We start from the raw sequence: 144,179 nt of genomic DNA, 5'->3' as shown, positions 1-144,179 counted from the left end.
AGCATACCTATGTCAAGCACATTATCCCTGGTGAAATTGTGCCAGAAGCTTTCTGAATTTATAGCCGAAAACCAGGCGTCCAGCAGATTAATAGAGAAGACATTGCTCCACAACCCTGACAAAACAAAGCATCCATTATAACAACACAGCTCACAGTTCTCTTTTTTCAGTGCTGAACATGTTTAGTGTATCATTCTATTTGTTTTAAAAATATAATATTAAGAGCACCTCCTGGCTACAAGCAACATCAGCCAGTGGATTTCAACTATTTTTTTTTAGGAACACTGCAGCTGTGCGAAAGTCCTTGATTTACCTAAAATATTCATCTTAACACAAGATTATGTGCAAACTATCTCATTTTTTAGTGCGGGGTAGGTGGTACAATCATGGAAATGATTGTCTGCCTGAGTCCAGGTTCATGAACATTTTGGAAGGTAAGCAAACATAGGGAATGGGAAAGCACAATGGGACCCCATGCAGGATGGCAGGCTTGCTCCCCTTCCCCACAATACTTCCATTGTGAGATAGTAACAGGCATAAAAAGGTGTCTTGTTTTTCATTGCTTGTATTGGCAAGACCAATCAAATTTACACAATACACAGTGTAATTACCAGCCTGGGCAGATTTTTTTATCCCCCCTTCCTTTCCCATAAGTGAAATAATTTCCAGTAGTGATCACATTACTGCATCTGTACAGTACTGCACAGTCATGAAACATTAGGATAATAGTAGTGTGTTTGGGTTTTGCCAAGCCTATATTAGTGTGTTCAAATATCAGATTATCATTTTATCTAAAAAATTGAAGTTAATGTGTAAAAAACAAGTTCTAATGTTAAGTAGATTCATTGGTTTTCTCTGTGGTGCTCAACCTATTCAGCTTCGTACGGGGTAAAGAAACAAAGTTACAGGCCTACAGACTCCTGAACAGAAAAATGAGTCCCAAATAGGCAATTGTATAATATTAATAACTGTATAATCAGTCAACTGTTAAAATTGTCTGTTTTTTTGCCTGTGCATTGTGATTATCAATTTACTATCTGCTTATTGTAACAGTATATAGGTAACAAATGCACAAACATGACAACATGGCAACCAACAGGCAACTGTGACAATAATGGGGCAACAAACCGACAATAGTGATACTGTGTGGACAACAAAGCAGCAATAATGACATATGGGTGATCATTGCAATATGCAGACAACAAATGAACAGTTGTTAAACAAAATCTCTCCAATAAAAATTACCTACTTAATCCCTCTTCCTACAACCAGCCAAAGTTATACCTCCCCAACTCAAGCAGTGAAAATCCCCTTTCACCCAGCAAAACCCCACACCAAAAAAAATTCCCCCACCCTCCCAGGAAAATAAACCTGCACTAGCAAAACCCTTTCGCCAGCAAACTCCCTCTTTACATTTAGATACCTACCATACCAATATTACATAATATAAATGAACCTAATAACAATTATTTTAGTTTCCCCATAAAGCCTTAGGAAGTTGAATAAATATCTGTATAATTTAATTCTACAAGCAGTATATGTTGCATCATTCAAAATAATACCACCAAACATTGTAGTTCATTTTGGACATCTGATTATGCTTAGTTACAATATAAAGGTATGATTAACTAGTAAATCTAGCTCGGGGTTATAAAAAAATTTTATGATAGTATCTAGACAAAAAGTATAAACAAGAACTCTAGAAGCACTTGGCTAACCCAGAAAGAAACAGATCCTGGACTCTGGAAGAGCTTTTATTTTTCTTCCCATGTAGAATTCGCTGCCAAAATCTTCAGAACGTATGAAGGCTCCGTATTTCAGAAGTCCAACTTCGTAAGGGGAGAATTCACACCACTCTAAAAAGAACATGCCACAGATCTGTCATATTGTGCTGGATACATTTTATATTAAATATATTCCTTATATGTATGTTGTATAGGACTAGAAAAGATAATATCTGTTTTACTTACTGTGGGAGAAGTTGCACCACCGGCAGCTTGTAGTAAAAATACACTTCATTAACCATAAAATAGTATTATGTTATTACAACTTTGTCATATGTTTACAATTAAAGCCAGAAGAATTTTGTATTAAACTCTTCTCCTTTATGTTTTAACCTAATCCCCTGCCCACCATCATCATACAATATTGCCGTTGTGATGCCCATTTTGAGAATCTAACCATATTTAATGTTAGGTAGACCCAATTAGCCATTTTAGCTGTATGAAACTTCAACAGTCAGAAGCATGCCTTATGGTATAGATCACCAAAATAGTGGCAACCAACTTCCATGCAGCTCACTAATGGATGGAAGGAAGTTATTTGCGACCACTATTACTGGTGGTCCACAACAAACACAAAGGCCAATGATGGCAGCCTCATACTAGAAAACCTTGCATAGAGTTTTAATGTTTTTCTCAGAACATAATGATTGTTTCTCTACATGATTTTTGTATGATCAAATAATTGATATTAAGATATATAAAATTATTCATTCAATATTCTGTGCCTACCTTTATAATCCAAAGTGGAGTTCCCATTCGGTTTGACATTCATGGCCACATACATAGGAAGAGGGTTCTGTCCATTACATACAGCTTTTCTCTCATCTGTCAGCTTTTTTTCATTCACCTGTTTACAACAAATACATCATTTATTAAAAGCTGAAAACATAATTTCTGTTTTTTTTTGGCTATTATAAGTTAAACTAATAAAACTAAAAGCAGTTTCTTATGAAAGGCAGTAAAACATTCAAATTCTGCAGTTACTGCACTTTGATCTACAAAAATAAAAATACACAGGAAATAAAACCAATTCTCTATTCTAGTAAAAGAAAAAAATACAGGATGCTAGATTATCAGGCTTCTTCCTAAATATTTGTCTATTTTCTATAAAAAACAGTAATTTTTTTTAAGGGAGATACTGTTACCTAATCAATGCAAAGTGTGACCCAAACCCAGAGCAAAGTATACCTATAAGCTACACATTCATCACCTTGACCACTGCAGAAATCTACCTTGGGTATTCCTAGATTTAAGAACTTAACCGGGTGGCCAATATTGACTTTTCTGCCATGACCATGTTAAAACTGGAAGATTGGCTGCTTGGCCCTAACATAATCATCCATGGGAGCTCACATAGTTCCCCAAACCCAAAAGTCCTGCTCTGGTAGAGCAAGTAAGCAGTGTTACAGATGAAACAGAGAGACAGCAACAGAAAATGGTTCAATGAGTATACCTAGCCAGGGGACACTATCCCATTGCCCCAAATGAGCTTGTTTCTGCATTTTTTTTAAACAAAGTGTTTTTATTATATTTAGGAGGTTCATTCTTTTATTTAGACAGAGCCATGCAAATTACATGCCAAGTTATTACCTATGGGTAACTGCAAGTCCTGAACTTCTGGTGTATAGCACACATCAGGCCCAATCTTACAAAGTAATTTATTGCAATATGCACACTGGTGTTTCAGGCCTACCAGGCCTGATCAGTGTAAGGTATGAAACACAAAAATTCACATTGTATGAATTTTTTTTTTATCTGTTACAAATTGCTGTTTGACTGTATAGCCACAAAATAATATTTTACTGTGTACCCCCGTCAATCTGCATATAGCACTGAGGGGGAAAGGTTCTAGCATTCCACAGCTGAACATTCCTTGAGTGAGTGCAAGTGGGTAAGAGCACCTCATAACAAATTGTAGAAAGTGTTATTGTGTTATTGTGCAATACTCACGTTATCATACATCATAGACTCAATGACCAGGCCCCATAAGTCTGTGAAAGACGTCTTGTAGCCAATTTCTTCCCTCTTATTCAGTTCAGCTTTGAAGAAAGCCAGTTTATCAAAGGAAAAGCTAGACAACTTGCTCTTGGTCACTTTCCTGCGAGCATCTTTTACTGTTTCACTTAGATCTTTCTGTGACCAGTTGGCATCTTCATATAATTTACTCATTGCCCTGTGTAAAAAAAAGCCAGGCAATGAATTAAAATGTGTCTGTAATACATTGAAAGCTCCTGTTTCAGAATGGGCACAATGTTTTTCCCTTTAAAACTCCACATAAATTTGAAGTGTAAAATGTTACTCCTGTCAAGGTTTGGATATAGATAGTGTCCCTGCTGGTAAAAGTGTGTATATGAGAAACTTCTGTGTCATAGTGATTCTGCACACAATCAAGGACATTTCAAGCAACAGGAATTCTGCACACAGGGATCCAACCTAAGTCACAGGGATTTTGCACAAATAAGTGTCCCGTCATAGAGATTAGCATGCAAGAGCCTTCAAGTTACAGATATTCTGCACATAGAAGCCCCTCTCCCCCAATCCACATGCATTCTGCCCCCAGGAGTGCCCCCTTTCAAAATTACAAGCAAACAGAAGCCTTACCAAATCACAAAGATTTTGCACACAATAGACTTCCAGGTCAAGTGAACCCCCCCCCCCCCCCCCTCCACACACAATCCCCCCCCTACACACACAATCAATCATTGTCCCCAATAGGATTCTGCACATGGGGGCCCTACCAAATCACAGGCATTCAGCAGGCACAAGCCTTTAAAATCACAAGGATTCTGCACAAAGGTTTCCCTAGTCCACAGATTAAAACCATCTTACCAAGTGGATCCAGATGTTCCTGTGATGTAGGTCAAACAGTCCAAAAGATTCAGTTTCTTCAGTGCTAATAAGGTCCCAAGAAGTGAAGTCATTGCTCTCACACCTCCACCTGTTGCAGCAACAGCGATCACAGGGACCTGTTCAAATGAACAATCACCATTCAGCCAGAATTAGGGCTAAATACCCACCATATTTAAAAGAATACATATGGCAGAGCAAATGTTGAGGACACATACTTCCTACCCAAAATAGCAAAATACAAAAGAATAGATACAAAATAACAAAACCAACATTTGCTGCCATATTTACATTCAATGTAAATATGCTCGTGACTGAACACAGTGAAAGATGAAGCTCACGGAGATCTCTAAACTTACTGACTCTTTATGCTGCATGTTACTCTAACTGTTGCATTTATAAAAACACATTTCATAATTAGAGATGTTTAGAACAGAAAAAGTTCACTTGGAATACAAGGCAGTCATTGACAGGTATAAAAAGTAAATGTTAAAAATGAATGTTACAAATAGAAATAAAAAAGACTGTATAATGATATCCCCTAATATTAAAAAAGGACTCTTTGTTTAGAATTCGATCCTTCCTGGATAGGAAATCAAGGGCAGCAAGTGTGTGCTCTCCGACTCCTGGAACCTTTCTTTTCAAAGAAGAGGAAACAGTGTGTAATCCCCTTACTTTTGGCAAAACTGGAACTCTGCCAGCCCCCCACAGTGGCAGGGGTCATTATTGGCGAGAGAGCGTCATCCCCACAACCTGATCTGTGTTGTGAGGGTCTGCAGGGGGAGAGCTTACTGGAACCTGGAAGCCCCATAGTTGACAATCTGCCCACAAGACTTTGGAATTATTTACAATAATTTAGCCTTTTGTGGACAAATTAAACAAAGAACTTTGTAAATGCAGTCAGGCAGTTGTTGATTCGTTGTTAGAAAACTACTTTTTATCATGGTTCCACACATAACTAACGATACCAATAACATTGCCCATTGCTGAACACATACTGGCTAGAATGTTAGCATTGGATTATCTTTTGATGAGGGGCCTGCCTACCTCATGCTCTTGTAGGTCTCGATCAAGCTTCAGAACTTTCTTTAATGTGTCAGCAACAATCTTTTTCCGCTTTGAGAGAAAAATAATTTCTTCGTCGCAAATTCCAAAACCTAGACGGATATTCAGTTTTTCTGTGCTGGAAAGGGAAATCTTATCAATACATGTCAATTCATACGATGCAAAACTATCAAATAAACTTGATGTTTTCATAGGTCAAACGTGTGTATTAAACAACAGCAAGAACCACAGTGAAAAAAACAATTGTGCAGAGCACTGGAAAACACAGAATGCCAGTAATCCATGTAATGGAGCTGGAACAGACCATACTATGGCTTTATCCTTGATCTGGATACAGAGCTGATTGTAGTGCCCTATGCAGGACAACTCACTATACATGAATATAATAAACATTTATACTTGTATACATACACACAATTATTTGCAGGCATTATCAGATAACCATTTACATCTGCTCACACATAAACACACATGCATGAATATGTACATCCATACACTGACACTTGCATCACATCCATAGTTGTTACCTGCTCTGACCCAACTTTCAGACTCCTGCTCCCCTCCATCACAGCTGGCAGAAGCCTCATTGGCAGAAGTTGTCTCTAGCAGTAGGGCAGGAGAGGGACTAAGTTTTTTTCTCTGCTAAATTGCTTCTTAAGCATGTATCCAGTGAAGATGCTGTCTGCTCTGTCTTATATTGTTGTAGAGATCCACAATAAAACAATATAATCTGCATACTCAACACTAGATGACATCCTAACCATTTTAATCAAGCAGCAGAATCAGCCCTGACTGGATTAGGTTGAATACAATTTAGTCTTTAGACTCGAGAAAGAAAAATGTAATAAATTGCAACTGATCAGTCATTAGACATACAAGCATTAGTTTTAAATGTATCCTATTTTTTTACCTTTCACCATCCTGCTAGTAACACAATCCTTGTCATATTCACCACTGTGTAATATGGGTAAACAGTGTTATCACCTTAGTTTACTTTGCTGATTTCAGCTACAAACACCTCCTTTTCTCTTTATAAAAATAATATGGGGGAAAGATGCTCTACAGGTATAGCCAGGAACAGACAGCATTGTTTAAGTTATTATTTTAGTGCACAGGAATTTCCAAAGATATTGGAATCCTGGCAAGGTCAAAAAATAGATTTCTGTGCTTGCAGAAAATGTTATCAGCCTGAAATGATTGGAACACCTCCGATGACTGGTAAACTATAATGAATTACATTTTTGCACTTGGGTACAAGTAGAAACCTGTGCTGATAGAAATATGTAGGCTGTTATTGGTGACCCCTCTTTTGAATATGATAGCTAAATGGTTGTCATGCTGACCCAGTGATTTTGATATTTTTTTAAGCCTTTGCCCCAGCAGAAAGTAAGCAACCAAGAGTTCTGCTTTTACAGGATAAATGGTTAGTTTTAGATAGTGACAAAGTACTGAGGCCAGAGAGATTAGAAGAAAAGAAACAATAAGAGAGATTATATTCCACTTAGTAGTTTCTGAAGAAGCAGTGTGGTATAGTTAGGAAATAAATAGCCATGGCTATGTTGATTTGTTTGCTATAAACTGAAAAATGGTGTGAGGTTTGAAGAAAGGCCAAACAACAAAAAAAGGTCAGACCTAATAATCTGAAAACCATAATTTATTTTCTAAATGGCTGCTTTGGTAGAAAGGCACAAGTAGCCTGTAACACCAGCTGATTGTAGAAGTAGAGCCCAACTGGATCTATATTAAAGTCACTGAATATATGCAACTGCTCCTCTGATAGTTGCTGTGTAATCAGAGTTCAGGCAGACCTAAGATTAATAGGTCCTCCAAGCTGAAAGCCGTCTTCAGGAAATCCAAGTATTGAGTAATAAAATTCTGCAAGGTATGATTCATTAAATTAAAAACAAAATGTCCTGTTTAATGATGGTTTATTGTAAAGTGTTTCACACAACTTACATTTTAAAACCCCAGCTGTTATATTTCCTTGTCCCTGGGGTTTTCCTATCATGTTTGGTAATAAGAAACACAGCAATTAAGTGCAATTTATATTTATGACAGACAGCATTTCAAAACTGAGGAACACCTACAACAAAACCACTGTGCTAAACTTATGCAAGGACAAATAGATATTTGCATCATAAAATAAAAGACTCTGCTCAGGGCATACTCTGCATTGTGCAATAATGGTGTAAAACCTGAAAAACAATTGTATTGAAAGATCAGCTTTGGCGTGGCTAACATTGAGCCAGGATGGAATTATTTGTCTGATATTCTATTACACTTGTGCAGAAATAGTGGCCTTCAGAGCCTTGGAATCATTTTACCTGTCAGTTTCCTGATCTTCTACATATAATGCAGTGCAGAGCAGTGCTAGGAATTAAGGTTGTCCTTTGACTTTGACATAATTTGTAGGTTGTATTAATTTGAATGAGAAAAAATTAAACAACTGAGTCAGCATGGAAGTCAGGCAACTTGCTATTTTAGAAAATGATCAGAAATGTCAGCCTCTGTATTTCATTAGGATTGTTAAGGATAAGCTATATTCAGTAGATTGAGTTTTATTGGATACTTTACCAATTTTTAGCTTTGAGTTTCACCTCCAACGGTCTGTCCTAAAGAATGTAAATAGAAATGAGAGAATAAGAAGACCAACTAATGTATTCCAGTTTACTGTACACACTTTGATTTACACATTATGGTTATCAAGGGGCAGCCATACACATTACAACTCTAGTCAAATACAACTGGTGAAGATGATATTTTTCTCTGAACTGCAACAGGTAATGGGTTGGATGCGCACAAACAGCCATGTTCTCCCTATAACTTTCCATTTTCCAGTGCTCACAGTCAGTGAAGAGCATTAAACGGTACATAAGTACCAAAGTGCAGGGTTACCTGTCTTATGTTTACTTGCCTATTGAGCCTTTTTTTCTCAACAAGTCTTTATGGGTCTTTACGCTCTCCTTTATGCTTTGGGTGCTTTATGACTGAAAAAAGCAGAGTGTGATTCATTCCAATGAATGAATGAATACATGAAATAAGCCTTTATGGGGTAATGTTACAGGTCTTTACTTCAATCATAAATCTCTTCTCTACATCTCAGTGGTATACTGCAGTCTCCACATCACCACCTACATTTATGAATTTGTAAAATGTATTAACAGTGTGTAGCAAACACTGAATCATCCAGTACAAAGCACATAGCAATTTTTTTTACTCTGTTTGGTCCTTAATGACTACTTGTCTCTAATAAGTGACCTAAAAAAACATGTTGCATGTTAGGGAGAATGAAGACTGTATTAAGATATATGTTTTGCATTCCCTATGAATTCCAGTTCGCCCATTGTCATGGGAGCAAAGTTTTTTGGCATACAATGGTAGAGTGATATGCCTAAATAGAATGGAGTTTCCCCTTAATGGGATGTTTGCCAACCCCCGTATTTTGAAGAAACAAAGAACAAATGAAAAAAAAGGGGTCATGATTGTCATGATTATGCTTTGAATTCAGTACGTCTTAATTCACCATCCTAGAACAAGTATGTAGATCAGAAGTTATGACTTTACTACTTTTATGACCTGTATGTTTATGTCTAGGTTTGCGTATTAGGAAGTACTGAAGCCAGATAACTCACATTTTTAGGTAAGAGTGCAGAAAAGTAATATTTCTTATTGCAGGTAGAATAGAAGCTATACATTCTATAGTATGAACTTATTACCATTAAGTTCTATTTCTTATGTATGTGCAGACTAATGGAAGGCTTACATCTGAGATCAGGCATCTTAGTGCACTATATATTTAAGATTCTAAAATAAATGTTACAATTTTATTCCTGAACTACACAATTTAAAGGTTAACTGTAGTTTTAGTACAGTTAACCTTAAAATGCAAGTCTCTCATCTTCAATCAAGCTCCCTCCCAAAATGTTCCACTGACCCATGCATGATGATGAGATATTTGTTGTGCGGCCACTTGGTACCACACAGCCTTTTTATGGAGCATCCCATGGCAAGTCTGCACATGCATGGTAGGTTTCTTCATTCATTCTCCTTGGAACACTGTCATTGTCAGAAAGGCTCATACAGGAATTATTTGGAAACTCACTAAGAATGTGCAGATTGCCTTAAGCCATTGGGAGACTTTGGGCCTGATTTAATAAAGCTCTCCAAAGCTGGATACACTTTCATCAGTGAAGCTGGGTGATCCAGCAAACCTGGAGTGGGTTTATTTAAAGTCATTTGCTAGCAATTGTTTTGAATCCTGGTCCAGATGCATTCCAGGTTTGCTGGATCACCCAGGTTCACCGTTGGAAGTGTATCCTCTCCAATCTTGAGAGCTTTAATAAATCAGGTCCTTTATGTGAAGAAACTGCTTGTTACCCAGCAGCCCGAAATCAGAGATGTCCACAGATCACGACCTGGGTAAGTTGAACAGTTGAGGGGCTTGCTCTGTGAAGGGGAGCTAAAAATCCTGCCATCCTTAACATTAGAATAACATTAACAATCATTAATAAAAAAAATTACTAAACATACTAATCTTAAACTAAGACTTAAGGGTCTAGGGAGGAATGTAAGACTTGGTAAGGTTGCTAATGCTAAGGTTTGTAGCATCAAATATATTAGTGGTGTGAACTCTGCTAATTTAGAGTACATTGTGAATAACAGGACAATCTGACCTTTGTTTATTTTTAAGGGAGCCAGTCGGAACAGAAATATGGGAGCTGCAAATGCTGGCTGGACTTCAAGGATGCAAGCTCTGAAGTGGTCAACCTTATCTACCCTATAGCTCTCTCAACCTAAAAAAAAAATACACTGAAACAAAAATGCCACTGACAGATCATGTATTTAGAAATGGCCAAGAAATACAGCCACGGAGCATGCATCATTAAAACCAAGACAGCAATAATCAGAAGCTGAACACAGCAGGGGCAGACCACACAAGCTAGTATGGTCACTCCAGCTCCTTAAAGACAAAAGTCTGTGCATGAGGGAAAATGCGGACACTCTAATTTTATATTTTGTTTAAGAAGGATTTTCCTTGTTTTTGGAGGGGAGAGGAGAACTACAGAGATGTGAGCACTGGAAAATAAATGCAGTAGGGAGTCAACATGGACTAACCTTAGGCATACAGAAGAGTCTCCGAGCTTTAAGGAAGACCAGTGGTGACCAGCAACTTGAGGTGATTTCAGCCCCAGTTTGGTTTAAAGCTGAAGTTCCTCCTGGCTAAAAGTATGGGGAGAGTAAGACAAGCTTGGATCTGCTAAATGGAATTTGTATCCTATAGCTCTACAGATAATAGTGAAGGCACATGAGCATTTTGAATCCAATTGTACCACTGGTCTTTTAATATAGTAAAAGGGTGGGATTAAACTTTTAACTGAATGTTTCTGCATTGCTTTGGTAAACTAAATATCAATATAATGTCTCTTTATACCAAATAAATAAAATCCATGACATCAAGTTTTAGTTGTCCTTTATATATTAGCCCAGCCAGACATGAGGGGGGACTCCTTGCTACATAAAATACTATGCAGTTTTTAATATATCCAGTCAAAATAAATAGGGACAACATTCGATAATTTTGACAATGATCATGTGCCCAGACTCTTATAAATACAGCATTATGAATAAAAGTATAGGATTATGACTTTAATTAGGGTAAATATGAAATCTTGCATGTGAATATTTCCTATTTACCCATTTTTGGGGTGCATTGTGAAATGTTTACCCGGTTGATCTGATGCACTTTGCCTAAAACAAGCTGGTATTTATGAAGCTCGATCTTAAATTCATACAAAGGTAAATGGCAAATACACGCTCCTTTCGTGGAATGATTTTCAAACAAGAATACATTTTATAAATATGATCCAAATCAATTTTTATGTATCTGGCTTACAATATTGTCCTTTCACATTCCAGTCTAAGTGATATTGTATAGGGGAATACAGAAGGCCAGTAATGGCATCTTTGGGTATTTTTGCCGGAAATATAAAAATATATTTAATTATTTTTTTAATAGAGTCAAAGCAAAAGAGTTTTCTTGAAGAACTGCATGGCTTAGATCTACCACTGTTTGTTCCTTATGGAAGCATAAATGTAAATCTAATAACAGTGTTTATGAATAGAATGATGAAAGGTTAGACCACCATCGATTTTGTATTGCTGTCTGTGCTCCCTGTGGGAATATTCACCAGCACTATTGTTGCCATAACAAGAAGTAATAGGAAACCCAAAACTATAGTGCCACCAGAACAAGGGGTGAGAGGAAATCATTTAATACCTGACTGGGTCAATACATACACTAATATATACATATGGTACTTTGAACAACACATTTTTTCTGACAGATATAAATAACTAAATATTCTTAATAGAAAAATACACAGAACTTAGTTTATCAGGAATATTTTATAACATTATAGTATATATTTATATATATTAGTATATAATTTTAGTGGTTGCATTAGCCATACGTTGGAGAAAATTGGCTACCCACATCATGTATGATAATAGTTGTAGTACGGATGTCCTGGCTAACTCTAGGTCCTTATAAAAGTTTATTTGTATGCCCCTCTCCCCATCCTCACACTGCAAAAACAAATTTTTAAAACTACTCTTTCTTAAAAAGCACCTGATAAGAGAATGACTTGACGGACATACAACTTTAACAATGAATTGCTCCACAGTGCCTGTGACCACAGAACTAAACTTAGTAAACATAGATTTGTAAAAATCTGAAACAACATTGTGTCACAAGCATTGGGTGACATTTGAGCACTTTACTAAATTAAGCATTGTTAATAAACATATTGGGTTGTGAAGTGTTGCAACAATACTAAATAATAGGACCAGTTACAATTATTTTTAGATAACTAGTCAAAGGGTAATCCTATCATTTTTATAATTACCAATCTGATTATTCTTCTTTATTTAATATGACTGTTATGATAAATGTATTTAAAATACATTACATAACATGGGAAAAGCAGAGATTACATTTCTATGAAATTAAAACTGATTATTTCCTTAGTAATGTGTAAAACAACAACACATAAACCTATTTTAAATATCCCTATAAAGAAATCATTACAGCAAACTGATAGCAGCTCATATTCAGTGGAAGAATATTATTACTTAAAGAGCACTTGTCATCTACACATTACTTGCTAGTGCTGGTAAAACATGCATTCTATGGGCCTGCTTTATTAAAGCACTTCAAGGCTGGACAGAATACACTTTCACAAGTGAAGCTAGGTGATCAAGCAAACCTGGAACGGATTATTGGACTATTTGCTAGCAAATGTTTTGAACTGTGGACCAGATCCATCCCAGGTTTGTTGGATCACACAGCTTCACTGTTGAAAATGTATTCTCTACAGCCTTGGAGAGCTTTAATAAATCAGGGCCTATGGATCAGCCCAGATAGGGGTAATCCCAGTACATCTTTTAAGTTATGTGGAACACACATCATAAATTACTGATCTAGCTTCCAGTGGGTTTGCTGGTTGTGCTAGTTATCTCTGCAATGAGGGTTTTCAATTTTTGATGCATCAAGGTACATTATAGGCCCTATTTATGATAATGAAAAAGCATGAAAACAGTTGCAAAAATACACATAAAAAGTGGTAAAGTGTATGTAGCCCAACATTTTAATATGTGGGAAGCCTTAACATAACTTTCAGGTCTTAGGGAACACCTGACAATAATTACAATATCCACAGCTCAAAATACATTGGTCTGGTGGTCTTGGGAAGAATGCCTCTTACATTACTGGCCTATGGGAAGAATGTCACCCTTTCAGATTGCCAAAAAGATCATTGGTGTCGGTATCCTACCTGAGGGGCAGGAATTGCTCATTGTTCAAGGAACGAACCCCTAGCAACCTTTGGTGGAACACAAGGGTTCCATGAATCCCTGGTTGAATAATACTGATCTAGGCTGAACAGTATGCATTAGGACCTGCTATAGCACTGGAATGCTCACTTATTAGCAGGGAGATTGTGAAGACATATAAACTGGTATATTATAAACAATAACAGAACAACACAAAAGCCACTGAAATGGAGGAAAAATAATGATTTTCAAATGCTCACAGCTAAATCCTATGAATCACTTGCACTGATCATCATGACAAGACAAGTCAATGCGGCATCAAAACCTAAACTACTATAAAACTGGTATGTCACATAGTAAATCCCTTTTCTGCAAGTGCTTTCAGGCTGACACAAAACAATACAGACATAACTGAGCAGGTGTATGACACGCTAGCTCATTAGAACAATTTACTGCTCAATGAAGGTTTGTGATCCCTTGATGAGCAAGAGAAGAATAGCTTACGTGCAGCAGCCAACCATTCTGTAACTCCCGTTGTTCAGAACATGTTGAGTCTGATTGGTGGCTGTGAGGCTATACCGAATTCTAAGTGCCAAACCTTAAGTTATACTACTGTAAAGTAACCCCTGATTGTAGTATTACCATGTATTTTCATATTAACAGCCAATATTTCATTTCCAACCACTGTGCTTTATTGAAAAACACAATCTGGTTGAAAAAGTCATTGCAGACGTTACAGCATGTTATCTTGTGCATCTTGCATTTTTTGCAGAGGCAAAGTAAAATTAATTCAAGAAATTAAATTAAAGAAATAGGAAATTGTACCTGAATCCAGCGCAGCGGAAGGAAGCAGCGGAAGCACCAGCAATTTGCATAAACCTAGTTAAATTTTTATTAACAATTAAATACGGTCTCTGGACTGCCATAACAAAATTATAAAGTTAGTTTAAAATGTGTAGTGCTGATTGTCAGATATAGATAAAAAGATATGTTGGGACATATTTCTTTTATATAAAAAAAGCCAGTCCACTTAAAAAATTTTACTTTAGCTACTTTAGGTGGCTGTAGCCTCTAATATGTCTTAGATACTCCAACAGTACGCTCACCCTGCCATTCCCACTGATTCTGGTATTGAGTTAGTATTAGGTGATCTTGCAGACCTTTGCATATCCCAGCTCCTCCTTTTGCATCTCCATAGTGTAACATAAAAATTAACAATCCCTTATAATCACCATAACAAGTATGTAGATCCAGGAACTAAAGCGCATTGCTCTCACCAATTAAGCCCCCTAAAGCCAAGAAACTGTCATGTTGTTTAAAGCTAAACTTCAGACATATATATATATATATATATAAAGATAATTAAAAGTTATGTGATTATTACAAAATAAACATACTTTAATTGCAGCCCGAATTTTACATCTTTATCAGACCACTTCCAATCCCCTGTGCAGCAGGACTCAAACTATGAGAGAAACTGGCAGCACATTGGGCCAACCAGGTATGCTAGATGCACATGTAATGACTGGGGGCATCGTAATGGGAGGGGAAAGGAGACTGCAGATAGTGAAATTGCTGTTGCTCCTACATAGTCAGTCACAGGCTGGGGGAAGAAAGGTGACCCTGTTGTACTGATGAACTGCACCACAGAAAAATCAGATGACGGACCTGTATGTACAGTCTGGCAAGAATGTGTAATTCTTAGGACTTTATGGACAGAAAAAACACATCTTTTTGCAGGTAAAACTGCTATAGTACAAATTTTTCATCCATATATTTAGCATTTTGTCTGAAGTTCAGCTTCAACCCTCTAACACGGAAGGCAAATGTTTGTGAATTTTTTTTTATACCTAGAAAATTGAAATAACATGCAAACACAAGTTGATACGTGTGAAAACTCCAAGATTGATTAAAAATCTTAGAATAATTTTAGATTGTAAACTCCTCTGGGCAGGGTCCACTCCTCCTCCCGTGTCACTGTCTGTATCTGTCTGACATTTGCAACCCCTATTTATTGTACAGCGCTGCATATTATGTTGCAGCTATAGAAATACTGTTTATTGATATTAAAAATAATCAATGTACAGAACAGTCACACCCCCTATCTGCAAGATACAATGCACTGACCCAGGCATTGAGTGGTGGAGGGTTAAAATCTGGATTTGCAAATAAAAACTTAGGTCAGAAGTGTTTAGAGTTCTCTACTACTCCAGCAGTCACCATTTTTCATACTTCCAGGTAAGGGTATGGATGTGTTAACGTTGACCTTTTACTGAGAGATTGTGTAAACTGCCATTTCTAACCTCGTTAAAACAATCCAGCTTGCCTGGTTGGTGCTCTGTCTCTCTGCCCTTAATACTTTCTGAATCCTGGACCCAGAAGGAGTATGAAGGTCAGGAGTTCTAATTGTCACACAGCTATCCTCATGCTTGTTTCAGGTGTGTGAATGAAACTACTGACACCAAAAGATCAGCTTTACATCCAGACAATTAGCCTTCTTTAGACCGAGTTCAGCAATGGCAACTTTTATAATCTCTCAGTAGTAGGACCTCTTTAAATTGAAAACAAATTTGTAAAGACAATCATTACCACTCTATTAGTGGTCTCTGACATTGTGTTTGGGAAATGTCCCCTTCCTAAATACTGAACATTTCTTGTTGGGTTAGGGCTACATTTGTTCTAGCAAGTGTTTCACAAAAATACACCTTTTACTACTAGCAACCACAGATAAATGAAATCTCATATCCCTTAATAAGCGAACATGTGTGCCTTCTGAAAATTTGTAACAAGGCATCTAACATATCTATTCCATAAAACAAATAATTCTTCTAGTAAAACTTTATTGTTTGTTACATTTAAAATCAATACACATATGTGCACAACTACCAATAGTCTTAGTGTTTCTAGGGCTCTAGGCGTAATTTTTTTAAAAATTCTATTTCCAAATATGTTTATTAATTTTTATGTAAATTGTGTGAATATAGGTCTCAGAGTGGTTTCTGAGAAATCATATCTATGTCTGTGAAATGCGTAGAACCCTAGAAACACTGAGACCATTGTAAGTTGTACAATTATGTGTATTGTTTTTAAATGTAATAAATATTAGGGTTTTATAAGAAGAATTATTTGTTTCAATTAATGGATATATTAGATATCCTAATGTTAGAAGGATATGTTAGAAGTCCTATTCGCTATATTTGTGAGGTTGTTGTAATGTTGTCGGGAGCGGGCATGGTTGATTGGGTTAGGTGGGACAGCCTTGTTTTTGTACATTTGTGCTATATGTTTATCTTATATAAATCTATGTATGAAATGCAAATATACTGTATGTGTCTAATTTAATAAAATATTTTTGTCTACCTTTTATAAATCTACATGTCTAATTTATATGCATTTATGTGTCTGCCTTACAGACATCTACTGTATATGTCTACCTTATATAATAGAGAAATCTGTGGTATGTTTCTGTTTTATAATGGTCTGTTGTATAATTATTTATGAGGCTTATAGTCATGTATGGTAAGGGTTTCATATACATGACATATACTGTACATCTACATCTGTTTAATAAACATATGTCTACCTTACATACATTCATGTCTATTTTACATAGATTCTGCTGTGTAATACATTAGAAATCATAGATCTGTATCACATGGATAGGGTGTGTGACTGCAATCTGTGCAGGTATTTGCAGTTACGGGATCATAAAATGAATACCATGGATGGCACATTGACACATGGGAAAACTATGTTAAACAGGATGCAAATTAGTGCCAAGATCTAATGAAGTATTTTGTTTACCTGCTATAGATGATCATCTCATAGAGCAGGAAATTATACTATGTGTGGAAATGTGCAGGCAGCCTGTTAGGGCAAAGGATAACAGTATTTTCTTTTGATCTTTAAGCAGTTCCTAATGCCTTGACAGATCCAATCAAGGCAAATAAAATTAAAATAAAAAATAACCATAGTAATATTAGTAGGTTAAAACCTTTACTCTTTATTTTAACTTCAAATATTTAGGAGTCATCATCAATATATGCTATATGGAACATCAGGAAAAGTAAATAAAGGGGACCCCCCCTCACAATCCCTAATGTCCCGGTTACACAACTGGTGGACTGTCGGACAAAACTTCCTTCATTTTACATAGTAAAAATGCTGAGAAAGATCAAAAAAACACAACAGCTAAGGAATCTTTGCTATATTCACCTAAATCATAACAGGAAGGAATAAAACAAAAAAATATTCAATGAGAAACTAAATATTATTTTAAAAGACCATCAGCTGCACACAACGGAAAAATTATTCACCCTGAAAAGGACAGATAAATTAGCTGATAACATGTGCTGCTAAAGAATCAATCATTTGCCTGTATTAAAAGGTTGGTTTAAATAAAAAAATACAAACTGGTTTCCTTAAAGTGGACCTAAAAATGTGAATCCATAAACTTTAGGTGCGACTAGGCGGTACCTTAAAAATGTACCTTTTGACTTGAATGGCTCCTGAAAACTATTAGTACATTGCATGGTATGTGGGTGAGTGACAAGGCACTCCAGTGCCTACAGCCTTATAGCTGAATATTGGTAATGTGAGATCATCTAAGGCACTGTTGTCCCTGGCTGCTAGTCTCAAGAGGCTTCTTGTTGTTGGAGGAATTGCATTCACCAGATCTCAGACTCTGCAGGCATGAGATCAGGTTATGTAGCCTGCTGAAAATGGGAAAAAAAGAGTGCCGATCCCACTGCGCATGCATGGGATCCCCATTTTTTTCTTTATCCCCATGGCAAGGAAAAGTCCCATCTGCACATGCCCGTTCACAGGCATGCGCGGGAGAAGCAGCCCAAAGCCTTCAAGCCTTCTGGGATACATGAATTTTGTATCTCTGGAGGCTCTGTGCTCCATTTAAGGTTTTACTGTTGCTGCAGAAAAGGTGGAAAAAAGTTAAAAAAAAAAAACAAAACACATAATTTTTACCTTATATAAAATGGATTACGTACACTGTTATAAAAAGTAAAACTTTTGGTGATGGGTTTACTTTAAAATTTTAAGGACAATTAAAGCAAAACTTAACCCAGTCTATCCCTCACCTGTGACTGTTTCGTCCCTGTTTACAGCTGGGTGGTGATCAGGTAGTTAAGAACAGTTATTGCAGAAGGGACTTTTATACACCCTTTAATAAATAACTGTCCCTGCATACAGTGGAATCAGTATTAGATATGTGTTGGATAAGAAAAGAATGCAGTCTCTGGAAAAGGAAAGAAAGCTGACTGCATATAGGTATGGTGAAACTTAGTAGTGCACTAATTATTACCCACATTTACTCAGAATACCGCTGCCATCATACAATAAGATACTAGGTGAGGAAAAAACTCTGCAAATGTAAAGTAAAATTTTATAGTCTCAAAAAATATATCACTTTTTTTTCCAACATGAAACTACCATAGATTTCTGAATATAATAACAAAAAACTATCTATATTATAAATTAAGTCCATAAAGGGTCAGTACACCCAAACTAACATTTCAATGGGTGATAGATGCTGGGGATCTAAACCACCTGACAGTTAGCAATTTTTCTTATGGATTCTATTGATGAGACAACTGCGCCAAGTTTCAATCCTGGAAACTATCTGTGGCCTTTATTTAGGTGTCCACATCTACCTGTTAATTTTTTTTTACTGTGGAGAATGCAACCGGAGAAGCAGGAAAATACAACTGGGAGTGAGAACATGCAATGATCCCAGGTAACAGAAAATGTGCCCGGATCTACATCAAGGAGTTTCCACTGTTTGAATAACCAGGACATATAAAATGTTTAGGGGTTGAATCAGCCCATCAGGGTCCACCTCAAACTGAAAAACACCTTTGGGAGGACTGACATTTTAAAGCCTCCATGTGCTACAAAACCATTACACCTGGCACATTGCTATCATAACAGATGAATAATATTGGAAAGAGCTTTCTACTGCCATGGATAACATGGAAGAGCAATTTTTAAACATCTTGTTTGCCACACTGTCCATGGTGTATTTAGAGATTTTAAAAATAAAATCAAACCCATTAGTCCATGCTGCAAAAGAACTTATAGACGTATGTCCCTTTCAGTTATATGGACAGCTTACTGGACTTTAGTAGTAGCAAGTTCCTCATCTAGCAAGTATTTGCACTGTGGAAGAAAAAACAGAAGCATATGGAGGGAACCCATACAAGAAGGAAGAAGTCAACTGAATAAAAACAATATAAACAATCCATATACCACTCTAGACTTACTATAAAAAGTGACAGTTGGACATTACATATTTTATTGGACAACATGCTGGCTTAGTGGGTTGGCACTATGGCCTTGCAGTATTTGGGTTCCAGTTCTAAACCTCAGTCAGGATATAATCTGCATATGGTTAGTGTGCTCTCCCCAGATTTGTATGGGTTTTCTTCAAGTGCTTTGTGTTCTTTCTCCATCCCAATTACATACTGGTTTATTGGCTTTCCTCCAAAATGACCTTAGACTGTGTTAATGACATATGAATATGGTAGGAACATTAGGTTGTGAGCTTTTCTAAGAGACAGTGGCATGACTATGGTAGGGACAAAGGACTGTAGTAGGAACATTAGATTGTGAGCTCCTTTGACAAACAGTGGCATGACTATGGTCTATGTAAACTGCTGCAGAAGATATTAGCACTAAAAAAAATCCTTCATGAATAAATAAAAAGACAGCATTGCAAAGCAATGTGCAGGTGCTTCAGGAGGCTGTGCAGGAATAGAAGGGGCAGTTAAATTACTACCACGGCAAGAGTGAATATGTGAAATAAAACAAATTACTACTTTTTGTTTTTTATTTTTATAAAAAAACATGGGTAAAGATTTTTTTCCACTTCATTCATTCAAAACCATAAAAGGCCTTTACTCATGATGTGGTAGTACATAAGGCATGATAAAGAAGAGCTTCTTATCAAAATAATCACAAGTGATATTATTGCTTGAGGGATCACTTTATTATGACTTAGAGCAGGTTGAGACCTACCTGAGGACCAGGAACTAGCAAAAAAAGCAGCGAGTGGTACTATTCATTCCCAATAGGGCGGCCATGAGAAGAAGCTACGTGTAGTGCCTTCCCCAAGGCAGTGGTTCACTGGCATGAGGAAGTGGTAAAAGCACCACAACCTTATAATCATTTTAAATATAGCCTTAACGTGGAGTGTATATAAGAGGGGAGGGAGGGAGGGGAGGGACATAACAGGTCTGAACAAAACATTTGATTGCATATGTTCTCTTCTTTCCACAGAAGAAGTTTCAGGCACCAGTAATTGGTACTGTAAAAAGATTTGGGCTTGATATAAATCAATTTGTTTTTCATATGGCATTGGCCATTGTTATTAAGTATATGAACAAGGATCAGAGACGTGACCAGCAATTGATATGTATAACTAAATGCTTAGACCTTTCACCTGGCATTTAGACGTGTGTTACACACACACACACACACACACACACACACACTCTGAAAGAAAAGTATCAGAGATTCAAAAGGAGTACACATGATGTAAACAATATTTAGACCTGATCCTGCTATACAAGTGACTTCAGAGTTGCCATTACTTGTAGAAAACTAATGGCATTATAAAACACTTTTTAGCAGAAGTATGAAATAAAGAAAAAAACACTTACTTGTACAGGAGAAAGAAAAATCTTCTGTTCCTGGCCCACAGGAAGGGACTTCACTGGAGTCACATGACAACACTGATCCTCTGCACCCTATGACCAATAACAAGGTTTTATTACAATAGTGATGGTTTAAACATAAAGATGCTGAAAAGAAATGCAGAAACATTGACTCGTACATAAATATTAGAAAGGAAGTTTGAGGAAAATATAAAAAAAAAAAAAAATGTGCCCATTCAGTAGTTTCTAGTTGCATGAGATAATTCTAGATAGTTATATATCTCAACTATTAAAGAAGGGGTAAGGGAAAGACAGGCTTTTAATTGGCATGAGTAATCAATAAAAGAATTTTAATAAATAGTTTTTGTAGCCCTATTGATAACATAGACCTACTAATTTAAATACATTCTAAAGGGTAATATAACCTAACAAAACATAATAGAAATACCATGTTTGCAATGTCACACAGGTATTATCACTATATGGGTGTCTCAAGTTCCCAATGTATCGGAAATTGAGACATCCATATAGTGCTAATGGATGTCTCTTTGAGGCTGTTCCTGATTATCCAATCACATGAAAAGAGGGGGAGACATAGCTTTATTGGTTGACTTCAGTTGAAGATGAGGGCCCAGCCATACACTCCAGCCTGACAAAGCTGTGCTAATGGTATGACTAGATGGAAAAATTTGCAAAAACTCTGGCAGGTTTACTGTGTATTTACCTAGAGTTTATCTTCACTGTGATTGAAATTAGTTTCCTGTTAATGCTTTTGCTTTTAATGCATTTCACAGTTATTATGACTCTTAGTGAAACAAAACCTAACTATACCAAATGTTTGTTTAGACATGATATGTGCAATGCATTACAATGCTTTACCTCTATTGTGGCTTTAAGTTGAGGGTTCCACTTCCTGATACAATGAAATTTGCAGGTGCATGTGTGATCATTGCCTTCTGCAGACCTTAGCTCCAATCTGTGTTTCCTTTCGCAGGAATCCTCCACAAATAAGGAAAGATGACCACCTACATAAATAATAAAAAATAATGTAATTCTGCAGCATTCTTTTAAAGCTTTACAAGTAAAACATAAAACTGCGAATTCAAACACGCATAAAGAACACTGTAGTGTCATCTGTGCGTTTTCTATACAGATTCCAGCACCATAAATCCCAAGAATAATAAAAATAACTAGCGAACAAAATATCAGACCTGAATGCTTGAACTGAATTTTAAATGAAAAGGAAAACAAAGTACTGTACACAGTATGTGTTGTGCATTTTTTTAGATACCCACCTAGTAAATTTCCTGGGATCCTGTGCTTGTCAACAGATATTTCAAGACAGGACAACTCTCTCGACTGCAGGAGAATACAGGAAACATTACAGCAACTTTTTATTTCACAAAAAAACCCTGTAGTAACAAATTGCATTTTACCAAATCACCACTTGCAGCAAATGCCAATGGACGAATGGATTCCTATTTTCTTGTTTACATGCTCCATAAACTCAAACACAATATTGAATGCCAATTACTCTTCTTGCCATAGAACACCATATATTCCTTTTTCCATGTGATGGAATAGATGTCTAGTTGGAGGTACTTTTGCTAGATTTTTGCAAGGTTACCCAGAAGCTGAACTGCTGCTACACCAATGGCAGACAAATATTATTTAAACTTACCACGAGTACTCCATTTGTCAAAATTTTTTCTTGTCCACGTGCTCTGAAATAAATAAAAAGTAACATAAAATACAACTACTATTTATTGTTTATTTAAAATCAACTTTTGTATTGAAACATACTGAACTGCACAATAAATAAAAAATGTACTCACATTGGCCGCACAGTGAATTCTGCTTCCAAAGTTTGATCATTCTAAAGAGAAAGAGAATATTTTAATTCTGTTATTGACCATAATGTGTAATGTGTAATGCCAGCAATACTAGCCATGGATAGGTAATTATTTATCAATAAAAAACTTGAATTACCAACCTCCATATTGAAACATTTAAAGCATCTGTTTTATAAGTAACATCATTCAGAAATTATTCATTAGTATGGAACACATCCACAGATTAACAGATGTCAGTCAAGTAGCCTGTAACATGACTGCTTCATTATAACATGCCTAAAATAACAATATCATTTTGTGTTATTTTTGCACTTGATTAGGTATTTGAGTGTCTCAGGATTTCTTTAGTAGTGAATTGATTTCCTTATGAATTTCCAAAATCCGATTATCCATAAAAAATTTTCTAAACTAAAAAACTTGTTTCCCTTTGTTTTCACTGGGTGATACAGCCAACAACACACCTCTGTCCCTGTGCGGCTACACTCACGTTACTCTATCAATAAAGTCATGGTTGTCATTCCTGTGCTGCACTCCCGGTTTAGACTACAAACACATCTTCCTTTCTAATTCCTGTGCATAGGCAGAGGCGAAAATAGGTGACAGAAAATAGATGGGAAAGACGAAGTGATTTTAGGTTTGCTCATAGGTATACTTTCTATTTGCTGAAATCAGAAAGTGCTTTTATTTATTAAATCTTTTAATGAACTCACTTTTGGATACTAATGCGGGATGGTCAGATTCCTTGGAATAACATGTCCATCTGCCTTCATCTGTTGTGCAAGGACCAACATGTTTGTGCTGTGACACACTGCAGGAACTGATGGCATGTGGTGACGTACACACAGTCACAATATTTATTCTCTCTTATTTAAGATATATTAGTTTCAAAAATTGGAAAATCTTTCTGAGCTCTAATGCAAAACTTTGATGATGAAGAAGAAATGTATATTGCACAGTAGTCTACCCTTCAAGTTCAGAATCAGGTTATTCTAACAAAAACCTCTTTTTTGAACCAAATTCCTACTGTTCATATGGTTCACATAGCTCTAACTGTCCTACCCATGCATAGGAACTACGGGGCGGCATGCACTCCACTTACATATTGACTATTATGGAGCAACAAGAATTTAGGACTAGAAAATATATATATGCAAATCATATGCAATATGCATATGCAAATCATACCCATTAGACTTACATTGGGGTGAAGACAAAAAGACTTTAACAAGGTTTCTCCATTCTGGACATTCTCTATATCAAAAGCCACTGTGAATAATAGATCATTGCCGGAAATCACATCCTCGTCATGAAGTGTCAAATGTATCACATTCTGAAATACAAATATCAAATCACTGTAATAAATAGTAAATACAAAAGTAAAAAGTATGAAAAGGACATAGCCATTAAATATCAAATAATAGGTTCATAATTTTCAATACAAATACAGGACAACATATGGTTTCCCAGCTTCTTATCAGGAAAAAAAAGAGGAGAAGATTTTAGGTACTGTGATGACATTTTAGATATTCTTTTTCATTATTTACCAAATAATGAAAGTATGATTGTGATTTGTTTAGGGGAATCCAGTTCAAGGTTTCCTTCATATACTTTTAGGAAAAAAAAATACTGTGAAATAAGTTTCACTTACCTTGACTTTATTGCTGATTGTATACTCAAATGTTTCATTCCAGACAGGACAACTAGAGTTAGACACAGTGCTTGTCTTTAGTATATAATTAGTGGCGGTTGGGAGCCACAAACATACATAACAGTCCGCTTTGCTCACTATAAAGTAAATAGAAGTATAAGTAAGTATAATTCACATGAAGAATGTAAGACAAAATTAGGCAGGGATTTCACCAAAAGCAAGTTGGCTAGTTGACCTGGTGTACCTGAGAGGTAACCAATGACATGAGCATTTGGTAAATACTGGAACATCTATTTAAAAATAAAAAAAATAGGACACAATTTAAGGCTTTGCACTCACGTTACATTTTTGTCAATGGAAACAATCTTTCATGATCGTTTCGAACGACAAAAGAAAGAAGGAGGAATAAACGAGCACAGTACATACAGCACCAATCTGTTCTTTACAGAAGGGAGGGGGGAGAACGAGTGAGCGGCACCTCGCTGCACTCCCCTCCCTTCACTTCCATTGCCGTCGTTAATCTTGCATTGTTCATGGATCCACCAGGATGGATCCATAAACGACATTGGGCGACCGCTGCACACATGTCAGATTCACATCGAAGACAAGGCCTGAGGTGAGAATCAGACAAGAATCATCTGATGTGTGTACATACCCTAAGGGGTCAGTCCACCCAAATACTTTGTTTTTTGGATAGATGCTTGGGGGGGCATTTAGATCTGTTGATTGTGGTGTTTTCACTCATTTTTTTTGTCTCAGGAAGGGACAAATGAACAAAACATTAGACATGACTATGTTTTCTAAAGCAACATACCACAACTCTGCTACTGCACTGCTGTGCCTTGTAGTGGACTGTACAAAAAATGTGGCTAAACAGAATTAGGTTAATGCACTGAGGAGAAATTGACCATGAATAGCACTGTAAACATACCATACAATATACCTAAAATATGACTTTAAAGTAGACTCCTCAGACCTTCTATGTGAACTTTTACTATTGAAACAGTGCTGTGAAATTCAGGTAAGATGCCTAAAACCATCAACCCATCTAATGTTTGGATTTCTAATTGTGTCTCACATATTTAATTGAATTCAAAAATCCTATATTTATAGGTATAGATTGTGTTTTGTTTCAAAAATCAAAGTCAATTTGCATTTAATAGGCCAATAAATTTAAACTACCCATGACCCCCACCTGCAATAACTGACTGCATCAAACAATAGGTTGTAATTATATGTACAATAAATTTCCATGTAAAGTCAGCTATATTACAGAAGAATAATAATAAGCAGCAGTAAGAACCAAAGTGTTTTTGGTTCACAAAACCAAAAGACCCATTTCCGTTTTTTAAACCACTTGTTCATATGTTTCTGACAGTCACAAAAGAATTAAAATAATTTAGAGGTACTCCTTCTCATTATGTTATATTAGAACAAGAATCCTGTATACTTACTCAAGTCTGCCCATGGGATGTTTGACGCTTTTATTATTTTGACAGTTAGATGGCTTAGAACGCTCTCCTCCTGTGAAAAAACAGCTAAAATGTTACTAACAAGAACATTGCAGTATTCGTTTCACATTACTATTTAAAAAATAATCTGATCTTAAAACTGCAGTCAAATGTAAAATACATTTGACAAATTCCACCTACCCCTATAATTGATCAACTGCTTTACAAAAGTGTACATAAAGCCCAATGTAAACTGGGGTAATATCTGCTCTTGTGCATGTGGGATTATAGTTAGGGAAGAACTCATATCCCAGTGGTTTCATGTTAAGTTTTAGAAACTATTTTTAACATTCACCAGGCATGTAGTAACAATTCTATGTATGAAGCATCTACAGCAGAATAATTTTATTAAGTGTGAGGCACAATAAGAAAAATCTTCTCTGTGGGTTATCTAATCAGTCTTACAAGAATTGTGCCAGTTTACCAATAATTACTACTAGTGTTGGTCGAATATCTCACTATTCGATTCAACAGCTATTTGATCAAATAAGGGTATATTTTTTCGGGTGATCAAACATCGAATTCCAACACCATTAAAGTCAATGGGGGGAAAATTTGGGGTTTTTTTCGGGACTGTGTAGAACTGCAAGAGAAATCCCATGATTGCTCTTGCAGCCTTTTACTAGTTGTATGTGTTCTTGAATACAGTTTCTCTATCCAAGAACACAGGAGTGCTGTGTTCCTAGATAGAGAAACTCTATCCAGAAATAGGGATGAGAAAAAATTTACTCAAACTTCTGATGGTTTTGCAAAATTTTGGCGAACCGATTTCGCGAAACCATAGGAAGATCGAGGAAATTATAACAGGATTCACAGGGGATTCCAAGGATTCTTTGGGAATCCTCCTGTTTGTGATCCCCGGGGCACTAGAGGTTATTAACCTCTAGTCCCGGGGATCGCACACTGCCGTAGCCGCATTAATTGAGAAGATCCCCGGCACTAGAGGTTAAATGAGGACAAGTTTCCCCATTTATTCACCTCTAGTGCTCTGTGATTGGCTGGGGAAAGGAAAATCCTGATGATGCTTGAGCTGTCATCAGGGTTTACCTTTCCTCAGCCAATCACAGAGCGCTAGAGGTGATGAATTGGGAGACTTGTTCTCATTTACCCTCTAGTGACCAGGAAATTCCACAATGACAGGACAGCCGTGGGAACCATCCTGTCATTGTGGGATAACCTGTAAAAAAATAAAAGTTAGTTACACAAATCACACACATTCAATAAATTACTTTAACATTAAAGGCTCTTTTTTTTTAACACATTTTTTTTACACATGAATTTGCGCCATCAAATCCCGTGTGTTTCGGGTCGGGTCTATCCAAATTCTAACAGCCATATTCGGGTCGAATATAAGGACAACCCGAATTTGAACACCATTACTATTTTCTACAATAGAGCAATACTTTCCTGGAATAAGTCACTTCACCTTTATTGCCAAAAAAAGATAAATTACAGATTGATAAGAAGTTATCTAAATGTTTGTCTAACAGAATTGCATATCTGGATGTTCAAAATTTTTTTATATATATTTTTATAAGTTTTTAATAAATAGTTTTTTAATAATTAGAACAATCACACAGGGAAATATTGTCATACTACCTGCACTGTTTAAAGTACATGTTTTTCAAATAATGCATTTAATCAAATTATAACTTTTTATAACAAAGTTTTATGATTTCTTCAGGTTTATCTTTACATGTGGACAATTCAATAGACTATACTTTAGTGCAGTGGTGCCCAACCTTTTCTCATCTGGGGTCCGCTGCTGACATTGGGATAAAACTTGCGGGACACAATGCAAACAAACATTAAAGATGTATGTTTAAAACTAGAATAGTTTTAATTTAAAGTGAAATTAAAGTAAAGTACACGCACCAAATAAAGGAAATGACAAATCAAAAATGAGTTAGCCACAAGAGTCCTTCACTTTCCTTTCCCTTTTCTTACAGAGAAATTGGGGTTCATAGAGAGTAAGGGGGGTAGCTATGTGTGACAAGGTAGGCATAATATGTTGGGTATAACATTTTAATAGGGAAGGTGGGGGACAAAGGCATTTCCTACTTGCTCCTACATTTCCATTTGCCAACATCCCTCTATTACAGAGAAATTGGGGTTCACAGAATGTAAGTGTCCAGCTATGTGTAACAGGCAGCTTGCCAGCCGCTCAGTCCCTCGCACCGCAGCGTCTTCAGATTTGACTGCAGGCGGCAGTGAGCGGTAATGCGCAACTTCCCTACATGGAATGAGGAAGGGGTAATTGCATTGCAACCAAGAAATGTGTCAAGGCCATTTTACATTATATAAGCAATATATCTCTTTTTACACACTTGATTACATATGAAAAGACATTTAGGGTACACATTGGACAATTGCTTTTTGGAGGCATAAAGTACTACTAAATTTGTCCATGGCTGTAAAGGGTTTGTAAACCCAAAGATTCACTACTATAATGGTCATTTTGCCACACCTTTTCCAGACATAAAAACCTTATTCTTATGATTCCAGTGGTAGCTTTGTCGTGGTGACATGTGATTTCTATGATTAAGCCAGTGGGACTGCACACTGCTGTACATCATCCTTTAGACTATGGTAATCAGCCTGTGTGATAGGTAGGCAGATACAACTCCTAGCCTGATTGATGGGCAACAGCTCCTCTATTTATATAAATACAGCAGAGCCTCATTCAAATTTTCTGGTCATTGGAAAAGGAGAGGGAATAATCTTTTTTCCTAAATTGCAAACTGTAACTGGTAATCTTTGGTCAAAGAGACGTCAAAAGCTCTCCTTTTTCCCAGTTTAGTCCTTCCACGATGGCAAAATATTAAGAACTGGCTACTGCATGGGATCCATTGTACTATGATTATGCAATCTACAGTTAATAGAATGGCATGTACATGTGCAAGTGAAAAAAGCCACAAGAGAATCTTACAAATATGCAAAAACTCATTCTCCCTAATTTGTCTGACTAAGCAATTATTATAATATTGCTTCCCACACGTGAAATATCCCAGCTCTTTATGCAGCATGATATAAAGTATCATAAACACAGGGCAAGGCTGTTAATTAAAGATGATTAATATTTGTTTAGAAGTCAGCATAAACGTGGCAACTGATTACAAATCTGTATGCATTATTACAGTGCAGCCCTTTCCGGAAAACATTAGGCAATATGTTTATTTACTTAAAGCAGACATTACTCTATCACTAATAATTTGGAGGATTATTGTTTATCTTCAACTTCTACTTCCACCACAAACAGATAAATATGAGTAATAACTTCTGATCCAAAGCATCAAATTCAAAACCATAAATAAATGTCATAAATTCCCTAACAAACACTCGGGTTGTTTACCCTTATTTGTACATATGGCACTTCATGAATACCTCACATGTATATAGGCAAAGGACTTGTAACTACCACACTCCCAGTTATGCAGATCCCAAAGAAAATTTACACAAATATGATTAGTTAAACCAACTTTTGCCTTTTTCACCATCATTTTCTTATATAGTGGCTCAAAGTAACAAACATATTTTTTTTAGATATCAGCACTGTCCTAAAGAACCATTGCAGTGGTGAGTGCAGCTGAACATAAATATCTGTTTCTGCCACCAGTCTAAACAAAGCCTTAGTGCTATTTTGGTTATGTTATATACCAAAGGTCTATATATTAGACCAGCGATAGGGGAACTAAAGAGGAAACAATTGAAACAGGATTTGGATCCACAGTTTGGGACTATGCTTATACAATCAGAGCATAGAATTTAGGCATCTGACCACAACCTAAAGTCTACTGCTATCTTTGGGGCCAGTATGAGTGTTGTATTTTGTATTGCAGAATGGCTTTTCTCTCTATACAAGTCAATGGAAATGCTACATTTCATATATTCCCAGAAACATATTAAAAAAAAAACAGGCTGGACTCAATAAAGCCAATCAACACAGACCCTTAGTATACTCAGTGGATGGTGTTTTTCCTCTGACATATATTTGACTTATATTATCTAGAAGTTTAGAAGGTACGTTTGTATTAGGCATGCTTTCCATTGTGTTTACTGTTGTTTACAATTATGAATTGCATTTTAAATTTCCCAACAGGACATGTTTTATTCTGTAGCTGTGTTTTTCCTCTGAGCAGGTCACTGAGAATGTATGGTAAACGCTTCACAAATATTAAACTTGTCTCACATACACGCTTGTTTCCATTACTTGATTCTGGTCTGGGAGTAAATCTGATGTTTTAAAGCCATTGGACAAGCATGATGTCCAGGCACTGGGAACCTTAAAAGAGTGTTGCAGCAATGGCAGTGTCCATGTTCTCTTAATGGAGGTTTCAAAAAAGCAAAGTCATGTTTTCTCATTTTTCTTTGCTACCTAAAAATTTGCATTCATATAGGTGTAATGTGTTTGTTTCTAAATAGTACCATGTTGCTAAGATTACTGTAGAAGCTGCTATTGAATTTTTTTTCATCTATCAAGGTATTGCTAGATTAATATGTTATGTAAATAATTATCTTGGGTTGCACTAAAGCCAGGAATAAAATTTACAGTACAGCATTCTTGCTTACTACAGAGATCAACAAGATTAGAAGTAACTGCTCCGTCCAGCTGAGTAATAAATTAAACTGCTGGTTGGCCTTATTTGTTGCAGCATATAATTGGCTCACACCCTGCCTGTAAGCCCGTCAAAATTCAGCAACATGCAGCAAGGTCAGCCTGTAGGTTCCTACACATCCACTCAGAAATACAATAATGAATAGAGATTTTGAATATGTGACCCTGGGTCTACAATATATGGCCAACAGGAAGGAGACCCTAGAAGCAAAAGTAAAGGTGCTAACTGAGGTATATCCCCTAGGTTGTCTGGACGTAGGTAGAGTTCATCTTGTTTTTATTGCAATCCCTAGAGAATAAAGTGGCAGGAAAATATTGTTTGATTACCATATCAAGGCATTTATTCAAAAAACGCTGATATGACATTAGTAATAGTGACATTTTCTGTAAAAACTGCATTATTAAATAAATATTAATGTTTTAAAGAGCTTTGTAGTAGTTTTATAATTTTTATGACTAAAAAAAAAATTTGTTTAAAGTCACCCAAAACATTGTGTACAAACTTCAAAAGCTCAAGAGGAGATTTACACAAGAAAATGATTATGTACAATGTATAAGGTTTCTCTCACCTCTATACCTCTTCTTAACTGCTCCAAAAGAAACAGTGCAGCTTTTGATGATTTCCTAAGCCAGACTTTCTCCTTACTCTACATTTTACTCTAGACAAACCCTTACAATTAATTTAGTTTGTCAGGGAATGTTTTTTTTCAGAGTAAGTGGGAAGAAAGTTCATATGATGGTGATAACGAAAAAAGAATGCCCTTCACAGTGTTAGTCAAAATGCCACCCTTCTAGACAGTTAAAAGATTATTGGTGTCATCCAACTGGCTCTGGTAAATAGCAGTCAACCTCAAACTTTGCAGGTACCATCCGATGGGAGGTCAGTCAACCCAAACTCAGGGAACCCCTAACAACCACTGGAGGAACCCTGGTGTTCTCTGGGTTGGGAATTGCTGATTTTTAGCTATAATGCTTGAGGGCCCTCTTAACAAAAAAGTTATACTGGAAGGTATCAACAAGACCTTGGACAGTCACAACAAAACTAAGGACAAAACTAATATACACCTTATTATTAGCAAGGTATTTAAAGGCAAAAAATGTTGAACAAATGAACTGATGAATTGATTCTTTATACGGCTTGTTCTATTTTATGAACTACATTTATTATTGTTATCATTATATCATATCATTATTTATATTTTAGCGACAAAATAAGTAACCTGGATCATTAATTCATATCATTGTAAAAAACAAAAAACTTTAGGCCTAATACATTTTGATATTACTCATATTAAATTCTGGCAGTCTTTGTGGATTGTGAAGCAGATTTTTCAAGAAACAATATAGAGACCAGCATGCTATTGAAGTATATATATATATTTAAAATTCAAAAGCTCCAGTGTTTACCTTCTTATCAATTTAAACTATAACAAACGATAATTGACTTGCCTGGTAGGAGACAGCAGAATGTCTTCGTGCCATCACAGTAAGTTGAGGTTCAGGTTAAGGTTTATCACATTGGATTCAGATGTATTAATTAGCATTCGTCCTCATGTCACTGACAGTAAAAAATGAAACTTCAGACTGTTAGGAGAGGTAAATAAAATGTAAATACATATTCCTCACCACACCCCTTTCAAAATTTTAGTCACTAGTACATGAGGACACCTCCCTTATTTCTCTTGCTCCATGATCATTACCTAGCTATAGATGTGTGACAGAATATAAATAAACACAGATAATAGTGACAGTAGACTGACCAGCATTTACAGTTTTGTATTGTATGTTAATGTTCTGAAGTCGAGCTGGAGTTTTCCAGCCATTTTAGGTAAACCTGTCACAAACCTGGGCACTTCCAATTGATCATATGATGGAAATAATCACAAATACAAGCTAACCTAATTAAAAAAAAAGAATATGAAAATGTCTGGTATATGTAGACATAGGCAGCTATAATTACATACAAACCCTGACTTCCTGTAAAAGTCAGGATTTGCTCTAATTCCTTGTCTCTGAAGTGTTTGGTCTTATTATGAAGAGTAGCCTCAGTGACATAAAATGAGGCTTGGAAAGTGGAAAGGAGTTAAAATTATTAGGAGGCAATAGTGATCCCTGTAAAACTTCTTTAATCTTTCAAATACCAGCTTTTACTTTTGAATGAAAAGCCTTTGCTATGCATTTTTTCATTATATGCTTGTTTTTTGTTTTCTGTCTGTTAGAGATGGAAAAGGTAACTGCTTTTATTAAATATTATTCAAATATTTATAATTGCTAAACAAATATTTAATTTATTGGTAAAGTACCTTGCAAATGTGAGGTTTAGTCCACTTACTGTCACTTACTCTATATTCCCCTTAACTACAAGGGTGACTGAGGGCTTGTTTTTAAGTGAAATGAATATTGCTTATTCAGAATATGCAGTTACTTTACTGTTCATAGTCTGAACACAGGTTCAGTGTAAATTAAACCATTTTAGAGGATAACACAGCAGCTGCCATTACTAACCTTTTTTGAAATGCTTGGTTTGGGTCAGTGGTTCAAAGAATTAAAGCAGAAGGGATATAATGACAATTGGCAACCACAACTTGCAAAATGTTTTCCATAGCTGAAGCTGATTAAGAGTGTAAATAATTATTCCCACAAGCCATGATGAGTATATGCAATCCTCCTGCACTACACTAAGCTTATCAACAGTGATAGACATTGCACCTTCAGTGTCAACCATATATGCATATTAAAACTCCACAAGTATTCATTGTTAACATTTGATAAGTCTTTCTCTATGGAATCCTAGGATTCCTCCAAAGGTTCCTAGGGGGTTAGCAATGAATAAAGCTGCGTACACACCTGCAATTTTTCTCGTTGGAAAGGATCTTTCACGATCCTTTCCAACGAGAAAAGACTGCACGATGCATGAACGATGCTGTACATACAGCACCGTTCATGCTCTATGGAGAGGGGAGGGGGAGAGCGACGGAGCGGCACCCTGCTGCGCGCTCTCCCCTTCCCTTTCATTAGGATCGGTCGTCGTCCATCGTCCATGGATCCGCCAGGACGGTCGTCGGACGATGGACGACGACCGACTGTACACACGGCAGATTTTCGCCCGATAATTGGCCGATACTGATTATCGGGCGAGAAAAATTTGCCGTGTGTACGCAGCTTAATTTGTGCTTCTCAGGTGACACTAATAATATTTTGGCTATTGGTAAGGGTCTTCCCACTTGCCAACAGTGTAAGAAGCATTCTTTTCACTGACCATCATGCTAATATACTATGAGATATAGATAAAGTTATTATTGTCAGGGGTTCCCTTGACAAGACCTGGAAGTTATTTCAAGGTTTTATTCTACATTATATTAACCTATTGACACATTTGTTAAGAGGCATTTTCAATAGCCCCTGAAAAAAAGAAGAAGGCTAAAGCTATGTACATATGTGCAATAATTGTTGTTGCAAACAAACGATTTACGACCTATCATTCGATAATCGTTAACAAAAAAGTGCCCAACAACAGGCCAATGACGCAGATGAATGAGGAATGGACTGGATGCGTTTGAGTGACAATCGTTCACAATCTATTGTGTGTATGGTCGTTCAGTGATTGTGGCTGGTTCTGCGGTACACTTTCTCTGCATCGTTAAAAAGATCGTATCTAGTGTGTGTACATTATTGGTGGATTATATTTGAATGATAATCGTAAAAATAATCGTGAATAATTGTTGATCTGTGGTTAGTTGTTTGTTTTGTAACGACATATATTGCATGTGTTTACCTAGCCTAAGAGCCAACAAGAACTGACAGAGCAGGGGTTATACCAGTTGATGCATGATTGACACAGAGGGTCTGATTTATTAAAACTCTCAAAGACTGGAGAGGATAGTCTACTATGATTGAACCTAGGTGATCGTGCAACTGGATTTCTTTAAAACATTTGCTATTATTTGGCCCATGTTTTCAATTCTTGACCAGATATATTTCAGGTTTGCTTGATCACCCTAGTTCACCTATGACACCATCTTCTCCAGTCCTGGGGAGCTTTAAAAAAAATCAGTCCCAGAGTGTTGTTTAGAGAGTGCAAAAGGATAAAGGCGATGCGGCTTTAAAGAATTGATTTAAGTAAACAGGTGGGAGCCTGATGCTGAAGATGACTTTGCTGCATTCTAACTGCATTTATACCATACAAATGTGATTCCTATGGTACTGAGGTATCCCTGCTCTTCGGGGTTAGGGGATGATTAACATTAAATGATTAACAATTTAAAATCAAATATTGTAACAGGTTTCCTTGTAACACTTAACCTGAAATTAAAGTGGAAAAATCAAACTGATGCAAAAAATGACATGAAAAAATCATTGTCTGCCAACTGTAGCTTAATAGCAGCAAAAAGTTATAAACTTTAGCAATTTGTGATTTGCTGCTTATACAAACCCAAATATTTATGATGTAGAGAAACAAGGGAACAATCTCCTGGGGTTATTCCTAGATAACCTTTTACAAGTATGGCTGAGTCAGCCTCATCCTATTAAATATCTACCTTAACATAATTTTCCACAGCCTGGCTGTGTGAATAGGTCATGCACGCTCACACAGTGAGATCTGTACTACAGAATGCTGACGTTAATTGTTTGATGATTTAGTGCATTAGGAATGTAAAACTATGCACACTTCTCATTAGTGTCATAATGACTGGTACATGGAAGGCACATGGTGCTGTGCAACTAATCCTTATTCAATATCATCTCTATTGTACATTCCTTTTATAAAAGTGGAACATTTAGAAAAATGTCACAATGAAAACAGAATGATCCACTTTGAATCAGCTGTCTAGTTTCTTCTTATTTGTGGTACAATGTACTGTGTAATGTATGTAAAGGTGAAACTTTTTCTTTAAATAGGTAATGTTGTCTGGTAAGGTTCAAGATGACTGTATTACTAGTATCCATCGTTCCTGAAACTGAAAAGAAAAGTAAATCCAAAACTTTAAACTTACTAACAGAACAAGGAGGTGGGGAATTTTTCCAGTGGGGACACCTGTTTTAGGAACAACTTTATAGGAGGTAACTTTTCTTCACTGTGGGGAGAAAATTCACTTCTTGTGTATTTGTAACAGAAAAAATGAATGAAAATCTCTTTAACACTAGGCCAACTGCAAAAAATAATTTGACCGGGCCCAGCCTTGACCTTCCCTTTTCTATCAATACATGTGTGTGTAGCCCAACCACATAACTCAGTATGGGCATATGTTAGCAGGGGATTTATTCTCACGCCCCTTCGTATCTACAGTTAGGAAAGTAAGGGGAAACACTAGAAGATGGCAGAGGTTTTATTCATTCCAAACTCTAGGAAAATAGAAAAAAAGGCCATTACCAAAAAGCAACCTATGCCTTTATGATCATGTGTTGGGGGTCCTGTACACAAATATTTATTCACGTGAATCTGTTATTCCAATACTGTTAGGAGATCAAGAAAAATATCACACAAAACTAATTAAAACAGATAGTACAGTTGATGAGAAAGGAAAGTACTTTAGTACCTGCAATGTGATCACAAAACAACCAGAGATCACAACTACAGGAAGGTAAATAAATCCCTATTCATTCATGAATACACTGCCAGTTGTAAATCCAATAATCTCCTACAAAATCACAAACACAGGAGCCTTCTTCATTATTCATTCCCAGATTACACAATACCAAGTTTACAGATGTACAGTGCATAGAAAAACAGTCCTGCTATATTACCTGATTTCTGCATTCTCTATGTAATAAAAAGCTCGTTTAGCATTTATTGAAATGCTTGTTTTATCTGAGGTAGGATAGAACATAAACTTACTTACCTTAATCCATGGTTCATGGTAGACTGCATTCCTAGGGTGTAAGCTCTTCGGGGCAGGGTCCTCTTCTCCTGTGTCACGGTTTGTATTCGTCTGTCATTTTCAACTTCTATTTAATGTACAGCGCTGCGTAATATGTTAGCGCCATATAAATTCTGTTTATTAATATTTCCAATCCTCTGCTCCGCAGTGTCAGAATGTGGTCTCCTTCCTCATCATTTTCACTGCAGGATAAGTGATAATGATGCAGGCGAATTGGGCATTAACATGAACAGCAACAAAGACTAGATCCATGGGGCCAGTCGTTACAACAGAATGCTTCAAGGGGAAAGACTGCAAAGCTCAGGATTTAGGTAGAAAATATTATGTTTCATATCTTTCCCTAGAAAGAAAAAGCATTATATCCTTTATAAGCTCGGGGGAGGGGAATTATGTTAATTATATAAAGTCTCTATTTTTAATTCCTCTCATAGAGATAAATAAACATTGTCACAGTAAGTTGGCAAGTTACTTTGTTTTATTGGTGAATATGGCTGATAAGCTAGATTTCTCAGTGAGAAGGGGTAGCAGAAATTGAAAATGACATTGACACCTTTTCATCCATTTAAAGAGCTGTATACTGAGCTAGGTGTGACTACTGCAGGCCTATCAATGGTGCCAGCATCTTAGCAGCTGTAATTACAAAATTTCATGTTAGATAAAAAAAAAAGAAAGTCTTACTGAAATGGACAACTTTCATCACATGAATATTACAGCTTGTCCACAGTTCTACTTTAACTCAAAAGGGTAAACTAACTTTAATACTACTAATAGGCATCTCTATCTGTAGGCTGACACTGTGCCTGGTGAAGTGATTATACTCTACACTGTGACCTGATGCCTATTCAGTGGTTTAGGAGGTTGCTAGTGTGATTGCAGACATAAGCAATGATACAGTTGGGTGCCGGCCTGGCAATAAGAGTTTAGATTTGTCTAAATCTGAGGGGGTGAAATGTGTCAGAAGAGGTTCATGGGTGGAGGTTCCCACCTGATTAGATTGCTTTTAATTTTAAATTGTTTATTGTACCAATTAGATTGTTTCAGATTATAAAGTTCAGAAATGTGTAGTTTTAACAAGTGGAGTTTGTGTAATAAACGATTAATCCCGCAGGAAGATGATATCCGTAGTTGTAGTAGATACAGCACAGAACTTGGAAGGGCTGCCATGGATTCACCATGTTATCTCTAGGTACCCATTATAAAACTTGCAGCCATTGTAATGGGCCAGGTCATGACAAAATTACAATAAGGTAGTAGATGCACTGCAATTCAAACTGCAATGCTCAGACTTCCCACTGCTTGACTAAAAACTCAGTTTCTGAATATATTGTGCCCAATACTGATCAAGCAATACCCAATCTCAATCACCTTTATACTGTGACTAATTATTAGATTCATTTAATTTAAAGATGCTGAATCAGCCCTCCACGTCACGCCCTGATTATTACTCATACCATCAAGATTCTTAAAATGAGAGCGAGTATGTGAAATTCCCACCATGCATCATTTTTATTCTAAAATCAAAAAGTCTTTCAGTGCTTTAGAAAAATGTAAGTGATAAAAAATTAGCATTGACCGTGGCTATTAAACCATTTGATTATTGAAGATATAGCTATTTTTAAATCACTGTTAAGACATTCCCTTCACTTTCTATAAGTGTACCCGTGACCTAAAAATATGTGCGACCCCAGCACATCTTGATTTAAAAAGCAAAACAAAAAAAACAATCCCCCTTGTGTGATCAGCACACATCACAAAGATTTTATAACAAACTTTGTTACAGATTCCTACATTTTTCTGAAGAAAAAGCAGTTTGTTTTACCAAGTCTTTTCCAAATAGATTTCTTAATTACACTGGCTTGATATTGAAACAGAAATGTCATTTTTATAACATAGCAATATAATATAAGTAGCAATTTTGTAGGTATATTAATAAAATGTAAGTGGCGTTTTTCCTTTAGGAATGCATTTTCTGATGTGTATGTGTTGCACTATAACAATGAATGAGGGATTATTCTGTTTTAGCATTGGATTCCTGGTGTCAGTAACACCTATGATGACCTGTCATTGCTAGTTACACGGGGCACCTTTTTTAAAGAGTACTAAACACTAGACCAGCGTTTCTCAACAAGGGTTCCATGGAAGCCTAGGGTTCCTACAGAGATTGCTAGGGGTTCCTTGAGCAATGAGCAATTTGTTCTCCTCAGGTCAGGTTGCACTAGATGATCAATCAGGTACTCTAATTTGAAAGCATTATTAATGTCTAATAATAATGGGAATTTGTCTTTAATTCATGCACCAAGTGCACCAAACTACTACTTAACAGCACGTGAACAGGTTTACCAAGAAAAATCTGGAACATTTGAAACAGTTCTGCTTAACTGTAATTACATTTTTCCTGGAAGAATCATAGACTTACCAGCAACAGTCGGTCAAGCAGATGAGATAGCTTCAGTTTGATTTCTGACTATGTGATGACAGCCTAATGAATATCTAATCTGAGGAATTAGTGTAATGCAATGTATTTAAGTCTCTAGAAATGGTGGCTGCGGGCTGAAGGTGCATTCTGACCTGGTGATCCAGCCAATAAGCAACTTCCTGTCCTCCAGTGATAATGCTTGCTGTACTGTATCTGTGGATGGGCAGCGTTGTCCCCCTAGAATAGGGGGTGTTTTGGGGTAAACAGAACACCTTTATCTCTCCTCTTCTTCTTAACATAGCAGGAAGATGTTTTGTAGTCCGAAAACACTTTCTGGTGCCTTATACAGAGTATAGGACAGTGCTGGATTTGTGACACCATCACAAGGTATTTCTTTTACAATTAACTTACATATACAACTATAGGCATCCACGTGATTTGAAGATTCTATATATAATAACTCCCTCTAGAATTAAAATTATGATGAAAAGACAATAACAGAAGTGTTATCCACGCATGTATTCAATCAAATAGGGATTAAGCTAATTATCTCTAACCATTCCTGTCTACTTGGTGTTGTCATTTTGAAAGAACCAATAGGATTCCATCTGGAGACGTACGCATTAGCTGCTGCTGCTGCCCCCCTCTTGCTTAACTGGTGAAACAACTTTTCGGTCATGAGATGCTTGGTCTGATGTAGGCAACTTTGTAAGTTTAAATCTAATATGTATGTACACACACCTATGTACAAATTCATTTTTGGATCATGTATTACCATACTTTTAATACTTTTTGATACTTTTGTAGATCTCCTGTAACTGTCCTAAAGAAGCAGATCTCAATAGTCCACGAAACGTGTTCACAACTTGTAACCCATCAATTTGGTGTTTACACAGGAGATGTTGCTTGTATAATATGTTTTTATTTCTAAAGATGGTTGTTATATGTTTGATATTTGAGTAGAGGAATTTCCTATATTGTTATATATTATAACTAAATTCTTTAAATGGTATATTTAACAAATCAAAAGGGAGACAAATATTAATGAAAATCTCATTTCTAGTTATCGAGTAAATGCTGAAAGCTTTAAAATTGGCATATTACTTTAAAAACACATTTATTCCATAGTGACATCACAAATCATACATTGGTGTTTTTGTAGCTACAGGCGGCTGTGTGTGGTGAGATTGGCTTTTAGTTGTTTTGAGAAAAATGTTAGGATCTTTTTCCATGCATCTTCTTGTGCTTTGGCATGTTCTCTAAGCTGCCCCCCCCATAACATGGGCATCCCTAATAGCTTATGTTTGGAAGCTTTGCACAAAGGAAAATAAGGGGGCTCCAACAGATGGCCAGTCCCAGGGTAATAGTAACATTCCACATCCTTGTTGTGTGCTTTAAGACATGAAATAAACTGCTTACTATATAATGCGCTGGGCCAGTTCTTATCATCAAGACCGGATAGGAGGAGGAAGGCAGCTGAGGACCTTTCAGCTGGGATGAGGCACTCTTGAAATGCAGGGTCTGAAGGATCATCCATACATTCTGATAAATCAGCTTCACCAGTATCCGTAAACTTTATCTTCTCTGCACTGAACCCCAAGCATGGTAACACAAAGCCGTCACATGGTAATGGGGCCATCGTGTTGGCATTGCAGCCAGATATACCGACAACTGCCTTGATTCCAGGTAGGAAAGTTGCCATTGTGAATGCTAGGTCAGTGCCTTTAGAAAGGCCTATGAGTCCAATTTCTTGTTTAGTAACCTATGAAAACATTACAGACACAGATTCAGTATTCACCATTGTATCCAAACTTTTTTTTTATTATTTAAACTCATAATTTCTGCAAAATACCTAAAAACTAATAATAAATGGAACCATTTATTCGCAGTGCAAACCCAACTAATGGATTTTACAGTCTATTACTGCTCAACCTCCAATTTTACAGAATTTTACCTAGTTTTACTATAAAACATTGCAAAAAATCCAAAAAGGTTTTAATCTAGAAATAAAGTTATGCGCCTAAAATTGCAGTATAACACAACACGTCTGATTTATTAACGCTCTCCAAGACTGAAGAAGACTATCATAGGTGAACCTAGGTGATCCAACAAACATGAAATGCATTTCCTAAAAAGCATTTGCCTGCTAATGCAAATGCTTATCAAGAAATCAATTTCGAGTTTGTTGGATCTCTCCATATGGTTCATCCACAATAGTCTCTCTTCTCCATTCTCCAGAGCTTCATTATTTCAGGCCCAGTGTGGGAGGTAAATGTGCCCGTTTTAAAGGACTATTTGTTGGCCATCTTTACATGCAGATTCAGCACCTAATGACATTATCACAGATGGCACCTGCAATAAAAAAGAGTTAATGTGTACTGCTGTCTGTGGTAACAGGAGACCTTGAGGATGTTTCACTCCGACTCAAAACCCGACTGTGATCTTCACAAAGACCAACTCAGAATTACACCCAATGTGCACAGAGATTGGCTCTGTGTTGATGAGAATTGTGTTAACGCAGGCAATATATTTCAAATAGCACCAAGTCATTATTTCAAGACGTACAAAAATACCTTTGGGTGATGTCTTAGGAACTCCAAAGCTTCCTGAAAGTAATCCAGATGAAGCCCGCCAAGATGCTTAGGAAGGTCATCATAATCAAAAAACGCAAGTGCCATGGTCACAAAGCCATGGCTAGCCAAGAGGCTGGCTCTGTGCTCCATCAGACCTCCCCCTGTTCCATAGAGGTCTATGATACCAGGAAATGGGCCAGGTCCTACACAAGAGACAGCGGAAATGACATTCTACTTGTTTAATATGCTTAATGATAACATAATATGATATTAATAATATGTTAAAAAATATGTATTAACCTATATACAGAAATATTGAGGTAAACAAGCAATTATTGATATGTTACAATATATGACAATAATATAATAACAATATTTTTAAAACTGTACCCTTGTCATTTAAAATCAGTATTTATTATCCAGTCAGTTCACTGTGCAATTGGGGAGAATGTTAAAATTTGTCTCCCCTTTCTTGGTTATTACTCACACTGACCATTTTGTGTAATATTGTGAGGGAAATACTTGTGAGAGGAGTACACACAGTCCTAAATAAACAGGGTACTCTGGATATGGTTTTACCACTCATCTAAGTGGCTTTCTTAATTCTAACAATCACTGGAATACCCCACCATTTATTGCCAAAAGGAGTAACTAAAGTCCCATTTTTACCATGGGTGGTTCAGGCCGGTGGTTATTGCAGAAAGGGACAGGCAATGCCCCTTCTGCAAAAACTGTTCTTACCTGCCAGTTTGCCACCCAGCTGCTATATTTTTCTGTGCTGCATATGTGCAGCTAAGTGTTGGTTGCCAGGGATTCCTGGCATCCTCTGTACTTGCTGGGACTGAATGAACTCCCGCACACTGCTTCAGGATTTACATCCCACTGGCCCAGCCAGTCAAGGTGGCCTAAGGATTGCGAAGGAAAAGAAGCTAGAAAATTTAAGCCGTGACAGAACATGGACATGCAAGTATAGCGGGTTTAGTTCCAATTTAAACCATTGCCAGGCATTTGTTAGTTTTACAGGAACATAATGAAATGTGAAAGTTGGTACTTGATTTACATTATGTAATCACTGCAGAACCACAAAGTAAGGGGCAGGCATTCAGTGTTTTAAAGTGACTGAGTTGACCTTGTGGCTATAGATACTGGGCTATGTTTCAGACACTCACAAAAACTAAGGAAACCACTTGGATGAGTGGTAAAACATCAAAGCAAGTACATCCGAATGTCACAAACAACTGCTAACAATGTGGGCCTCAAAATTTATAACATTATGGACCAACACCTTAGACAAAAAGATGCAGCCCCTGTTTAATTCCACTCGAAGATGATACTGTCCTTCTGGGCAGAAAGGAAGATAGAGTAGTCAGGAAGAACTCTGATCTTTGTTAGATGCAATAGAGTTAACCTTTACATAATTCTTATCATACATTCACTTGACATAGAATCTGATGTTAGGTCTAAGGTCTGAACTGAGAAATATCTCTCATCAGAAGCATGTTTTCTACTTTGTAACCCGTGAAGAATAAAAAGTTGTTCTCGTAATTAATGATAATAATTGTAAGTTGTGCAGCAAGTGGACAACAGGCTTTTGTACAATATTAGAAATATAATCAGACACGCATGTGATGTTCATGTATTGAAAGAACCCCTCAGTTTGGAGAATACCCTACCTAAAGAACGTAAAATGTAGAAGCTACAAGGATGAGAAGGGAAAGTCTATTAACATGACAACAAATCCAGTTAAATATGTCTAACTACTACTAGCTATACGATGATCTGGACAAATAGGAACCTTCATGGTCATATTGTAAACAAATGGCTTCTTGAAGGGCATTGAAAAGGGTAATTTGGTTGGCTTAACACTGGGTAGCCCTGGCAGCAAGACCTTACCCAACTCTAGGTTGTCCTGGGGCAAGGGCTTACCCGCTGAATGAATAATGGTTTACCTCTGGGGATAGCTAGGGTTGGGGGAAGGGGTCACTGGCAGCCAACACTTACCTAAACCTGGCTTGCCCTATGGGCAAAAACTTACCCCTGAATAGATGAGTGCTTGTCACTAGGGATAGCTAGGGTTAAGGGAGGCATTCGCTGATGGCGAGTGCTTACTCAAACCTAGCTTTACCTATCAGTAAGGCTTTGCCACTAGGGCTAACTAAAATTAGAGAGGAGTTTACTTGGGAGTTCAACCACCTGTCCCTATGATTAATCCCCAATATCTATTTTTTTATCTGTTTTATAATATGGGTTTAAAGCCAATATAATTTTCCCTGAACTACAGAAAACAGGCCAAACATTTAGAACATCTGGAGTATGTTTGCTAGACTGTCCTCCTGAACTATCATTTAACACCATCTGCAAAGAAATCTCACATTGTAACATTAACCATCATTAAACCTATTCAGTACTAAGATCTTGTGCACATTTTTCAGGGTGGACAAACCTGGGTACCAATAAAACATGGAGTACAGACTTGTGGTGAACCACAATGAACAGTAACTTAGTACTTTGTGCTGTGGTATGTTTTTTGCATGCAATAACAAAATGCACCAGAATGCACAGCCTTGGATGGGCAAAAGGAAGACCTATACACTTACCTTTAATCCTGCAGATCCCTTGATTGGGCTGGACCTTTCCTCGATCTGGTCCCATGCAGTCCTGGAATTCTTCTTGGCCCCGCCATCATCAGTTTTCGTCTTCCTGCTAGGTCACCCAATCTCACACTCTGCAGGTGCGAATTTGGGCGATGTAGCCTGCTGTAAAGGGGAAAAAAAAAAAGAGGGCCGATCTCACTGAGAGAAACATCTTTCCCCTTAGTGAAGGTAAATGCCCTTTCTTCGCATGTCCAATCTCAGGTGGAGCAGCCAAGAGCCTCTTGGGATACGTGACCTAGGTCACAGAAAAGTGCTTCAGCCTTTTTTTTATTTTTTATTACCCTCCCTGGCGGTATGAATAATGAGGATTTTTAAATGCAAAAGTGGTACGTTTAAAAATCCTCATTATTTTAAATTTCCCGCCCATTCCCACGCCCCAGCCTAATACTCGCATGCCGGCCAGCATCTGCTTCCCCTGGCCTCGCTTCCTCAACATTCACATGCTGGGGCGCAGATGCTGGCTGACATCTGTGTAGCCTGGCAATGTTCAGCTGGCATCGCTGGGGGGAAGCAGGCATCCCTGGAGAATGCCGCGGACACTGCTGGAGGACACTGCTGGAACAAGGGAACCAGGTAGGACTTGAGTGTGGCATGGGGTTGGAAAATCCAGCCTGAGATACAATCGGGTATACTGCCAGGCAGGTTAAATGAGTTTAGGTCCCCTTGAAGACTTGGCACTGCAGCAATGTGGTGTACACATAGATGTATGCAGTGCTTAACCCAGAAATTTTTTTAAGCTGGGTGGAAAGAAATTGTAGGCGGGTGGTGGACTCTGAGTATTGTGATAAGTGCCGGGTGGTCCGCCCAGCTAAAAAGGGCTAGGGAGAACAATTGCAATGCTGCCAAATGGAGCACAAGCATTCTTTCACTTTTCCAGATGGCTGTGTAGTGCATCTGGGGTGCCATTAACAACAAGTGCGTTCCAGCGGCAGAGGCTGCCATCTTTCTTATCATCCTCCGGACGATCTTGATTGGCCGGGATGATGTAACTCGCATGCGGGCGCATACATAAGGGAAGCCAGGAATGCTGGGTTTCCCTGGCAACTGAAGTGGATGCTGTGTATGCGTGTATCAGTTTGCCAAAAACACTGAGTGATCGAGCACGTAAAACACATTTTTTTAGAAGGGACTCAACGCTGCGTAATATGTTGGCGCTATAAAAATCCTGCTTATTAATAATAAGAGACATCATCTCGGCCTTCCGATAATAATGACCTGGCTGACCAGACAAATTTAAAAGTAAAACATTGATACATGTTTCGTGCGTTGCATTACCACAACATACATATGCCAACGAGCCCCAATAAAAAAGCTTTTTACAGCCCACAATACACCTGCAAAGTTTATCTAATATTTGGGTAATATTTTTGAGATAATAGTTTCTAGATAATAAATAAAAGGAAGATATTGTGTTGCTGGAGATGTCACTATCCCTGTGTACTCAGTGTATGGGGGCAGACAGCCGCTGTCCCGGTGTGCACTTACCGGGGGGCAGGAAGAGAGTGGCCCGGACTGCGCCCTCCCGCACCGGCAGCCGGCGGACTCCTTCCCTCAGGAAGCTCCTCTCCTGGGCTGCACTGGCCAGCAAAGCTCCGGGCAGCTCCCGGTAGAGGGAGAAGCTTAGCCGCAAAGGGCTCCGCACGTCCTTCTTCAGCAACCTCCTGAGACCATTCCGGGGCTGCAGAGCCCACAGGGGCCCCTCCGGTTCTACACCGGTAAAGCTGCCGCCCTCCAGCGCCGGGCTCCGGCTAATATCCAGCTCTCCACTGCTCCCGGCTCGGTACAGGCCCCGAGAAGTGAAGAGCTCCCCGCCTTCATCGATCAGCTCGGTGACCAGAGCGACCTCCTGGCCGGGGCTCAGCCCGCTCACCTGCAGCCGAAGCGGCTCGTCAAACAAGCAGCGCTCTGGGGACACCCGCAGCTGTACCGCGCCTGTCATAGCGGGAGAACCTAACCGGGCTTATTATGGCCCCCAGCATGGAGGAGGGATGGAGGCAGACTATGAACCGGCGACCTCTGCCCGGGAAACACATCACACCCGGCTCCATAGTGTGTACTATGCCCTATCTGACTCCATTACCTCACATCTGTGTAGTAACCATGGCAACACCAGGAAGAAGTATAAACCTACCCCTAGGGCCTAACTACCACCCCAGGGGCTAACTACTTACTTTGTTATTGGGTGCTGTAAAAAAAAAACATTTACTTACCTGAGACGTTACCTGTAAAATGGCTCCGTCAGTGGCCCTGAACCATGCAGGTGTTTGACCCCTAGCAATGGGGCAGCAATGGTTGGTGAGAAGAGATTCCATATTGCCTGACACGAAGTCACTTGTCCCTTCTCTTAGAGCAGACCTAAACTCACAATTTTCACTTTACATAAAAGGGGAGACAACTCTTTTATTTAAAGTAAACATTTTGTTTGTTTAAAAAAAAGAAAAAAAAAAAGCACTGTCGCCCTTAGTTCTTGGCGGTCAGGACTGAATGGGAGCGCATACCCTCCTTAGATACCTACCTCACACATCCCGGGAGGCTCTTGGCTGCTCCTTCTGTGCATGCCCAAAAGAAACCCTTTCATCAATAGGGAAACAAAATTGCTGATCTCACGCATCGGCAAGTTTTTCCCCAATCTTCGTCACCCGATCTCACACCTGAACAATACGAGATCAGGTGACGTAGGAAGAAGAACGCAGAAGAAGAGCAGAGATATTGGCGGCCCTCTGCGCCGGGCCGAGGAGGGATACTGGGCTATGTTCCTATCATTTGTTGGCTTTGTTGATGCAGGGTGTTGTAAGGTAAGTATTATAAATACCATTACTATAATTGATCTTGTTGTTGTGATCATAATTATTAAAAAAAACTGAGATAAAAAAGTGAAAATAACTTTAGGTTCTTACTGAATGATTAATTAGGTAATCATGATATCTGAGGTTCTATTGTTGATAGTGATTAGAGAGGAGAAGAGGTTAAGTCTCCAGGGGGCAAGTTTCATCATAATTTTAGAGCTCCATTTGTGCAGCTGTACCAGTTTCTAGGCACTTGCTGTTCATACATCCCGTGTTTGGGCATTGATTTTTACCTTTACCCAGGACCCAGCTGAAGGGATTTATCTTTTCTCCTTTCACCTAGGTGAGGAGCATTGGAGGTAACAACGTGTGAATTATAAGCAAGACCCGTTCTCTGTTGGCCCCTCCTCTTATCCTATACTCATTAGATGATGCGGATTCATTGGCAAACTGAGCCCATGCCATCCCGGCCTCTCTCCTTTTTAGGGCACAGACGAAACAGCAGGTGCTGCCAACTTCTTTCTTCTAGGCTCTTCTCATGACACCCAATCTCAGTTCCCATGTAATGAGTCTTCCTGAAAATTGTATTATTATCCAGTACTTACCGTGTTTTATGGACTACCAAAAGTGGGGTTTAAATGGGGGTGTGTCTTATGGTCCAAATACCCTCCCACACTTCCAAGGGGGCTCCAGCAGGAGGCTGCAGTTCCATTTAGCCTGGCATCCCCCCTGCAGCATGGCCCACTCCGTTCTGGGGCCTCCCTTGCCCGGATTACAAAAAACATAAAACCATCCACCCCTACTTTATCCTATCCATCGCAGAGCCCTGCCTTCCCCCTCCCAGTGTTTATCAGCAGCTCATGTCTATAGAGATGCTGGGGATGTGTTTCTGTGTGAGAAGGCTCCATGTAACATTGGAGAGGAAAGCAGAGAGAGCAGGAGGAGGGCAGTGTGAGGTGAGCAGTGTTGGTTAGCAGTTTTTTTCCCCTGTGTAGCAGTCATTCTCTTATGACGGGGGAGCTGTAGCTTTCCTGTGACTATAGTCTTGTAGTGCAATATCTGTGCAATGTGCAGTGTGTCTGTGCAATGTGCTATGTGTAAAGTGCTATGTGCAATGTGCAATCTGTCTCTCGTTAAATATTATTCTGCTATATTTTATTAAATATTTCTTTATATATTTTGGTTCAGAATATTTTTTTTTTATTTTTTTCTTCCTCTAAAACATGGGTGCATCTTATGGTCAGGTCCGAAAAACACGGTATATAGCACCGACATGTTACGTAGTGCTGTAAAAAGTCCATAGTCGTGTCACTAGCTGTTCCTCAAAGGAGCTCACACTCTAATGTCACTACTATAGTCATATGTCATTAATACATTCTTAGGTCAATTTGGGGGGGAAACCAATTAACCTTACTGCATGTTTTTGGAATGTGGAAAGAAACCAGGGTACTCGGAGGAAATCCACACAAACATGAGGAGAACCTGCAAACTCCATGCAGATAGTGTCCTGGTTAAGATTTGAACCTAGGACCTAGCGCTGCAAAAATGTAAGATGCTAAGTGTTAGAAAAAGTGGCCAATCTCACTGCGCATGCGTAAGATTGAGCACTTATTTTCATTCTAGGAATCTATGACACAACCTATGAACCCTATGACACAAGCCCAATATTAGGCATGCGCAGAAGGAGCAGCCTGCAGCCTCCTCAGATATGTGACTTATGTATCCCATGTGGATGTAGGTTTCCCAAGTCTTTTTACCGCATGAAGAATGAATGCAAGGCAATCTGTTTTACTGTATTATTTAAGTTCCTATACTACCGCCTCTTTCAGAGAGTCTAAAACCCCTCAGTTAGCTGCTCCTGGGTGAATAGCAGACCGCTCCTATGCGTCCAGGAGCAGCAAACCTCTCCACAGGTCCATTTGTTTGCAAATGTTGCCCTGCAGCATGATGTTTTTTTTTTTCTAAAGAAAGAACAACTGCATGGCCAGAACTGACACTTCAAATGAGTGTGCTTCTGAAATTGACCTATCACTCTCTGCTGATTTTTTTTTAAAATGTAAAATAGATACTCAAAAGGGTTGTCTCCTCAGACTCAAAGTGACCTGTTCCCACAGCTTGGCTTGTAAAGAATTAAATATCCGTAATACCGGAGGTATAGTCAGCTTTATTGCCACCTATTTGTTAAAATGCTAACTCTTCATTTCACTCTGATTGGATAAGTATAATCTGAAGAGTTACGTCATCCCAGCCTAGAAAATAAAGATGACTTAAGATCGGGATGTGAAAGGAAGGAGAAAATGGCAGCGCCCAAAATGGAATGGGGATAGGTTAGTATCCCAGGGTTTAGTTCTGATTTAATGCATACCAAAACACAGAATTTTTACTTTACATAAAAGGGTAGATGATTATTATTATTTTTTTAAAGGATGCACCACCGCCCCCCTAATTTTTGATCAAGTATGAATGGGAGCGCAGTAGCACTAATAATGGGAGTTGCCTAAAGTGGAACTGAACTCAGAACTCTACATAAAATGTAGACAACCCTGTACCAGATGGCATACACCCTGGTGGGCAAATCCTTTCCTAAACACCCAACGGAAGCACTACTTAACTTGAAATCAGAGGCATGTACTGCTGCTGAATCACCTATTTACTGCGGCTAAGATGGTAATAGGCTCAGGTTCAAAATAAAATCTTGGTTCCTGGTTAATGAAAAAATAAGAACTATGCTTACAGATTCCATGTCACATTTCCGTAAAGTATGGTCGCCCTGGATAGAATATTATATTTCTTTGATTGTTATTATTATTATTATTATTGTTATTGCTTTGAAGTTCTTGTCCTTTGTCACACCGGGTTCGTTGATACAATAGTTTTTCATTATGTAATGACTAGTTCCCCAGTCTGTACCTTCTCATAACCCCCAACCCTTTTGGGTCCACCCTTCTCTTTCTCTTTTTCTTCTCCTCTTGCTAACAGTTGAAATAAGTTGCACTACAATGTAATCTCCAGGTGACTTTGGGTGGTTGTCCCATAAGCAGAGGGGGCCGGGGGCAGCTTCAGATTGGGAGATCCCTACTCCTCCCATTGCTATTGTTTATTTTCAAAGGACTATAGCCTTACATATAGAAGAATCTACGTACTTTGGTTTTTGAACACTTAAAGGGACCACTTTGTAAGGGTGGCCATAAGCAGTCATCACTTTTGTCACGGATGGATATTGGACCTAATGTATTTTCTGCACTACCCCATAAGTCTCCTGTTAAATGTGAAAATAAAAATGTATTGAAAAAAATGGTGGACAACCCTTTTATTTAAAGTGAAATTTATTTTTTTGAAGTGCAACACACTTTAAAAAAAAAAACAGACTGATCTGCAGGATTGAAGGTAAGTGTGTTTTTTTTTTTTGTTTTGGGTTTGGTTTGGGTTTACTTCTGCTTTAAATGTGATGTTTATATATTTATTGTGCAATAGAATTGTATTGTGTATGGCCGGACTTTAGCTCCCTACACATGCTGGATTTTCATTGCCCAAGACAATCGTTTGTAATTTCTTGGCTGATGTGAAGCTGTTTACTATGCTAGATCATTAAATGACTGACAAGCAACAATTACTGTTTAATGTTTGAAAAACACAGAGGGGTACTCCCTCATTACCATCCATTATCCTACACTGTCCAAAAATATACCATGGTTAAAGATTGTAGTTTTTTTGCTCATGTTACAACCCATAACACATAGCACACATAGAAACACACAAGCACTGCTGCATGAAAAAAAAAAAAAACACGCCTCTCTGTACTTTGTCCAAGAACAAATAAGTTGCAGAAGAGCATTTGAGGTCATGTGACTTCCTCTCTTCCTGTTTCAGTTTACAAGTTGAATTCGCCTCGGTGCTTCCAGAAGGTTTGTTTTTTTTTTTGTTTTTGACCAAGAGTTAAAACTTTGTAAAAGAAAAAAATGCATATTTTTAGATGTTACGGGGGACCTTTGAATGCTCTTCATATAAATTTATCATCTGTTCACATTCTTTTCCAGTCTTGCAATAATAATGAAAACTGTTCAAAAACAAGCATGTTCTGCTTGTTTCTATTTTTCACAACCACACGAAAAATAGGAAAAAGCAGAAAAAATGCTAATTAATGTTTCTCTCTATATTTTAAACACTGCATTCCAGGTTTCAATGCTTCATAATCCAGTGTCTGCAGCAAATCACACACACCCATGCACACAATACATACACACACTGTCATTGCAAACTCATTGTCCTACAGCCTGTTGTGATGCTAAAAGCAGTGTAAAAATGATTTCCAAAGTGCGATCTCTGCGATGTACACAGGCCATTTGTGAGGGTGAGAGCTATGCTGGAACTAAGTTCTGAATTTTTAAACAGGTTTTAATAAAAGACCAACAACATAAAAACAGAGAATGAATAGTACATATACCAAATAATAAATTAGAATTTCTATTACGCAATGTCATATTAAATTTATATTCAATGTTTCTTAGTGTCTACTGTCCTTGTTTGTCAAATGTCAAATTGTTTGGCTAAGTTGCACTAATATTTGGAGTGGCTTAAGTGGACCTAAACTCTGAATTTTTACTTTACATAAAATAGTAGACAACCCTTTTATTTGAAGTAATTTTTTTGTCCTTTTTTTGTGATGTAGGTATCCCAGGAGGCTTTGCAGTAGATCACCGCAAAGCCTCCTGGGATACCTACGTCACGCATCCCGGGAGGGTCATGGGTGCTCCTTCTGCACATGCCATAATCTCAGGCATGGGCAGAAAGAGCCCTTTCATCAATAAAAAAAAAGGGCCGATTTCACACAGAGATCGGGTGAAGCAGGAAGATCCTGGAAGAAGAGAGAAAAAGATGTTGGCACCCACTGCTTCCTCCTCCTTTGCCAGGCCGAAGACGGATACTGAGACGATGCAGGACAAAAATAAATAAACCTCCTGACGGATGGACTGATCTGCGGGATTAAGGGTATGTTTGTTTTTTTTGGGGGGGGGGTTTAGTTCTGCTTCAAAGCAGAATGGTTAAATGAAAACACACATCTAAGGTGCAATATATTACTTTTTGAGGGGTTTAGATATCGTTTAATGCAACTGTAACCATACCTGGTATAGAAAAAAATGAGGAATGTGGGCTTTGAAGACCAGAGGGGGACAAAGCATTAACTTATAATATCATAGTAGTAAGTTGTTTCTTTTTTTTCTATTTTTTTTTTTATTACACAGAAATTCTGCTTACATGGACCTAAAGGCATACTTCAAGCGGATCAATTTAACAGACTCAGGACCACCTTCCCTTTCCGCACTACGAAATTTGCACCGCCATCATGTACTTTCTGTGCCTGCAGAAAATCTTAGTATTCACAGTGGGGAAAAAATTATACTGGAACCATCATGGATCTATGAGAAAATTGTTGTGAGAAAACGTGGTGGGATTTGTTATGAGAGCAATGGTCTTTTTTTGTGGGTGCTGGATAAACTGGGGTACCAGCCCAAAGTTTTATCAGCAAGAGTAAGGAACAAAGTCAGTGGTGCATATGGACCTAATTTTGATCACCTGATAATGACGGTAGAGCTAGAAGGCAGAAAATGGCTTTGTGATGTTGGGTTTGGAGAAGGTATTATTGACCCAATTCCATTGGAGGATGGATGGGAAGAGGAGCAGGACAATGGAATTTTTAGGTTACGAATGGAGAAAGAATTATGGTTCTTGGAGAGAAAGGATGGTGACCTTTGGAGGAGTCTCTTTATATTCACCCTTGAAGAACATAAGTTTGAAGACTTCAAGCAGATGTGTGAATATCACCAGACTTCACCAAGTTCTATATTCACTTGCAAGTCCTTGTGCTCCCTCCAGCTGCTGCGGGGCAGACTGACATACATGGGGCACAGACTAATCACTACAGAATTTACCAAAGGGGGTGGATGTGTAAAATCAACTCGAGACCTCACTGATGATGAGATTCCTGATCTTCTCAGAGACAAGTTTCAGATTGTCTTAAAGGGAAAACTAATACCTAAGGATGAAGACATCACACCTCCAAACTCAAATTAAAAGTCATGTTTTTTTTTAATTTTTGGGTGTTTATATTATGTGACCCAGAATATTATGTGACCAGTATTTTTGAACATTAAAGATGAAGTTTTAAAATTATAGTTGCCTTTTATTGTTTATCATTATCAATATATTATCAATTATCAATATATTAGCAACTATTTTGTGTGCCTGTTCATAAATATATTTCATGAGTGAATATATTTTTTGATCCATAGTCTTTCTATAATGTGTAATGTGTGGAAGTAAAGGAGTATGGTTACAGGGGAATGAGACTGTGACTGACTGGAAGTATAGGAGAAGGATCACAGATGTAAGAAACAATGAAAGTAGAGGTGAATGATCATAGATAAGAGGAAAATGGTCATGGCTTAAAGAGGAGAAGAACCAGAGAGAAGGGAGAGCATAGAGGTAAAGGATTAGAATGACCAGTGAAAGCATGGTTTAAAAAGAGGGGATAAAAATCAAAGAGGAAAAGTACAAAGGGCAAGCATTATTAGATATGTTGGAGAATAAGCTGGATAGATGTAGAGAGTGGTGATCACAAAGGGGTGGCAACCAAACATGAAAAGAAGTGGAATAAAATGACATGAGAATAGAAGGCTTTCCAACTGGCAGCCCATTTGGCTTTCTTTTGTGCCATTCTAGATCCAAGTTACAGCCTTTGCAGAGTGACAGCAGGGTGCTGAGGGCAGTTATGTGCATCTTAGCTCTTGAATTACACTGGCATAGACTGCTGGAGTGATACGCTTCCTTATAGGCATGAAGAAGGGAGAGCATAGCAGGAGCATTTGTTCAGGTAAGCACTGAACACTTGCTTATGTATCATTTGCCAGTACTGTGTAGGAACTTAGAATACAGTCTTGAGCATGAATTAATTCATGTTACTGATATATGCTATTGATTCAGAGGGCCTGATTTATGAAAGCTCTCAACAGCTGGAGAGGATACACTTTCATCAGTAAAGCTAAGTGATCCAGGAAACCTGGAATGGATCTGGTCCAGGATTTAAAAAATTTGCATAGCAAACATAGAAAATAGCAAATAATTTTGAAGAAATCCATTCAAGGGTTGTTGGATCACCCATTTTCACTGAAGAAAGTGTCCTTGCTTTATATGTGGCCCTTTAATTTGTACACCACTGCTCAAGGTCATGTATGATTAGTTTTTCCTTCTTCCTTGGGACAGGCATACACTCGTTCCCAGGCGTTTATGCCAATGCAGATGTATAGGGAGGGGTTAAGTAAAACCATAGATGGTTTAAATTGAGCGTCATTTGTTAAATAAATAATGATTTAAATATTTCATACATATGTTTTAAACTGTATTATAAAAAAACCTATATTCCATTGTACAATTTGTGTACTGTGCCAAAATAGCTACCTAAATATGTCATAGGAGTATTATTCACTTGATTAATACTCAGTGCTGTCCCTGTTCTTTTAAAGTCATTTAATTAATCAGTACAGTTCAATCAGGTTAAAACTACTTAAAATGCAAATCTTACAAGTATGAACTGTCCTGTGAGAACAGCAACATGTTCTGGTCCAACAACATATATTCAATGTGCTATAATGTCAACTTCCTGTTCAGATAATTACTACTATCGATACACACATGATAGCTCCCATTCCCATACAGTTAGTCAGTGACACTGGTGAATGGGTAGCCCAAGGGATTGCATGGGCAATGTTGAAAGCCAAAAACAGACTGATGGATACATATATCAGCACATCACAATTCATGATAATCAATGCAACCATGGGTCGGGGTTTAGAGGTGACCAAATACTTAGAAGAGTATATCCAAGTGTAAGACCCTATCATGGGCAGTGAGAACCTGAACTAGTGTAAGATTTAAAGTATATCTAGAGCCTAAATGTTTCTTTTAGTTTTAGATACAGTAGGGGAAAGTGTTCCAGTGTCCTGAACATACGACGGAGAAAAAAATTCGCCAATGGGGCACAAAATACAAAGCACATATATATATACGGTATATATATTTGTTTCCAGGACAGTACTCCAAATGAGTGATAGTCTTTAGATGAGGGACAGTCCTCCAAATAATAGTCAGTAAAGAACTATACATCAAGTATGAATTTTTGTTTATTATTCCATCATAATTGAATAGCAAATGGGTGGTAGTGTCAATACAATTATTTCTCTGTGTACACAGCACCAACATTCTGCTTTTAAAACTCTATAGATAACAATGTGATATAAATCTATAAAGGATGATCCTATTACATACTTGTGTAAAATATTGTGCCAGTACTCATACATTTTGTTTATATTGTTTTGAATATTTATTTTTAATCTCCAGAACAAGAAAAGCAAATCATGGAATAATTAAACAGTAAATAATAAACTTGCACAGAATAAGACCCGCCATACATCAAGCATGTTTTCCTGCATTACTCATAATAAATGTATGGTTTGGTGGTAACATTAACTTCACTAATCTGTGATCTAAAGCCACATGCAAAACATATTCTGTAGTCTTCCATGCAATAACCCATAACAGCTGATCAAAGTCATGTATTGGTCTGACTTTGTGAGAGCGAACGCTGATTGATAGTTATGGGTTATATCAGCAACTCAGCACTTAGAGAAGATCTAAACCCAATCACTAAAATGTGATATTAATATTCTGCCATTAAGTTGTCTTCATTATTTTCATATATTAAAATCCAATCAAAAGTATACATGGTAACCTAGCCATGTGTAGGCACTTCCTATTATAGGATGTTTTCTGATTATGTGTTGTCAACCTGACACCCTATCCCTGGTAAAGACTACAATCGTCCATGGTGATTCACATTGCATTGACCACTTTAGTCAATATCATGACCCAGGTCTATGTTTAAAATGGCCCTAAAGTTTTTACTTTACATAAAAGTATAGACATCCCTTTTATATAAAGTAAAAATATTATTATTTTTTTAACTACTAAAAAAGGGGGTGAAGCCCTTTGCCTTTCTGTCTTGATCACTGCGAGAACTTCTTGAGGGATCTGTGGAATTAAAGGTAAGTGTGATTATTTGAATTTGAAGTTTAGTTCCATTTTAATAAAATCGGGCTGACAGGCAATGAATGGTAAAGACTGAGATTAACATAAATTGCATGAGAAAAGGTAAAAACAAATATGTTATGTGACAGAAATCACAATTGACTGCAATAAACTGTGCTTAAGCAAACTTAAGTCCTACCAGAGATTAGGTCTACTTAAGGGAAAGGGGATCTTAACTGAATAGGTTGTTTGTCTGAAGATAATTGCAATCCAGCAATTAGTGGGCACCCCATAAAATTATTCTTTTCTAACCAAACCACTCCTCCCCATCACCACTTTTAACGTTTACATGAGTTATACATATGGTACTTGCATTGGAGCTGCACTGGTAGAATTCTTTGGACTCAAGAACTTTAAGATCTTCAGGGTCGTTAGATTTTGGAATGATGTGCTTGTTTGCTCGGACATCTACATTTTCAATGTTGGCTGCCAGTTATCAAAACAAAAATCAATCCCAACATTTTACCATTCCCTATTTTCGGATGTTCATTTTTGTGATTCTTTAGTGGATAGGGGCTGTTCATTATTAATATGAATGGGCTTTGATTACTTGATACAACATAAAAAACTAATTGTCATTCATAGCCAGACACTGGTCAGTTCTGAGAAAAGATGTGAGGTGCTAGGGCAATTTGTACGCTATAAACACCATGTTTCCCTAACAAAGTCACATCACTGAAAAGTATGTTGGCACCTAGTGTCCTTGATCCCCCTATAAATTATGGAATACACCTTTCTGAATGGGAATGGTTTTAGTATTGTGTGGCAGGTGTATTGCATGTAAAAATGGGGGACCTAGGAACAGAAACATCATTTATTCAATTCCAAGGAAAGAAAACATAAAAATAATAATTTTACATCATTTCATGCCCATGTGGACTTCAAAACATTTCAGAACGAGAGAAGGTTATATCAAGGAAGTTCAATTCCTTGACAATCCCAGCCATTATATGGGAATTAGGGAGAAGCCAGAGGACACAGTTGTGCTGTCTGAGCCAGCTAAAACATGGTCTTTATTGATAGGCAGGCTGAGCCACATGTTTGCCCTGGTCTGTTTACAAAGGGCCATTGCACAGGTCATGCCAAAACAATAATTTTGGGTGGCCAAACTTTAGGATCTACAATACAAGGCCCAAATGCCAGAACTCCTTCTGGCAGAGAAGATGGAAGCCAACAATGAATAATAATAATAATAATAATATTATTAATAATAATAATATTAATATTAATAAACAGTATTTTACAATAAATATTTACTGTAAATATTTACAATATATATTTATTGTATTTTACAATAAATATTTTACAATAAACTATACAATAAATAGGGTTTGCAAATGACAGACAAATTTAGAAAGGAGGAGGAGAGGACCCTGCCCAGAGCAGCTTACGATCCAAGAGGTGAGGGAAGTAGTACACACACTAGGAACGGGTATTTGGAATGGTGAGTAAGTAATGAGGGTTTAAGAAACAGAAGAAGATGGGTAGGCAAGTTTGAAAAGATGGGTTTTGAGATCTTTTTTAAATGAGCAGAAGGTAGGAGCAAGCCGAATAGGACATGGAAGACCATTCCAGAGAGTCAGAGCAGCTCCAGAAATGTCTTGGAGTGTGTATGAGATAGGAATATTATGGGATAGGTGGTTATGAGATAGGAAGGCATTAGTAGGTCATTGGGGAAGCGAAGAAACCTGCTAGGGGAGTATTTTTCAGGTCAGAAAAGTAATTGGGACAGATCTGTGGAGCAATTTGAAGGGGAAGCCAGTGCAGAGAACTACAAAGAGATGCAGCAGAAGAAAAGTGGTGGAAAGGAAGGATAAGTTTGGCTTCTGCATTTATAATAGATTGTAGAGGAGAGAATCGGGATATTGGAATAACAGAGAGGATGATGTTACAGTAGTCTAGACCAGAAATGGACTGTAAAAGGAATGTGTACAAGGAGTTTGGTGGTCCCTGGTGACAGGTAGGGCCGATTTTTGGAGACAGCAGATTTTTGGAGATATAGGGCAGGTGAAAGTGACATGACCTGGAAATGTGCTGAATATGGGTTGTAAAAAAAGGGCAAATGTGAGGGGGGGAAGTTCTGATTTTATGCAGGTTCAGTTTCAGAAACCTTTCAGCCATTCATGATGAGCATGAAACCTTGTCCGGGACTGAGGGAAACAGGTCAGGGGTAGACAGGTAGATGATTTCAGTGTCGTCCACATACAGATGGTACTGTAAGCCAAAGGAGGATAGGAGACTACCGAGAGAGGAGGAATACAGAGAAAAGAGAACTGGTCCAAGGACTGACCCTTGGAGAGCACCAACAGGGAGGAGAGTAGGAAAGGAATATTTATCATTGAAAAACTTGAACGGAGCAGTCAGACAGATAGGAAGCAATGATCAACAGTGTCAAAAACAGACGAAAAATCTAAGAGAAGGGGGAGGGAAAAGTTGTCTTGTGACTTAGCTCTGATGAGGTCATTGGCCACTTTAGTAAGGGCTTTTTTAGTGGAATGAGCAGCTTGGAAACCAGACTGGAGAGTGTCAAGGAGAGAGTTGGTGCTAAGGAAGTTGGTGAGTCTTTTCTCTGAGACAAGGAACTTAAGAAGTTTGGAAACATATGGCAGAAGGGAGATCGGAAAGAAGCTAGTAGGTTAGAAGGGGTCTAGTGAGTGTTTCTTCAGGATAGGGAGAACATTGGTGTGTTTGAAAGTGGAAGGTTAGATAGCAGGAGAAAGGGAGAGGTTGAAAAGTATGGTTAGTGCCCAGACCAGGGTGGAGGAATGAGTATGGAGTAGATCAGAGTGAACTGGGTCAAGTGGACAGGTAGTAGATGGAGATGGTGGGAGAAGAAAAGAGACTTCATGAGTTGTCAAGATGGGTGAGGTTGCAGAGTTTGTAAAATACCAGGTCTAAAGTGTGTTCAGCAGGTCATTGTAAAGTTGTCCAAAATTGTAAAATTGGGCTGGGGTTGGAGTGGGGTGGGGTGTGGTAGACAACAGCAACAATGAGGGGTAGGGGACAGAAACGATGGATGGAATGGGGGTATGTGTGAAGTGCAGGCCTCCATAGGAGAGTGCAGCAGCAGAGGCAGCGTCTGAGGAGGAAAGCCAAATTTCACTAAGAGCCAGGAAGTTCAGAGATTTTAGAGAGGAGAAGGTTATGGATGGAGGTTAGTTTATTGCCAACAGTTCTGGCATTCCAAAGACCTCTAGAGAGAGGGGATAAGAATATTTATGCTGCCTTAATAGGGATGAAGTTAGGAGGAGGGAGTGAAAGGGTATGGAAAGAGAGAGGCTGTAGGGGGAATCAGGAATGGTTAAGATGTCACCAGCAAGTAGCAGTAGAAGAAAAAGTTGAAGGAGTACAGACAGAAAAAGCAAAGGAATGAGGGAGCAGGCAGACAAAGAGTTCAATAGGAAAGGAGGAGAGGAAATAGAACCAGCATCACTGTAAGAATGTACTTTCAAGCTGGAAGCAAGGATCCATCTGCTAACAGTAGCAGCTCCACAACCTGTGGCAGACAAACAGAAAGCAGTATCAGGGGATGAGGTCTAAAAGAGATGTTTTACATTTATTTTCAGGGAGCATCAGCTAGGACTTTGCAGGATTGCAGCTATCACCCACAGGTAGCTCTAGGCCATGACAGTCAATGAATATGCCAGCTCTAGCTGACCCAAACAGCTTGCGGCTATACATGATGGACACTTGTCCTCCTGCAATTGTCCCATCAAATAGTGCACAGGCGAGCAGGATGGGTGGTTGGTGACTGAAATATACATCTGCCTGTCCACAGCCAATGCTGACCTCCTGACCTATTTGAAAATGAACTAGGCTTGTTGCGGTGCACAATGCACTCTGCTTGCTTTTTGCCCTACACTTTACCCCTCTTTCATATATTTAAATGTTGGGAGACATGGTAAAATAATTCCCTGTCAGTTGGAGTAAAAATAAACCCTATTGTTGGTATCAGTGGAGTAAAAGATGCCCTGCTGCATGAATGAGAATGCTGAGTGAATAGCCCACAACTGACCTGGTTTTATCAGGACAGTACTGATTTCTAGATGTACCTATGAGCTCCTGTATTTTCCTACGTGATGGATTACTCTAGATGTAGATGTATTTCTGACAGCTGATACTATATGGCGCCAATAACCACATAGACCAGCGGTCGCTAACTTTTCGGACCTCACGGACCACTAAGTTCATAATTTAAAATCCCGCGGACCATGAATATGAATTTTTTAAAAAAAAGATAAAATCATTTGTAAAATAATGATCTTCCTAATACTGCCTGACAAGGACTGTGGAGGCTCTGATTCATTCATAAGCTCACGGTTAGGTGAAGTATTACTATTCTTACTATTATCATTAGTTGTATTATCTTTGGTATTACTAAAGAAATGCAAAATATTTGGTTTTTTCTTTCTCACTCATTATGGATTTATTTAATTCGAATCGAAGACCAAACAAGAAATGATAGTTATCAAAGTCATACTATTTGATGTCATTAAATATAACAGTTATAGAAAATACACAGATAAGGTCATACTTACCTAAAAGAGCATCTGAGAAAAAAAACATATAAATTAAAGCATTGAATGAGAATCGGTATTCGTGACTGTTGTAATGGTGGAAACAATACTGAAGCGTACAGCTCAGCAACGGTCGCCACATTGCGTCTCTCTTGTTTTTACCTCTCTAGAACATTTGGTGAATTTAGTGCAATATAAAGGTAAAAATTGTCATTCAGAATCTAATAATTTATTTGAATAATATTTTTGTTTTATTATTAATCTGTCACAGGTTCCTGCAAGTCTAGGTCACCTGTGCCTCCTTCTTGCTCATCTTCCTTGCAGCCCTCTCCATCTCTGCCTCTGGATCCAAAACTCTGTTTACTTCCTGCTCCAAGTCAGGTGATTCTCTGTCAGCTGCTCCCGTGCCTCAGAGAACCAGACGTGCAGACGCATTCTGGCCAACATTTAAATACCACCTGAGACCATCCCAAGCAACAGCACTTCCTCTGCTGGTGGGATTGATGTCTGCGGCTCACTTGATCCACCCTCATCTTCCCTTCTTAAGGAAGTGACCTAGCAACAGGAAGTTGCCCTAACAAGGAGTTTCTCTGGCTCTGCTTCCAGGTTACTGTTGTGTATCTATTTATCTATGTATATCTATTGTTCCTGATCTGTGTTCCGACCCTGGCTCATTCCTGACTCCTGCTTGCTGCCTGTCCTGACCTTTTGACTGATTCCTGACCATCCTTGTTCGCTGCCAGTCCTAACCTTTTTGCTTGTCAGACTAACCTTCTGGTTTTCCCTTTTGTACTACGCTTCAGTCTCTGCTTGTTGACAGTCACCTGCCTTGGCGGGCCTGGGGGCTCCATCCTGGCGGTAGCTTGCCGCATAACATCCTCACCTCTAGAGGCTCTGGAGAAGACCAAGCGCCTGCGATCTGTATAGGAAACATGACCTGCGGCTCCTGCCGGTGCACCCCTCCCCCCAAGGCGAGGTCCTTCTCCTGACCCCGCTGGGGGGTGCATTGGCCAGAGCTGCATACCACTTCTGGTATCTGTGCTCCCATGGCCCACCTATCAGACAACCGGGGGTTGGGGACCTCTGATATAGAGTACAATTGTAGGTAACTAGTTGTAGTTCCCTGAGTGTCCCATCTGTGCTTCTGCCTTATAATGACAATATTACAGGAAACCCCCAAACAAGGTATTTGAAGAAGTTCTTCTATTGATTTACCATAAATACATGAAATGCCAAAAAACAAAAACTTTTAACAATTATTTAAAGAAACAAAACATAGTTTATACCAGCTTTAAAGGGAAGTACTTCATACAATGGTGCTGCCAATGTTTTGATTTTTTTTTAAGTTATACTTAATTATTTTTTCATTTGTTTTATATATTCTTTATTAGGCAAAATAGCAGGATTGCTGCATAGGGAGTACATGCAATTTAAATGTTTCACAATCTTGTTCCCGGAGTCACTGCCATAGGACACTGTGCAGCGTAATGGGAAAATGTTGCAATGGAATGATATTCTGCCCACAGCAGTAAATGTATTGTCCCAGCTATGACGAGAGAAGTAGTTGCATTGTGGAAAAAACTTTCACATTTTGCCGCGTCTTCCTTCATGGCTTAGGAAGGGTGAATGTCCCCACCTGCTTTGAAACACTAGTGATGCATCCCTTGGAGCTATTATATTTGTCAGATTTGGGGCTGGTACATGCTTTACATACATGTGTGCACTGTAGAAAAGTCCACCCAGGTACTCTTTGAATGTGCAAAATTAACATTGTCATTGTTTTCTCATGGTAGAGGTGATTCCTACCATTGTGGTATTTCTGTCCTGGCATCAAAGACTTACTGATGCCATGTTGCTTTCCAAGATATTTACCCCTTTTTAAAAAACTCCACTGGCTATGTGCAGAGTGCGGACGAATCCTAGGAATGATTTTCAGGGCATAGAACTCCAAAGAGTTGGTTTGCAGGGTGCGGTTAAACGCCACTGGCGGTTTGCAGGGCACAGATAAACGCCACTGGCAGTTCGCAGGGCATGGATGAACACCATTAGAGGTTTGCAGGGCGTGGATGTTTACTAAACTTGGACAAAAGTTTGTTCACAGGGCGGACAATTACTCAATTGGGGAGTTATTTTGTAAATTTCCTTTTGTTGTTTGTTTATGCCCACATGCAGCTGCTTAACCACCTAGCCGTTAAGCCCGACCTTCGTACGGGCAAAAAAAAATGGCTAGGATGGTTAAGCCCGTATTTTTGTCACATCCTTACCTCCAAACAGTGAAAGGTATGTGGTATTTTTTTTTTTTCATGAACGTTCCACTTTATTAGAGCAGTGTTCATATGCAATCTACATAAAAATTCCTAAAGCTCATTACTGCTTTTCCTTGTGCAGTGCAAAAATACATATATATATCCCTTTAGCGTTTACCGAGAGCCTAACTTCCAATTTGAATCACAGGGCTGAGTCACCCCCAAAGTTGTTTTGCAGGTCTGAGGCAACTCCTGGGTGAAGGGCACAGTGAACTCCTGAGTTGATATGGTGCAGTTAGCCCATGAGTTGTATTACAGGGTTGAGGCAACCCCCTAGTTTGTTTGAAGGGCACAGATAATCCCTGGGTTAGATCGATGGGCAGACTTTCACCCGGCAAGTAAATCTCTTTACAGTTCATTTATGCCCACCTTGAGCAGTGTTTGATTGCAAATAATTTCATTTTACAGCTGTTTGATTCTCCAGTGGAGCAATGTTCGTTTTGAATGTCTTTGTTCTTTGCTGCTCATTTTAAGCTCTAGTGAATCATTGTTTGTGTCCAAGACTATGGCCCTTGGTTTGTTGATGAAGTCCACCCCAGCAGTATTACAATAGTTACATCACAATTCCCTGTTGCAAGGCTGGATAAACAGAAGTACTTTACATTTGATGTTAATGTTGACTCAGTTTTTCGTGAGACATATGACAAAAGCAAATACAAAGCTGCTTGCCAATCAGTTACAGACTAAGCCATAAAATCTTCCAACAAATGACTTGACTGTGTTAAAACAGAGTCCCCCAGACCTTTAATAACCAACCACCCCCCTACTTCCCAGTTATTTACACAACACTACTTTATTTAATCAAATGGCCAGCAGGCCTTTTAATAAACATTATTATTACTAATAAACAATAACAATCACAGATTACTACCCAGCACTGTCTCTTAAATCTTTTTATGGTTGCCGGTCCTCAAAGGCCCCACCACCACATGGGATCTGTGCCAACCTGATATGATTGCTTCCAGCTGCCTAGTTACAGCTAGGGAATGGTATCACCACTAATCTCACACTATCTCCAATAGAATTTCAGTTCACCTCCTCTTTACACTGATCAGGAGACTCCACATGAAAAATGGGTCCCCAACCCCACTGTTATCTGCACCAACTAAAACACACTCCCCTTGAGGACCTCAACCATCCACACCACCCCAAACTATCCAAAAAGCAACTTATGCAAAACACAGATTTTCCTAAAACAATTTAGATAGAGCACTGCCCAAACCCGACACGTTTCGCGGTCTGGCTTCTTTAGGGGCTGTGTGTGTCAATATTATATAATGTACCATATATCAACATGAATAATGTATAATATACATAACATTACCAACATAGTTATAATGACAATATATAATATACCATAAATATATATAATTGCATAAAAAAATAATTAGGTATTGTTTTGTATATAGAAGATATAAACTTTCTATATACAATTTCAATTATTTACATTTCAATAATTTAATTTATTCTTTACATCTAGTTGAATTGAGATCAATATCTCCTTGGATAGGACACCATTGGGTAAATTACATAGTAATCAATATCTAAAGTAGGTACCACCACTTTATCTTTCAATCTTCATATATTTTTACGTAACAAAGATTAAATGCATTATTTATTGTTACCTTTAAACCCCTCTAGTAACCCTCAAACATACTACCAGTCGGTCAGCTCTTCTTTAGAGTAATAGTGTATGTCACGCACGGAGAGCCAGAACCACTAGGGGGCATTTGGAGGTGGTGCGAGCTCTGAGAAGGGGCAAGGCACAGAGTCTAAGTCGTAACCAGGTTTTCTCCAGAGCCTCTGATGGTGAGGATGTTGCGCTGCTGGTTACAGCCAGGTTGCGCTCCTTGGGCACACCAAGGTGGGCGAGCACGGTACCAAATCACAAGGCAAGAGGATAGTCAGGGAAAGCCAAGGTCGAGACAGGCAGCAAACAAGAGAGGTCAGGTCACACACCAGGGGTCAATAGCCATGGATCCAGGAGACAGACAGCAATGACACAGGGGCCACTGCGGGCAGAGGGGACACTGGAGACACTGGAAACAGCACAGGAGAGGCAGGGATATCCACAGGCAGACAGCAACAGCACAGCGAAGTTGGCTGGGAACCAACAGACTGCCCAACGAGGGGTTAACACAGGAGCTGGACACAGGAAACACTGGATTAAGCAGCAGGTGTACAGGAACTAGTTCACAGAACTAGGGGCTCGGCACAATGGAGACACAAAGGAGTCAGTCTGAGAGCCAGCTAAAAAGCCAGGGCTGATCAAGAGGCTATCTTTTGATTGGCCAGCCGATTGGATGGAATTGATAAAGCTTGGAAACAGAGGCATGCCCAGCTTCAGAACTGCAAGCATGGGCAGGAGAGGGATGCCTGTGCTTTAGTGAGGAAGAGGTAAGTGTGACGGTGTAGCTTGAAAATTTGTTCACAATAATACAGAAGTAACTTTTTTTCTTTATTATAAATATTTCTTAGCTTTATATAATCTTTAATTTCCCTTTGACTCTATTTAATGACAATTAAATTCAATTAGAAAGTATATTTTGTGCAAATGCTTTAAAAATATGTTTCTTTTCAATTTCAATATATGGTATAGATTTATATTTGTACTATATGTCATTTTAGTACCCCGATTTCTCAAAATCTCCTGAGGAAGCCCTTGGTGGGTGAAACACGTTGGTAAAAAAGATCAACAATAATTCTGGTTATGTTATACATTGTTTACCTTAATAGTGCAACCTAAGTATGTTGAATAGGTATGCTCAGCTTTGAAAGTGTACTAGCTCAGCAAACCTCTGTGTAGAACACAGTTGTGTCATTTTTGTCCCTTTGTTATCTTGCATATTGGGTAATAAATGTGTTTTAGAAGTATCTTCTTCTTACTAAAATTATTTATGTATTCGTTTTTCAGATGGTCGGATACTCTTCCATCTATATTCAGGTAAGTGCCACAACCCAGTTAATATAATCAAAACACAATATCACAAATTTTAAAGTACTTTCAAGGCACAACTTTTAAAACAAAATATAACTTCTATTTTCACATTTGAAAAACAAGTAAAAATAATTCAATAAATTTCAATATAAAACAATTTTCGATATCAATGTGGTCTCAAATAGTTACATAGACTTTATTTTGACACGTTTCGCAGGTAACACCACTTCTTCAGGAAAAATGCAAAGACCAATCTTATGGAAACTGTAGGGTAACCTGGTGCTGGTCCCTCGAAACGTGTTGAAATAAAGTCTATGTAACTATGTGAGACCACAATGATATGGAAAATTGTTTTATATTGAAATATATTCACCTGTGTGAATTATTTTTACTTGTATTTTAGATGTGAACAAAAAAGTTATATTTTCTTTTTGTTTTAATAGTTGTGCCTTGAAAGTCCCTTAAAACTTGTGATGTTGTGTTTTGAATACTAAAATTATCTACCTTAAAAAGCCTGCTTTCTATCCCTTCTTCAATTTTCTGTTTTGTATATAGAATTGCAAATACACATAACATCCTAATGTCACAATATTCTAGTGTACTATATCATGGTTAGATATGAATTATATGTAATATACACAGCATTAATCGCATAGTTATAATAGCAATAGTGGCAATAATGGCAATATATAACCTTACATATGTACCTTACATATATATGATTGCTTTAAAATAATTAATAAGGTAATGTTTTGTATGTAGGGTTGCAACGACGCACGACATCCTAGTTTGACATAGTGAATATCACAGATATGAATAATCATTATAACCATTAGAATATTTATCATTATATTTGATTTAACGAATATATATTATACTCTTACAAATTACATAATTATATGTAATGTATACAATACACAACAACCTACATAAATTGTTGTAAGTTATAGTGTGGGTGAAATTTAAACTCTGTTTGGTATAGGTAATATTATGTCAGAAACAGAATTACTGATGCCCTCTGGTGGTGATTGGATGGGGATGCGTTGCTGGTTTAAAAAGTTTCAGCTACAGTTCTGAAACAAACATTATATCATCAGTATTCTTAGAATTGGTCAGATAGTAACAATAAACTTTTTTGGTATCCACCAATAAGTAATAAACAAGGGTTTTACTCAGTTTAAAAAGAAAGGTTTTACCCTGATTCATGGATAAGAATGATGCTGTAGGAAGTGCTGCCAGGTCGTGGTGTGATGTTTTCAAAGTGTTGCGGAGTATGCAGCCATGCAGAAATCAGTGTATACTCATCTCCTGTCTTATATAGATATGGGGATGGCATTTTCGGTGTTTAAGGCACATGAGCGGCACCAGATGAGTCCCGTGCATGCGTCCAAGCAAGTGTGAGGCTGAGTCTCCCCTCACCTGTTATGTCCATCCTCTGTGGGTAAATGACCACCCCCAAAATAAACGGACAGCTCACCAGCTCACCAAAATAAAGGGACAGCTCACCAGCCAGTGATTTAAATCCTGTGCTGTCCCCCGTCCCCTTGTCAGAGAGTAGTGATTAATGATTTATACTCTGAATGGTCCAAGGGTATTAGTGGTGTACTTTGGGGTTCGGTGTTGGGGAATCTTAATGTTTAACATCTTCATAAATGAATTAGAATTTCGGATTAAAAGTACCATTTCTGTGTTTTTTGATGACATCAAACTATGTAATGACATAAAATCTATGTAGGATGTCTAAATTCTACAGGCAGACCTTGATGATCTGTTTATATGGGTAGGCAAATGTAAAGTTATGCCCTTGAGGGCTAATAACTTGCATGTTCATACAGTCTGGGGGAAAAATTTTGGGGGTGTCAAAAATAGAAAAGGATCTGGTAGTTTTAGTAGATAGATTTTATAATAGCAGGCAATGCCAACCTGCAACTTCTGAAGCTAGCAAAGTACTTTTGTGTATTAAGAGGTATAGACTGCAACGATGGAGTTATAATTCTGCCCCTGTAGACAGCATTAGTCAGAATTCATCTGGGACACGCAGTCCAGTTTTGGGCACCAATTCACATAAAGGGTATTGTGTAACTGGAGAAAGTGGAAAGAAGCAGACAAATAGAAGGAATAGAGGCGCTAAATGGAGTGATTAACTGAACTAAATCTTTTCTCCCTTGAAAATAGATGTTTAAGGGGTGTTATGATCACCCTGTGATGCTTGCCTCTTAGCCCACACCCTGCACATAGATTTTCTAGCAAGCTCCGCAACAATCTATGCACCAGCCTAAAGCTACGTACACACTTCCAATAATTATCGTTGGTAAACGAACGACGAACGATCCTGCACGATATCGGCGAACGATCGTATAGCACCGATCCTGTACATGCAGATAACGACACGATCGTTCGCAGATATTGTACACACAAGAACGATAAAAATTGGAAGTGTGTACGCACCTTTAGTGTTTATTTAGTAAAAGATAACAAAAACACTGCATAAACAGGTACAGAAAAATAAGGATTAATCAAAGAACAATAGATGCAATAACAATAGTGTAAAATGTATGGAAATAACAATAAAAAGTACTTAAGACGTACCTAAACTCTAAATTTTCACTTTACATAAAAGGGTAGACAACCCTTTTATCTAAGGTAAAAATTGTATGTTGTAAAGGTTTGTATGTTTAAAAAAAAAAACTGCTGCAGCACCACCCTGTAATTAATGGGAGCGTTTTTGTCCTATCTACGTTACCTGATCTTGCGCCTGGGTCGGGTAACGTAGGAAGAAGAACCTGGAAGAAGAGGAGAAGATGGTGGCACCTGGAGCGCCATCCCGAAGACGGATACCGGGATGACGTGGGACCCGATGGAAGACACCTCTAGACCGATCGACTGCTCTGCAGGATTGAAGATAAGTGTATTTTTTTTGTTTTGTGGTGACTTTTGAGTTTAGTTCCTCTTTAAGTTAAAAGTTAGCTTGCCTTAGTCCATTTTGCTAGTACAAAGTTCAGTGGTTATCAGTCACTGGACTCTCTGCAGTGTTCAATCTGTCAATGTCGCTGTCCTTAGCAACAAGATGGTATCAGTGAGAGCTCCCTCTGAAAGGCTTACATGGCTTTTTGCTATGCCAATACACAAAGGAGGGACTAATAGGACCTAAAATGCTAACAATGGCTATGAATCGGGAGCCTACTATTTTGGGTGTGATGGAGCCTACAATTTAGGGTGTAATGGAAATAAGACGAAAAATAATAAATATGTTCCTGAATACAGCTCAGAGGCTACTTCACTACCCTTACCTGCCAGATCCTAAGTTTTATGAAACTTGGTAGCACAAAATCTTTTACAATGCCTGTTGTAAACTAGCAGATCTGGTGGTGGGTAATCCAATGAGTTTAAATTTTTGATCTTGTGTCTTGTTGGTGTTGCAGCCGGTGGTAGAACTAAGCTTGATCCATATCTTCCCCTATTAGGTGCTAACAGCACTGCCCTCTGTGCCACACCTGTTCTTTCAGACTTTTCTACCCATCATAGTTTTCTCTCTGGAAGGTATGAAACTTGGATGGGTTAACGTTAGATACCAGGTAGTAATTTTTAGCTACCCATTTTTACTGCCACATTCCAAAATGTTTAGAAAGAGATTAGATAAACAAACAAGTCGGTTATATATATGTGGAATTTTAAAGGCTTATCTCCAAAGCAAACCCAATGCACCTGAATATTTTAAAAGCAGAACATCTTTATTAGTAAACAAAAATGTATTATTATGTACACTTTTTGTATAATACATATAGCAACAATACAAAAATTATTAAAAAAATTGTTCCTTTGCCAAAAGAGGCTGGTACACTTTTTTTTTTTCAATTCCTTCAATACTATTCTATTCATCCAAAGATTTCTTCTTCAAAACACAACCTTTTAATCTAACATAACGCTTTTCGCAGATTGACTTCGCTTCATCAGGAGTTTTCTTTATATATATATATATATATATATATATATATATATATATATATATCTCCATCAAACGACCGTAGTGAATTTCCAATACTACAATAAAAGTTTATGAATATAATAATGGTCAAATAATATATATGACAGATTTATATCTACGTATAAAGTATATATCCTCTTTGTTGCACATACTTTGTTTGGAAGAGAGTTTGATTACAACGCCAGAGAATGTCAGATGTGTTCAAGATTGTTTGGATCATATTGTTATTAGTGTTTGATTTTCAAATCAGTAGAAGTAAGAATGCATGAAAATGGATATTAGAGCATGTCGCTTATACTCAAATAAAAAAAGAACCTAAATATTAACCTAAGGTACTTCCTTTTTTACCTAAAAATACAGGAAACTACTTAGGACATAATATGCATCTGTCAGTGCTAACATTAAGAATAGTAATCAATAAAAATTTCAATAAAACTATCTTGAACTAATACATCCACTTTGTATTATTTTTAAAACATTATTTAAAAATAAAATATACACTGAGCCCATGTAATTTAATGTTTTTTTTCTCTCTTTATACCGATTTAGGAATTTTGTACTCTTTAGTTGGGTATGATGGGTCACCTGCTATTACATAATCTTTTGTGGATGGTTGTTGGTCACCAGTAGATAGTACTGTGTCCTCACGTAAAGTGGGTAATAGTCTCATGTCTCCCACAGCAGGAGTTTAACATTTTACAAGAGTAGACAGCGCCATCTTTTAGTGTGACCTGAGTAAAAATCGAGATTCATTTACTAGTTTTTAAAGGTAAAACATGTCAGTTTATACTCCAATTTATATAGGAAAAGGCACAGCCATGAAATTGTAGGTGCAAACTTATTAAAATGACAAATAAAATTTGCTTTGGAATGAACCATTCAGTAATCTAGGGCTGCACTCACACTGCTACTTTGGAGCTTGACACAACCCTTCTACTTAGTTGGGCAAAGACAACAAAACGATGAAATGAAGTTGTCTTTCAATATTTTTTGATACATGTTCATCTTGCCATTTATTTTCACTAAGTTCTCTGTGCTGCTGTAGTTCCCTGTAGCTCACTCACCCAAAAAACATCAGAGATTCACCTCCATACTTTACTGAAGGAATGGTGTACTTTTCGTATAGGCCTTTCTCCATCCTATGTAAACACAGAATTCATGTTTTGGGTGACCCTGAGGTTTGGTCTTATCATTCCTAACAACTTTGTTCCAAATTTTTTAAAGCCTGTCTAGATGCTGTTTTGCATATGCTGGCTGTTTACTGCTATTGGTACAACCCATTTTTTGTTCACGTACCTCCCTGTTGTTTATCTTGTTTGCAGAGATGTCTGCTGAAGTCTCTGACTTCCATGAACATTACACACCTTTAACCTCCTGGGCGTTACACTGATGTCTAGATTTCTGTACCAAAAGCGGTACACTGTTTTTCATGAAATTTGTTTTTTAAATTGTAGACCTGTAACTTACAGAAACATGTCCGAACAGGGTTCTAGTAGATATCATGGATGAAGACAGAAGACGTGTCCGGAGGAGCTGCGGGGAGAAGGTGAGTATTTTTTTTTAGAGATCGACGCTGGAACAGAACGGATCATCACAGCGGGGAACAGGTAAGTGATGGGATTTAACCACCCGACAAAGTTCGGGTTTATCGATTTTTGCAAAATCTTTAACCCCGAACCAAGGTCGGATTCAACGGTCGGGTGGTTAATAGCAGTTGGAGATTGTGCGGACAATAGACAGCTAGAGTTAAGTTAAGCATTAAGACCACACAATCCTTACATTGCTGTGTAACCATGCCCGCTGTGGTGCCGGGGCACACATGACAGTCTTGATCATTACTCAAACCAAACTGCAGCAATCTTTTGGAGAACCTTTGTAAATATTCAAGCTGAGCAACATAGTACAGACCTAATCCATTAACAACCACAAAACATGGCTTAAACATTAAATGAAGGAAAAGGACAACTAATTATTGAATATATAATGCTAAGGTGACATATATAAAAAATAATTGAATATATATATATATATATATATATATATATATACAACCATGTTAGACAGGGGTAAAAAAATGGACAAAACTAGTATTTAAAACACACCCTAAGTAAAACACTTACCTGAAATCCGCACGTTGTAACACTGACCTGCAAGAGTGTAGACCCTGATAGTATGTGGAGCATATGCACATCTTGCACCAACTTGCATACCACATTACAGCATCAGCCAATGTTTCAACATGCCAAGAAGTCATATGTGCACAGGAGAAACTAATAGTAGACTAAAGTTGATTAATTTGTTAATATTAAAATTGATGATCTGAAGTATGTTTTTTTTATCAATTTTAATTTAGATTAATTTATAGCAATATCCCCATCTATCGATAAAAAGTCAAGGTTCATCTATAGACTGGGATATTGCTACAAATTTTAAAAAGAAAGAATTATTAGCCAACTTTGCTTCCCAGAAAATGTGGAAACTTTCTTTTTAGTTTACCTATTGCATGGAAAATGGCATACACCCAAATACTCTAGGCATATATAAAGGTATTTCAAAATAGAGAGTTCTGAAGAACATCAATGTAACACAGGGCTTTTGCAATTCTGAATAAGTGATAGTCAGCATATTATGACCAATTGCCTTTCACTGATGTTTGCACTGCCTGGAAGTATTTTGCATCAGGTGCCTTGTTTCCCCTTGTTTCAGTTAAATTATGATTCTAATGTTTCCCCTTGCAATTTTTTTTCTAATGTTTTCACATTTATTGTGGTTCAAATGTTGTTTATTCACAAAGGAAGTACACTCAACACAAGTCATACCCTGAAAGAGGAACAAAATCCCAATTGCTTGCCCTTGTTCCATTGTAGGTGCCACCATCTTCACCCAGTTATCATCATTTGTCTGATCTTTAGCCATCTTGATTGGCTAGGATGGCAGAAACTTGTGGGACTTCAACGAGTCAGTCTCAGTAGCCCCAGCATGCACAACTCTGTGTAGAGATTGTGAAGGGGCAGGTAAGTTTGCTGTTTCCTCAGACTTCTCTCTATAACACGTTTAGGTAAATTAAATTTATTGGTGGAAGAAAAATTCATTTCAAACAGTTTTAGTATGAAAACTTTTCTAAAATAAAGTGGAAAAAATGTGGAGTGGTCTAAAAACCAGAAAGATTATAATAATAAAAAATAAGAGCAGCATATACTTGAGAATTATTTTATTACAAATAATTCATGAAGCAAATTGTAAATATAGGACCAGCTTTAAAATCTAAATTGAATTATCAGGTTATGGGAAAGGGAAAAGTTTATATACCTTACTTAAAAACACTATCAATCTTCTTCCTCCACCGGACGAAACTTCATCTCTGAAAACTTAAGTGAGTACTTGGGACCTCTAAATGCGGCCCAGACAACCCCCCCATTTTGATTGTGCCTTCCTTGAAGATAAAGCCCATTCAGTGAGGAATCATAGCAAGCTTTGTGCCACCAGGCAGCGGAATACAGAATTGCACAGTTGACCTTATCGCTTCCACGGCTGTCCTTATCCTTGGTAGAAAACTTTTGTTTATTGTGGTAAGAAAGCGAGTCACCTAAACAAGGAAAAAATTGATGGTCAGTCTGCGACCTGTTTACATTATAACTGTTTCCTAAATTGTACCTATACACATATTTTGGATGTACAAGGGTATCCTTAGGTAGAGAAACAAATATTGGAAATTTCCATTAAGCTCCTTTTACATTTTATATTGTTCATTACTAGAGTACCAGAACAAATAAACATGCTGGATCTCCCCAGTGGGAAGGACAAATTCTAAAAACATGATGGGACTCAAATGACATAAATGTTGACTTCTCAGTTACTGACCTTGACAATCATATCATCATATTTTGGGTCAATGACTCTGTTCTGTAGCCAGAGTAATTAGCATGGCAGGCAGACAACCTACATGTCTAAAACAAAAATACGACCTACATATCTCTATCAGGTTTAATCCTGGTACTCCATACCCCCTGTAGACATAGAAGACCCCTACATTTTTTAAAACAACCCAACTAGACATTTGGGAGCGCCTAGACTGGCAGTCAAGAATAGCTGAATACTAGCTGAATTTACCAGGAATGCGTTTGGCTTCACTGGCAATAGGGGTATAATTGGGTAGATTGTGTTTTGAGATTGGTGTGATCAAAAATGTTTCCTACTTTGGGATTATATATGGAACTCAACGAAGGTAAAAATTCCAATAGGAAGTGAAAGGACATCCTAATAATTATAATGAAAATGTAAAAAATGATTGCTTCTTGAATGAACTAAACCCTGCCGAGGGTTTCTCCCATGGTTTTTTCTGTGCTTATAAACTATTCATCATACATGTCTTGATCACTAAGAGTGTGCACACCTAACAGCTATTGAAATAATTATGGCTATACATATAATATAATATGTAATAATATACATATAATAAAACCCACTTTATTATAAACAACTCAAATTGTACAAAAATCATAAAATCCAGTAAAAAACAGGACATAACAGCAGATCTCCTATTGGGGTGTCCTACAAAAGGTTGCACCCACTCAAATGTCTACACGTTTGGTGGATATATCCGCTTCTTCAGGAGAGTGGAGATCTAGGTTTTGGTATGTAGCAACCTTGAACAAAAGCTGAAAAAACTTGAGGTAGATATCTGGTATATAGCTGGTACACCTTACATTTTATATCACAAGGGCGTCACAAACTGGGTACAGATGATCAAAGTTTTTAAGAATTTCAACCAAATTCCTATTGATACCTACCTCAAGTTTTTTTCAGCTTTTGGACACCCCAATAGGAGATCTGCTGTTATGTCCTGTGTTTTACTGGATTTTTTGATATTTTGTACATTGTTTATGATATTTTGTAATTGTTTATAATAACGTGGATTTTATTATATGGATAGTGAGTGGCCTTTTAAAGTCCCATTATTAATCGGTGCTCTTTCACCCCAGAACTTTCTATGTCTATTTGGAATGTGGTCAGTTTAAAACCTAACAGATTGGATATTACTGTTAGTCTTTAGGACAAACAGAGGGAATAGTATGAAAAATAGAATTTTTAGAATTTTGTCTTTAAAAACTGTTACCTGCGGTACCCTCGATGTACTGTTTTAAATGGAGGGTGTAGTCCTCTGCCTCACCTCCAAGTGAGAATCCATCATAGGTGGCATATGTGTGATTGTTGTCAAAGTCTGCAAGATCTACTCGAAGCTGGAAATTACCTGTAGAAAACAACATTGTTAAAAAAAAATTTTGACTGACTATATTTCAGTCTAAGTATTAATCTAACACAATTCACCTTTGGCAGTCAGGGTGTGAATATGCTCATTTCCCAACCAGAATTCACTCCACTGATTCCCAAACCCATTCTTATAGCTTTCCCAGTCACGAAAAAAGTCAACTGAGCCATCCCAGCGTCTCTGGAAGACCTAAAAAATGCATTATTCATATCTGCTATGTTGTTCCAATACATGATAACACATATTACAATATATGAATACACATTATGTTCTGGTTACACAATACTGACTTAAAACTTACAATCCATCCCCCACCATCCGTTTCCATATCACACATAACTCTCAGTGGACTTCCATCTGGATATATGTAATACCACCCTGTAAGGGTCAGTCCTAAATCCATCAGATCCTTACAGTTTCTGGGACCTGCAAAGCAGACAGAGTTTACCACATTTTTCATGTACATTGTAGAACTACATCTTATTTTATTTTATCAGTTCTGTCTTATGTGTTGTAGTATTTATTGATCAATTTAAATCTGACAAGGTGGTTAATAACTACACAGCAGGCAGCAAGCCCATTGACTGGTAGTTGTTAGGAATGGTATTGCCCCTGAATTCCAGCATTAACAAATCATTTTGCAAGGTGACAACCTTGCTGGAAACTGTGGAACTTACTTGTTAAAGTGGAACTTACCTGCGCAGATCCCTCCGGAGCTTTCCTGGATTGGTCCCGTGCCATTTTTCTTACTGCTTCTTTCTACATCACCCAATCCCGCACTGTTTAGGTGTGAGATCAGGGTATGTAGCCTGTTGTAAAGGGGAAAAAAGAGTGCTGATCCCACTGGGCATGCATGAAATAGGCATTTTTCTCCCCTTCTGCATATGCTGTGAGTATCCCAGGAGGCTCTGCGTTCCCATTCTGTCTTTATAATCGCAGAGACAGAAGGGAAGGAGATTCACACTTTATGTATTTTAATTGTGTTTATTAAGAATTTTTCAAATAAAAAAAAAACATAAACCAATCAAATAAAAAAAACATTTACAGAAGATCACAATAACAGTGCAAATAAAAAAAGGAACAGGCAAACCAAGTTATCACCCTTCTCAGAATGTTGCATATATAAAAAGAAAACAGTGGGAGAAACACTGGCAGATACAAGAGCTGCAGCAAGAGAGCTGCAAGATTTTCACCTTATTTATGAACAAAAAAATATTAAAAACAACATTAAACATGAACACAACAGACACAACAAGACAGGACAGGAACAAACAAGACACATCAGGGAAGAAAGCTTGGGCCACTGGGCATTACCACCACATATGTACCAATGACCATCTGGAATCACAGCCTCTGAAACATAGAGGGGATGTTGAGGGATGATATTTAGGGAGCCTCTCTGGAATCAAATACCACCAAGTCAAAAGTCAAACTTTAAAATTTGCCTCTACCAAAGCACAGTTGAGAGAGTAGACCAATTCACTCCAGTCTTCCTTGGGGAGTGACAGTCACAAATCCTCCTCCCAAGAACACATATATCTCAGTTTATATGGGGACGACATCAGTATACTATATATTACTGAAATTTTTCCCTTAGTGTCAGCGAGCGTTCTGCAGGGGATTTCAAAAGCTGTAAAATGCAGGGGGCGTGGTACCAGCCTAATTTTAGAGTAGACAAAGGACCTGAGTTGCATATAATGGAAGTATTCAGTACTCGGAAGCTCTTTTTTACTAATCAGATACTCAAAACTAAGCATATCACATGTTTCCAACATATCATGGAGCCTTGCAAACTCTTCATTGGACCACCCACTAAATCTATTTAAATCTCTCCCCAAAGTAAACTCTGGATTATTCCAGAGGGGGGTGAGAGGAGTGTGTGGAGAACCTAAATCTGGGTTAGTTCTATGCTTGTCCCAGATCAACAGGGAATGTGTTCAGGTTGGACATCCCCCATACTGTCTAAGTTTCTTGGGGATCCACATCAGTGATGCCATATCAACTCATTGCGATTTAATCCCACGTAATGTGGAGTGTAAAAATTGTGAAATTTGTGCCGCCAGGTAATAATGAGAAAAGGAAGGAACCCCCATAACCCATTGGGAACGAGGTGCCAACATAGTCCGTCTCTGGATCCTACTTTGCTTGCCTCCCCAGATAAAGTTCATAACTTTGCTTTGGAGTGAATCCAGGTAGGCACTTGAAACGGGAGGGTGAATTTTTGACAGAATCCAGGTAGGCACTTGAAACGGGAGGGTACGGAATAAATATAAAATCCTAGGCAACATTTCATCCTTTTCTTGAGTAAAGGAGTATAGTTGGCTTGAAATAAAGAATGATGAGTGGGGGTTAATTGTATTCCCAGATATTGGAGAGATTGAGCTTCCCAGCCTAAATCAAAATTCTCTTTACCAGGGAAATATAATGTGCAGGGATGTTAATGTTTAAAGCATGGGATTTAGATCAGTTTACCTGAAGACCTGATAGAGCAGCGAACTTATCTAAAGTTTTAAAAAGGTTCGGCAATGTGACATGAGGGTAGGATACATACATCAGAACGTCGTCGGCCAAACCAAATTCCTTTTATATCTTGATTAGTCCGAATAGCTGTCCCTAAAAGTTCCATGGCAAGGGCGAATAGGAGAGGGCATAGAGGGCAATCTTGCCCCATACTCCTCTTGATGCTAATATTAGGTGAAAGAAAACCTCCCAACAAAATATTAGACAGAGCTTTAAACATATATGACCGAGAGACACTATCAAAAGATTTCTGCAAGTCTAAAGACAAAAGCATGCCTCTCTTTTGTTACCTCCCTCCCAATTAGTATGTAATAAACAGATTAAATCTATTGTATGTTTTGTTTGGTCCAGGGCCTGTCTGAAAAGCATAAATCCTACCTAGTCCGGATGGATATATGCTCCCAAAAAAAAGCTAAACAAAGTGAAATAATCTTTGTCATCAATCTGAAATCACAGTTGATTAAAGAAATTGGCCTATAATTAGTAACATCAGAGGTATCTTTTCCTGGTTTCAGGATAACACTAATAAAGGCACGTTTAGCCTCCGGATAAAGGAAGTTGTCTTCTCAGAAATAATTATATTATTCAACCAGATGCGGGATCAACTGTGAACTAAAAGTTTTACAATAGACATATGAGAAGCCATCCGGACCAGGGGCGCTATTTGACTTCAAACATTTAAATGCTTTAAGGGTTTCCTACCCCAATATAGGTTTTTCTTAATGAAGGACATGTCTAGGCTTGGGCAATTGAATATCTTTGAAAAAGGTTTCAAGAGAAGCCTGTGGTGCATTATGTTGCTTACCATAAGGGGTGGAGTACAATTCCTCAAAATATTTTTTTCTGGGTTTGGAGTAAATTTACCATCTTTTGTTTTAATTTTAGGTAGGGCAAAAACTTTTGTTGGGATTCAACCTTTTTTTGTTTTTAGAAAACAAGAGACAATCCTGGAACGAAGGAACGTAGGGAGAGATAGTGGAAGGCTTGTATGACTAGGAAAAGGGGGACAGGGAGCAGAAAGTAAAAGGTTAATAGGATAGGTTGGAGTTAAGTTGCAGTAGTGATAGGAAGAGATTGGGTGATGTAAAGAAAACGAGGGGTAAAAGTTTTAAAAGTGTGGTTTTAATGGGAGGTTATCGTTTTGTAGGAAAGCTTTTCCCACCCGCTGCCAGTTTGTTTGGGGGAGGTAGTTTGAGATGGCGGTGAGGTTCTTGAGGGAAGTTGCTCCTTGGTATTGATATCAGTGTATGGGAGATCCATTGTTGGTGTGTATTCTTCCCACGTCTCATCTTCTGAGGCATCTCTTTGTTGCTCTCTTCATTGGCTTTCATTTCACATTAGATTCAAATTTAGGCTCCTGTGCTTTGTGTTCAAATCCCTACACAGTTCTTTTCCCACTTATGTTTTTGACCTGGTTAAAAAAATACTCCCCTAGCCACTCTCTTCGCTCTTCCAATGGGCCTGATTTTTTAAAGCTCCCCAAGGCTGGAGAGGATACACTTTCAACAGTGAACTTGGGTGCTCCAACAAACCTGGAATGGATTTTTTGGTATTTGTTAGCAAATGTTTTCAATCCTGGATCAGATCCATTACGGGTTTGCTGAATCACCCAGCTTCACTGATGTAAGTGTATCCTCTCTAGCCTTGGAGAGCTTTAATAAATTAGGCCCAATGACCTACTACTGATTTCCTCATAACCTTGTTACATGCTCAGCTGCCCTGACTCCCCTCCTATTGTGTGTTACTTCCCCCACCCTCTATATTGTAAGCTCTTTGGGGCAGGGTCCTCTCCTCCTCTGTCATTGTCTGCATCTGTCTGTCATTTGCAAACAATACTTAATAGGGCAGTGTAATATGTTGGTACTATATATATCCTGTTTATTATTATTATTATTAAAAATAATATTCTCCTGAATGTGGTGGTGAAAAAGCCATGGTTGAAATGTTTGTGGGGCTGCCAGTCATTTTGATATTGTTCCTGAGCTAGCGTAAGGATGCGGCTGGGAGCATATATATCATGGTGGCGCATCCGTATGGGACAGTAAACGAAAGCCCTAGTGGACCGGCAATTAAAGAAGAAAGAGGTTCAGGGTATGGTTAGGAAATGTTATGATAGTGTTGTGTTATATTACCGTTCAATTTATGTTCTGTTTTTTTTAATATGGTTGTTATTTAAAAAGTTAAATTAAATTTGTAATAAAAGGCCTATGTGCCATTAACCACTATTGGTGTTGTGTGTTAATTGTAGGTGGTTAAACCGGTGGGGTTGGGTGGAATACTGGATGCGATTTCTCTGCCCTGCCACAGACAAGGGTTTTACCTTACATAAAAAGGTTGTCTACCACTTAATCTGTTTTATATTTCACTACTTCATGAAGTTGGCAAGCTGCTAACAGGTAAATTTCACACAAACCAAAGTTGCAGCAAACTGAAATATCATCTCTATTACCCAATCATGTTGAAAGAAATTTAAACTGAAAAGAAACGGATAAAGTAGCACACATTCAGGGTTTCCAAGGAAAGGTAATTATAGGTATCACTCGTAGAGATATCAAACACTTTGTAAACAGTCTCTACTCCTTTAGTGAATGAACCCCATTGTACAGTTTAATAGTTAAGTTTTAAACAAAGGATAACAATACCTATTTGCATTTGTACATGTTGTGTTAGTGTTGAAGGATCTCTCTCACCAAGACTGAGAATTATAATGTTTGCATTTTTCCATTTTTCTTACCATCAGCAGGATCTCCTCTTTCACCTGTAAAATATCATTAGAAAAAACATAATTTTTAGATCTTTTAGGAGTCTTTTATAGCCTTGTTTGATTGCCATACTCCAAAGCACAGATCTTACAATAAAGCCCATCCCAAATTAAATGAAGAAAACGGTTAAATCATATTGTCCATTTTGCTGCAGAATTTTACTCTGATGAAAAGCTGAACTAGTTAAAAAAAATCTTCTGCTTCTAACACTTTTCTGGGTGCATTGGATGCCCAGAACCCATTGTACACTGTGGTATCATCTATTGGCGTCATCTATCCATCACTACTGTGTCCTTTACTGACATATGGGCAACTAGCCAGCATACTTCTTCCAGACAGTGAAGGTCAGCAGTGAGGTCAGGAAAATATGTATTGACCCCTTTCCTAACAGGTAATTTTTTTTTTCATAAAGAGCTGACTTTATTAGAAATATATTGCAATTTGTATATCTTCTTTCTTTCTATATTATGCCCACAACTATAGAAATGTATAATTAACAGATACCTTTTTTAAATGCTGGATGTAATGTATTTGAATTTTAATTTCCACCATGCTCTTTTCTACTTTTCAGGTGTTTTGCAGACTCATATCCTCCATTTTGCAGAAGAGGAAAACAAAAAACTTGTCTACAGTGTAGAAGCTCAAGCCAAAATGTATGCACAAAGTAATTTATCACCTTACCTCCTTAGAAGTTGATTATTTATTGTTAGAAAAAGTATACAAGCAGCCACTGCTACTATCTTCATTAAAAAGTCACAATGCTTGGTGATCCTCTTCTGCCTTTTATGTTTCCCTGTTAGAAGATTGAGGTCTTACAATTGCTGACTACCTTCTTCCTGTGACTACAAGTCCTGCATCTGTGTAGTTCTTATTGTGATCAGGGCCAGATTTGTACTTTTTCCTCACCTTGGCTGGCTAGCTTTTGCTGCCCCTTCTTACAACTGTTTTTATTAGAGGCTCCTGAGGCTATGTTCAGACTGGCAGTGGAGAGACTATTTCCTCTTGACAGTAATCCTTGAGATGCTACATGTAGTGTCTACCTGCAGCAGCCCCACAGAGAATAAATAGGGGCAGCCATGAACAGTTCAGTACAGGATTGTTTGATCCTGCTGTAGGTCTGAACCTAGCCTAACTGTATAAAAAAACATATAATATTATTTAGGAAGCAAATAGAAGAAATGACTGTCTCCCAAAGGCAAACTGGACACACACAGTGCAGCCTGGGGTTGCTCACACAATGCAGACTGATGATGGCGGAACACACATATAATCAGCTAATATACCTCTCCTAGCAATCTAGAGTACAAATCTCATATTAGATTAGGCTAACATGCATGAACAGGAACAGAATGCAACTAAGTGAACCCTAGCAACATTTAGGTGATACATGCATTATTACCTGCAATGCCTTGTGCACCATCATCCGATTCCCCTGTTGGAAAGCAAATGTACCAAATTAAGAGTAAAAAAATGAATTTACTTTAGTCCAACCAAAACCTAAAATAAAGGCTTGTTTTTAAAGCAATATAGAGTGCAAAAACATTAAGCAACCAATAAAATGTCAGTTGTTCATGGTCTTTAAATGGTATATTTGTAATATCAGGAAGCAACATGAACACTTCCATCACAAAATTTGCATGATAAGCACATGCAAGATGTGTCATGGACAATAATTGTTGATAAAGGTGACTTGCTGAGCCATATCAAGTACCAAATGTGACATGCTGGGCTATAGCTAGTGCAAAACATGTCATGCTGATCGGATCACTAATAGGGATGAGCAAGCGAGATTTGTAAATTCAATCTCGCGGCGAATTGGGCCGTTCTGGCTTACCGAACATTTAAGCGACAACGGCCTTGTAATCTCGCAAAACAAACGAGGGAAAAGGCAGGGGGCGGGAACAGCGACCATTTACAGTGGAAATAGCGCAGCTGGGCGCCAATCATTTGCTCACAGGATGCACACCAAGGCCCAGCAGCCCAATCAGGAGAGATCTGAGCACAGGCATATATATATATACAGGGAAGGAGGGAGGGGGTTAATCACTCCATCTTGTGTTCTGTCAGAGAAAGAAGCAGGGAGAGACGTGCATTGTGACAGGGACAGGTTAGAGCCTTCTGTATATCTTGAACTATACAGATTGTGCAGTTTTTGATGCTACATCTTGCTATCTAGCAAAAAAGGCAGAAACATTTCTGTCCTACTCTCCAAAAAAAAAAAAAAAAAAAAACAATTTGATAGCACTTGCTATCTATAAAAAAAAAACAGAAAAAATGTCTGTATTTCTCTCAAAAAAATACAGATATTTTATTCTGATCCCACTTGCTACCTATCAAAAAAACTGAAAAATTTATTGATTTGACTTATTGATTTATTGACTGAAAAATACAAATATTTAATTATGATAGATAACACTTGCTATCTATAAAAAAAAAAAAAACAGAAAAATGTCTGTATTTCTCTCAAAAAATAAAGATATTTTATTCTCATCCCACTTACTATCTATCAAAAAATCCTAAAAAAATTCTGTTATTCTCTCAAAAAAATACAGATATTTTATTCTGATAGCACTAAAAAAAAAAACAGAAAAATGTCTGTATTTCTCTCAAAAAATAAAGATATTTTATTCTCATCCCACTTACTATCTATCAAAAAATCCTAAAAAAATTCTGTTATTCTCTCAAAAAAATACAGATATTTTATTCTGATAGCACTTGCTATCTATCAAAAAAGCCAGAAAATTTTCTGTATTTCTCTCAAAAAATACAGATATTTAATTCTGATACCACTTGCTGTTTACCAAAGAAACTGTTTGGTACAGGTGCATTTTTTCTCGAATAAGTAAAAGTGAGCAGTAGACGCAAGGGAAGGCATGGCATTGGGCAACCTGCCGCATCTGGCAGGGGGCATACTTCCCGGGAGTCCGCCACTGTAGGACAGCAGCAGCAGCAAACCGTTGGAGGCGGTAGTCTGCAAGTGGCATTGCAGCACCTGGAAGCCCCGCCGAGGGGTGTGGTGGGAATGCATGGGCTACCCCAGTCCTCCCTCCTCCTCCTTCATTCCTTCTACAGGCAAATCCTTTTGGCTTGGCTGAGCCCCACCCCCCGGCTCACAACAGGCAACGTAGTGTGTGACAACAGGGCCAACCTTGTGGCTGTGCTGCGCATGGGCCCCATAACACATGTGCCCTGCTTTGCGCACGTACTGATCCTGATGGTGCAGAAGTTACTCTGCACGTACCCAGGACTGCAGGACTTACTGGAACAGGCTTGCTCCATCTGCAGCCATGTTTGCCATTCCCCTACTGCCGCTGGGGCACTTAGCATGATCCAGCGCCAACAGAGGCTTCCACCGCATAGACTGATTTGTGACACTGTGACTAGATAGAACTCCACCCTGCACATGCTCCAGCGTCTGTGTGAGCAAAAGCTAGCCATCCATCATTACTTGGTCAGCATGGTGCATGAAGGCAGTGGGGCCCTTGGTACACACAACTGAGCTATTTTACCAGTGACCAGTGGCTGCAGATGGAGATGCTGTGCAAGGTACTGGCCCCTTTGAGCAGGCCACAAACGTAAGTCGGGAGCGGTCAGACTGGAACGATTTAATTCCCATCATCTTTCTGCTTGATAATACCCTGTGTGGCCTGATGGAAAGTGGCGATGGGAGAAGAGGGGAAGAAATAGGGGAGGATGATGAGGGTGACGTTACACTCCATAGCGCACAGACAGTATCAGGAGGAGCAAGAAGGGTCACTGGCCATCATCAGGAGGTTATGATGATGATGATAATGATGATGATGAGGGAGACCATGTTGGGGCTCCTGAATAGGACCCTTCCAACCCCCATTTGTGCTGTCAGGCCCCAGACATTGTGCGGGTGATGGAACAACAGGAACTGCTGCAGTTTAGGAGGAGGAGGTGGGTGATGAGAAGGAAGATATTTTGGGGCCTATTGAGGGACAGGAGGAGGATGAGCCCAGATTTTCTGGATGCCTGGCAAAACCTGATACAGCCACCTCAAACAAGTGAAGTGCAGGGGCATAACCATCGAGAATGAATGAAGTGCATGGTGCACGATTACGTTGGCTCTTTTCTGGCTGTTGGTGGTGGTGTTGACAACAGCAGGAGGATGCCGGTCCTGACAGTAGTGACGCCATTAATTTTTGGGTCAACGGGCTTGAAATCTGCCCGCAGTTGGCACAGTATGCCATCAAGCTTTTTTCGTGCCCGGCATCCAGAGTTCAGTCTCAAAGAACCTTCAGTGCCGCTAGCGGAGTGGTAACAGACAACCGATCATCACTGTCGCCGGAAAATGTTATTCGCCTCACCTTTTTGAAAATGAACAAAAGGTGGGTTACTAACAACTATCATATCTCCACTGCAGAGATCACTGATCTACTGACACAGGGACTCACTAGGCCAACCATGATGCCTCTGTGATCCCACACTGCTCCTTTGCTGAGTCTGTGGCTGCCTATCACCAAACACCCTGTCAGCTGAGCCTGCCTCGGTTAAATTTTTCCGCTAGTTATTGCAACGTCCAGGGGAGGCATTCTTCGCCAGTGTCATGCCTGCCATTGTGCCACCAAGCAATTTACTTTACATTTCTGCAGCTTCCAGGAGGCCAACAAACTGCAGATGAAAACCTCCAGTACTGCCATACTGATAGGTACCATTGCCTTTGCCTTTTGTTTCAGCTATTGTAAGACTGAGGGTTGGCATTCATGTCATCAACTTCATGATGCAAACTAGCAATATCGTCTACCTTCCTAAAGCTTCCAGCACCACAGACCACAGCAACAGTGCTGGCGCACAAAACATCTTGGTCTGGCCCTTCTACGTTTATTCACAAACTCCCTATATTTGCATTACACACTTCGGGTTGGCATTGACGATGCACTACACCCAGTTCTAGATGCCAGTTACCAATGCCGTCCACGCTTCGTCTCAGGTTCCACCGCCTCCTCCTCCTGCTGTTGCTGCTGCCGCCTGCCCAGTACTCCATTTACAAAAATTGTATTACACACTTCTGGGTGTCATTGACGATGCACTACACCCAGCTCTAGATGTCAGTTACCAATGCATTCCACGCTCCGTCTCAGGGCCCACCGCCTCCTCCTCCTGCTGTTGCTGCTGCTGCCTGCCCAGTACTCAATTCACAAAAATGGTATTACACACTATTGGGTGTCATTGATAATGCACTACACTAAGCACTAGATGCCAGTTACCAATGCCATCCACGCTCCTTCTCAGACCCACCGCCTCCTCCTCCTGCTGTTGCTGCTGCCTGTCAGTACTCTATTCACCGAAACTGTATTACACACTTCAGGGTGGCATCGACGATGCACTACACCTAGCTCTAGATGTCAGTTACATATGTGGTCCACGCTCCTTCCACGGAAGTTTGATGAAATGTTTGCAAGACTGTCAGAGGCCTTTTCACTCATTCCTAATCACTAATACCAAAGGTAGTATCCTGAACATTAGCTGATGCCAATTAATATGCACAAGTATTAAATCCGTTGCCAAATTAAACAACCTCTTTATCCTAAATAAAAATTGTGTTAGTGTTTTTTTTAAGTTTTTTTTTTTTTTTTAAAGGATGCAGGACCACCCCCTTAATTTTCGACCGCCTAGGAGATCAAGATTGAATCTGGGCTCAGAGCCTCCCTTATTCTCGACCGCCAAGGAGATCTAGATTGAATCTGGGCTCAGAGCCTCCTAGGTCACCCATCCTGGGAGGCCCGAGCATCTCAGGCATGAGCAGATGGAGCCTTTTCATCAATAGGTAAAAAAATGCCGATCTTACGCATGTGCAGTGACATTGGCAAGTTTTTTCCCAATTTACGTCACTCAATCTTGCGCAGTGCGAGATCAGGTGACGTAGGAAGAAGAACACGGGAGAAGAGAGAAGAAGATGTCGTGCCGGGCCAAAAACAGATACCGGGAGGACGCAGGACCCAATGGGAGAAACCTCCCGACAGATAGACTACTCTACAGAATTGAAAGTAAGTGTGATTTAATTGTTTTGGGCTAGTTTTGGGTTTACTTCCTCTTTAACTATGAATACTACTGAATGTAATTCAAGCCCACAGGTTTATTTTTCCTTTTTTTTATAGATGATTTTCTTATGGATATTACATTTTCAATAATATAACCTACCTTGAAGCCCAATAGATCCATCTTCTCCATCAATACCAATGTCCCCTGGATCTCCTGCAAAAATAGAAAAAATATGGGTGACATAAAAAGCATTAGAGGCACTCTGTAATACCCAGCCCAAGTGTCATTTCTTATATAGGTGTCAGACCCAAATACATGCCTGAATGTGTCACCTATAGTTAATCTCCAGCTGAGCCTCAGGTGGCTAGTTGCATTATCCCAGCATTTATGTAGTGCCAGAGGCCACTATAACTGAATAGTCGCGTGAAACCTATTCTGCCCATAATTATAGAAATGTAAACAGGTAGTCCCCGGGTTACAAAAGGGATAGGGACTGTAGGTTTGTTCTTAAGTTAAATTTGTATGTAAGTCGAAACATGTACATTATTTTTGTGCAATATAGTTTTATTGATTTTAAACAAATAAAATACCATACAAAAGACAAGATAGAAAAAAAAACAACACAATGTAACCAGGCAAAGGTACATGAACCATTCTTGTAATCATGGCATACATCATGGCATACAGAAACATAAACAATAAAAGAATAATCATAACCATATGGTACCCCTGACACTCATTCATGGGCAGTGAGCCACCTGCCCCACTCCACTTATGTGCCAAAAATATCAGAAAAGTAGCACAGAGATGCCAACATAAGAATACAATCGGTACCCATATACAAATTAACACAACACAAACAAACAAACAAGCCCAGGTAATGAGAGTAGGGGAAGGGAGGGGAGATAAATTAAAACAAACGAGACAGGTTCATGTCTCTGGGTACAATGCACATACAACCTGTAAACCTGAAGACAAATACATCTCCAATTATATGAGGTAAGTACAAAATTGAGGGGAATCTTTAAACCATTCCCAGGCCATTCAAGTCATCCTGAACTGTTCCAACCTGTCATCATCCTCTGCAACTAATTGTTCCATGTAGCAGATTTTTTCAACGTCCGTGAACCAGTCTTTAACCTCCCTAGTGGTCTAATTCAGTCCAAATTTCCAAGCAAAAGCAGTACAATTTTGGAACTCAGTGTCAGCATATTTACTCAGATGTGTACCTACTCTTAGCTCATATCTACTCATAGTCCCTAAGGAGTCTCCATCCTGCTGCTGCAACCAGACCTCTAGCTCCCTGTGGGCTATCTGTTGCTTAACCTCTCTAGCGGTCTAATTCAGTCCAAATTTCCACGCAAAAGCAGTACAATTTTTTCCATGGAAATATATTTTTCATTGTAGGCTATAATTCTTAGGCAAAGCTCACCAATATTTAATACATTTATTAATTTAATAATAAACTTAATTAATAAAACATTATTTAAACATAAACTAAAAAAAATATTTAAACATGTATTGTAAGTGTACAGTAGCATATATAATATATAATATAATTATATGTATATTATATGAATATTCCCTTGTCTTGGACTCAGTACAGCTATTTTGTATTGAATCTAATACAAAATGATTTGAATGTCCCGCCAATCCTCCCGCACGAACCGGCGCCTGCACCTAGCTAACCGGGAGCTTGGAGATTGTCTCTGCACTTCACGGCTAGAGTTCCAGGAGGAAGGACGTGTCCCCAGGACCTACGGGGACCAGCACGATGCTGGGGGACAGCGACAGAACAAGGTAATTTGGGTTTTTTTTAGTTAAAAGGTACCCCGAGTGTGACTCGGGAATACCTATTTTTGCCTAGAAAATCCACCCCGAGTCACACTCGGGAATACCGCTAGGGGGGTTAATAGATGGAATCCTCACTTACTTCCAATACCTAGGTATAAGAACCCTGGCAGTGGTAAGAAAATGACTAAGCACATCACGTTTGGTGGATTTAATGGAACCTGGAATCATGAACAGAAGAGTCACTTTGGAACTATTGCAAACATCAGAGCCCGTACATTCATTATACAACTTAATAATTGTTTCCCAGAAACGGCAGATGGCCGGACACTCCCACCATACATGTAACATGGGGCCTCTCTGGGTAAGGCAACGCCAACATCTGTCTGAGTGTGCTGGGGATATACGGTGGTGATCCACCGGGCAGAGGTACCACCCGGACAAGATCTTATAGTTAGTTTCTTGAGCTCTGCAGGTGAGAGTAAGTTTGTGTGTAAGAGTAAAGGATTTCTCTCATCTGCTGTTACTGGTGTGCCCAATTCAAGTTCCCAGCAACAGATATCTGTGGGGTCACATGTGTATTAGTGTATTTGCCTATATGCAAACCAAGAGGACATCCTTTTCCTTATCTGTGGGTGGAGGGAGGACATGGGCGGAATACGGCCATTGTGTACAATATCACCTAGGTATCGGTGTTTCGAGGCTGACCAGATTAGAAAATCTGCTTCATGCATTGTTGGGGGAAGGCCGGATTGTCAAAAAGTGGTGTCATGGGGACTGGCCATGTAGAAATTTTTCCCCCTCTGATGAGATTGTCCCAAAGTTGTAAAAGATTGGACGTGAGACCGGGTATATACGTATTTGTGCCAAGGAGCTGGCAATCTATCTAAGGGAGGGAATTTAAATCTACTGGGGAAAGGGATTCCTCTAGGAGGACCCAACTCTTCCTTTCCTTATTGTAGAACCAATCAACCAATCGAACCAGTACTGATGCCCTATAGTATAGCATTATATCTGGGGCCCCCACCCCACACATCTGCTTAGATTTTGCTAGAATACGAAGCTATGTGAGGACGCCTAGCTTTTCACAAAAAGGACCTGAAAAGAGAATGTATTTTCTGTAGATATGCAGTAGGCAGGAAAACAGGTACAGATTGAAGATAACCTGTATAAGAGACAGGGGCAGGACATCCATTTTAAACATATTGATCCTTACGAACCAAGAAAGGAGTAAGGAATTATATTTCTGTAGATCGAGTGCAATTTACTGCAGAACTGGGTGTAGTTATAGGAAAACAGTTTGGAGGGGTCCGAGGTAATAAATATGCCTAGGTAATTAATTGCTTCTTTACAGATTCTAAAGGAAGTGTTTACACTAATGGAAGCTTCCTGTGCAGTGTTCAAAGAGACATTGAGTACCTCGGATTTAAACAAATTAACTGCAATATATAGCAGGAGATCATCAGCATATAGAGATAATTTGTAGTGACACCCACCCACTTGAACCCCTCTAATCTAATTTGGGATATTTCCTAAATCTACAGCCAGATAACCGGGGTGTACAACAAGGGGGTATAAAGGGCAACCCTGCCTAGTACCATTCAATAACTGAAAAGAATCAAGGAACCATTGACCCGTACCCTGGCTGACAGTGACGAGTATGAAGCTGCTATCTTGGATATCATGCCATTACCTAGTCCCACCTGAGGAAGGGCTGCATACATAAAGGACCAACTGACCCAGTTGAACGCCTTTTCAGTGTCGACTGTGGGAAGGCACATGGGGACCATGGACGCCTTGGCATGCTGGATTAGGAGAATAGTTTTGAGGGTGTTATCCCTTGGCTCCCGCCCCTGGATGAATCCTACCTTGTTATAATGTATTAAAAAGGGCAAATGTTTAGTGAGTCTATTGGCGATAATCTTGGAGAATAATTTAACATGAACGTTGATAAGGGAAATAGGTCTATAGTTGGAGCACAATGTGTGGTCCTTTCCATGTTTGGGAAGTATTGTAACCTGGGCTTCTAAACTTTGTGCTGGAAAGGGTGTATCGTCAGAAATAGTGGAGAACATCTTCGTCAAAAAAGAGACTAGATTAGGAGTATGAAGTTTGTAGAACTTAGGTGTAAAACTATCCGGGCCAGGGCCTTTCCCTGCCAGGGTGGATTTGATGGCCGATGCCACCTCTTCCTCTGTGAAGGGGGATTCTAAGAATGACACCACCTCCGGGTCTAATAATGGGAGAGGTGTCTCATCGATATAATTTTGAAGAGCAATAGGTGTGACCGGGTTCGGTTGGAGTTGATTTTGGTCCATGTAATATTTATGGAATATTTGCAGTATATCTTGAGGGATAGATGTTAAATCTCCCTGCGCTGCACAGATTGATGGGGCAGAGGTGATAGGTGCTTGTGGATGAAGTTCCCTAGATAACAGTCTCCCGCATTTGTCACTTTATTTATATATCATTTTACGAAAATGGTCTCTGTAACGCTGATATGTCAAATTATATTGCTCTAAAAGGTGGGTTCAGGCTGCAGTTAATTCTAAAAAGGTATCAGAGGAGATGGGGTGCCAATCCAGTGCAGGGTGACTGACTAACAGATAATCTATGCGTGAGTACACCCCGTGTGTGTTGGAAAAAAATGTGTAATCGTTAGTTGTAGGATGCAAAGTGTGCCAAACATCTAGTAACCTGAGTTCACTTAGTTTAGTATGAAATGAGTTTAGTTTAGAGTAAGATATAGGGGTTTTACCTGAGGAAGTGTCTATGCGAGGGTCGAGGGCAAAGTTAAGGTTGCCTTCCACCACAATAGTTCCATCTGCAAATCCCTTAAGGGCATCTAAACATTTGGTGGAAAACACTCTTGGTTGGTAGTTGGGTGAGTATAGGGAGGCTTTTGTGTACATCCTGCCTCAAATGGCTACCTTAAATAGGTAAAAATAGGTATCTACCCTGGATATTGCTGAGGGAGTCAACTACCTGAATAGAAAGAGACTTGTGAAATGCAACAGATACTCCTTTAGTTTTGGCTTTAGGGTTGGAACTACGGTACCAGGGGGTATAATACCAATTACGTATGGATGGGAATTTGTTGGTGTGAAAATGAGTAGGAGGATAAGGACTCTAGCCTTGTGTTGTGCTTATAGTATCTGTGATCGTTTATTAGGGCTGTTAAGGCCCTTCACATGGAGGGTACTAACCCTGAGGGGTTGGGCTTGGGGACATTGCAAAGACATTTACAAATTCAAGTGCGTTATGTGTGGTTGGATAAGGGAGAGGAGAAGGGGGGGAACTAAGGGGGTCCCAGGGGAAAGGGAAAAACTAGACTAGGGGATAAAAATATTCACCAAGCGGATGGGATGGGCTAGTTCACGGGGTGGAAACCTAGCTTGGGGACATGGGAGAGGGAAAATATCCCAAAAATCTGTCTACTAAGGACAATGTGGGGGAAGTGTCAGCCGATAGCGGGACCCATCCAGTCCCACTCCAAGGGAACCCCACATACCTAAAACATGGGGAAATACATTTCTCATTAAGTAAAAAACCCTTTGAAACTGTAAAGTGGCTAACAGCAGCAAAAACATTAATACCTGTATGAGCAAGAAAACTAGAAACCCCCCTGGCAGAGAACATAACAGAGTAACACATCAGCTATGCAAGATAAATTCATTGGAGGACCGCAGATTATTTAACAACAATATACTTTTATATTACCAGTCCAGGTCGCAAGGGGTAGGAGTAATTACATCAGAAAAATCTACTCTGGAAAACAAGAGTAAACCCTTCATGCCCTTGTGTGCATATCACAGAAGAAAAAGGAGAGGAGGGAAGGTGGTTCTTCAAGCTTGTAAAAGGGATCCAAAGTAGATCATCAGTGCAAAAACAAAGGCAGTCACCCAGACACAGGAAAAAAGGAAAAACCAAAAAAAAAATGAAGGTGGAAAAATAAACATCCCCAAAATATTATCAAAAACCGGAAACAGCAGATGAACTGTATTCGGTCTCCAATGTCCAGAAAAATGAACAACAAACTCAAGAGACATGGACCGCCGACAAAATCCCTTAGGTGGATGAAGAAGCACCAGGAGCTTTCGCCAGAGAGGAAGGAGATGAAGGTGGATGTGTTGCTGGTAAGGTAAATGGTACTTGGGTACTTTGGTATGGAGTAGGCATCACAATCCAGGAGCACCAAAGGAGGCAAATGGAAGCAACCTCCCTAGCTTTTCTCATAATGACCTCTTTAGTGCGGTGGAAATTAATTCCACAAATGAGTCTACTTACTGCGTGGGCCCAGGGTTCTGTGTACATGGTCAATTTTTAAATCCACAGCAACCTAAAAATAGTGCTTACTGCAGAGGCTAATTCTGAGTTATAAACAGATTCTGGCAGCCCCCTAATACGAATGTGGTTCCGGCAGTTGCAGTTTTCTATATCATCATGTAACAAAAAGAGTGATGCAATTTGTGCTTCATGGCGCTCCAATATTTCGCTATGGGAGGACACCTGAGTAGTAAGCTCAGCACAGGTAGATTGTAGTATGGTAGTGGTGTTGGTCACCTGCTACAGGGTATTTCTGAATGGCTTGAAATTCAGCTTTACAGCTAGTGCTGTAAAGCTGAGTGCGCATCATTGTTATGTAAACACACCCACCATACTACACCACTGCCTATGTCTCTCTCAAAGGGGAAGAAACTTCCTCCAGAGTGATGTCATGATACCAGAACCCACCGACTCTCTCATCAGAGATCTGAGTTGTGTTCAGAGAGACAACCCGTCCACCGCCCTGAGCCTGCAACTCCATACAGGAGACATGGTCTCCTCTGGTCGCAGAACAGATTAGAATAGAAGGTTAACCCTAGCGGTAATCTCGAGGGTGGATTTTACATGCAAAAAGTGGTAATCCCGAGTCACATTCGGGGTTGCTTTTAACTAAAAAAAAAAACACACCCTGCTCCGTCGCTGTCCCCCGGTGTTCTGCTGGTCCCCACAGGTCCTGGGGACACATCCTGATCCTCCGATCCCCAGCTGCAAAATGCAGAGGTGAGATCTACAGGGTTTCCCGGTGACGTCAGTACATGCGTAGGTGCAGACGGGAGGATCGGTGGTAAATTAAAAAAATTTTGTATTAGATTCAATACAAAATAGCTGTATTGAGTCCAATACAAAGAAATATTCATATAATATATATAATTATATTATATATATTATATCTGCTACTTTACAGTTACATTACATGTTTAAATATTTTTTTTATTTTTATTTTTTTTAACAGATTTTTGTGTTTTGTTTTTTAAAGTTTATTAAATGTATTAAAAATCAGTGACCTATGCCACAGAAATACAGCCTACAATAAAAAATAAATTTCCATGCAAAAAAATTGTACCGCTTTTTGCATGGAAAAGCAACAGATAGCCCACAGGGAGCTAGAGGTCTGGTTGCAGCAGCAGGATGGGGACTCCTTAGGGCCTGAGTGGCAGAGTAGATATGCTGACACTGACTTCCAGTGTCACACCACTGACTTCTTCAGGGACAAGCTACTTTTCAAGCTGTTCCAGCGCCTGTTGGAGGATCTCCTTAACACCATCATCCTGACTTCCAGCTGATGCCAAATCTGAGCTCATCTTCAGGGGGCCCTACAAATGAACTTTGCTACAATCTCTATCTGGAGGTATCTTTGGTCTGCCTGTGTATGGAACTTCACCATAACTCCTGTTGGATTTATTTGCTCATATGCTTATCCTGTATGTTGAATATTAATGCTGTTAACTAACATAGTCCCTCTGCTCCCAACGCATCTCATTTAGATTACTGGTTAATTTCTCTTCTGCACTCAGAGGTCCAATCCTGGGTGGAGGCACTGCCAAACCCATTAACAAATCCACTCCTCCAAATAGCGAAGGTTTAGTTCTCCCTGAAACCTACAGGTTTAGCGATAAAGCCATTTTTCACAAACATCAGCTAAGATGGAAGATCCGAGGCTGGCCAATCTAATTTTATTGAACAAAAGGCCAAATAACTATGGGCACCCAAAAGTAAATAGAGAAAAGAGAAACTATAGTGTGGGACTGGTCACACTTTTTTCCACATTCTCAAAGTAACAAGCTGCTCATAAACAGCCCCCATAATCTGCACAAATTGTTTCCAGCAGGAGCCTTCTACTAGTCAGCATGAGGTGCTAAACAAGCTGCCCATCACCCCACATAGTACCAGTCTACTATTATCAGGATAGCACAAAACATTCTATTACTTTCTAGACATCCTAAAAAAAATATATAAAAAATTACTTTCTAGACACCAACAACCTCACCACTCTTGGGAAAACATCAGGCCCAACTCCTTCACACAAACACCCACTGGAGAAACTCTGGGACCTGTGTGCTACTGATTGTAGAACAAAGTGTCGGCATGGTCTGATCTTATAACATTAAAGGGGTTTTTCTTGCAATAGCCTGGGAATTATTGCAGTGTTTGGGGAATTTTAGGGGAAGTCAGAAGGAAATTACAGACATTGCGAATGTCTGAACTAAATTTGTTTACTTTTTCATGGGTTGTTTTTGATTTTCAGACAGATGGCAACACTGATTTAAGGGTAAAGAAAGACCACAGTCAAGAAGACAGGCAGGAAAAGGAGTATCAGACAAAATTAAAGTTGCCAACAGGTAACTGAGATAATAGCACCATCAACAGACAAGACAGATTAAAAGTATCATAGACATGAAGGCCTTGGACTAGGACAGCTAAATTTTGCCTCTGGGTAATTGGGGTTGCAAGAAGGCAGTGCTAGGACGAGACGTAAGGTGGCTCAAAGATCTATTACCCAGCATCTGTGTGCCCATGCCACATCCGAAGGTCAGCTCATTGTTGTACACATGTGGCCCTGCCTGCACCCATACAGGGAAGTACAATGCATTCCCCGAAGCCAGCTCCGGAGTGTGTGTTAGATGATGATGTGGAAACTGTTGTACAGAGGTAAATTCTATTTACTAACATTGCTAAGGCTTCTCTATTGTAGATTTTTGCTTACCTTTTTCACCTCTAATGCCACTGTCTGAAGTCAATCCAGGAATTCCTTTAAATAGAAAAGTATATGTCATTTGCTATAGCACTTTACCAACCATTACTTTTTAAATTCATTATGAAGTTTCAAGCAAGTAAATAGAGCAGGGATCTGACACCTTTAGGTGTTAGCAGTGGCAGAATTAGCTAACAGGGGACCCTTGTGAAGAATTGGTCCCCCCTGCCTTTCATGCCATGTCCTGCCGAAATGCTCCACCCAACCGAACATTTGTCCCGCTCCACAATTCACCCACTTTCAAGAACTGCCTACCTTCACACCCCCCTCACCACCACCCCAATCCACTGACTAACACAGAACCACAACCCCAAGAAGGAAATCTGGACGGGCAAATGAATTGACAGAAATGACATCATCTTCAGCACAGTTTGATAGATGCTTGTCATATTCTGCCGTAATAAAACCTATTAGACCTGATTTGTAAAAACCTGGAGAAGATAGACTATCATGGGTGATCCAACAAACCTACAATGGATATCTTAAAATAATTTGCTATTTTGTAAATGTTTTCCCTCCTGGATCAGATTCCAGATTTGCTGGATCACCAAGGTTCTCCTATGAAAGTCTTTCTTCTGCAATCTTGAGTTTTAATAAATCAGGTCCATGGTGCTCAAACCTACATGTCTCCTAAACAGTTGGTCCTAGCAATCTGAAATTTTCAGGCTCCTAGCTTTAAAAAATTTAAGATTCAGGGTCAGAAGTTTAACTTGTGAAAATACAGGGATCTCTTAAAACTTTGGGGTATTATTTTTGAAGCAAGTGCCACCAGGAGCCCTAAACTGAACATGCAAATTGCAGACCCACAAGGCCACTCACATGGAATGGTAATGAAAGGGTGGGTTGTTAGCCACAGGAGTCCCCCACTTGCACCTACATGTTTGGTTTTCTACACATTCACATTATTATTCAAAGAAATTGGGATCAAGGAAGGGAAGCAGACAGGTACGTGTAGCAGGAGAGGTCAACATTTTAATACATATAGTTGTAGTAATCCCATAGGGATACATTTTTTTTTTTTTTTAGTGCTTCCCACTAACATGTACATGTACATCCTCATTCCAGATAAACTGGGATCAAAGAAGGGGAGTGGACAGTGTAGCAAAGTATGACAGTTATATAGCAAGAAACATCTGGGTGGCGCCCCTAAATTTATAAGTGGCCCTGGGAGTTCCCAATTAAATAATATGAAGGTTTGGACACAGTGAGTTGTTGTTACAGACTGCAATCCCACGGCGCTGCCGCCTTGTACACATCCACTCCAGTAGCACTATTTTAGGAGACACCTAAAATTAGAACCCCAACCCTGGCTTGGGGCCTCTGTTGGCTGAAGATGTCCTGGGCTCTTGTTTAGCTGCACACACTGCACCTCCATATGTTTGTTCATGTCTGCCAGTGCTTTGGAAGGTCTGAGTGCACCTTCTAATAGCCATGCTGCACTAAATCCTGGCCTGGGCTACCTATCCAGAAATCCAGCTCTGGCAAGAAGCCACTCTGATAATCATATAAATTTGGAAGAAAAATATGCGCCACTATTGATATATTAACACCCAGAGTTACTAAAATCTCAAATATCAGCTCTGAGTAGACAAACCCTTTAAACTGTTAGAGCTGGTCCACCAAAGGACTTAGATTTCAATTAATATGTTATAGCTAGCTATACCAAAATCAGACATCAACCTATTTCTCCTTGAGCCCCAGGTTTTCCATCAGGTCCTATAGGTCCGTCAGTCCCAGGACATCCACGTAGCAGATTCATACTGTTTTTCCATCTCTCAGTAACTTCATTTACATCTGTAAGGGAAAAGGGATAATATATGGTGTCTATTCCTTTAAGTATTTTGATTATTTACTATTTTTTTCTATTGAACAATATTACAGACTATTTTTTTTCTACCCTAAAATGGCTGACAACAGAATATCTGAGTTGACTAAATATGCACTCCAGCATCTGTTGCTTGTCATTTCCCTCTGGGTTTCTTGAGGTGACAACAGTAAACTTTGCCTGTGCAATTTATATCTGCATAGCTACATGTACACTCCTTTGAAAGAGTATTTTACAGAGTGACAATGTAGGAAAACAGGAAAGAAGAATAGAGTGTTGTCACCCTTTAATATGAAGTGTCTTTGAGGCAGGGTTATGGGTTAATTTTTTAAGTAAATTGCAAATTTTAAATAATAAATGTTATAATTGCATGTTAAGTGTTTTAGTGATTGGGTTTACAGGTGCTTTAAGTTAGTAGCATCCTAAACCATCTTATTATCACTATCATTATTATTTCATCAGATAGGCATTAATCTCCTTAACTATAAAGTTATATTATTACTATCTACAAAAAGTTTTTGTGCAATCTCTGAAACTGTTATTATATTTTCGGTACAGTTGATAAGCGCAGTCTGTTTTAGGCTGAAGCAGGCTCACCGGAGGACATCTACAAAGCTCTACAGTGAAGTCAGTTTGCCAGTGGTGGAAATTTAACGAAATTAGTTTTATTGGTATGTTGCAAGGAATATTTTTATCCCCTTTTAGACAAAAAACCTCATTAGAAAAACATCATTTTCATTTAATCGTTATCATTTTCCAATATATTAGAAATGTTGGCTTACTTATTGTTGCTATTGTAAGATATTATCTTTCATGTTCCCTGCATGGGAAAAGCACCTTGTACAGAAACAAAGCTATAGAAAGTCATTATCAGGTTCAGGAAACTTTGAAACTTTCATACATATCTGGAACTTTTATGAACAGCTGTACTAGTACAATGATATGTGACAGTTGAGCGAGCATAGACACAGGATTTACTGACCTGAGCAGGCTTTTACTATCAGACAGAATGTGGTGGCTATCCAAAGGATCCATAGTGTAACTTCATGGTGGAACACCCTCATAATTCTGTCTGTTTTGGATCTTTATCTGAAATCGGAGTCATCCAGTAAATAAAATCATGGACTGTCAGCTCCTGCTTAGGAGTGTAATTGAGAGGTCACTGGCTTATCTCTGTTACAGTAAAAGGGGTGGACAATGCTATAGCAATATTTACTTTGGTATCCATCTATGCAAGTTTCCCAAACAAAACAAATTCCAGAGAATTTGTGTTGCAATGTAGCCTGCCTTAAAGGCAAACGATGCTGTGTTTACAGTGAGCACATATTTTTATTAATTTACCACTTGCTTGATACATATACCATTTGCTTGGTAGGGCAAATCAACCGGAACACCTAATTGTCTGCTGTCTGTGTTACTTATACTTACTTTCTCTTCTCCTGGGCACACTGTTTCCCTGCCACATTAAACAAAATTGTGCTGTTTGAGGCCTGTGTAAGCTTTGGCTTGGCTAACTGAAAGCATTGGTCCCATTTAAACAGTGCTAGGAACAAGTGATTGGCCACTTAGTCATTGCATTGTGGGAGGAATTTCAAAAAGAAATAATAAATAAAGCAGAACTTTAGCTTGTGTATGTAGTTGGGATATTTGTAATAATGTATTAATATAATCAACATATTTGTACTTTATGAAAAACACTTGTGTGCAATCCACATTCTCTATGTAGCTGGCGCTTTTTTTTTGCCAATTCTTCTGTCTTGTTTGGAGATTGGCAAGGTCCTGTATTTACTAAAAGGACAGTTGTTATCCAGTACAATAACATTTAAAGATTTCATGTTTTTTGCTGATTTGTACTAAAATAATCTGTGGACAGGGCCCCCTATTTGCAACAGACCCTCACATTATTATAGTCAAGTAGCAAAGTATTATTAAGCTGCGTACACACTTCCAATTTTTGTCGTTGGAAAGGATCTTTCACGATCCTTTCCAACGACAAGGGAGTGCACGATGCATGAACGGTGCTGTACATACAGCACCATTCATGCTCTATGGAGAGGGGAGGGGGAGAGCGACGGAGCGGCACCCTGCTGCGCGCTCTCCCCTTCCCTTTCATTAGGATCGGCTGTCGTCCATCGTCCGTGGATCTGGCAGGTCGGTCGTCCGGACGATGGACGACACCGACTGTACACACGGCAGATTTTCGCCCGATAATTGGCCGATGCCGATTATCGGGCGATAAAAATCTGACGTGTGTACGTAGCTTTAGATTTGAAGATTTGTTAGGGCCCAATTCGCATAGCAAGCCTTCTTCCAAGAGAAAGACACAGTGCAATTAGTAATTTTGCTTGAATACTGTTTGTGAGAATTGAGAATTGTATGTAAAAAAAACCTTGGCCCAGTTTGTTGGCCCATGTCCAACACATTCTTGTTGTGACAGCAGAAATATCCAAGGAGCTGGGTCCCCTCAAATCCCAGGCGGCACTATATAATAATGTTACAGTAGATATGAATAATATGTTGCAGCAATATGTTCCCAGAAATTGGAACCCAAAACACCTGGGCAACACATGGACAAAGTCATAAAAAACAGCATCAAAAGCAGGTCCTCCTGGGCAACACATGTACAAAAACATAAAAAACAGCATCAAAAGCAGGACCTCCTGCCAATAATGAAAAATCTGCTGCTGTACTGAAAAATAAATGACCTACAGTAATCTGGAAACAGAAAAATGATCCCATAATGCCCTGCTTCCTAATGAGGGTCCCTGTTTGAAATTGAATGAAATATGGATTACCTCTTAGTTTAAAAGTAATATGTAAAATATATTGCTTTGAAATAATCAGAGAAGCTATAACCTTCTTGAATACCACAATAGCACAATCAAACGTAAAAAATATAGTAATAGCTAGGGATGAGCAAGAAGGCCACTGACAGTTTTGCGAAATCTTCCTCGAACTTCCGATGGTCCGCAAAATTCTGTCCGATTTCGCGAATTCCATTAAAGTAAATTGGCCGACTTTAAACATTAATAGCAAAGCCCCTATACATGTTAGAACCACCAAATTTGCTAGGTATGTGTAGGGACAAATATAAAATGTTCCATAAGACTTTGTGGTTTTCTAGAAAATGGCAGGCAAAGTGACAGCAGTCAAATAGGATTTTTGCATGATGGACAGCGTCAAGAAGGCAGCATAAACATCAGGACATTGAGAAAGGGTGAACTCAACCCACTAGCAACAGTCTCTGCCGTCAAAACAGCAGGAGAACGCTTTAGTATTTAATATACGCACCCCCATTTATTGTAACCAGTGCTGCATAGTATATTAACGCTATATAAATCCTGTTTAATAATAATAATAATAATAATAATAATAATAACAATATTTGCTAGCTGGCATCTTGACCTGGATGACATGTGTTAGGAATGCCACCCATAAAGTTGTGGTTTTCCAAAAAATGGCAGGCAAAGTGACAGCAGGCAAATAGGAGTTTTGAGTGATGGACAGCATCCAGAAGGCAGCATAAACATTAGGACATTGAGAAAGGATGAACTCAACCCACTAGCAACAGTCTCGGCTGTTAAAACAGCAGAAGAATGCATTGCTATTTAATGTACGCACCCCTATTTCATTTACATAGCTGCATAATTTGTTTACGCCATATTAATCCTGTTTATTATTAATAATAATTGCCACTGGCATCATGACCTAGATGACATGTGTTAGGAAAGCCACCCAGAAAGTTGTGGACAAGTAGCGCAATGACATTAGGCAAAAGGATGGAGGACCAGAGACGGAGCGTGGGTCAGCAAGAGCAGGACCAGTGTGTGGTCTCTGGTCAGCTATCGCCAGGGAGAGCGCACTGGTAAGTGTCATGGAGAACTGCATTGGTACCTGGCATCTAGAACTGGGTGTAATGTACAATTTTAGTGAATGGCGTACTGACAGGTGACACCGCAGCAGCAGGCGGTGGGCCATGAGGTGGAGTGGGGACCGCATTGGTAAATGGCATCTAGAGCTGGCTGTAGTGCATCATCAATGCCACCCAGAAGTGTACAATTTTTGTTAATGGAGCACTGACAGGCAGCAACAGCAGGAGGATGAGGCGGTGGGACCTGAGACAGAGTAAGGGCCGTATTGATAGCTGGCATCTAGAGCTGGGTGTAGTTCATCGCCAATGCCACCCAGAAGTGTACAATTTTAGTGAATGGAGTACTGACAGTCAGCAGCAGCAGGGGGAGGAGGTGGTGGGCCCTGAGACTAAAGCTGGGTGTAGTACATCATCAATGCCACCCAGAAGTGTACTATTTTAGTACAGTTCTGGGTGGCATTGACAGGCAGCAGCAGTAGCAACAGGAGGAGGCGGTGGGCCTCCATCTAGAGCTGGGTGTAGTGCATTGACAATGCCACCCACCCAGAATTGTGTAATACAATGTTAGTCAACAGAGCACTGACAGGCAGCAAGAGGAGGGGGCGGTGGGCCCTGAGACGGAGGGGGGACTGCATTGGTAACTGGCATCTAGAACTGGGTGTAATCTGAAATTTGTGAAGGGCCAGACCAAGATGTTTTTTTTCAGCACCAGCACTGTTGCTGTGGTCCGTGGTGCTGGAAGCGGTAGGAAGGTAGACGATATTGCTAGTTTGCATCATGAAGTGGATGACATGAATGCCAACCCTCAATCTTACAATACTTAGCTGAAAAATTAGGCAAACACAAAGGTACCTATCAGTATGGCAGTACTGGGGGTTTTCATTTGCAGTTTGTTGGCTTCCTGGAAGCAGCAGAAATGTAAAGTAAATTGCTAGCTGGTACAATGGCAGACATGACACTGGCAAAGAATGCCACCTCTGGACATTACGATAACTAGCAGAAAAATAGAACCTAGGCAGGCTCAGCTGACAGGGTTTTTGGTGATAGGCAGCCACAGACTCAGCAGAGGAGCAGTGTGGGTTCACAGAGCCATCTTGGTTGGCCTAGTGCGTCCTTGTGTCAGTCAATCTGCAGTGGGGATATGATAGTTGTTAGTAAATCCTGATGCTGGCCACTGTCCCTTCTTGCACCTCCTGATGATGGCTCTGCGCTATGGAGTGTAATGTCACCTTCATCCTCTGCCCCCATTTCTTCCCCTCCTCTCCAATCTCCACTTTCCGTCAGGCCACACAGGGTATTATCAAGCAGAAAGATGATGGGTATGATATCGTTCCAGCCTGGCTGCTCCCGACTCACAACATTTGTGGCCTGCTCAAAGGGGGCCAGTGCCTTGCACAACGTCTCCATCTGCAGCCACTGGTCACTGGTAAAATAGCTCAGTTGTGTGGCTGTACCAAGGGCCCCGCTGCCTCTATGCACCACGCTGACCAAGTAATGGTGGATGGCTAGCTTTTGCTCACACAGACGCTGGAGCATGTGCAGGGTGGAGTTCCATCTAGTCACAGTGTCACAAATAAGTCTATGCAGTGGCAGCGGCAGTAGGGGATAGGTGTACAAGTCCTGCAGTCCTGGGTACGTGTGGAGGAACTTCTGCACCACCATGTTCAGTACGTGGGTAAAGCAGGGCACATGTATTATGCGGCCCATGCGCAGCGCCGCCACAAGGTTGGCCCTGTTGTCGCACATTATGTTGCCTGTTGTAAGCCGGGAGGGCGTTAGCCAAGCCTCAACCTCTCTGTGCAAAGCGGACAACAGTTCTCTGGTAGTGTGACTTTTCTCCCCCAAAGACACCAGTTTCAGCACTGCCTTGCAATGCGTTTGCTTGAGGGAGTGTCGAAAAGAGAGGGATTGACGGCAGAAGGAATGCAGGAGGAGGAGGAGGAGGGGGAAGAGAGAAGGAACTCTGGTGCTCTATGGTTTCCCACTACACCCCTCGGCGGGGGTACCAGGTCCTGTAATGCCCCTTGCAGACTACCGGCCACTGAGCTATGCAAGGGCACCCAGTGAGCGGTGAAGGACAGGTAGCATCCCACTCCATGCCTGGTTTTCAGCTGTCCATGGTGACGTGGATTTGGCTAGACACCGAGAACGCCAATGCTTGGGAGAGGTTTTCTATTACATGTACTTGTAAACTGGGAACAGCTGTGCAGGAGAAGTAATGCCTGCTTGGTATATTCTACCACCGCTTGGCACAGGCCATCAGGTCACAGAAGGGAGCAGAGTCCACAATGCTGTACGGCTGTACTCTTTTGTTGGTTGGGTCCATAGCCTGATGCTATGTGCAGAACTCTGGTATAGTGGGCTGAAGGGACTTGCAGCTAGGGGAGCTGAAGGGGTCACTGTAGTAACCATTTTGCCACGGGAATACGTCATCTGATGCCAAGAAACCTGCAGGCAGAAGCTGATACTTCATCGCCAATAGAAGGTACCAACCTTCTTAGACGTAGTAGCAATGACTTTCAGTGTGATCGACTTTCAGCGTGATCGTCTTTCAGCGTGAAAAAGGACCACACTGGAGAGGTGTGTGCAACCACTCTGCTGCAGGCTGCTCTGCCTGCCTCTGCGTCTGCTGGTAAATAGCAAGAGGCATCAAATACTGAAATATCTGCATTTTTTATATAGTAGGAAAGAATTTTTTTTTTCTAACAAACGGTCTTCTTTGGTAAATAGCAAGAGGTATCAAACACTGAAATATCTGCATTTTTTATATAGTAGGGCAGAAATATTTTTTTTACCAAATGGTCTTCTTTGGTAAATAGCAAGAAGCATCAAACACTGAAATATCTGTATTTTTTATATAGTAGGACAAAAAATTTTCTGTAGCAAACTGGCTTTTTTGGTAAATAGCAAGAGGTATCAGACTGAAATATCTGCATTTTTTTAAGAGTAGGACAGAAATGTTTCTGTAGCAAACTGGCTTCTTTAGTAAATAGGAACAGGTAGAATCAAAGACCGCAATATCTGTATATATACAGTTTTAAATAGTTTGAAAAGTATCTTTGTCTTTATAGATTATGAGCTTTTTGTAGTCCTCTGCCCTTCTTGACTCAGAGATACAGCACTGTGAGTCAATTAGATTCTACTGCTTTAATCAGTGTACAGCGAGCTGGCTGGTGGGAAGGAAGCCCCCAGGAGGACCTCATTGGTGTGTGTATAACCCTATTCTATTCTTTCACAGGCTGAAACAATCCTTGTCTAAGTCACATTGTTTTAGCCAGAGCAGAGAAAGGTAATGCCAGGTACACAAGTTTCATTAACAGTATATTTCAGTTGTGAATTTAGTAATACACTAGGCTGGAGTTTTTATTAGACATATGTAGGCACCATGCCTAACACCAATAAAGTGTTTGGGAGCCGACAGAAAAGTAAAAAGAACAAGATATACAAATAAAAGTTAATCATATTTTCCCTAAACATTCTTGTTGGGGGCTATGAGGTATCATAGTGGGTTAGGTTGAAAAAAGACATACGTCGATCAAGTTCACCCACTAGGGAAATATACATATCCCGGATATAAAACCCTATAAGACACAGCTAAAGTTGGTCCAGAGGAAGGCAAAAAACCCTGGCACAATTTGCTTCAACAGGGAAAAAAATTCCTTCCTGATTCCATGAGGCAACCGGATGTTCCCTAGATCAACAGACACTGTTATTTTTACTTTAAAGCCTTAATACCCAGTTATATTCTGTGCTTCCAGAAAAACATCCAGCTTTTTCTATAAGTAATCTATAGTAGTTGCTGAAACTACTTCCTGAGGGAGACGATTCCACCTTTTCACAGACCTTACAGTTAAGAATCCCTTCCTTATCCGGAGCTTAAACTTCTTTTCCCCCAGACGCAAAGAGTGTCCTTTTGTTCTTTGTAATGATCTCAAAGTGAATAATGGGGAAGAGAGTTCCCTTGGTTCGGGTTTATCGATTTTGCCAAAATCGATAAACCCGAACTTTTCTCACTATTTAAATCCCATCACTTACCTGGTCCCCGCTGCGATGATCCGTTCTGTTCCAGCGTCAATCGTTAAAAAAAACCTTCTCCCCGCAGCTCCTCCGGACACGTCTTCTGTCTTCATCCGGCGAGTGCAGTGACGATCACCGGGGTTTCCCGGTGACGTCGCTGCATGCGTCGGTGCGGGCGGGAGGCGGGGTGGGAAATATATAATCCTTTGTAGCGGGAAATTCAAATATTTTGTATTGGATTCAATACAAAGTCCTGTATCCAATCCAATACAAAAAAATACAAAATATATTTATGTGGTTTTGTCTATAGGTATGTGACGTTGGACTGTTGGACACTAGGCAGGTGTTTTAGAAAAAGAGCAAGCTGATTTTTGTGTCTTTTATTTAATTTATTTAAAAGTATTTTTTTTTTTTACATGATTGTGTGTTTCAAACATTTTTTATATTCATGATATCTACTAGAACCCTGTTCGGACATAGGGGTGAAATGATCTTGAAAAAATTATAGTAATTTGTGAAACAACATACCTACTGCAATGAATTCTTTTCACCTTACAGTAATCTTTGCCAAAAATCACACATCCCATTACTTTGGGGACCACTTTATGTCATGGGAAGTGAAAATTATGCCACGTAGAATAACAATGTTTATGTAGTATGTAATGTAATTCCGAAGGGTCTAAAGAAAATTCCATATAATCGAACCATTTGTCAAATAATTTTGTCATTATGTTATCTTCTGAATCATTTGCTTCTGGGAGATCCCTGTAAAACAGCGTGCTCATTGAGTTAAGAACTAAATCTGAATTAGGAGGTTGACATTTCTTGGCATTTGTGGCTCTGTACTCTGCATTGGTGGGCACCAGGTCGGCTGCAGGCCTATCTCCAGACACCATCCTTTTGGGCACCAAGTCCTGGGGGCAACCGAGTGCTGAGAGACATAACCAGTTTACTTGAGGCTGTGCGTGGGCTGCTATAGGCGAAGACTGCGGCATAGATTAGGGGATTGGTTTCTGGGGAATACCGGTATTAATCCGGGCCTTACAACTCCTTTCCTGAGAGGAAATATATGCCTTGCCAGTTTCCCAAAAAAGAATGGGGTCGTCTTTATCTTACTTATTTGTATCTACAAATGTAGCCCATGCGGATTTAAGCTCCGCCTGAAACGCTGAATCCTTGCTGAGATAGGATGGAAACCTCCATAGTCAAGAATCACCTCGTGGTAGTCTCTCCCGCAAGGACACAACCACCGATGCATGATCTGAGAGGGCTATACAAGATATCTCAGATTTATTGATTGAATTCACTATTATGTGAATTCACATAAAAATTCAAGATCGGTAAAAGGGGAAGAAAAAAAACAATGGACAATACCCAAAAGTATAGCTAAAAATGTTTTAAATGTAGGTAACTTCCTTTTTTTCCTCATGCAAAAAAAACAATCCAACAATATTCAGTGTGGATCCACACCCGGGGAGTAATATCCAGCGGGCTAGAAACCTTTCACACCTGTAGTAATCACAAACAACAACACAGTCAGAATCGCCATGTAAACAAAGGAAAACTGAAGCACAGTTTTTAACTGTTTTTCATTCTTTATCTATCCTTGTGAGATTTGTGTTAGGTACTCGATCTGATTTCTTAGATGAATCAGTGGATGGCACTGATTTGGGCGATTCTGGTGCTTTATGCCAATCATCATTGGATACCACCAATACCTAAGATGCTTCAAACTGCATTGGCTCGGGAGATGAAGGTAGATTATGCAAAAATGCTGCAGCCTCTGTGAATTGGTGAATACATAATCAGAGCCCTTGAATTTGAAGATGTGAAAAGTAGCAGGGTATGCTAGGGGAAACTTAATTTGCTTACGGTAGAGGGCCAAGCATGTTGCTTGAAACATTTTCCTCTTCCGGGAAACATCAGCTGAGTAGTCTGCAAATATCAAAAGGTTCACGCCCTCCAGTGATAGATCATGACTATTTCTTTACGCTTGTAAGATAGCCGATCTGTCGGTATAATCTCTGTAGCGAACGATGACTGGTCTAGGATTATTATTAGTATTGCGTTATGGTCCTAAACTATGCACACCGTGCATGGATGAGGGATCCCCAATTGAGAAGGTATGGTTACAGAACATTGTTCATGTAGCTGTCCCGGTGCAGAGGTTTCAGGTACTCCGATAATGCGAAGGTTATTTCTTCCGTTATAGTTTTCCAGCCCATCTATTTCATCTTTTAAATATCCAATACGTTTGCTCATATTGGTTATAGCATCCTGGGCACGTGTAAGATCATCTCCAACAGATATAAGCTTATTTTCAGCAGAGTTAAGCCTATGTTATCCCTAAGTTACTGTCGTAGAGACAAAATGCCCTTACCTATGGCCCTGTCAACTGTTTATTGTATCGCATTTTTGTGGGGTTTGCCTTACTTTCCTTTGCAATCTGTCTTTCATTTTTCCTCTTTACATCTTTTGTTATATTCTTTTTAGTTTTCAAACAATGAAAGTGATCCTTCATTTTGATGTCCTTTTCTTGTCCCTTATGGTTTTTTTAACATCAGCTGAGAGCCAGATAGGTTTTAATTTTAGCCTCTTAAACTTATTTTTCTATCTGTGCTAGTAGTTGATTTCCTATTTCTTCCTTAGCACTGGGGGGGCCTATAGCAGACTCCAATAATTAATTGTGTGTTATTCATCCCCACATTCAACTCCACCCATAATGCCTCAACCTCATCACTTGTTCCATCCACAATTTCTTCTTTCACATTCACTTTTAGATCACTTCTCAAATACAGACAGAGACCAACACTCTTTCATTTGACTCTGTCTTTATGAAAGAGAGCATAACCAGGAATATTGATAGCCCAGTCATGCTAGGTACAAAGCCAGGATTCAACAATGCCAACCAAGTCATAAATCTCCCCACTCATTAAGGCTTCCAACTCCCCTATTTTGTTTGCTAGACTTCTAGCATTGGTGAACAGGCTCTTTAAACCAATCCTGCTTTTCCCATCATTGTTTGCCAAATCCTTTTGTTTTTCAGTACACTTAGTACTGAACAATAGGGATGAGCGAGTGAGTTTTTAAAACTAAATCTCGCAGCGAATTTGGCCGTTCTCACTTACCGAAATTGTAAGCGAGAATGGCCATTGTAAATTTGCTGATCAAGCTCGAATTGAAAAAAAAAAAAATTCCAAAAAAAAAAAGATATTCATTCATTGATCAGCTCAGTGTGTGATCCCCGACACTAGAGGATAAGCTTTCCTCAGCCAATCAGGGAGCACTAGAAGTTTTGAATGACTTGTCCCTATTTAACCTCTAGTGCGCAGGGATCGCAGTGGAACTGCAGAAAAACTCTCATTTGCAGTTCCACTGCGATCCCCGGCACTAGAGGTTAATCACCTCTAGTGCCCCAGGGATCGCAAATCCTGTGAATCCCCCTGTTTTAGTTTCCTGGATCTTCCGATGGTTTCAAGAATATCAGTTTGACGAAATTTTGCGGAACCATCACAAGTTCGAGGAAATTTCCCCAAGAATGCCAGAGACATTCTTGCTCATCCCTACTGTACAATCCAATGTTTTTATGTAACATGGGAAGCTTCTTACAATTATCCTTAACCCTCCCCCTAACTATCCCCAATCCACCCTCCACTAGTGCCTGATCCTTGACTATTAAGATTATGACTATATGATGACTATATTAGTATTAAAAAAATAATAACTTTGCTAAAATAATTGTTTTAACTTTTGAAGGATTTTTATAGTGAACCTGCACCCCATTTTGAACATACAAACAAACAGGAAAGGTTATCTGTTAATACCTATAATAAAAAAAAAACAAGAAAGCTTGCTTTAGGTCCCTTTCTGATTTAGGATTACCTAATTGGAGTCTGTCTTTTCCTGATTCCAGATACAGTGCAGTGGTAGGAACGAACATGTCCTGTTTGTGACAATGATCAATTCTGTCATCTTTATTTCAGTGTCCAGGAACTGAAAGAACTTCAGGAGAAAGGCTTCACTATTAGCGACTGGTATACAATACTCCCAGATAGAAAGAATCCGTTAAAAGTACTCTGTGACATGCACACCAATATAGTGAGCCTAAGCAAATATTGCTTTTAGGCAGGAACCAAAAATGTGTATTATGTTTATTTTGTTTGGGCAAGCATAGACTGGTGTTAATGTTGCAGTGCGGTTACAGCTTCCTCTCACCCCTAAGCATGCGCAAGTATAACACTATGTGTAGGGGCTTAGCACCACTAAAAATGTTTAAACTCTAGTTCTTTAGGAACCAGCACAGTGGTTCAGGTGGCTGAACAGCTGGCAGCGTGCCACACAGGAACTTACCTGTGTACCTACCACCAGTCTAAACTAGCCCTGATGCTGGACTTGTGCAAAGAAGGTTTTGTCAATGATAGGCTTACTCCATGATAAGTGATGGATAATTATAACTTTGATTATGCAGGTTTTCCAAAAGCGCTGTGATGGATCTGTGGATTTCATTTGAAACTGGGAATCTTACAAGATGGGATTTGGTAGCCGCTTCACAGAGTTCTGGCTGGGAAATCAAAATATTCACATGTTAACATCAACATGTATGTTGATAATATAAAATAATAGATACTATATATATTAATAATTGATACGTGTGTTTTCCTGCAGGATGTTTTTAAAATATGTTTTTAACATTTTAATATAACATAATAATATATTATTATATATTTGTAAATTTTTATGTATTTGTATACATGAAGTGAAAAAATTATGCATATCCTTTATTGTTTGAATAAAAAAAACATTCTGCATACCAACTTCATTCTAGATCATATAAAAATACAATATTGGAAACTTTCTAAAAATGTGTTCTTTTCCTGTGATCTCAGGGACTTGGGAACTATGAGTGGATCTACAGGGTTTTGACAACACCAAGCATTTTGTTAAATACAATTCTTTTGAAATTCTAGGAGAATCTGAGAAGTTTAAGCTGGTGATCAGAGGCAACTGGTAATGCAGGTAAGAAATGTAATAGAAGTGGGAAGAGCTTGCCTCTAGTGTACATCTAGTCCTGCATAGGGTCCAAACTGAATAACAATAAAACAACAGGTTATATTACTAAGTTATATAAATAAGCTAACTTGCATGTAAGAATAATTATTCAAAGTAATGGAATTAAGTCCATACAGGATGTCTATAATCTACAAGCAGACCTGTTTGATTGGGCAGCCAAATGGCAAATGATATTTAATATAGATAAATGTAAAGTTATGCACTTGGGAGCTAACAACATGCATGCTTCATACTGTCTAGGGGGAATACATTTGGGGGAGTCGAAAATGGAAAAGGATCTGGGGGTTCTGGTGGATCATAGCTTTAATAACAGCATGTAATGCCAAGCTGCAATATCTAAAGGTAGTAAAATACTTTATTGTATTAAAGGAGGAATAGACTGCAGAGATGGAGACATAATCCTGCCCCTGTACAAAGCATTGGTCAGACCACATCTGGAATATGCAGTCCAGTTTTGGGCTACAGTTCACAAAAAGGACATTGTGGAATTGGAGAGAGTGCAGAGAAGGACAACTAAACTAATAAAAGGAATGGAGGAGCTCAGCTATGAGGAGAGATTAGCTGAACTAAATATATTCTCTCTTGAGAAGAGATAAATAAGGGGGGATATGATCACCCTGTATAAATACAAAAACGGTCCATATAGAGAACTCTGTTCCCCATTATTCACCTTGAAACATTACAAAGAACAAGAGGGCACTCTGTGTCTGGAGGAAAAGAAGTTTAAGCTCTGGATAAGGAAGCCTGTTAAAGTCTGTTAAAATGTGGAATCGGCTCCCTCAGGAAGTAGTTTCAGCAACTACTATAGATTGCTTTAAGAAAAAGCTGGATGTTTTTCTAGAAGCACAGAATATACCTGGGTATTAAGGCTTTAAAGCAAATTGTACCAGGGTTTTTTTTTTGCCTCCCTCTGGACCAACTATGTCCATAAGGTTTTATACCTAGGATATGTTTATTTCCCTAGTGGTTAAACTTGATGGACGTATGTCTTTTTCAACCTAACCTACTATGTAAAAGATTGCTTAGCAGACAATCAATAGCAGAAGATCAAATTATATCCTCTGTAGCCTAAAGTATAACTGAAGGCAAATTTTTTATTTAGATTTGGATAGATAATTTAGGGATTAGATCCACTGTCAGATCCACTGTTCTTTACTGTCAGTTTCCCTGTTAGATATTCTAAATGATGTATAACAAAGAAATTGGGTTTAACTAGTATCCCCCCCCCGTATCAAAACTCCCCCCACTAGTATCAAAACTTTAGATGAGAGCCCTAGCAAAATTTGGATGCAATACCCCCATCTCCCAGGATTTCAAGGGGTGCAGAGGTGATAGTCATTCTCCAGGGCATAATTAAACCTAAATTTGACAGTAAGGATCTTTTTTGAAAAATGCCACTTAACACAATAATACAATTAAGTACAATAATAATGTCTTTCATATATACAATGTGTGAACAGGCTTACCAGTGACAGAAAACTCTGCTTTGATTCATGTTCTATGCCACACTACCGAGAATTTCAGGTGCACATGAGTCATTGCTTGATTGATCTTTCCAAAACCGCAGGATTTGGGGGAGTGAAAATCTGACAATGGAAAAAAAAAAGTTGCGTAGTGCTGTTTACAGGAATCAAATTACTGCCTTACTGAGAGGGGGTAGGAGTATGCTGCACCAGCACATATATGATAATTTGTAATTGTCTTTATGAAAATAAGATTATTACCAATAATACATTTATGAAAAAGTGTATTTCTGTAAGGACTCTTACCTCTAAACTTACTTTACTTTTCTTTAGGGGAATCGTTGACGTATCACAATGGAATGACGTTCTCCACTGTAGACCAGGACAATGATGCAGACCCTCGAGACTGTGTCCAGCTCTATAAAGGTGCCTGGTGGTACAACCAGTGCCACCAATCCAACCTGAATGGACAGTACCTGCTAGGCAACCACAATACATTTGCTGATGGTATCAACTGGTACTCCGGTAAAGGATTTAACTACTCCTACAAACAGTCTGAGATGAAAATCAGACCCACCTAATGGAGAATACAACACAAGTCTAATCCTCTTATCTTTTATTTGGGCTTCATTCAATAGAAACCATAAGACTGGGATTATATCTGTGATGTTAACACATCAATGTTAATGCACAATATATTGTTTTATTGGGAATTGCATGTGACCGTTTTTTTTTTTAACTGTTTATAAACTGATATATGGCATGGCAGTCGATTGTGATGTAGATGAAACTCATGACAGGGTAGAATAGAGGATTCCTTCCCCCAACAATGCCCTGTATAAATAATAAACTTACACATCATTTGTGGTATAAATTAGCCACAGCAGCCTTTTACTAACAATGATATCAAAACCAACAGTTAAAATCATCTTATTAATCTTTAGCCTGGAAATTTCTACTAGGCCAAGGTCCATGAATGCACTTAATAACCCACCTCTTTCAACCAGAAGACCCCCTTTTATACTGTCTGGCCCCCAGCTGCCAAAACACCGCTTCAGAGACAATTACACCAGCCTCCCCTTAGCCAATCATTTTCTTTAACCATTCCCTCTCTTTATCGTCCATAAAACACAACAAATTTAAAACACCCCATACCTCAGATTGGTTTCACTCCCCCTTTAAAATGCAGACTTTCATGGACCTTACCAGTCATAAAAGCCGCCATGACATTATTATAAGACATCCCCAACTGCAAGTATCCAATGCCCTTAGCATAGGCAACCCCCACTTCTTTACAAATAGAGAGGCAGAGGTGGTGAACCTTTCCCTTTTAACTCCTCGTCACAACTGACTGTCTCTTCCCCCTACTTCATTTCAAAACTCCACTGCCTAACCCTTTTCTTACTGTAGCTCCCTATACATCCTGTCATGTCGTCCCTTCACTTATGGCTTTCTATTTTTAGCTCCGGGCCTATCTGTATGCTCAGTATTGCTTAGTATGCTGTAAACAACTAAATTGTAGATAATAATTTTATTTATTCACTCATAGCTTCTGAGCAGTTCAGACATGTGTAGCACATTCTGATTTCTACTGTCAGAATGAACGCTGGACTACCACTAGATGCCCTTGCTATTCCATTATTTGAAACTCAGAGGACCTGCCACTGAGAGATGATGTAAGCTACCGTTGCTAAACTAGTTCCAAAGAATGCTAATTGTCTGTATGTAAAGTCAATTTTATTGGTTTTGTTTCAGTAGCTTCAGACACACATGAAACAAACATGAGGTGTTTAGCAGAACACCTGAGCTGCAAACTTGTTCTACTTTAGTGATTCAGAAGGTATTGGAGGTGGAAGGAGTCATGTGTATAAATGCTTGGTAATGTTCACTGCAATACCCATTTTTTTTAGCAAAACATTTTTTCCCTGTTGTTTGACAATAAATAGTTTAACAAAAATTAAATTTGAAAATAAAAAGATCACACATTTCTATACAAAGCAGTGGATTGCTAATTCATAGCCACATCAGGATTGTGAGCATGTTAAGACTAAGAATTACCCTAGTTTGGTCTTGTTGAACTTCATATTTTCTGAATCTCTGAATGCTCTGAAATAAAAAGCGTCTATTCTCATTGTAACAGAAAAGGACGGAATAGATTAAGGGAGCATAATATTAAGAGATGGATAGACTAAGGAGGAATAATTAAAAGGGGTGTAATTGTAGGATAGATTTTGCAGAATATATTAGTAAGTGGTAATCTTGGGGGTGTAAATATAAAGGGAGACTAAATGTATGCAATAGCAAAGGGAAGACGTGCTTGGAGGGTAAGGTAATGTAGCCTGAGGGGAAGGCTGTAACCATAGAGGAAAATAGGGAATTGTCATAGTAAAAGGGGGTATTCTTGGGGGTGTAATAGCAAAGTGGGACAGACTAGAGGTGTAATCAAGGAGGATAAAATAATGGGTGAAATGGCAAAAGAGTAGTAGAATAAGGGAGTAGAAAAATAAAGAAAGGATAGTTTAATGGAGTGTAACAGTAAAGATGTGATAAACTAGGAGGTATATTTGTAAATGGGAATGGAAGGGCAAAGCCTCCTGAAATATATGTCACGCATCCCAGGAGACTTCTGCGCAGAAGAAGCTTTTTCTTCAGTGGTGGAAAAAATTGCCGATTTCACGCATGTGCAGATTGGCACTTTTTTCCCCATCTACTGCAGACTACATCGCCCAATCTTGCGCCTGTGTAGTGCAAAATCAGGTGACGTAGGCAAAAGATGCAAGGAGTGCAAAGAAGATAACGGTGAAGCACAAGGACAAAGAAGGGTTCCTGGACAATGCAGAAACAATCCGGGGAATCTCCGGAGATTAAATCTCTTTAATTGGCTTAGGGATGTATTACTATGGCAGGGACATTAGATTCTGAGCCCCTTTGAGGGACAGTTAGTGATAGGACAATGGACTTTGTAAAGCGCTGCATTATATGTCAACAATATATAAATAAATGTTTAATAATAAAATCTAAAATTTGTTTTTCAACCACTTTCAGGAATAAGACATTGACAACCTTCATGATGACCTCTAAAGAGAATTTTAGACACATTTTGTGTGTCAAGTGATTTTAAAAAAGCACAAAATCATGTAAACTTATATATTTTATATAAAAACTATGCTAATTAAAATATATAATTTCCAATAGTTTACTTTACCTTGAATCTAAAATTGTAGTAATTATTGTAGTGGCTACAAAAGATCCTAAACCCAATCCATACATTTACAAAATTAAAATTTAAAGTTTCCTCCTTGATCTCTTCCCTGCTTAATATCACTACATTTATTCGGACTCCTTTTGCATTTAGGCAGCTACTTCTACAGAATACTTTCCCCCAGCATGTGATTTTCTATGTATATAATATGCCTATTGATCACTACCAATCCACCCTGACCTTATATGTTTGTTTGTGGGAATAAGATTTTCACATTTCTTTCCCCACGGATGAGTGGGAAAATGCCTTTACTCAGACTCACTGATATCAATCAGCTGCAGGGAGATGTGTTTTAGATGCTCAATTCAGTGGGATACCCTGTTGAACAGTTAGTGGGAATGTCCAGTGATAAATAAGTTTTGGGATGGTATACTGGTTACATACAGTGCCCATGCCTTTGTTACATTGACCAATAAGCCAGTTGTATGCCAATTATCTATGATCCCAGGCTCTCTGACAGCTTTTAAGAAATGCATACTTCACCACCCTTTGATGGCTAATAAGGCGGTGATACCAAGGCATTGGCACTCCCCCATTACCCCGTCCATGCGTGAATGACTTTCAAAATTGGATGGCATTCAGTGTATTGAGGAGCTGCAGAAGAAGATGGCTGTAGGGAACACGATAACGACACCTGGACGGCTTGGATATTTTTCAGAGATTCTGACCGGTTACCTGCATAACTTGACTGACTTCATTGAACAATAGTTTGATGGATACGTGAGGATTGTGAAGACATTTATTGGAAGAGAAAAATATAACAGGAAAATCTATGATATTAGGGTGAATATTGTGCAAAAGCTAGATTTATATTTCAGCTTTTAATAGACGATTCATTGTTATATATTTTGGCTAGTGTTTACCTTTAAACATTGCCATATCAGTATATAGTATAAACTGTCAGGGAATATAGTAGGCCTAGGAGCCAGCGAGACAGGAAGCTAGGCAAGAAAGTTAAGACCTGCCGAGGATCTGCCACCCTAGGGCAGGGGTTTGGATGGTGGGATTACATGTTTGTTAATGTTTTATGGTTGTAATGTAAAACAAGCAATCACTAATGAATATGGGTAAATTGTTCAAATTAATAAACGTCTGTAAGGCCATTTCACCATACCCGCAGGTGTTTTTATTTAGGGAGAAAAGGGGTGGTTTTGATGGGAAAATGGTTCTGGTTGAAAAAGGGCTCTTGCATACCGTAGTCATAAATCTTTGCTTCACTGTACGCTCTGTTTTAAGTAACAGTTTTGTTCTTTAAACTTGGAGTAGGACTTTAACCTGGCAGTTATGCAAGTAAAATGAACTATCGTCTGTTATTTCTGTAAATATGACACAGAGGCACCAGCTCTTGTTGACTTTATATATGGATAACATCTTTCTATTATCAGAATTCACCTTTCTATCATCAGAAAGGAGGGGTTGAACATTAATTTCAGGGAACAGGATGCAAACGCAACAAGTTTCTGAGAAATGGTATTTTTAAGGTTAAGCAATAACTGACACGGTTCATTAAGAAAAAACACCAAGAGTTTTTTGTGACTGATGTGACTTTGCCAGTGTATAAATAGTGGTGGAGACACACTAAAACAAAAAGACAGAAGGGTTGATGAGTTGTGATGTTGGCTCTACCAATTTTCCTCCTTCTGGTCACCACAGTCAATAGTGATCAGGATTCCTGCTCAGGTAAGAAACACTTCATATATTCATCATTCCAAAGCTTTTAAAGTAGGGAAAGTTCTGAGCTTTTTATGAGCCCTTCTCACATGGGGTTATTTAGGTCAAATGCACCTTGATTTAATGATAGATGACCTCAAAATTGTCTCAAACTAAATGGTAAACTAATTTGTCCCTAGGAACCTGCCACCACAGGTTCTTTATGCCTTGCATTGTCCAGGAGAGTGATCATCCCGTCACACTTGTTATCATTGTTTTATATATATTTATAAAGCGCAAACTTATAATAATGCACTTTTCAAAGTCCTTAGCCATGTCAAACTATCTCTCAGAGGGGATCACAATCTAATGTCCCTTCAATAGTCATATGTCATTAACACAGTCTAAAGACAATTTTGAAGGGAATCCAATTAACTTAACTGCATGTTTTTTTTTGGGATGTGGGGGGGGAAACTCAAACAGACATGGAGAACATACAAAAACCATCAACATGTCCTGGCTTAGATTCAAACCTGTGAGCTAGCACTGCAAAGACAACATTGCCAACCACTGAGACAACCAAGCTGCACACCACTATTATTGTTGTTGGTATTATTATTATTATTATTAATAATATTTTATATTAATAATAACAAACAGGATTTATATAGCGCAAACATTTTACGCAGTGCTGTACTCTTTCTATCCACTTGAAAGTTTTGGCTGTTCCTTCCCAAGATTGTGTGTACCTGCCTCCCCCATAACATTCTCCCTAATACAAAGTTCTCTACATCTTAAAGCTAATCTCCAGGATAATGCTTTTATTTTTTTTTTGTTCAAGCTGCAGCTGAGCAAATGACATTCATAAGAGGATGTCCAGGGACTCCAGGAGCCCAAGGAGATAAAGGAGAACGTGGAATACCTGGAGAGAGAGGTTGGTATGACATTGTCACAATGTGACAAAAAAAGTCACAAGCAACTTATTGCAACCAGAAAACCTAATTTTGAGCGGAGAGGAATATGGTCAATAGCAAGCTGAGCCTTTGGCCATTATTATTATCATCCAGTAAAGCGCTGACATACGCAGTCCTGTAAAAAAACCATAGTCATGTTACTAACTATCCCTCAAAGGGGCTCACAATTTATGTCCACAACGTAGTCATATGTCTTTAATACAGTCTAAGGTCACTTTGGGGGGGGGGGGGGGGGTCAATTAACCTAATTGCATGTTTTTAAAATGTGGAAATGATGAGGAAACCCATGCAAACATGGGGAGAACCTGCAAACTCCATGCAGATAGCATCCTGGCAGAGATTTGAACATGGGACCTAGCGCTGCAAAGGCCAGACTGCTAACCTCTGAGCCACCATGCTGCCCATCATTAGCTTAGTTTTTTAAGTATTTAGGGGTCCTGCCCTTTCTTTGTGCAATTTCTATTGAAAAGAAAACTTGTTATTAGGAGAATACAGGAAATATCAATTGTAAACCACCTTTTGAAAATGCAAATGGTATAGCTCTTAATCTGCTTCCATGACCTTTAACAAATTGCAATGTCCCATTGCCACCCCACCAAATGCTAATCAGTTTAAAGAAAAAAAATATATATCTTTTTGGTATTTTTGTGATTCATTAGGTCCTCCAGGTGCCCCAGGATTGGCTGGTATTCAAGGCAAGAAAGGTTTGTAACAGCAATTAATATTATCTATAATAATTATATTAATATGTTATACTACTATGTAACTCCCTGTTTGTGTCATTTATTGTAGGAGATCCGGGAATTCCAGGATTACCAGGAACAAAAGGTAAGCTAAAAGAAATGTTTTCATATGGTCACAGAGTTAAATGAGAACCTTTGATCCGTTTTACATTTTTAAAAGTAAAAGTCAAAGCAGGAAACAAGAAATTCCTTTTTAAGATCTGAATGACCTGTCTGATTTTATTTCTCTTTGTCCTGAAATCTGACATTCTCTGATTTTTGGCTTGGCTCCACCAGCTGCCATCCCCACATGAGATTTCTTATATGTTTAGTAAGAGCTCCTACTGGACAGTGTGGAGCAACAGTGTACAATCAAAATGCAGAAAATTTGGGGATATGTACCGCAAATGCTCAAATATAAACTGATCAGACTATACTCTAAGTATATACCGAATATACCCGGTACTTATTTTTACTTGAAAACACAGTCAAATGTTTTGACTTTTTTTAGCATAAACAGAAGCTGGGGCTTTTTTTTGACACAAAAGACAATTTTGTCAATTAGCTATCCTGTCAGTCACCACCTGGTGACCTTTTGTTTTTTGAGTTTAGGTTTTTTTTGTGCTATACTGTGGAACTTCAGTAGATGGCACTGTGTCCTCATGTAAAGAGTGTAACAAACGTCTTCTTCATCTTCTAATGACATTTTGAGGTTTTGCTGTTCTCAAAACAAAAATGTATAAAATATCTTTCTTTTCTGTAATATACAGGGGAGAAGGGAGAGAAAGGAAGTCCAGGATCTCTGGATGTTTCATACGGTAACAGTTTTTATGCCATGCATACATACAAATTGGAAACAGCTCCAGTTAAGTTTTTTTTTAATATCTTCTATTTTAAAAAGTATCTTTGTCTATATATAGAGTATTAGCTTTCTGTAGTCCACTGCCCTTCTTGACTAGGAAAGACAGCACTGTGAGTCAAGTAGATTTTACTTCTTTAAGCAGTGTACAGCGAGCTGGTTGGTAGGAAAGAAGCCCCCAGGAGGACCTCATTGGTGTAGAGAAAGGTAATGTCAGGTACACATGTTTCAACATAACAGTATATTTCATTTGTGAATTTAGTAATACACAGAACAGCGGTTTTCATTAGGCACCATGCCTAACACCAATAAAGTGTTTGGGAGTAGACAGAAAAGGAAAATCTTAGATATACAAATGAAATGCAATAATATTTTCCCTAAACATTCTTGTTGGGGGCTATGGGGTAATATTAAGAAAGTAATAACTTTCCTAAAATAATTGTTTTAACTTTTGAAGGATTTTTTTAGTGAACCTGGACACCATTTTGAACATAAAAACAAACAGGAAAGGTTGTCTGTTATTATCTATATTAAAAAAGCTTGCTTTAGGTCCCTTTCTGATTTGGTTTTACCTAACTGGAGTCTGACTTTCCCTGACTCCTAAAATCAGTGTTAGGAATAAACATGTCCTGTTTGTGACAATGATCAATTTTGTCATCTCTATTTCAGAGGCCAAGAACTGTAAGGAACTTCAGGAGAAAGGCTTCACTATTAGCGACTGGTATACAATATTCCCAGATGGAAAGAATCCATTAAAAGTACTCTGTGACATGCACACCGATGGGGGAGGCTGGGTTGTAAGTGTGTCTCTCCGTCTTCCATAAATCCTAACAAATCATAATCAGCAAGTATGGTACTAATCATCATTCTATAATAATACAGCAATGATCATTACAATCATTTTTAAGTCAAGTTGTATGTTAATATTAAACATATAAAGTAGTAAAAAATTAAAGCTAATTAGATCATAAACACTGTACTTTCTTTGGTACCAATCATATTTTCATCTACAAATGGAAATCAGGGTTCGGGTAGGATTACTGACCGTTCAGATTTACCTGAATATCATTTCTCTGTCTTTGGTTAGGAGCAGTCAAATGAATGTTGGTGAAAGTTGGTGTCAAGTGGAGATTGCTTTACATAATGTACTTATTTAGGTTGGCTAACATCTATTGTTATGTGGCAGCATTAGCTCAGTTTTTGAGGGCCACATACAGCCCAGACGTTCCACATTTTCATTTAAGCCGTCATTTAAACATTATCATTATTGTACACATCACTTACTAACTGTATGGCTGTCCAAAAAAAAAATTTAAAAAATTGGGTTCAGGCCCACAGAGGCTTGAGTTGCACAGCCTTGATTAATTCAATATAGTGAGCCTGGGCAAAGATTGCTTTTAGGCAGGAACAAAAAATGTGTATTATATTTATTTTGTTCGGGCAAGCATAGACTGGTGGTAAATTGCAGTGCGGTTACAGCTTACTCTCACCCCTAAGCCGCATGTACTGGTGGGAAACTATGTGTAGGGGCTTAGCACCACTAAAAATGTTTAAACTCTAGTTCTTTAGGAACCAGCACAGTGGTTCAGGTGGCTGAACAGCTGGCAGGGTGCCACACAGGAACTTCCGCTCCCACCACCAGTCTAAACTAGCCCTAATGCTGGACTTGTGAAAAGAAGGTTTTGTCAATGATAGGCTTACTCCATGATAAGTCATGGATAATTATAACTTTGATTATGCAGGTTTTCCAAAAGCGCTGTGATGGATCTGTGGATTTCCTTCGAAACTGGGAATCTTACAAGATGGGATTTGGTAGCCGCTTCACAGAGTTCTGGCTGGGAAATCAAAATATTCACATGTTAACATCAACAGGTAATAATTAATAAGTGTGTTTTCACTTTTATTGGTTGAATAAAAAAATTACACTCTGCATACCGACTTCATTCTAGATAATAATAAAAATACAATATTGGAAACGTCCTAAAAATTAATTCTTTTCCTGTGATGTCAGGGACTTGGGAACTGCGAGTGGATCTACAGGGTTTTGACAATACCAAGCATTTTGCTAAATACAGTTCCTTTAAAATTCTGGGAGAATCTGAGAAGTTTAAACTGGTGATCGGAGGCTTTACAAGTGGTAATGCAGGTAAGAAATGTAATGGAAGTGGGAAGAGCTTGCCTCTAGTGTACATCTAGTCCTGCATAGGGTCCAAACTGAATGACAATAAAACAACAGGTTATATTACTAAGTTATATAAATAAGCTAACTTGCATGTGAGATTTATAAATCAAAGGTTGCTTAGCAGACAATCAAAAGGCAGAAGATCAATTTGTATCACCTGTAGCTTAAAGTATAACTGAAGGCAAAACTTTTTATTTAGATTTGGATAAATAATTTAGGGATTAGATCCACTGTCAAGTTACAAGGTATTATTAATATTATTAATATTAATAAACAGGATTTATATAGCGCCAACATATTACACAGCGCTGTACATTAAATAGGTAACAAATACATTAATAATGACTTTCATACACAGGTAAGTTGTGAACAGGTTTACCAAAAATCTCTGCTTTGATTCATGTTCTATGCCACACTACCAAGAATTTCAGGTGCACATGAGCCATTGCTTGATTGATCTTTCCAAAACCGCAGGATTTTGGGGGGTACAAATCTCACAATGGAAAAAAAAACTTGCTTAGTACTATTTACAGGAATCAAATTACTGCCTTACTGAGAGGGGGTAGGAGTATGCTGCATCAGCATATATAGGATAATTTGTAATTGTCTTTATGAAAATAAGATTATTACCAATAATACATTTATGTAAAAGTGTATTTCTGTAAGGACTCTTACTGAAATGTATCTCTAAACTTACTTTACTTTTCTTTAGGGGATTCGTTGACGTATCACAATGGAATGACGTTCTCCACTGTAGACCAGGACAATGATGCAGACCCTCGAGACTGTGTCCAGCTCTATAAAGGTGCCTGGTGGTACAACCAGTGCCACCAATCCAACCTGAATGGACAGTACCTGCTAGGCAACCACAATACATTTGCTGATGGTATAAACTGGAACTCTGGTAAAGGATATAACTACTCCTACAAACAGTCTGAGATGAAAATCAGACCCACCTAATGGAGAATACAACACAAGTCTAATCCTCTTACCTTTTATTTGGGCTTCATTCAATAGAAACCATAAGACTGGGATTATATCTGTGATGTTAACACATGAATGTTAATGCACAGTCTATTGTTTTATTGTGCATTGCATGCGACTCTTCTTTGTGACCACAGCACATGACAACACACAGCTTTGCATTGTGATATAACACTGCCTTATTGCATTGGGATGCCATTAAAAGCAGTACAGCATATGTATCAGAATTTTAGGTTCTGATCCCAGTCTTATTTTTTTTTTTACTTTAAGTGTTTTTAAATTGATATCTTATATAGTACATTGTATCAAACAAAACTTTGCTTCACAAATAAATGCAGAATACTTTTAGATTTATTTAATTTAAATTAAGAATCAATTATCTTTACAAATTATAATTTTAATAATAATCATATAACTAAGCATAGCATAAGACTGTGATGTAGATGAAACTCATGTCAGGGTAGAATGGAGCACTTAATAACCCCCTTTTATACTGTCTGGCCCCCAGTTGCCAAAACACTGCCTCGGGGACAATTACACCAGCCTCCCCATAGCCAATCTTTTCCTTTAACCATTCTTACTTACATTCTTCTCCTTACTGTCCACAAAACACCATAATTAAAAAAAAACATACCTCAGATGGGTTTTACTACCCCTTTAAAATGCCCTTTTGCTTCGAAAGAACACACAAAGATATGTGTAGCACATTCTGATTTCTACTGTCAGGATGAACGCTTGACTACCACTAGATGCCCTTGCTATACCATTATTTGAAACTCAGAGGACCTGCCTATATACCTAACAGCAGGTATTTAGAAGTTGGGAGGAAACTGAAGAGCCCAGTAGACACCCACACAAACACAACGAGACCATACAAACTTCAGTGGCAAGAGAGACACACACTTAACTGAAACAAGAACGAGAAAGAATGAAAAAAAGAGAGGGAACAATTGAGAGAAGGCAATTAAACTAATGGCATGTTTTTGGGATAAAGGAAGAAACCCACATAAACTACAGTCAGCTAATGCTCTGTGCAAACTCCAGGCAGATAATACATAGACTGAAATTCGAAGCTGTAACCTACTGCTTTAAAGACCGGATTAATTTGAATGAGAATGAAAAAGAAAGAATGAGAGAATGGATTGCCCCGTAGAAACCCACACAAAACAAGGGGGACCATGCAAACTCCAAGCAGATAAAACCTAAATCAAGAATCAAACCTGTATTCTACTTCTTCAAAGACCTCAGTGTTAATCACAGAGCCAACCCGTTACCTGTAATAAAAGCCAGGAAAAAACAAGCATGAAAAAGAAAGAAGGAAAAATATTATTAAGTAATAGAGGGTAAAGCAATTAACCTAACATCACATTTTAAAATGTGGGAGCAAACCCACACAATTATGGTAAAAAAATACAAACTACAGACAGATAGTGACCTGGCTAGGATTAGAACCTGTGACTCAGTGCTGTAAAGCTGAGAGCGAAAAGAGAAAAAGTGAAAGAGAGAAAGAGCAAGAAAGAGAGATTAAAGTAAGAGAGAAAATAGAAAAAAATTCTTATTAATTAGTTTTTATTATAACACTGACATAAAAGGCAACTCACATTCTAATGTCCCTATTTTAGCCACATATCTGTAATACAGTGTAAGATCAGGTTTTTTTTGGTGGGGAAGCAATTTAACTGGTAACTAAGCCATGTTTTTGGAAGGTGGGTGGAAACTCACCCAGGTGGTGCCCAGTGGAAACTCACACAATCACATGCAAAGTCAAGACAGATGATGCTTGGCTCGAGATTTGAACCTTTAATCTAGTACTTTGAAGGCCAGATTGCTAACCACTGATCACCATGCTAACAATAGAGAAAAAAAGGAAAAAGAGAACAAGAAAGATAGAAGGGAGAGAATAAAGTAAAAATATTATTATGCAGCATTTTTGGTGGGTAAGGCAATTAACCTAACGGCATGTTTTTCATTGTTCACACATTCAGACGCATATACATTTATACGGGTATCCCTTTATCACAGTTCACTCACTATTGTATTCACAATCAAACACTGATTAATTTAAATAACCATATATTAGTATGACCAGATTTCACTCTGAATACTGTAACTTGTACGTAATCCAATCCCCAACACAACAGGTCCACACATCCCTTCCCTCCACATCTTCCTTCCCCCCGTCAGTGCAGAATGGTGAGCAAAGTTCTGGTTCTTTGAGCCAGCACTGTGCCTACCTAGTTTGCCTATTGGAGCACCAGCTTATTCTGGTGCCAAGGGTTCCCCTTTTAATTAGACTCGATATTTACCGGGTCCACCTTGGGGTGGAATGAAGCTGCTGGATGGGTAGGCTAAAACAGGGATTAGACGGGATTAGGGATTAGTTTGAATCCGTTCTAATCGCAATCTGCACATGCGTAGTCTCACGCATGCACACCTTCATCCTATGAACGCTGTAGCCTTGCCTTACTTAAGGTGGGCTTCCCAAGCAGCAGCTGATAATTGGAAACATCTTATACCTCCAAGCTCAGTGGTAATCCCTTTTTTTTCTATGCACACACTATAACTATCTTTATGGATCCTTAAAAGGTTTAGGAATCAATCACACAACCTTTATTCTAAAACTATATTTAGTAATATTATGTCTTTCTATTTATATCTACACTATGTAGGAGGTTTTCTCCAACAACCTCATTTCATGAAATACCCATGTATGTCACATTTTTTCTTGATTTATTCTTCAATAAACTTCACTAGAAGACAAACTACCTATATTTAATATTATTATGCCTTCCTATTTGGAAAGTACACCATTTAGGAATTTTTGTCAATCACTTTTTCCTCATTGGATACCCATGCAAGTCATGTTTGCATTTCAACTATGTCTCTATAGTTTTTATTAAAGAACTAACAACCACTTATAATGCTAACAATTAAAATCATTTACACCCTTTTTAGAACATGCACTCTTCTCTACAAAATAAATACTTAACCAGGACTAATGATTCACTGATCAAAGTAAGTCCTTAGTTATTTGCTTCTTTTCAAACTAACACACAACTTATTTTTTTTTCAATTTACATCAACTAGGTTTACCCACCAAAAGCCTTATTATACATTATAGATATATGTAGTTAACTACCTATTTTTGTGACCTCACTAATTTTTAATGAATAAACTATTCAATTATAATCTATGTTTTCATTGTTAACTATACTTTTTGTGAAACTATGTTATACTGTGTAATTATTTTTATTTTACAATTATTTTAATTGAATGTAACCCTATCATGCATTTTCCTATTATATTACAAATTAGTGTATGTCTCTACCTCCCCTGAAGATAACCATGAAATGAGTTGGGATTGACGGGCAGCTTTGGTCTTTGCAGCGCTGGGTCCCAGGTTAGAATCTTGGCCAGGACAATTTCTGCATGGAGTCTCCTCGTGTTTGTGTGGGTTTCCTCCCACATCCCAAAAACATGCAGTTAGTTTATTTGGTTCCGCCCCTGTGTTAAAGACACATAACTATGGTAGGGACATTAGATTGTGAGCTCCTTTGAGGGACAGCTAGTGACATGACTATGGACTTTGTACAACGCTGCATAATATATGGGCGCTATATAAATAATTGAGAAGATCCAACAAAACCATTGCGGCTATTTCGATTACGCGTATTTTTATAGTTGTATTTGTGTTTAGTATAACGGCTAATACAATAACCAAGCTAATATATTATTACTAGAAATGTGAATCTCTAGGTAAATATAAGTAAAATTTTATATCTCTATGAATAATCTTAGGGGCTGGCCTTAACAAACTCTTAAAAAGGGAAGGGCTGCCCTTTTTCACTTCTCTGGCTGGAAGATGGATGATGGGAAAAGATTAAGTAAGTTACACATTTTTTTCCAGAATTTTTTTTTAAATTTAATTAAAATATTAAATTGAAAAATCTAATATAAATTTAAAATAACTATTTAGCTGTTTGGATGTAGCTACTTTATTTTGTACATAGGAACGACCAGATATAAAGTGGGTAAAATTAAGTTTAATATTTGTTTCTGCATCAATACATTCATTTTTCCTGACATTTCACCTCAATGAGACAGGGAGTTTAAACAAGCACAATGCATTAGATTGAGCACTCCCAGTTTGCCCCTGCAATAATGAATTTTCCTTGAAGCTGGATTCATATCCAAGGACCTGCAAAAGCACAGCTGCATAGATGAGCATTGTACTACATGCTGCTGTGCAGTTTGAATGAGCTGCCTACTGCATGGCAGCACACAGAAAGAAGTACATACACTTTGCATTCATGGGTACCACTTATCATCATGTGATGTGACGGGGTGCATTGGAATGCCATTCAGAATGCAATGCAGTGCACAAAAGCTTGTCACAATAGTTGTTGCAGTGACGACACACACATGGGTCTTAATGATCACTACTTTGACCAAACTGGAGTAATCTTTTGAGGAAACTTTGTAAATATTTGCAAAAATTCACTTACAGCAGTTGACAGAAACAATAATTCAGGGAACTTTACAATCCACAATATAATATTAAAAAAAACCTAAAGTTGGCAAATAAAATGTTTTTTTTTTTCAAAACATTATTTCCAAAAGCCTAGGTATTGCCGAGTCACGCTCATAGTGCAAATATATAAAAATGTGTCTGGTCTGTGAAGGCATAATAGCTGAATAGTTAAAGGTCTGTACATAAAGTTTTTTGAGCAATATAGTATGTGTGAATGTGACAGGCCTCAAGAGGACCTGTCATATATATTACTACATTATTCCAGCATAGTGACCTTTTTCTAAATGTTTTCTGCTAGGGGCCCAGATCTGCATAACACCAGCCTAGCAGTGTGGAAAAGCCGAGTTGTATAGATAAAATACTTTATTAGAACAAACATTACCAGTAATGCTCTATAATACCATTTATCTGATTGGAACCTAGGTGTAAACATACGACTTAAACAGGTGACAAGGAGTTCCTCTTGGACTCCTAATTGGATAAAAAACCTTTTTATCTAATATTATAATAATCTAATAATATATCATATTATTAATATTACTATAATATAAGCTTTGTGTATTGCCTCCATGGTTGTCCATATTTATATATATATATATATATATATATATATATTGATAGGTAAATAATTTGTCTGATTATGGGTTAGCAGATGTGATGTATCCTACTGTGTAGCCCTTTTAGGCAAGATCTATGGTTCTCCAAATCAATTAAAGCTTCACTTTCTAGAATTACATTAGAATGTACCAGAAAAAAATAGCAGTAAAAAATAATTAAACATGTATTAAGTGATGACTAAAAAGACATTTTTCAATGCCTCAGAGTGGATGATTACCATATTGGCGAGAACCATCTATTTTAGGGTCCAGGGCAGAATTTAAAATGCCCCCTACCATGAGATCCTCCAAAAATTAGCTAAACTTCCAAAAACAGGTTGGCTTGTATTGGGTAGGTATACAACAGCTAATGTGGTACCATCCAGGATACCCCTAATAAACAAGAATATTCCATCCTAACTACTGCATTTATCCTGCTGATACTGATGTAATGTACAGCTGTGGTTAATGGTCTGATATCCCCCTTTTTTTAACGGTAGGGAACTTGTCTCTACAAAATGTGTCTCCTGGGGGAAACGTCACCTGTACCCGATGTCTGTGGAGGTTGTTCAGAAACATGTTCTAAGAATTGCACCCATTTTAATTATTCATAAAGCCACTGGATCAATGGTAGCTAGGAGATAGAAATCTCCCACATTCTTTTGTGAATCCTTGTTCTCTTTTTCTGCTTCCTCATTTCTTATCTTAATTCCTCTTTTTAGGCCTTTGTAAATTCCTGCTCTGTACTACTCACATTTTATCCTCAGCTCCTTCACACATTCACCATTGGAGTTTGTTATTTTCAAAGAATTAGGCTCTTAAATAGAAATACCTGACACTAAGAAGGTCTATAGTATTTTACACGTCCAACCATCAAGATTTTGCAGATGAGTCCTATTCACTAACTATATACCAGCATCTAATATAGGTTAGGATCATTTTTAAAATGTTAGCCATTGCCTAGGGTGCAATAATGAGGGGTTCAGCTGAACCCTAAAAGCTGGCCCACACATAACTAGCTAATTATCTTATCTGAACCCCAATTTCCCATCTAAAGATGTACTAGTAAGAACATATCCCCTTTAACTATCTGTCACATGAATTGCATTTCTCTGGAAGTATCCATTGCAGATTTATTAGGGTTCAAAAATAAGGTTAGTGCCCCCCTATACCTGATTGGACACATTAAATAATACATGTAGTTTCTGCTTTTTGGGTTAGAAATAGTGAGCAGTTAGTGATAACTTTAATTTTGTATCTTTTATGCTGCCAAAGATGAGGACAATAATTACATAGTAGGTTAGGTTGAAAAAATACCATTCCTTTTATTAGTTAGTTGCCCTTCTCTGCACTCTCTCCAATTCCACAATGTCCTTTTTGTGAACTGGTGCCTTAAACTAGGCTGCATATTCCAGATGTGGTCTGACCAATGTTTTGTCCAAGGGCAGGATTTTGTCTCTCTGCAGTCTAGATAGAAAGTATTTTTCTAGCTTTAGATATTACAGCTTGGCATTGCATGCTGTTATTAAGTCTATGATCTACCAGAACCCCCAGATCCTTTTCTATTTCTGACCTCTCCAAATGTATTTCCCCTAGACAGTATATAGCATGCATGTTGTTAGCTCCCAAGTGCATAACTTTACATTTATCTATATTAAATGTCATTTGCAACTTGGCTGCCTAATCAAACAGTACATCCAGGTCTGCTTGTAGATTGTAGACATCCTGTATGGACTTTCCATTACATAGTTTGGTGTCATCTGCAAACACAGAAATGGTACTTTTAATTTCCAAACACTATATAATTTTTAATGATGGTAAACAGTAAAGGTCCCAACACTGAACCCTGGGGTATCCCACTAAGACCCTTATACCATTCAGAGTATGAATCATTAATTACAACTCTCTGGATGCGGTCTTTAAGCCAGTTCTCTATCCATTTACAGATTGACTTTTTCTAAACCTAATGACCCTAACTTGAATAATAACGGTCTGTTGGGTACAGTGTCAAATGCTTTATCAAAGTCCAACTACACTATATCAACTGCTACCCCACTGTCTACCTGTTTATTTATTTCCTCATAAAAAGAGAGTAACTTTGTTTGACAACTTTGGTCTTTCCTGAAGCCAAACTGAAGCCAAAGTGTTTGTGCAACGTGCCTCCACTAGTGCTGAGCTCCTAGTTCTGCTGAGCATTTCCTCTACAGCCGCTGTTTAATTCAGTGCTCTCCCTGTCCAGCTTCTGTGTTAACCCCTTTTTGCCCATTCTGGTGTGTCTCTGCCTGTTTCCTTGTGCTGTTCCAGTGTTCCTCTGTGTCTGCAGTATCCCTGTGTCTTCCATGTCACCTGTACCTCATGTTGCTTCCTGTGTCTCATGGGTTCCCTGTGTCTGTGATGGCCCCTGTGTTACAAGTGTCTATTTCCTTGATCCCTGGTATTTGACCCCTGGCTTGCGACCTGTCTTGCTTGCTGCCTGCATCAACATGGCCTTCCCTGACAATTCTTCTGCTTAGTGATTTGGTACCGTGTATCTTTCTATGCAGCCTGGTGTGCCCAAGGACCGCAACCTAGCAGTACCCAGCAGTGCAACATCCTCACCACTAAGGGCCCCAGAGAAGACCTGGTTAATGCATAGACTCTGCGCCTTGGCCCTTCTCAGTGCTCACGCTATTTTGTTGCAAGCCCTGGCACCCACTAGAGGCCCTGTCTCCCCAAACGTGGCAGACTGTAAGCAACAAAATGCATTTTTTTCACTTTTATTATTCCTCTAAACAGAACATAAGGTGGTTTTAGTTATAGCAATATAAAGGCCAGACAAATGATATATAAACCTTAGACAATTATTTGATGTCCCATAATACGGTTTCAAGCAGCTAATTATATTTGCTTAATGTTCATGAAAGAATTCAGCGAGCAAACAATTTGTTCAAGCATGAAATTTCCTTTGTTACGATGTGTTTCACAAAAGTGCTTTTTCAGGGGAGGATAAGACTACATCTAAATATGACTCACATACAGAATCTGAGTACATTTTCTAGCTAACATCAAAGGAATGTTGGGACATTAGCTAATATAATAACCTGTTTGGTGTATTTTGGTTGAAATTGTATTCATGGACATCTGTTAATAAGTAAACCCCCTTGCTGTAAACCTATCCTCTTCTGGGTAAGAATTTTTATGCTTTAACAATTTTGGCAATCAAATATTGGCAAACAAACTTTTATTGTATGTTAGCCCTACTGTATGTAATATATAAGTTCATTTTTTTATTTTAACATCAGGAAAATACTTGATGACAACAAGTAGGAACAGCTTGGAAAGCAATGTTTTCAGTCAAAGGTATTAACAGTAATTTATAATCTCCAATACTGGAAATCTAGAAATTAAAAAAAAAAGAATACTTTGTTCAATTGGTAGCAAACAAAAACTTTTGGTTATTTATAATTTAATTTGCAAACCCTGCGAGTGTATGTATAGCCCTAACTAATTTATACAAAATAATGACAAATGTGAATCCCAAAGTCAACTAAGGTACTCTTCAACAAGCATTTATGACATTTGAAAAAAGAGGGTAGGCAAGGGTAAAGGTAGAATACTACAAAAATTCATGCCGGAAAACTAAAGGAACGGCCGGATTTTCGATTGTCAACTGTATATATATTTTAAATATGCTACTGTACAGTTGTATTACAGGTTTCAGTATTTTTGATTTTTTATGCACAAATTTATATTTTTTTATTTAAAGTTTATTAATAAATTTATTACATTTATTAAATATTGGACATATTTTAGTGAGTTATGCCTAAGAATTAAAGGCCTACAATGTAAAATGAGTGTTCATGAAAAACAATATACAGCTTTTATACACATAAATCCGGACAGAAATGACTGCCCAGGAGGGTAACTGATGAAAATGTATCCTCTCCAGCTTTGAAGAATCAGGATCGGCTGCCTCTGAGCAAATGTTACATGGTAGTGTAAATGTAGGGGAGCTCCAGGGAATAAATAGAATCTATCCACCCTTGATATATATATTTTAGTAATGGAAATAAAAATTGACACCCCTTGGTTTGAATTTTATTTAAAAAAATATAGAGAATAAAAAAATACTGTGAAATAGCATATAAATCCTATCAAAAACGACATTAAGTTATGATATTTGATTATCATGATTTTAAAAGGAACACATATTTTTGGAAGCAGGTGTCACGGTCCCTTCCGTGACGGAAGTTTGAGGATCTGTCAGACAAGCTGCATGTGTGATTATCTGACAGTCTCTTTGGTTTTACTTGTTGCTGTGTTGTTGTTGGTAATGACCACTCCCCTTGTATCAGCTGCAGCTGATGGTCATTACTGCTCCTCCATTTAGTCTGGCCTCACACTTCATGCTATGCGGCTGATATTCACTGTGATGAGCTGAAGTCTTTAGGTATCATAGTCTGTTCAGATTTTACATAATCATAAACATAGTTTAAACATTTTGCATAAATCTTTGTGAAATGTGGAATAGAAAAAAAAGAGATACAAGCTATTTATTTACTGGGGATTCACCCAATTTTTCCCAAAATATATACTTTATTTTTCATTGGATTCAACTGTGAAAATGCGTGAAACAACTTTTACTCATTCATACATTTTCCCTAATAAATGTGAGAAACATGTAAAAGTTGAGGGAAACCACTGAGACCAACCTGTAATCTTCTCTTGGGTTGGGCTAAGAAAGTTCCCAGGTGAGAAAATTCCCAGCAGAGGATACAATAATGTATTCAATCCAATCGTACGCGCCGATGTACACGCTACGGAGGGGGCTTCTTCTTCTCCACCGTCCGGCTTCTTCTTCCCGGAGAGGGCACCCGACGCTGGAGGACGACGCTGGAGATCGACGCTGGAGATGGATGCTGGAACACAATGCTGGATCGCAGTGGGACCAGGTAAGTGATCGATAAACCCGAACTTTTCTCACTGTATTTTCATACAGTGGGAAAAGTTCGGGGTTATCGATAATTGTAATTATTTTAAACCCGAACCAAGGTCGGGGTTATCGCTCGGGTGGTTAAGGTCGTAAAACGTTCTGATGATATGTTCTTGGAATAGGGTGCATAACTTATTATGTTGGCTGCATTTGTCATCCTTGATGAAGTGCTAGAAAAGACAAAAAGAAGTCTTTTTGCATGTTGAGGTACAACGTATGCATACACTGGGGAATTATTGCAAATAAAATGACCAAACCTCAATGCAAAAATGTGATGCTACCCCAATTGTGTATTTTTTACATATCCCAAATGTCACTAAACAATCAGTCAATGCACAAGTTGCACTCACTGGCAAAGAATAGGGATCATTCTTCTCCATCCGACTTGTTTGTTCCTGTTTAAAAACACAACTCTTGTATCCATATAAAATCTTTATTATGTATTCAAAACTTTTCCAAAAACGATAAAACTTTAAAACAGATCATCCATGGATGTGCATACAGATCCTCACTCTAATGCCGACAACCAAACGCATGTGACGTATGAAGTACATAAGTATGTAGTCCAGCCTATATTCAAAAGGCTAATGAATATAATGAAAAAGAATATGATTCTCCTATACCTACTAGAAATTGATACTTACCTCTACAATCTGTAGCAAGTTAGCAATCTAATGAATATAATGGAAATGATATGGGAAAAGTTAGACACCTTTTTTGGGATCAATCAAATGGAAAAAGAAGACCAGAAGGGGATGTAGATGAAATTGGGTAAAAAAAACAAGGAAATAGGATCAGATGGTATTTTCAATTTGGGTGATGCCAATTCTTTAGAAATATGAAAAAGGTTTTAAGACTTGGATTATACTTAAAATACTTTGAATAAATATAATAATTTTATCAAGATTCATAAATAAATTTATTTATTTAACAATCCAGGGAGGATTGTAAACAATAAAATGTATGTTTCTAGATCTTAGAGCTTGAACATTTTAAATTTGTTAATGCTTCATTGTTCAATCCGGAAGTCATGGATAACAAATGAATAACTTTTCCATGACTGAATTATTAGGACAATAATGTTTTCTACAGATTAGGACTAAAATGAATGATTTTGATATCCAGAAGGGTATAAAAGGATTCAAATCTAATATACATATTATAATAAGACCGGTGGATAAAGGGGTAGAATAATAGCCCTTAATAAGAGTGATTATTTAGCAAAAATGGGACAAACTCTAGGGGATACTGACACTAATCTGACTTCAGCAGCTAGGAGTTTAGGTATTAGTATCATCATTAGATTCAGGGTTACAAAAAAGTATTTAAATTGAAAGGAGGGGGATTATATTTTACCCTCTGCTCCTAGGATCCCCATTATGTAATATTTACCTAAAATACGCAAGGACCAGAAAAATAGTCTTAGTCTTACTGTGGGAATGGGTTAATATATTGACTCATTTTTACAACCTATAGTGATTAATCTTCCCTCCTATATAAAAGATCAGAAATGTGATTTATTTATTGAGTGATATTCCCTATTCTAATGATATGATTTTTGTAATTGCAGATATTACTTCTCTGTATACAATTATTGCACATTAATGTGACTTTTTCAGAATATTTTTGGATGAAATCACATTTAAAATTGACACAAATTACATTTCTTTTGCATTGTTTAGAATTCGCTACTCACCATAATTATTTTTGGTTTGTTGATTTTTTTTATAGACAAATTAAGGGTGTTGCTATGTGAGCAAAGTTTACTTCTAGTTATGCAAAATTATTTATAGGGATGACAAGTATGTTTATAACAAAAATATAGATTCTTTAATTTTTTGGGGTTGTTTTATTGATGATATTTTGTTTATATAGAAAGAGGATACAGAATCACTGATTATATTCACTAATGAGTTCAACAAATGATTTAAATATCAAACTAACAATTAAGTATGATGCTAAAGTGATTCACTTTTTAGATTTAAATATTTTGTAGATCTAGGTAGGTTTTGCACTAAAACATGTTTTAAATCCACAGATAGAACAGCTACATACCTATGAACAGTTGGAAGAAGGTGATTCCTAAGGGGCAATTTATGATAATCAGACATAATTATGCCAATTTAGAGGCTTTCCAAACACAATCTCTAAATATTAAGGAGGAATTTGAAGGGATTTATTGTTGCATATTTGTATAATAATATATAGGAAGTATCAGAGATGAATAGGAATGATTTACTAAAAGGAAAAAAAAATACCCAAATCACCAGATATAATTATTTTATGATTTGAAGTATTTTGGTAGCTCCCAATATAATCATAATGGGCCTTTAGCACACTCCAATAATTAATTGTGTGTTATTCAACTCCAAATTGAACTCCATCCATAATGCCACAACCTCATTGCTTGTTCCATCCTCAATTTCTTCTTTCGCATTCACTTTTAGATCACTTCTCTTGACAATCTCTTGGCCTAGGAAAGGAATAAATATAAATCTAGCCCCATGGGCAAGTGAATTAAAAATCAAAAAGGCTTTACATTATAAACTTCACTGCATTTTCTGATTGCATCTGCTTCTGAAACAAGCCAGGAAGGGAGTGCTAAAACAATTCTGCCAAGCCCAGTTGTAGCTTATTTAGAAGATACGTTGAGCAGCAAGGGAAATAGTGCACATCAACAATGCTGGTCAAAGCAGACTTAGTACTGTTAGATAACAACTGTTGATTTTAGAATATTTATCTACATAAATATAGAAATTATATCCCCTATCAATACATATATTCAATAAAATCAACAGTGGCGACCATAGTCTTGGGACACAAATTAGTGGGTTCATTCAAACAGCTTCTATTTTTGTTTTTATATAAAAATAGAGTTAAGTGAATACAGGCTAAGTCAGCCATTCAGACAATTGGAGACCACAGTGATATTGTATTCAATATTGTATGCTGCAGGGGTATTGGTAAGAGGCCATAGGTCATTGCATGCTTGTGTATTTGCTGTATGTGCAATACTTTTTATATCTATGTATAGAAATCCCAAAATAATAGGGTATTGGATGTACCTCTAATAAACGGGTTTAAATTAGCAGGGGAGGATACACTTGGGATCATTACCTGGGATATATTCTCAGTAGGAACTGTTGAAGCTGTTATTAGGAATAAGGTATTGTTTAAGAACCCCTCAATGAAGTTTGTTGTTACAAAGCCAGTTGGATAAGAAGTTGGATTGTAAATCTGTGAACTATTGTGTGATGTTTTCAGTGAAACACAAGATTAGTGGATGTTAATGTTCACATTAGTTGGTGAATTCAGGTATTAAAAAGTCTGACTGATGTACTAAAGTACATATAATGACATTTTGTTTTTTGTTTTGGACAAAAGCATCCTAAATTGATATAATTTGAGCATGGTTTAGATAGCCATTGCATTTTAAGATTTTTGTTTTATTGTCAGCAGTGGTTAAGTTTTATTACTCTGTTTAGGCAGGAATATTTGTAGCTGTAGCCTTTTTGGTTTCTAGCAGCAGGTGTGATCGGTGATATCAACCTCCATTGTTATCTATTTACTGTAAAACTGACTATTTTTCTTATTAGACTGTTGTCTGCGTGAGCAGGACCATTTTGTTCTATCAAGTCTTTGTTCTGCAAAAGGTGGACATTAGTGTTGTTGTAAAACTTGTGTTAGCAGTTTGAGCCTAGAGGTGCATAACTTTATTAGCTATTACCTTTTGTTCTGGGTTGGTATATGGGTTTGTTGAATACTAAAGACCGATTGTTATCTGGGGTTGAGACTTTGTTTGCAGTTTGGTTTTTCAAAGGAATCCATATTTGAGACATCTTAGTAGGTCTTCGGCCTTCCCAGAAGTGGTCAAGTTTATTGCTCTGGTAAAGAAAATATAATTGTACCTTTAGCCCTGTGAAGGTGTAATTACAGATATCACCCTCCATTGTTAACTAACAAACTTATCAGTGCTATTCCCCATATACTCACTGTGTTAGTGAGACTTGTTGCTATTAGACTATGATCTGTGCATAGACTAATTTAGTGAGAAGAACTCATTGGGTGAGCAGGCCTTTGTTACTGTACCAGGTGTCTGATGAAATAGAATTGATTGTCTATTTGAGTGATAAAGAACAGGGATTAATAAAATTTACCAAGCTGGTGATTTTGGGCAGTGCTTGTAAGAATACATAAATGATATACATTTTATTAGGCATTGTTTTTTCCCTCCACTTGTAGTAGTGAAGGCTTATAAAGTATTGTAACATCAACCATTTATTTGTAAATTCAGTGCACAAGTGAGGTAGATGGCTGCACTGTCCACATTGGAAAGTTTTGTATCACCATACACTCTTAAGCATAAAAGTAATGAGTTTGCCTCAGATGCTAAAGGCCAGGAAGCACCATGGTCGTATGTGCAGGTGTTATTCGCCCAACAAACTAAGTCATGTAAAAAGAATAAAAAGTTTAAAAGTCTAGCGATGGCAGGCATGTATGCGGCCTGCATGGCCATGAGTGCTAGAATTAAGAAATTAGAAGACCTGGTACAAAGTTTTGAAGAGAAAAGAATAAAAATAGAAGCAGACAACCAAAACTTACAAAACCAGTTAAATAACACTTCTATCCTAAATGAAATGATGAAATCCTCTAATGATGAGCAAACTAAAAAGTATAGATCGTCTAAAGAGGAATTAACCAAATACAAACAGTTATTAGCGAAATCTGAGGATGAGCGGGGTCACATTACTAGTGCTTACAGAGTTACACAACAAATAACAGAAATTAAAAAAGGCAAAACCATTGCCCACACTAAGTGCAGGCAGAGAGAGGCCCCGCTGATACAAACTATTTCCATCCTTAAAGGACAAGCAGCATTAGCTCACAGTCTGGACCAAGATAAAGCCACAGCCCCAACATGTGCATATGAGTTGGGGGAAGAGGAAGGATATGAGGATTATTGGGAAGAGGAATCCTTTGAGATGAATGCTCCTTTTCCTGTTGCCATGGGAGAAATTGCAGGCCAACAGGAGAATAGAGATGGCATAGGGGGGAAAGGCCAGGATCCGACCGAGGATCAAAACCTCAGCCACAGAGGGAAATACACCTCCTATCCAGTGCAGAGCCCAATTATTCTCCTCTTCTGAGGGGGATTAAAACATTTTTGAGTTTGATGAGGAAGGGAAGGAAGTGAACTCCAGGAATTACCATACTCAGCCTTTAAAAACACTCATAAGTGTGGCAGAGTTCATTGGAAAAATTAAAGCACAGGAGCATATAACATCCCATGCCACGAATGTACAACAGAGGTGTGAACTTTTGGAAGTTAGGAATCCTAGGTGACCAGGTGAAGGTACTGCAATTAACTATTGATCTCCACACCTGGAATGCTTTGCCAGATCTTATTAGGGAGGGCAAAGGGAGTTATCTGAAAACTGTAAAGGAGTTGCAAAACGTGATTAACCCCACAGCCGTAGGATTAATGGTAGCATACCAAATTAAACACCTGAATATAGAAAACCCCCTGGTGTATGTAAATAGATTATTGGCAGCCTATAATACTAATAACGCAAAGGCCACCCGAGAAGACCTAGAATATAAAAGCCTTCTCGTCCAGAATGCCCATCCTGTAATCTGGGCAAAGTGTGAACATTTAATAGATCCCAAGAAACAGACCTATGAGGAAATCATAGGTATAATTTGCAGATCCTTCCAGGCCACACAGGCATTTAGGCAGTATAGGCTTAAAGAAAAAGAAATTAGACATGAGTCAGAAAGGTAGCAGCCCTACAGGGAAAAGCTACCACTGTAGAAGGTCACCTTTCTCACCCAGAGGTTTATAGTCCTCCGTATAATCCTAACTGGAACGGAGGAGCTATAATAAAAGATCAAACATACACAATGGTTATTGATACTGAGGTCGCAATTTCCATTTTACATGAAGAACAACCCATGTCCCCTCCATTGTCTTCAGGAAAGCCACTACATTTACAAAGCTTTGCTGGACACAATGTAGAGTGTGCTTTATCAAAACCTTTGGATGTCCGAATTAGGCAATTAGCAGTAAAACAACCTTTAGCTTAATGCCTCTACCCAACAGAACAAGCCGTTTAGGCCCTGACTTTTTAAACCCAAATGGATGCATTATTGATATGTCAAATTGGTTGTTACTGCAGCGTCTTCCCATTGATCAGATTAATCCAGTGGTTATTCCTGACTCTCATTTCATTGCAGCCAAAAAGCTGAATGACACGAAATATGACCTATCAGTCATTACAAAAGATCATGCAGAGCAAGATTTACTGCAGCATATTTTAGCCAGGCACCAAGATGCTTTTGCTAAACATAAACATGATTGGGTGGACAAATTGATTCATGTCACTGGACCTGAACCTGTTTCCTCCACAGAAACAATATTCTTTTCCTCAAGAAGCCATCAGTTACCACAAAGACACCATTGAATCCCTGTTAGATCAAGGTGTATGCAGAGTATGTATGTCCACCTACAATACACCAATTTGGCCCATCAGGAAAGGGGACAATTCATGGAGGTTGACCATTGATTACCAAAAGTTGAACAAGGTCACCCCGAATTGTGCACCCACAGTGGCTTCAGTCCCAAATGTCCTAGGCATGCTTAACCCAGAACATAAATATTTCACCATCCTTGACATCTCCAATGGGTTTTGGTCTCTTCCCCTTTCGGAGGAGTGCCAATATAAATTTGGGTTTACATTTCTGGGAGTAAAGTACACATTTATCTGCCTCCCACAAGTGTTCTATAACTCCCCTTCTCTTTTCCATGCTACCATGCAAAATATTTTAGCTAACTTTTCTGCACCCAAGAATCTTTTTCAGTACGTTGACGATTTGTTTTTAGTCACAAGCAGTAAGGAGGATCATTTACAACTGTTGGATGAACTACTGGAGGTTCTGAAGAAAGCCAGGTGTAGCTAAAGTGCAACCCCACCAAGGCACAGCTACTGCAAGAATCTGTGTAATTCCTGGGAATCACGGGTAAATCCAAGGGTAGGACAATCTCCAATGAAAAAGTAAAAGCACTTTTAAATTTACCTCTACCAGTGAGTATCCCTACATTAGGATCTTTTCTAGGTCTAGTAAATTATTCTAGGGCATTCATCCCAGAATTTGCACAGACATCTAGCCCATTCTATGTGAAAAGCCCATTCTTTTTCTTCTGAAAAAGGATACCCAATGGATATGGACTGGACAACACACCGATTCAGTACAGGCCCTCAAGGAATCATTAGCTCAAGCACCTGCACTAGCCAACCCCAATTACCAATTGCCATTTCACATAGAGACTGCTACATCAGAGACAGCCCTGTCTGCTGTCCTGTCACAGGAAGTACATGGACAGTTAAGACCCATATCTCACGCATCAAAACTACTCTCTACAGTAGAGATGAAGTACTCTCTGTGTGAAAAACACCTCCTGGCAACCTTTTAGGCAGTAAAACATTTTACATATGTCATTGGTCTGAACCCAATAACTCTACATACCACACACACTCCCACTAGATTCCTACTCACAGACAGAGTTAAAGGTGGTCAGGTATCCAATGCCAGATTGGCACATTGGGACCTGCTACTGCAGGACCGAGATATCACGGTGAAACATACTCCCAATCCATCCACCCAAGCCCATGGCTTAATTTACATGGGAGTGTAATACTTTAGAAGTAACACCAGGAGACCAGGAAATCGTACTATACTAAGATTCAGCATGGGTATGCAATGCACTTACAGAATTCTTACCCTTTTGGCACACGCAGCAATACATAACATCTAATGGGTCTCAATTGAAACAGGCTAGGCTGTTGAAATACATTGTGTGACACCAAGGCAGGATTCGAGGTGGAAGAGAGATATATTTGCCCAGGATTCCTCTTTTATGTGAGATATATTTGCCCAAGATTCCTGTGTGAAGTAGCAGGTGGAAGACTTTCACCTGTGAGATAATTAATGAAGAAGCAAGGGTGGGGATATAACAGAGCCAGGAGCTCAGTCAGTAGCTTGGCTTGGAGAGACACAGACAGGGGTCTGTGTGAGTTCAGCTCTGTTTGGAGACACAGACAGGTGGACTGTGTGAGTGAGCTGTGCTTGGAGAGACACAGACAGGGTCGCTGTGTGAGGAGTTCTGCTTGGAGACACAGACAGTCAGTCTGTGAGGGAGCTCTGCTGAGAAACTCAGAAAGTCGGTCTGGGTGAGTGAGCTCAAAAGTGAGTAGAAGGTTGCTGAAAGCTTGGTTTTGAGCTGACAGGGAGAAGCCCTCCAGCTGATAGACAGGGGCGTCTTGATGTATAGTAAGTGCCAGACAGGCAAGGTTTTCTTTTGCTGTATTTGTTACTTTATCTGCAACCTTTAATAAACCTGGCTTCAAGCCAGTTTAAGGCTTATACCCCGGTGTGTGATCGGAGTTGGATGAACCAGACAAGTGTCCTTTGACCCCAGCAAAGGCGATCCTGAGCGTAACCCCTCACAATTGTTACATTAGTGCAAAAGAGACAAATCAAACCATGGGTATGTAGGGTCAGAAGTCATTCACCTCATTCTCCTTATCATGAACAAAACGAGAAAGCAGATCACTTAGCCAAACATGGAGGAAACAAGGGGGGGAGATCTAGAGAATTCCAGAACTCACAGAACTACAGGACCCAGACATGTGCTCCAATGTTTGTGCTTTAACAAAGTCCACAGTGAAGGTACCAGATATTTCTGAGCTTCAAAAACAAGATGACAAGATCAAAGAGATAATAGATAAATCTAAAGAAAGAAAGCTTGGAAATATCAGGAGAAAATTCTACATAAGCACATTAAGAGTCTCATTTTGTCAGAGGACAAAAAAATGGGGAAGAACTGACATGGGTAGTACCGGAAAATTACAGAGACAAAATGATTTATTTAGTTCAAAACCCGCCTACCAGTGGTCATCAAGGGGCAGAAAAGACTTATGAGAGACTGTGCAGTATAGGCTGGTGGCCGAATATGCTATCAGATGTACAACAATACTGTGAGAGCAGCAAAGTCTGTCCCCAAGTAAACTTACCATTAAGAAAAGTTAACGCTCCCATGAGAATACGCTTGAAAGAGGGTCCATGAAAAACCTTACAGATTGATTACATGGGCCCATTACCTGCCACCTCTAAAAATAATAAATATATCTTGGTGGTGACAGATATGTTTTCAAAATGGGTAGAGATGTTTCCAGCGAAATGTAATAACGCCCAAGTCACGGCAAGAATATTAATGGAACAAGTATTTAGCAGATGGGGCCTACCAAGCTCGATAGAATCAGATCAGGGATCCCACTTTACTGGAAAGGTGATGCAGAACTGCCTACAGATGCTGGGGGTGGAACAAAGATTCCACATTCCCAACCACCCAGAATCCTCTGGACAAGTGGAAAGAGCCAATCGACAAATCAAAACCATGCTCAAGAAATTTGTTAATATTAATGGTAAGAATTGGGACAACCTTTTACCATTGCTAGCCATGGCCATCAGGGCCACACCCTCATCAGCCACCAAATTAACTCCCTTTGAAGTAATGACAGGTAGACAAATGCGACTACCAGAGCATCTGTTGATTGAGCTGCATACCCCTACCATTGATCGACTATCAATGGACCAGTATCTCTTAAAGCTTTCCAAAGCTCTAAGGGAAATACATCTTTTTGCCGCCATACACTTGGGTAAGAGTCAGAAAAGAGCAAAAGCATATTTTGACAGAGGAGTGAGAGACTGTGTATGGACAGTGGGGGACAAAGTCATGTTGTTAGATTTTCGTCCCCTGGATAACAACCTAAGCCGTAAGTGGAGGGGACCGTTATCATTATCGATAAATTAAGCCCCTCTGTGTATAAGGTCAGGATAATGGAAGGCAAAAATGCTCAGAATAAGTGGGTCCATGCAAACCAATTAAAACTCTTTAAAGGCATACAAGCTTAATAATTTGTTTTCTCTCCTTTGCAGAATGAAGATCTCCCTGGGGTTAATCATCCTCATCCAGCTACTCCAAAGTTGCCATGTTGAAAACAAAGAACCAAACATCAGAGTGACCATTAAAGAAAATCCTGTGTACGGGGTGGAGGGACAAAGTGTAGTATTACACGTGGCAGTTGTAGGAACTGATGGGGGGAAGCGTGTCGTGGTGGGGTCCAGCTGACAAAGACAAAGCTTGGAATCAAGGAACCCAAGGGAACTCCACCAATTATGGACATAGAGTACATGCTTTTCCCCATGGGTCTCTCATAATAAGGGAAATACGTTTGTTGGATGCAGGGGGAATGGATATATGTTTTTCCTATTCCAATGTACCAGTTTGCATCAGAGACTAGTCCACTGTATGTACCAAGGAAAATATCATTGCATGTGTCACCAAAACCTAGCACTCCTAGACCTATGAACAAAACCCCAACCCCTATTACTCCTGAGGTGCATACCAGCCCTCAACCTATGGAGTGCCTGTCCATACGACCAGGACCTGCTTGCAGTCTCATAGCCACTTCTATTTCTGGTACCTTGATCAATAATATTAAATTCATTCACGTCCTGGTAGTCGTAAATTTGTCCAGATGGAACATGGCAGAATTTGGATCATGTGTGAAGTCTAATGTATCCTTGTTTTATACCGCCTTGTTATTAGACCTAATTGCTTCACATGCAAGCCGCACTCAGGACCCTGTTGCTGCACAGGACCTCTCTTTCCAGAAAAACAGCTCCAGATCCAGGAAGACACGTAATTTAGACAATGTGATGGGATCTATCCCAGGGGTCTTGGGTTCTGGAATGTCTATTTGGAACCGAGCCGATTTAGCTGCCATTCGCAGACATATCAGAAACTTCAACTTTTCACAAATATTGAAACCTGTTCTGCAGGGTGTTGAAGGCTTGGCTAATGAGAAGAGATCCACTATTTACAATATGCAAGACATTGCCCAACTTTTCGCTAAGACCCAGGAAAAGATTAATTAAATAATAGATGTGAACAATGAGCGAGCTAGGGATAAAAGTATAGGGAGAGGAGTTATATGTACGGCATATGAGGATTTTGTCCTAACCAAAGATAGTAGTTTCCTCCGAGATATACAGACTGGCAGGATCCCTGGTGTTCTGACGGACAATGACCTAACTCGATGGTATTGTGCTCACACTAAAAGTAGTGGTGGAATGAATGTAAGTACAGGAGACAGATGCCAACCTTTGCCAGTCTCCACAATTAGAAATTTAGGGATAGTGACAACACCCCCAAATAGAGGCCCATCTGAGTGCCTAAAGAGACAACCCCCATGTTCACAACAAGACTTACTCTATGTGTCCTTCACAATGTCACTGCCGGTCTTTGATATGCAAGACGATGTCTATGATAAACTGGCCGCCATACATTCCCTTGGCTACCTGGAAAATGACATATACAAGGAGAGACTGAAGCTCTCAGAACTTTTAGTACGGGTTCAGGGAAGATGGAAAGCTCCTCATAGGGCCAGTTGCACAGTAAAAGACAATCGATACCTGTGTCGCTGTGATGGGTTTGATATAGACACGCCAGTATGTGGCCTGAGCGATGAGACGATGTCACCTGGAAGGAGGGATCAGAAACAAAGCCTGGATGGCCGAGCCAGTCCACCGCAGATATGGACACCAACTGCCCAGTGCAACTGACGAGATGGAGGACACCTAAGTCCAGAGTGACATATAACATGGGAGGAATGTACTGCGTAGTCACTAACCATAAGT

General features: G+C 38.7%; 5 protein-coding genes across 10 annotated transcripts in view; 2 read left to right on the top strand and 3 right to left on the bottom strand.

The window, feature by feature from the left end:
- Positions 1 to 40,674, bottom strand: part of LOC140341858 (cytosolic phospholipase A2 epsilon-like) — a 46,273-nt gene extending 5,599 nt beyond the window's left edge. The window contains exons 1-18 of one of the 3 annotated variants that reach the window (XM_072427773.1): positions 40,535 to 40,674; positions 32,270 to 32,378; positions 26,149 to 26,218; positions 24,695 to 24,831; positions 24,245 to 24,376; positions 23,029 to 23,069; positions 22,875 to 22,917; positions 22,489 to 22,552; positions 22,073 to 22,218; positions 21,200 to 21,286; positions 14,352 to 14,405; positions 8,271 to 8,308; positions 5,679 to 5,814; positions 4,614 to 4,750; positions 3,735 to 3,957; positions 2,514 to 2,631; positions 1,719 to 1,856; positions 8 to 115 (exon numbers count right to left, since the gene is read on the bottom strand). In XM_072427773.1, the coding sequence (XP_072283874.1) occupies positions 8 to 115; positions 1,719 to 1,856; positions 2,514 to 2,631; positions 3,735 to 3,957; positions 4,614 to 4,750; positions 5,679 to 5,814; positions 8,271 to 8,308; positions 14,352 to 14,405; positions 21,200 to 21,286; positions 22,073 to 22,218; positions 22,489 to 22,552; positions 22,875 to 22,917; positions 23,029 to 23,069; positions 24,245 to 24,376; positions 24,695 to 24,831; positions 26,149 to 26,218; positions 32,270 to 32,302 (1,705 nt within the window). In that variant the 5' untranslated portion in view covers positions 32,303 to 32,378; positions 40,535 to 40,674. Of the gene's footprint in view, positions 1 to 7; positions 116 to 1,718; positions 1,857 to 2,513; positions 2,632 to 3,734; positions 3,958 to 4,613; positions 4,751 to 5,678; positions 5,815 to 8,270; positions 8,309 to 14,351; positions 14,406 to 21,199; positions 21,287 to 22,072; positions 22,219 to 22,488; positions 22,553 to 22,874; positions 22,918 to 23,028; positions 23,070 to 24,244; positions 24,377 to 24,694; positions 24,832 to 26,148; positions 26,219 to 32,269; positions 32,405 to 40,534 lie in introns of all 3 variants that reach the window. The other 2 variants (XM_072427775.1, XM_072427776.1) reach the window with 2 other exon arrangements.
- On the bottom strand, positions 40,216 to 46,386 carry LOC140341859 (acyl-coenzyme A thioesterase 1-like). The gene is made up of 3 exons (XM_072427777.1): positions 45,828 to 46,386; positions 41,689 to 41,891; positions 40,216 to 40,877 (listed from the first exon to the last, which is right to left on the bottom strand). Exons 1-3 carry the CDS (start codon positions 46,279 to 46,281, stop codon positions 40,278 to 40,280), a joined length of 1,257 nt encoding a protein of 418 aa, XP_072283878.1. The 5' UTR covers positions 46,282 to 46,386; the 3' UTR covers positions 40,216 to 40,277.
- A 4,558-nt stretch (positions 46,387 to 50,944) lies between these two features.
- LOC140342745 (arylamine N-acetyltransferase, pineal gland isozyme NAT-10-like) lies at positions 50,945 to 53,299 on the top strand. Of its 2 annotated transcripts, none has more exons than XM_072429110.1 (2): positions 50,945 to 51,033; positions 52,372 to 53,299. In XM_072429110.1, exon 2 carries the CDS (start codon positions 52,385 to 52,387, stop codon positions 53,198 to 53,200), a length of 816 nt encoding a protein of 271 aa, XP_072285211.1. In that variant the 5' UTR covers positions 50,945 to 51,033; positions 52,372 to 52,384; the 3' UTR covers positions 53,201 to 53,299. The 2 variants fall into 2 exon arrangements, with proteins under 2 accessions (XP_072285211.1, XP_072285212.1); XM_072429111.1 differs by lacking the exon at positions 50,945 to 51,033 and adding an exon at positions 51,942 to 52,117.
- A 19,454-nt stretch (positions 53,300 to 72,753) lies between these two features.
- Positions 72,754 to 98,424, bottom strand: LOC140342744 (ficolin-2-like). 3 transcript variants are annotated; one of them, XM_072429109.1, is made up of 11 exons: positions 98,249 to 98,424; positions 97,122 to 97,235; positions 95,394 to 95,438; positions 86,732 to 86,785; positions 81,966 to 81,998; positions 80,539 to 80,562; positions 75,586 to 75,710; positions 75,344 to 75,473; positions 75,132 to 75,266; positions 73,325 to 73,601; positions 72,754 to 73,058 (listed from the first exon to the last, which is right to left on the bottom strand). In XM_072429109.1, the coding sequence occupies exons 1-10, from the start codon at positions 98,328 to 98,330 to the stop codon at positions 73,342 to 73,344; spliced, it is 1,002 nt and encodes a 333-aa protein (XP_072285210.1). In that variant the 5' UTR covers positions 98,331 to 98,424; the 3' UTR covers positions 72,754 to 73,058; positions 73,325 to 73,341. The 3 variants fall into 3 exon arrangements, with proteins under 3 accessions (XP_072285210.1, XP_072285209.1, XP_072285207.1); XM_072429108.1 differs by having other exon boundaries at positions 72,754 to 73,004; XM_072429106.1 differs by lacking the exon at positions 72,754 to 73,058 and having other exon boundaries at positions 73,212 to 73,601.
- Positions 98,425 to 116,471: 18,047 nt separating this feature from the next.
- LOC140341808 (ficolin-2-like) lies at positions 116,472 to 122,547 on the top strand. The gene is made up of 9 exons (XM_072427687.1): positions 116,472 to 116,629; positions 117,441 to 117,533; positions 118,233 to 118,277; positions 118,366 to 118,401; positions 119,066 to 119,113; positions 119,824 to 119,951; positions 120,897 to 121,026; positions 121,166 to 121,300; positions 122,049 to 122,547. Exons 1-9 carry the CDS (start codon positions 116,563 to 116,565, stop codon positions 122,294 to 122,296), a joined length of 930 nt encoding a protein of 309 aa, XP_072283788.1. The 5' UTR covers positions 116,472 to 116,562; the 3' UTR covers positions 122,297 to 122,547.
- Positions 122,548 to 144,179: the final 21,632 nt, after the last annotated feature.

This window comes from Pyxicephalus adspersus, chromosome 12 (assembly GCF_032062135.1).
Source record: "Pyxicephalus adspersus chromosome 12, UCB_Pads_2.0, whole genome shotgun sequence".
NCBI classification, from domain to species: Eukaryota; Metazoa; Chordata; class Amphibia; order Anura; family Pyxicephalidae; genus Pyxicephalus; species Pyxicephalus adspersus.
This window is presented reverse-complemented; position numbering and strand designations above follow the sequence as displayed.

Excerpts from the sequence above, each read along its gene's own strand:
- LOC140341859 (XM_072427777.1), bottom strand. The coding sequence starts at position 46,281 with ATGACAGGCGCGGTACAGCTGCGGGTGTCCCCAGAGCGCTGCTTGTTT. Across the intron at positions 41,892-45,827 it reads CACTCTCTTCCTGCCCCCCG|GACCTGGCCCATTTCCTGGT; the intron begins GTAAGTGCACAC and ends TCTCTTGTGTAG. Across the intron at positions 40,878-41,688 it reads TCCTAAGACATCACCCAAAG|GTTACTAAACAAGAAATTGG; the intron begins GTATTTTTGTAC and ends ATGTTTTCATAG.
- LOC140341808 (XM_072427687.1), top strand. The coding sequence starts at position 116,563 with ATGTTGGCTCTACCAATTTTCCTCCTTCTGGTCACCACAGTCAATAGT. Across the intron at positions 118,278-118,365 it reads TGGTATTCAAGGCAAGAAAG|GAGATCCGGGAATTCCAGGA; the intron begins GTTTGTAACAGC and ends CATTTATTGTAG. Across the intron at positions 121,027-121,165 it reads TCACATGTTAACATCAACAG|GGACTTGGGAACTGCGAGTG; the intron begins GTAATAATTAAT and ends CTGTGATGTCAG.
- LOC140342744 (XM_072429109.1), bottom strand. The coding sequence starts at position 98,330 with ATGAGGGTGTTCCACCATGAAGTTACACTATGGATCCTTTGGATAGCC. Across the intron at positions 95,439-97,121 it reads TGGGGCTCAAGGAGAAATAG|GAATTCCTGGATTGACTTCA; the intron begins GTTGATGTCTGA and ends TTCTATTTAAAG. Across the intron at positions 86,786-95,393 it reads TGGCATTAGAGGTGAAAAAG|GAGATCCAGGGGACATTGGT; the intron begins GTAAGCAAAAAT and ends CTATTTTTGCAG.
- LOC140342745 (XM_072429110.1), top strand. The coding sequence starts at position 52,385 with ATGGACCTAAAGGCATACTTCAAGCGGATCAATTTAACAGACTCAGGA.